The sequence below is a fragment of the Chiloscyllium punctatum genome, chromosome 52 (assembly GCF_047496795.1).
Source record: "Chiloscyllium punctatum isolate Juve2018m chromosome 52, sChiPun1.3, whole genome shotgun sequence".
NCBI lineage: Eukaryota > Metazoa > Chordata > Chondrichthyes > Orectolobiformes > Hemiscylliidae > Chiloscyllium > Chiloscyllium punctatum.
This window is the reverse complement of record NC_092790.1, coordinates 49,829,355-49,973,533: the sequence shown is the minus strand read 5'-3', so window position 1 is coordinate 49,973,533 and position 144,179 is coordinate 49,829,355. Positions and strand designations below refer to the sequence as shown.

The window sequence follows — 144,179 nt, the reverse complement described above, 5'->3', positions numbered from 1 at the left end:
ACACACTCTGAAATACATGTAACCTTTTCTGCCAGACTGTGACACACTGTGACACTCTATGAGACAGACTGTGACATGTTCTGACTCTCTCTGACTCTCTGAGACACACTGTGACACTCTCTGAGACACGCTGAGACTCTCTCTTAGACACACTGTAACTCTCTCTGACACTCTCTTAAACACACTGTGACACTGACTCTCTCTGTGGCACACTGTGACACTCTCAAAGACAGACTGTGACTCTCGCAGACTCTCTGAGACACACTAGTAGGGGGTGCCAGGAACAAATACAATCGCTAGGGAACTAGGACCCCTCCCAGAATGGGATAATGTGTGCCTTTGGGGTTCTACCTCCCCAGGGAGATAATGACAGGCCCCACACTGACACATCCACACCCGCTCACAGATGGGGTCTCCCACTGCCTGTCTCCCAGGTAACTGCACCTTTTGCCCCCAGCCCTGAGCCACAGCCGAACTCAGATTCCATGAATCATGTGGTTACCCAGTGTAAAGCAGCTTATGGTCTCACTCCGTACACAACAGCCATTCCAGGCACCCAGCTGGTGGGCAGCACCAAAAAGATCCCCTCTCTGTCACAGATACTGACTGACAGTCTGTCATACACAGAGTGGACGCTGAGGAGCAAACCAAATGAATCGCCATGTGCCTTAGTCCAGCAGGCCATTCAGCCCTCCCTGAGGGCCAACAGCTAGGGAGGGGCATCCATGATGAGATAAAGGCAGCGATCCTCACTGCTCGAGGGCAGGATAAGGCATATCCTGCAGAGGCGCTACATAACTGCAGAACAACAACCAGGGGAATGCCCCTCCCCTCCCACCGTCAGCTTCACCTGGAGACTCTGGGTCCAATTTGTCTGGATTTTTGGGGATATGACCTGCACCTCTCTTAGCGATGAGAAACTGGGCCCGACCCTTTGTCTCCCATCTCTCAGAAAGGAGGAGGGACACCTGGGATTCGACCCCTCAATCGCGCCCGTAATGAGGCTTGGGCTCTCAGCTAATTAATCACTGAATACGAAATAGACTTTAGGGATTTCCACATTGTGTTACAGGGGCTCAGGGATCAGAAGCGATTGGTAGGGTTTCCCGAGAATGGTAGTAGGATACCAAGCACCCTGCCTGGACTAGGGGTCATTTTCAGACAGTGATATCCCAGGAAGCCCACCAGGGAGAATTCCTCAGAAACAAAATTAAAAATGGGCTGTGACCAGGAGGGAAGGCTCCTCCCCCAGCTTGTCCCACACATACCAGGCTCTCACAATGGACTGGGCATTAAACTCACAGGGAATTCCTTGTTCATGAACATTTATCACAAACTGACACTAATCATAATGAATGTATCAGGGATACAGTAATCAGAGTGGTGTCCTTCCCCATTAAAATAATCATGTTCCCAACTGACCCACAGGATATTGGGACAATGGACAGGGAAATTTGAGGGAAAACACAAAACCCAGAAAAGTAATTAACAGACAAAAGAGAAGGGAACTCCTTAATGATTTAGCCCAGTATACGAGTCCACTCCCAGGGCAGGAGTGTTACTGGTCAGGACGCTGACTTGGCTAATTTGGAGAATAAACTCAGGATCCTGACCCAACAACTCTCTAATGAGCCTGAGAAAGACTGAACACAGAAAACCCAGAGCAGACCATGGGACAACTCGTGGAGAATCAGGCTAACAATCACTTAGTGACCAAACTGGAGGGTCACGCCAACACGATTAACCAGATCATCCAGGGCCCAATCAGAGATTATGGTGAGCAGTAAAACCACACCCTGTGCAGTAACGCGATGATGGAACAGCTGAGGGAGGAGCTCAGGCAGGCCAGACATTGGAAAGTCCCATCCCGGGTTAGTGACAAACAGTTTCAATATTTGTTCCAGGAGAACCCCCACACCAACATCTCTCACTGTCAGTGACAGCAGCTCACCAAGGGCTGGGTTAATAACAGCTGTAAGGACACTCTCGGTGGGACACCTGGGCTTGGTATGAGGGATTCCACTTAACCCAAGTGACCAAAGGTAGGATGAAGTCCAAATTATCAGAGTTGTATAAAAAAGGTATTTGGATGGGCTACCATGATTACCTCCCACTTACTGTGGAGATAGAGGGAACATTGACAGGGACCATACTTACCTAAATGGGAAGGACCAGGTCATACCATGACATTCCCATAGCCTGGTATCCAAGAATTCGGCTCCTCTCACCCCCTACTGGGGCCTGATGTGTGTTGTTCCGTGTTGTAGGTGTACAGGACCCATGCAGCTGCTTGGAGCTCATACACTGTCCTTCCAGATTGTCAATGTAACCTGAGGCTGCCTCCCCATCCCCAGAGACCCTCCTTTCACTGGATTGGGCTCTTCCCAATTGGAACTAACAGCAACAAACCATCCAAATGATTGGCAATGCTTCAAACTATTAACGGATTCTCCTAATTGGCCAAAACGATAGAAAGTTCCTGAAAACCATCCAGAAATGAACAAAAACAGAGTTTATCTGCAGACTGATTGCCTGAATCTCTGGAGGCCTTCTGAGGAGACCAGCATGGCAAGAGACAGAGACCATCTGACCATCCAGAGAGAGAGAGGGCGAGAGAAAACAGTTTTGCAGACCCAGAGGCAGAACCAGTGAGAGAGGGAGAGAGAGAGAGAGACAGGCTGAAGCAAAACCCAGGGGCATGGGAGAGAGGGAATGTAAAAATCCATTGAGAGAGAGAGTTGGAACCAACTGGAATAACGAGTGTCACCCCTTCAGTCTGTCCATGTTTAACTCCTCAGTCTTAGTCTGACTTCCCCTTCTCTCCCTCTCTCTGTCCCCTCTCTCTCTATCCTTCTGTCTGTCTCTCTCTCACATACACACTCTTTCTCTCACTCTCTCACTCTCCCTGTCTCTCTCTGCCCATCTTTCTCCCATCCCCCTTCCCCACCCCCACTCTCCATCTCTCTCTCTTTTTCTCACCCTCCCTTTGTTTTTCGCTATTTCAGACCTGAAAGATCTCACCCAATTTTGTACCCCCTCAAAAATACTATGCCCTTCATTTTCACTGTCCTCTTAAATTTATCCCCTTTCCCAAATATCTTCCCTCCCAAATACCTACCTTCCCAACTGTGCCCCCCTGAAATATTTTGCTGCCCCCCCCCCAACATTGCTGTGAGCCCCACTCCCTGGGGCAGAGGGAAATGAGTGGAATAGTGTGGAGCTGGAAAATCCCAGCAGGTCAGGCCTGAACCATCGACTCTCCTGGCTGACCTGCTGTGATTCCCCAGCTCCACACTTTGTAACTCTGACTTTCCAGCATCTGCAGTCCTCACTTTCTCACACAGGTAAATGAGTCTGGGTTGGCTGACTGGCCTGTGGCTGTTTTAATGCACAGCAAGATCCCAGTCCCAGAATTATAAAAGGTTTGTATCACGGATGGAGTCCTTTCTGCCCATTCCCCCCCTCCCCCATTAAATGATCCTCGTCCTGTTCAGGATCCTCAGGATTGTCCCCTGAATGGCCTCACTGACTATCCTTTTTGTGGAGACCCCTTCTCCGTGTTGTGGTTCTGTTCGCCGTGCTGGGAATTGTGTTACAGACGTTTCGTCCCTTGTCTCGGTGATATCCTCAGTGCTTGGGATCCTCCTGTGAAGCGCTTCTGTGATGTTTCCTCCGGCATTTATAGTGGCCTGTCTCTACCGCTTCCGGTTGTTAGTTCCAGCTGTCTGCTGCAGTGGCTGATATGTTGGGTCCAGGCCGATGTGTTTGTTAAACACATCTACCTGGACTCAATATACCAGCCATTGCAGCGGACAGCTGGAACTAACAACCGGAAGCGGTAGAGACAAACCACTACAAATGCCGGAGGAACCAACACAGAAGCGCTACACAGGAGGCTCCCAAGCAATGAGGATGTCACCGAGACAGGGGACGAAACGTCTGCAACACAAATTCCCAGCTCGGCGAACAGAACCACAACAATGAGCACCCGAGCTACAAATCTTCTCACAAACTTTGAACACCTCTTCTCCATCCTGTCTCAGACTTTGCGTCTCATGCTATCCCTCCCTCAATCTCTCTGTCTCTCACAGCAGCCCCTCCTTTCTCCACCAACCCCAAAACCCCATCAAACAGTCCACCATCTCTGGGTGTCCCACTCCCCCCTTGTCTCCCAATCTCCCCCTTCCCATGTAGACCCACAGCTCCTGGGCTGGAGGACATGATGCAGACCTTTTGACTGACTGCTGTCATGCACAGAAAGATCCCACTCTGCAACCATTCCCCAGACACACACACTGTCCTTCTCCCTCCATATGTTTCCTTCTTCCTCTCCCTGTTTCTCACTGCCCATCTCTCTCTCTTTCCCCACTTTCTCCATCCCCACTCTCTCCATGTCTCTCTTTCTCTTTTTGTCACCCTCCCCTTCTCTTTTTCTTCATTTCAGACTCAATGAGAAAAGTACTTTTATGTCCCTTACACTAACCCCCTCCCCACAGTCGGGGTAACATTCGGGAGAGACCAGGAAAAGTTTGGTCCCCCCACATTAACTATACAGCATCCAGCGCCACAGAGACCAACTCTTCCCAATGTCCCTTCCCCAGTCACTGGGACAGGGGTCTAGGGAGACAGAGGGAGAGAAACTACAAGAGAGAAAGAGAGCTGGGTAGACAGACAGTGAGAGGGAGGGAGAGAACAAGAGAAAGACGGGCAGGCAGAGGGAGGGACAGAAAGTGAGAGAGAAAGAGGAAAACGCCAGGAAGAGACATACAATGTCAGAAAGATACAAGGGGAAAAAGGGGAGGCAAAGACAGGGAGTGAAGGTCAGATAGACAGCAAGAGAGAAAACCCAGGGAGAGATATAGGACAGAGAGAGAGAAAGGAGTTGCAGCAGCAGAGAGATAGAGCTGAGAGAATGGAGTGGTGAGGGGGGCTGCTGCGATGCAACGAGAATGATTTACAGACAAGAATAGCAAGATCCCATAGAGCTGAGAGAAAGATGCAGAGAGAGATGAGCAAGGTGTTGGTTTTGTGGAAGATTGAATGATTAAGCATTCCTGAAAAACATGATGGGGTGTCAAAGGGGCAGAGTGTTGGAGGAAGGGAATCTGCAGGGAAATGTCAACAGGGCAGAGATATGAAGGATGTTGTGAGATAGGGATTGAAGGGAAAATGTGGGAGAGACAGCTGGGAACACAGAAATATACATAAGAGCTCTCATGGGAGTGGGAAGCAGTGAGATCGGTGGGATCAGACTGTGCAGCTGCCCCCTCTCTAGCATTTTGCGCCTTTGTCTTTCCTCAGTGTACAGCTCACACCTTGTGGTAAAATTCCCACAGACAGCCTGAATCCCACAATGTGTCTGTGTGTGTGTGTTCACTCTCTCTGGTTCCAGCTCCTGTCTGATGATTCCGTATAGCAGAATAATTTGATTCTCTGTCTCTGTACTCTCCGGGTTTCAGCTCCCAAATCAAATGCTAAATCATTCACGATCCACGATCCTATTGAATAGTAGAGCAGGCTCGAGGGTCTGAATGGTATCCTCCTGTTCCTATTTCAGATGGTCTTATGTCCTTAACACTACCTCCCAGCTCTTGGTCCCCACACTGGAGGTTATGACTCCACAAGGCCCTGATCTGTAGAGTGTTGCACCCTTCCGTGAGTCTCGGAGGGAACCGGCCTGATTTGGATTGGAGTTGCAGCCTCTCAGTGAGAAGTCAAATCTCCTTGAGATTCCCCTCAGTCTCTCACTGTAAGGTGGAGCAGGACAGTCCCGGGGAAGCAAACAGCAGGCCAGGTCTACCCTGTCCTCTTGCTCCATTTCAGAAGGCCACATGGGAGGGGCTTGTTTCCTTCATCAGCTTCCCGTGCTCTCCCTTCTGGGTAAGGGTGGGGGCCGAATGGCCTTGCTCCTGGCTCTAATTGAGGTGCAGGCTGGCAATGATTGGGTTATACAGGACATGCCCCTGGAGTGAAGTCAGTTAGCTCAGTTAGCTGGACAGTTGGTTTATAATGCAGAGTAAAACCAATAGCGTGTGTTCAATTCCCACACCAGCTGGGGTTACCCTGAAGGACTCTCCTTCCCAACCTCTCCCCTCAGTTGGGCCATGGTGACCCTCTGATTAAATCCCCACCAGACCCCGCTCTGTAATGAGGAGCTGTCCCATACTCTGGTAAGACTACGGTGACATTACATTGGTTTGTACCTGGAGCACTGTGTGCAGGACTAGTCACTGCATTACCAGAGGGATGTTAGTGTGTGGGGAAGGTTTACTGGATGAATCCCCACTGGAATGAACAGCACTCTCTTTCCCCCAGTTAATTCACTCTTGCAGCCTTTGTGTCTTTGGAGACAAAAGGACCATTTCACCTGAAACTGCAGCTGGATTTTATATTCATGAGCACCCAATAAGATTGGCTAGTTTACACACACACACACACAGACACACAGACACACTCCCTCAAACACACACAGACACACTGTCACACACACATACACAAAGGACCCCACCACACGCAGGCTCTCTCACACACACAGACACACGCTCCCTCAAACAGAAACACACACACACACCCACACACACTCCCTCAAACACACACAGACACACTGTCACACACACGTACACAAAGGACCCCACCACACGCAGGCTCTCTCACACACACAGACACACGCTCCCTCAAACAGAAACACTCACACACACACATACACACACACACAATCACACACTATATCTCTCACACACATACACGCACAGACATACGCTCCCTCAAATACACACACGGACACACACTCACACAGACACACTCTGTCTCACACACACATACACACACTCTCTCTCATTTACACACACACGCTCACACGCACACTCTCATTCTCTCACACACCCACTCACTCTCACGCACGCCGAAACTCTCTCTCACACACAGAGACATTCTCTCTCACACACATACACACAGACAGACACACAGACACACGATCCCTCAAACACACACAGACACACTCTCTCTCTCACACACATAAACACACAGTTACTCTCTCTCTCACACACATACACACGCAGACACATGCTCCCTCAAACACACACAGACACACTCTCACACACACACATAAACGCACAGTTACTCTCTCTCACACACACATACACACGCAGACACACGCTCCCTCAAATATGCATAGACACACACTCTCTCACACACACACACGGACACCCACACTCTCTCTCACACACACTAACACACACACTCTCTCTCACTTACAGACACACTCACTCTCACACACACATGCACACAGACACACACACTCTCACACACACACACACTATTTCTCACATAAGACACACTGTCATACACAGACAGACACACAGACACATACACACATAGACACACAAACACACACACACATAGACACACAGACACATTCTCTCACACACACAGACACACTCTCACACATACATACACACAGCCAAATTCTCTCACACATACAAACACACACAGTCACACACTCTCACATGAACATGCACTTTCTCTCTCACGCACACATATACAGACACACAGAGATACACATGCATCCACTCTTTCACACACACAAACACCGGCAGTCTCTCTCTCTCTCTATCTCTCTCTGTCTCTCTGTCTCTCTCTCTCACACACACATACACACACACGGCTGTAAAGGCATGGTTGAGTTATTGCTGGAGAAATGATTTCTCCGAGGACTGATCCCTGATCTCACATGATGACTGCTCCAGGGAGACAGACAGCAGCTACAGATGACTTGTTGGATCTTCCTGTGCACCACCTCTTGCATCAACAGCGTTAGTCTGTTTGGGTGCCTGCTTTTCTAAAGCGTATCCAAGCAACAAGTAACAATAGATTGAGGAACGTTTTCCTCCAAACCATGTTTCAGACACATGCTGCTGTTATTTTTCACTGATTGTTTAAAATGATCTGAATCTTCTGAAATGGGAAGTGGCTTCCATTTCAAATTACGACACCAGAGTGCCTCAGGGACCCTGAGGAAATGATCAGGAAATTGCATCTGTTCCTTTCTATCCTCTGCACTCTGTACCACCAGATAGTGCTCCCTCAGAACCTCAGATAGTGCTCCCTCAGTACCTCAGATAGTTTCTCCCTGACTACCCCAGATAGTTCTCCCTCAATACGTCAGACAATTCTCCCTCAGTACCTCAGATAGTTCTGCCACGGTACCTCAGAAAGTGCTCCCTCAGTACCACAGAAAATGCTCCCTCAATATATCAGATAGTGCTCCCTCAATACCTCAGAGAGTCCTCCCTCAATACTTCAGATAGTGCTCCCTCAATACTTCAGATATTGCTCCCTCAGTACCTCAGACAGTTCTCCCTCAGTACCTCGGATAGTTCTCCCACAGTACATCAGAAAGTGCTCCCTCAGTACGTCAGATAGTGCTCCCTCAATCCCACAGAAAGTGCTCCCTCAATATTTCATTTAGTTCTCCCTCAATAGCTCAGAAAGTGCCCCCTCAATACCTCAGAAAGTACTCCCTCAATACCTCAGAAAGTGCTATCTCAATACCTCAGAAAGTGCTACCTCAATACCTCAGATAGTTCTCCCTCAGTACCTCAGAAAGTGCTGCCTCAGTACCTCAGTACCTCAGACAGTGCTCCCTCAATAGCTCAGAACGTACTCTCTCAATGCCTCAGATAGTTCTCCCTCAATACCTCAGATAGTGCTTTCTCAGTACGTCAGAAAGTGCTCCCTCAGTACGTCAGAAAGTGCTCCCTCAGTACCTCAGAAAGTGCTCCCTCAGTCCCTCAGAAAGTGTTCCCTCAATACCTCAGAAAGTGCTCCCTCAGTACCTGAGAAAGTGATCCCTCAGTACCTCAGAAAGTGATCCCTCAATGCCTCAGATAGTTCTCCCTCAATACCTCAGAAAGTGCTCCCTCAGTAACTCAGAAAGTGCTCCCTTAATACCTCAGATATTTCACCCACAATACCTCAGATAATTCTCCCTCCATACCTCAGATAATTCTCCTTCAATACTTCAGATAGTGCTCCCTCAGTATCTCAGACAGTTCTCCCTCAGTACCTCGGATAGTTAGATTAGATTAGGTTACTTACAGTGTGGAAACAGGCCCTTCGGCCCAACAAGTCCACACCGCCCCGCCGAAGCGCAACCCACCCATACCCCTACATCTACACCTACCACTACAGGCAATTTAACATGACCAATTCACCTGACCTGCACATCTTTGGACTGTGGGAGGAAACCGGAGCACCCGGAGGAAACCCACGCAGACACGGGGAGAACGTGCAAACTCCACACAGTCAGTCGCCTGAGGCGGGAATTGAACCCGGGTCTCCGGCGCTGTGAGGCAGCAGTGCCACCGTGCCTCCCACAGTACCTCAGAAAGTGCTCCCTCAGTACGTCAGATAGTGCTCCCTCAATCCCTCAGAAAGTTCTCCCTCAATAGCTCAGATAGTGCTCCCTCAATACTTCAGATAGTGCTCCCTAAATACCTCAGATAGTTCTCCCTGAGTACCACATAAAGTGCTCCCTCAAAAACTCAGAAAGTGCCCCCTCAATAGCTCACATAGTTCTCCCTCAGTACCACAGATAATGCTCCCTCACTTCCTCAGATAGTGCTCCCTCAATACCTCAGAAGGTGCTCCCTCAGTACCACAGAAAGTACTCCTTCAGTACCTCAGAAAGTACTCCCTCAATACATCATAAAGTACTCCCTCAATACCTCAGAAAGTGCTCCCTCAGTGCCTCAGAAATTGTTCCCTCAATACCTCAGAATGTGGTCCCTCAATACGTCAGAATGTGCTCCCTCAATAGCTCAGATAGTTCCCCTTCAGTACCGCAGATAATGCTCCCTCAATGCCTCAGAAAGTGCTCCCTCCATACCTCAGAAAGTGCTCCCTTAATACCTCAGATATTTCACCCGCAATACCTCAGATAGTTCTCCCTCAATACCTCAGACAATTCTCCTTCAATACTCCAGATAGTTCTCCCTCAATACCTCAGAAAGTGCTCCCTCAGTTCCTCCGAAAGTGCTCCCTCAGTTCCTCAGAAAGTGCTCTCTCTGTACCTCAGAAAGTGCTACCTCAGAAAGTGCTCCCTCAATATCTCAGAAAGTGTCCCTCAATACCTCAGAAAGTGCTCCCTCATTACCTCAGAAAGACCGCCCTCAGTACCTCAGAAAGTCCTCCCTCTGTACCTCAAAGTGCTCCCTCAATACCTCAGATAGTTCTCCTTCAGTACCTCAGAAAGAGCTCCCTCAACATCTGAGAAGGTGCTCCCTCATTACCTCAGACAGTGCTCCCTCAGTACCTCAGAAAGAGCTCCCTCAATATCTCAGAAAGTGATCCCTCAATACCTCAGAAAGTGCTCCCTCAATACCTCAGAAGGTGTACCCTCAGTACCTCAGATAGTGCTCCCTCAGTATCTCAGAAAGTGCTCCCTCAATATCTAAGAAAATGCTCCCTCAATACGTCAGACAGTGCTCCCTCAATACGTCAGACAGTGCTCCCTCAATACTTCAGATAGTACTCCCTTAATACCTCAGAAAGTGCTCCCTCAATATCTCAGATAGTTCTCCCGCAGTACCTCAAATAATGCTCCCTCAATTCCTCAGATAGTTCTTCCTCAATACCGAAGAAAGTGCTCCCCTAAAGCCCCTTAGACAGTAGCTCCACAAAACATTCACATCCTCAACATTTCAGGGCGCAGCCCAGCTCCCCCCTCAGATTGCGTTCAAACCCCTTCAGACTGGAAGGACCCACATCCACCCCTGTCCAAGATTGGAGCCCAGGTCCCCAGAACATTACTTGTCTCTCTGGATTAATTTTAGAATTCCTACAGTGTAGAAGCAAGCCATTCGGTCCATTGGCTCCACACTGACTGTCTGAACAGCATCCCACCCAGACTCACATCCTCTACTCTATCCCTGTAATGCTGCATTTCCCATGGCAACTTTGGGCGGTGGGAGGAAACGGAATCACCTGGAGGGAACCCGCACAGATAAAGAGAGAATGTGTAAACTCCACACAGACAGTCACCGGGAGTTAGAATCAAACCACTGAGACACTGTGCTGTCCTCTCTCCTTGGATGGTATGTCATCTAACCTTTTACTAAGCAACCTCCCATGTGAAACCTTCTCATCTGTCTCCTTGGTCATCCTTTCAAAAGCTCTATCAACTTGGACACATCATTTCCAAACAAAGCCATGCTGACCATCCCTAATCAATTCTTGCTTTTCCAAATGCATGTAAATTGTCTCTCAGAATGCCCTCCAACAGCTTACCCCCCACTGCCATCAGGCTCCCAGCTCCATAGTTCAATGGCTGTTCCTTGCAGCCTTACTTCAATAATGGCCCATCATTAATCACCCTCCAGTCTTCAGGCACCTCACCCGTTGTCACTGATCGGTCCATCTGACAAGGCCATCTCCATCCTTCTGTAACCTAAGGCTATCATCCTCAGTATTTATCACCCAACCAATCTTCATATCATTCATGAACCCAATGATTAACCCTCCACCATTCAAATCTAAATCTTTTCTATCAACCACATCAGCAAGACCCCAACAGTGAGACATGAACAGACAGAGGTTTCTAATGGGGCCATCACTGTCTGCTTCCTGGCTCTCAGCATTCTGCGCCAAATTCCTTGGATCTTGAGTTTTTATGTTCATTATCAGTTTCCAGTATGGATCCTGATAAAAGCCTTACTGACCTCCAAGCAGGCGACAGGAAAGTATTGCCCTTATTTACACACCTGGTCACCTCCTTAAAAAGTGCAATCCCATTGGTCAGACCTGACCTCCCCTTAACACAACCATTCTGACTGTTCTTCGTGAACTCCAGTCTCTTTAAATGCTGATTAATTCTATCTCCCAAAATTGCTTCCAACAGACGCCCCACCCACGATATTAGCCTGACTGGCCTGTAGCTGCCAGATATATACCATGCTCCTTCTTGAATAACAGTACCACATGGTCAGTCCGACGACACCTCTCCTGTGGACAGAGGGGATTTGAAAATGTTTGCAAGTGTACCTGCTTCTTCCTCCATCATCTCATTCGGTAAACTGAGATACATTTCCACCGTCTTTGGAGATTTATTGGATTGTAAGAAGGCCTGACCACTCAGAACCATCTCTCTCTCTATATATGCTCATTCATTTAATTGTATCACAGAGCATCTTCACGATTTCATACCAACCCTGTCCCAACGAGCACTGACAAAATGCATTCATTCACTGTAGCCTCTGGGTCCATGCACAAATTTTCACTGTGTTTCTCGCATTATCAATTCACCCTTAATGTCACTGTAAGGTACATTCAGAATTCTATTTCCCCTCTTAGCACTCCTCTCTCCCAGGCAATTAGCCTGTGATATGATTTGGAGGAGTGTGGGATGTCATTCTGGATGTGAATTAGCATTGGGAAGCTCAGAAATAAGGAACACCCAACTGTGCTGAGTGTGGGGCAGTGGGATTCATTTGGGATGAGCACACGGAAGCTGAGGAATAAAACAAAAACTCGATCCCTGGGAAAAGAGGGTGGTACCTCTTCAGGTTCAATAACCAATTAAAGATGGTCTGTTTGAACACAGTCTCTGGAATCTGGACGTGGGAATCATTACTGAGCAGGGTATGTAGGAAGCAGATTCAGAAATGGACTGAACAATTTCAGATATTCCTCGTAGACCACAAGACATGGGAGCTGAAACTAAGTCTTTCAGCCCATCTGATAGTGTGGCACTCACTCAGTACTGACTCTCTTACAATGCAGGTATCCCACAGACTGATGCACTGACAGTGTAGCGCTCCCTCAGTAATGACCCTCTGACAGTGCAACACTGCACCCATATGGACCCTCTGACATTGCAGCACTCCTTCAGTACTGACCCTCTGACAGTGCAGCACTCCTTCAGTACTGACACTCTGACAGTGCAGCACTCCCTCAGTACTGACACTCTGACAGTGCAGCACTCCCTCAGTACTGACCCCCTGACAGCGCAGCCCTCCCTCAGTATTGACCCTCTGACAGTGCAGCACTCCCTCAATGTGACCCTCCGACAGTGCAGCACTCCCTCAGTGCTGACCCTCTCACAGTGTGACACTCCCCCAATGCTGATACTCTGACAGTGTGGCACTCGCTCAGTAATGACCCCTCTGACAGAGCAACACTATCTCAGTACTGACCCTCTGACAGTGTGGCACTCCCACAGTGCTAACCCTGTGACATTGCAGCACTCCCTCAGTACAGACTGTTTAGCAGTGCAGCATTCCTTCAGTACTTACCCTTTTATATTGCAGCACTCTCTCAGTACTGACCCTCTGACAGTGTAGCACTCCCACATTACTGAACCTCCAGCAGTGTAGCACTCCCTCAGTACTGACCCTCTGATATTGCAGCACTCCCTCAGTGCTGACCCTCTGACAGTGCAGCACTCGCTCAGTATTGACCCTCTGGCAGTGTGACAATCCCGCAGCACTGACCCTCTGACAGGGCAGCATTCCATCAGTACTGACACTCTCACAGTGCAGCACTCCCTCAGCACTGTCACTCTGAGAGTGTGGCACTCCCTCTGTACTGACCCTCTGACAGTGTTGCACTCCCTCTGTACTGACCCTTTGGCAGTGTAGAACTCCCTCAGCACTGACCCGCTGAGAGTGTGACACTCCCTCAGTGCTGACCCTCTGATAGTGTGACACTCCCTAAGTATTGACCCTCTGACATTGCAGCACTCCGTCTGTACTGACCATCTGACAGTGCAGCACTCCCTCAGTACTGACCCTCTGACAGTGCAGCACACCCTCAATACTGACCCTCTAACAGTGCAGCACTCCCTCAGTACCGTCACTCTGACACTGAGGCACCCCACAGTGCTGACACTCTGACAGTGCAGCACTTCCTCAGCACTGATCCTCTGACAGTGTTGCACTCCCTCTGTACTGACCCTTTGGCAGTGTAGCACTCCCTCAGCACTGACCCGCTGACAGTGTGACACTCTCTCAGTGCTGACCCTCTGATAGTGTGACACTCCCTCTGTACTGACCCTCTATCAGTGCAGCACTCCCTCTGTACTGACCCTCTATCAGTGCAGCACTCCCTCAGTACTGACCCTCTGACAGTGCAGCACTCTCTCAGTGCTGACCCTCTGACAGTGTGACACTCCCTCAGTACTGACCCTCTGGCAGTGCAGCACTCCCTCAGTACTGACCCTCTGACAGTGCAGCACTCCCTCTGTACTGACCATCTGACAGTGCAGCACTCTCTCACTACTGGCCCTCTGACAGTGCAGCACTCTCTCAGTGCTGACCCTCTGACAGTGTGACACTCCCTCAGTACTGACCCTCTGGCAGTGCAGCACTCCCTCAGCACTGAACCTCCGACAGTGTGGCACTCCCACAGTGTTGACCCCCTGACAGTGTGACACTCCCTGGGTACTGAACCGCTGACAGTGCAGCACCCTCTCTGTACTGACCCTTTTGCACTGTAGCACTCACTCAGCACTGACTGTTTGGAAGTGTAGCGCTCCCTCAGCACTGACCCTCTGACAGTGTGACAATCCCTTAGTACTGATGCTCTGACAGTGTGGCACTCGCTCAGTAATGACCCCTCTGACAGAGCAACACTATCTCAGTACTGACCCTCTGACAGTGTGGCACTCCCACAGTACTGACCCTGTGACATTGCAGCACTCCCTCAGTACAGACCGTTTAGCAGTACAGCATTCCTTCAGTACTTACCCTTTTATATTGCAACACTCTCTCAGTACTGACCCTCTGACAGTGCAGCACTCCCTCAGTGCTGACCCTCTCACAGTGTGATACTCCCCCAGTGCTGATACTCTGACAGTGTGGCTCTCGCTCAGTAATGACCCCTCTGACAGAGCAACACTATCTCAGTACTGACCCTCTGACAGTGTGGCACTCCCACAGTGCTGACCGTGTAACATTGCAGCACTCCCTCAGTACAGATTGTTTAGCAGTGCAGCATTCCTTCAGTACTTACCCTTTTATATTGCAGCACTCTCTCAGTACTGACATTCTGACAGTGCAGCATTCCCTCAGTACTGACTCTCTCACAGTGTAACACTCCCTCAATACTGTCACTCTGACAGTGTGGCACTCATTCAGTACTGACCCTCTGACATTGCAGCACTCCCTCAGTACTGACCCTCTGACAGTGCAGCACTCCCTCAATGTGACCCTCCGACAGTGCAGCACTCCCTCAATGTGACCCTCCGACAGTGCAGCGCTCCGTCAGTACTGACCCTCCGACAGTGCAGCACTCCCTCAATGTGACCCTCTGACATTGCAGCACTCCCTCAGTGCTGACCCTCTCACAATGTGACAATCCCTTAGTACTGATACTCTGACAGTGTGGCTCTCGCTCAGTAATGACCCCTCTGACAGAGCAACACTATCTCAGTACTGACCCTCTGACAGTGTGGCACTCCCACAGTGCTGACCCTGTGACAATGCAGCACTCCCTCAGTACAGACCGTTTAGCAGTGCAGCATTCCTTCAGTCATTACCCTTTTATATTGCAGCACTCTCTCTGTACTAACACTTGACAATGCCGCACTCCGTCAGTACTGACCCTCTGACAGTACAGCACTCTCTCAGCACTGACCCCTCTGACAGTGGAGCACCCCCTCAGTACTGACCCTCTGACATTGCAGCACTCCCTCAGTGCTGACCCTCTGACATTGCAGCACTCCCTCAGTCCTGACCCTCTGACAGTGCAGCACTCCCTCAGTATTAACCCTCTGGCAGTGTGACAATCCCGCAGCACTGACCCTCTGTCATTGCAGCACTTCCTCAAGAGCTGACCCTCTGACAGTGCAGCACTCCCTCAGTATTGACCCTCTGGCAGTGTGACAATCCCGCAGCACTGACCCTCTGACAGTTTGGCACTCCATCAGTACTGACACTCTCACAGCGCAGCAATCCCTCAGCTCTGTCACTCTGAGAGTGTGGCACTCCCTCAGTACTGACCCTCTGACAGTGTGGCACTCCCTCAGTATTGACCCTCTGACAGTGCGGCACTCCCTCAATCCTGTCACTCTGACACTGAGGCACTCCCACAGTGCTGACACTCTGACATTGCAGCACTCCCTCATTACTGACTCTCTGACAGTGCAGCACTCCCTCAATACTGACCCTCTGACAGTGCAGTACTCCCTCAGTACTGACAGTGCAGCACTCCCTCAATACTGTCACTCTGACAGTGTGGCACCCCCTCAGTATTGACCCTCTGACAGTCCAGCATTCCCTCAATACTGATCCTCAGCCAGTGCAGCATTCCTCAGTGCTGACCCTCTGACAGTGCACAATCTCTCAGTACTGACCCTCTCACAGTTCAGCTCTCTCTCACTAATTACCCTCTGAATTTCAGCGCTTCCTACATCCCGACCCTCTGACAATGCTGCACTCCCTCTATACTGACTCTCTGGCAATGCAGGAATCCCTCAGTACTGACCCTCTGACAGTGCAGCACTCCCTCAGTAATGACTCTCTGACAGTGTAACACTCCCTCAGAACTGATGCTCTGACAGTGCAGCACTCCCTCAGTACTGACTCTCTGACAGTGTAACACTCCCTCAGAACTGATGCTCTGACAGTGTATCACTCCCTCAGTACTGACTCTCTGACAGTGTAACACTCCCTCAGAACTGATGCTCTGACAGTGTGACACTCCCTCAGTACTGACCTTCTGACAGTGCAGCATTCCCTCAGTACTGACTCTCTCACAGTGCAACACTCCCTCAATACTGTCACTCTGATAGTGCAGAACTCCTTCAGTACTCACCTTCTGACAGTGCAGCACTCCCTCTGTACTGACCCTCTGACAGTGTGGCACTCCCAAAGTACTGACACTCTGACCGTACAGCACTCCCTCAGTATTGATCCTCTGACAGTGCAGCACTCCCTCAATACTGATCCTCTGACAGTGCAGCACTCCCTCAATACTGATCCTCTGACAGTGCAGCACTCCCTCAGTACTGTCACTCTGACACTGTGGCACTTCCACAGTGCTGACTCTCTGACAGTGCAGCACTCCCTCAGTACTGACTCTCTGACAGTGCAGCACTCCCTCAGTGCTGACCCTCTGACAATGCAGCACTCCCTCAGTACTGACTGTCCGACAGTGCAGCACTCCCTCAGTACTGACCCTCTGACAGTGCAGCACTCCCTCAGTACTGACTGTCCGACAGTGCAGCACTCCCTCAATACTGACCCTCTGACATTTCAGCGCTTCCTCCATCCCGACCCTCTGACAATGCTGCACTCCCTCAATACTGACTCTCTGGCAATGAAGCAGAACCTCAGTACTGACTGTCCAACAGTGCGGTGATCTCTCATGACCGATTCATGACAGTGTGAACCTGACTCCGTACTGACCCTCTGATAGTGCAGCAGTCCCTCAGTCCAGCTTTCCTGACAGTGCAGCATCCACTCAGTACTGACCCTCTGACAATGTGACACACCCGCAGTACTGACCATCTGACAGTGCAGTACTCCCTCAGTACTGACCCTCTGACAGTGCAGCACTCCCTCAGTACTGACCCTCTGACAGTGCAGTACTCCCTCAGGGCTGACCCTCTGACAGTGCAGCACTCCCTCAGTACTGACCCTCTGACAGTGCAGTACTCCCTCAGTACTGACCCTCTGACAGTGCAGTACTCCCTCAGTACTGACCCTCTGACAATGTGACACACCCGCAGTACTGACCATCTGACAGTGCAGTACTCCCTCAGTACTGACCCTCTGACAGTGCAGCACTCCCTCAGTACAGACCCTTTGGCAGTGCAGCACTCTCTCAGTGCTGACCCTCTGATAGTGTGACACTCCCTCAGAGCTGACCCTCTGACAGTGCAGCACTCCCTCAGTGCTGATCCTCTGACAGTGTGACGCTCCCGCAGTACTGACCATCTGACAGTGCAGTACTCCTTCAGTACTGACCCTCTGACAGTGTGACACTCTCTCAGTGCTGAACCTCTGACAGTGCAGCACTCCCTCTGTACGGACCCTCTGACAGTGCAGCACTCCCTCAGTACTGACCCTCTGACAGTGTGACACTCCCGCAGTACTGACCATCTGACAGTGCAGTACTCCTTCAGTACTGACCCTCTGACAGTGTGACACTCGCTCAGTACTAACCCTCTGACAGAGCAACACTATCTCAGTACTGACCCTCTGACAGTGAGGCACTCCCTCAGTACTGACCCTCTGACAGTGCACACTCTCTCAGGACTGACCCTCTCACAGTTCAATTCTCTCTCAGTAATAATCCTCTGACATTTCAGTGTTTCCTACGTCCCGACCCTCTGACAATGCTGCACTCCCTCTATACTGACTCTCTGGCTATGCAGGAATCCCTCAGTACTGACCCTCTGACAGTGCTGCGCTCACTCAGTAAGGACACTCTGACAGTGCAGCACTCCCTCAGTACAGACCGTCTGACAGTGCGGCACTCCCTCTATACTGACCGTCTGACATTGCAGCACTCCCTCAGTACTGACACTCTGACAGTGTGACACTCCCTCAGTACTGACCCTCTGACAGTGTGGCACTCTATCAGTACTTTCACTCTGACAGTACAGCACTCCCTCAGTACTGACCCTCTGACAGTCTGGCACTCCATCAATCCTTTCACTCTGACAGTGCAGCACTCCCTCAGTACTGACCCTCTGACTGTGCAGCACTCCCTCAGTACTGACCCTCTGACAGTGTGACATTCCCTCAGTACTGACCCTCTGACAGTGCAGCACTCCCTCAGTACTGACCCTCTGACAGTGCAGCACTCCCTCAGTACTGACCATCTGACAGTGTGGCACTCCCTCAGTACTGACCCACTGACAGTGCATCACTCCCTCAGTACTGACCCTTTGGGAGTGTAACACTCCCTCAGCATGGACTCTTTGGCAGGGTAGACCTCCCTCAGCTCTGAGATTCTGACAGTGTGGTACTACCTCAGTACTGACCCCTCTGACAGTGCCGCACACCCTCAGTACTGACCCCTCTGACAGTGCAGCGCTCACTCAGTAAGGACACTCTGACAGTGCAGCGCTCTCATCGTAAGGACTTTCTGAGAATGTGGCACTCCCTCAGTACTAACCTTCTAACTTTGCAGCACCCACTCAGTAATGACACTCTGACTGTGCAGCACTCCCTCAGTACTGCCACTCTTACAGTGCAGCACTCCCTCAATACTGACAGCTCTGACAGTGCAGCACTCCCTCAGTTCTGACCCTCTGACAGTGTGGCACTCCCTCAGTACTGACACTCTGACAGTGCAGCGCTCCCTTAGTAAGGAGCCTCTGACAGTGCAGCACTCCCTCAGTACTGACCCTCTGACATTGCAGCACTCCCTCAGTACTGACATTCTTACAGTGCAGCATTCCCTCAGCACTGACCCTCTGTCAGTGTGGCACTCACTAAGTACTGGCACTCTGACAGAGCAGCACTCCCTCAGCACTGACCATCTGACAGCGAATCACTCCCTCAGTACTGACCCTCTGACAGTGCAGTACTCCCTCAGTACTGACCCTCTGACAGTGCAGCACTCCCTCAGTAGTAACACTCTGACAGTGCAGCACTCCCTCAGTACTGACCATCTGACAGTGTGGCCCTCCCTCAGTACTGACGTTCTGACAGTGCAGCACTCCCTCACTACTGACCATCTGACAGTGTGGCACTCCCTCAGTACTGAAACTCTGACAGTGTGGCACTCCCTCAATTTGACCCTCTGACAGTGTGGCACTCCCTCAGTACTGACCCTCTGACAGTGTGGCACTCCCTCAGTACTGACCCTCTGACAGTGCGGCACTCCCTCAGTACTGACCCTCTGACAGTGTGGCACTCCCTCAGCACTGACACTCTGACAGTGCGGCACTCCCTTAGTACTGACACTCTGACAGTGCAGCACTCCCTCAGTACTGACCCTCTGACAGTGTGGCACTCCCTCAGCACTGACACTCTGACAGTGTGGCACTCCCTCACTACTGACCATCTGACAGTGTGGCACTCCCTCAGTACTGAAACTCTGACAGTGTGGCACTCCCTCAATTTGACCCTCTGACAGTGTGGCACTCCCTCAGTACTGACCCTCTGACAGTGTGGCACTCCCTCAGTACTGAAACTCTGACAGTGTGGCACTCCCTCAATTTGACCCTCTGACAGTGTGGCACTCCCTCAGTACTGAAACTCTGACTGTGTGGCACTTCCTCAGTACTGACCCTCTGACAGTGCGGCACTCCCTCAGTACTGACCCTCTGACAGTGTGGCACTCCCTCAGTACTGACCCTCTGACAGTGCGGCACTCCCTCAGTACTGACCCTCTGACAGTGTGGCACTCCCTCAGTACTGACCCTCTGACAGTGTGGCACTCCCTCAGTACTGACCCTCTGACAGTGCGGCACTCCCTCAGTACTGACCCTCTGACAGTGTGGCACTCCCTCAGTACTGACCCTCTGACAGTGTGGCACTCCCTCTGTAATGACCCTCTGACAGTGTGACACTCCCTCAGTACTGATTCTCTGACAGTGCAGCACTCCCTCAGTGCTGACCCACTGACAGTGCAGCACTCCCTCAGTGCTGACCCACTGACAGTGCAGCACTCCCTCAGTGCTGACCCACTGACAGTGCAGCACTCCCTCAGTGCTGACCCACTGACAGTGCAGCACTCCCTCAGTACTGACCCACTGACAGTGCAGCACTCCCTCAGTGCTGACCCACTGACAGTGCAGCACTCCCTCAGTACTGACGTTCTGACAGTGCAGCACTCCCTCACTACTGACCATCTGACAGTGTGGCACTCCCTCAGTACTGAAACTCTGACTGTGTGGCACTTCCTCAGTACTGACCCTCTGACAGTGCGGCACTCCCTCAGTACTGACCCTCTGACAGTGTGGCACTCCCTCAGCACTGACACTCTGACAGTGCGGCACTCCCTCAGTACTGACCCTCTGACAGTGTGGCACTCCCTCAGCACTGACACTCTGACAGTGCGGCACTCCCTCAGCACTGACCCTCTGACAGTGCGGCACTCCCTCAGTACTGACCCTCTGACAGTGTGGCACTCCCTCAGTACTGACACTCTGACAGTGCGGCACTCCCTCAGTACTGACACTCTGACGGTGCAGCACTCCCTCTGTAATGACCCTCTGACAGTGTGACACTCCCTCAGTACTGATTCTCTGACAGTGCAGCACTCCCTCAGTGCTGACCCACTGACAGTGCAGCACTCCCTCAGTGCTGACCCACTGACAGTGCAGCACTCCCTCACTACTGACCCTCTGACAGTGCAGCACTCCCTCAGTGCTGATCCTCTGACAGTGTGACGCTCCCGCAGTACTGACCATCTGACAGTGCAGTACTCCTTCAGTACTGACCCTCTGACAGTGTGACACTCTCTCAGTGCTGAACCTCTGACAGTGCAGCACTCCCTCTGTACGGACCCTCTGACAGTGCAGCACTCCCTCAGTACTGACCCTCTGACAGTGTGACACTCCCGCAGTACTGACCATCTGACAGTGCAGTACTCCTTCAGTACTGACCCTCTGACAGTGTGACACTCGCTCAGTACTAACCCTCTGACAGAGCAACACTATCTCAGTACTGACCCTCTGACAGTGAGGCACTCCCTCAGTACTGACCCTCTGACAGTGCACACTCTCTCAGGACTGACCCTCTCACAGTTCAATTCTCTCTCAGTAATAATCCTCTGACATTTCAGTGTTTCCTACGTCCCGACCCTCTGACAATGCTGCACTCCCTCTATACTGACTCTCTGGCTATGCAGGAATCCCTCAGTACTGACCCTCTGACAGTGCTGCGCTCACTCAGTAAGGACACTCTGACAGTGCAGCACTCCCTCAGTACAGACCGTCTGACAGTGCGGCACTCCCTCTATACTGACCGTCTGACATTGCAGCACTCCCTCAGTACTGACACTCTGACAGTGTGACACTCCCTCAGTACTGACCCTCTGACAGTGTGGCACTCTATCAGTACTTTCACTCTGACAGTACAGCACTCCCTCAGTACTGACCCTCTGACAGTCTGGCACTCCATCAATCCTTTCACTCTGACAGTGCAGCACTCCCTCAGTACTGACCCTCTGACTGTGCAGCACTCCCTCAGTACTGACCCTCTGACAGTGTGACATTCCCTCAGTACTGACCCTCTGACAGTGCAGCACTCCCTCAGTACTGACCCTCTGACAGTGCAGCACTCCCTCAGTACTGACCATCTGACAGTGTGGCACTCCCTCAGTACTGACCCACTGACAGTGCATCACTCCCTCAGTACTGACCCTTTGGGAGTGTAACACTCCCTCAGCATGGACTCTTTGGCAGGGTAGACCTCCCTCAGCTCTGAGATTCTGACAGTGTGGTACTACCTCAGTACTGACCCCTCTGACAGTGCCGCACACCCTCAGTACTGACCCCTCTGACAGTGCAGCGCTCACTCAGTAAGGACACTCTGACAGTGCAGCGCTCTCATCGTAAGGACTTTCTGAGAATGTGGCACTCCCTCAGTACTAACCTTCTAACTTTGCAGCACCCACTCAGTAATGACACTCTGACTGTGCAGCACTCCCTCAGTACTGCCACTCTTACAGTGCAGCACTCCCTCAATACTGACAGCTCTGACAGTGCAGCACTCCCTCAGTACTGACCCTCTGACAGTGTGGCACTCCCTCAGTACTGACACTCTGACAGTGCAGCGCTCCCTTAGTAAGGAGCCTCTGACAGTGCAGCACTCCCTCAGTACTGACCCTCTGACATTGCAGCACTCCCTCAGTACTGACATTCTTACAGTGCAGCATTCCCTCAGCACTGACCCTCTGTCAGTGTGGCACTCACTAAGTACTGGCACTCTGACAGAGCAGCACTCCCTCAGCACTGACCATCTGACAGCGAATCACTCCCTCAGTACTGACCCTCTGACAGTGCAGTACTCCCTCAGTACTGACCCTCTGACAGTGCAGCACTCCCTCAGTAGTAACACTCTGACAGTGCAGCACTCCCTCAGTACTGACCATCTGACAGTGTGGCCCTCCCTCAGTACTGACGTTCTGACAGTGCAGCACTCCCTCACTACTGACCATCTGACAGTGTGGCACTCCCTCAGTACTGAAACTCTGACAGTGTGGCACTCCCTCAATTTGACCCTCTGACAGTGTGGCACTCCCTCAGTACTGACCCTCTGACAGTGTGGCACTCCCTCAGTACTGACCCTCTGACAGTGCGGCACTCCCTCAGTACTGACCCTCTGACAGTGTGGCACTCCCTCAGCACTGACACTCTGACAGTGCGGCACTCCCTTAGTACTGACACTCTGACAGTGCAGCACTCCCTCAGTACTGACCCTCTGACAGTGTGGCACTCCCTCAGCACTGACACTCTGACAGTGTGGCACTCCCTCACTACTGACCATCTGACAGTGTGGCACTCCCTCAGTACTGAAACTCTGACAGTGTGGCACTCCCTCAATTTGACCCTCTGACAGTGTGGCACTCCCTCAGTACTGACCCTCTGACAGTGTGGCACTCCCTCAGTACTGAAACTCTGACAGTGTGGCACTCCCTCAATTTGACCCTCTGACAGTGCAGCACTCCCTCAGTACTGACCCTCTGACAGTGTGGCACTCCCTCAGTACTGACCCTCTGACAGTGCGGCACTCCCTCAGTACTGACCCTCTGACAGTGTGGCACTCCCTCAGTACTGACCCTCTGACAGTGTGGCACTCCCTCAGTACTGACCCTCTGACAGTGCGGCACTCCCTCAGTACTGACCCTCTGACAGTGTGGCACTCCCTCAGTACTGACCCTCTGACAGTGTGGCACTCCCTCAGTACTGACCCTCTGACAGTGCAGCACTCCCTCAGTACTGACCCTCTGACAGTGTGGCACTCCCTCTGTAATGACCCTCTGACAGTGTGACACTCCCTCAGTACTGATTCTCTGACAGTGCAGCACTCCCTCAGTGCTGACCCACTGACAGTGCAGCACTCCCTCAGTGCTGACCCACTGACAGTGCAGCACTCCCTCAGTGCTGACCCACTGACAGTGCAGCACTCCCTCAGTGCTGACCCACTGACAGTGCAGCACTCCCTCAGTACTGACCCACTGACAGTGCAGCACTCCCTCAGTGCTGACCCACTGACAGTGCAGCACTCCCTCAGTACTGACGTTCTGACAGTGCAGCACTCCCTCACTACTGACCATCTGACAGTGTGGCACTCCCTCAGTACTGAAACTCTGACTGTGTGGCACTTCCTCAGTACTGACCCTCTGACAGTGCGGCACTCCCTCAGTACTGACCCTCTGACAGTGTGGCACTCCCTCAGCACTGACACTCTGACAGTGCGGCACTCCCTCAGTACTGACCCTCTGACAGTGTGGCACTCCCTCAGCACTGACACTCTGACAGTGCGGCACTCCCTCAGCACTGACCCTCTGACAGTGCGGCACTCCCTCAGTACTGACCCTCTGACAGTGTGGCACTCCCTCAGCACTGACACTCTGACAGTGCGGCACTCCCTCAGTACTGACACTCTGACGGTGCAGCACTCCCTCTGTAATGACCCTCTGACAGTGTGACACTCCCTCAGTACTGATTCTCTGACAGTGCAGCACTCCCTCAGTGCTGACCCACTGACAGTGCAGCACTCCCTCAGTGCTGACCCACTGACAGTGCAGCACTCCCTCAGTACTGACCCACTGACAGTGCAGCACTCCCTCAGTGCTGACCCACTGACAGTGCAGCACTCCCTCAGTACTGACCCTCTGACAGTGTGACACTCCCTCAGTACTGATTCTCTGACAGTGCAGCACTCCCTCAGTGCTGACCCACTGACAGTGCAGAACTCCCTCAGTCCTGACCCTCTGACTGTGCAGCACTCCCTCGGTACTGACCCTCTTTATTTCTTGGGAAATATGGAGACATAGGGTTTGCAGATTCTGAGGAAGCATGAGAGAGACACACAAACCAAGGCCTGTCTGAAACTCTCTGCAGTAGATTATTCAGAGGCACAGAGTCAGAGAGATGCAGAGCATGGAACCAGACCCTCCTATCCAACTCGTCCATACCAACCAGATATTCTCATCTCATTTCATTCCTTTTGCTAGCACTTGGCTGATATCCCTCTAAACCCTTCCTATTCACCTACTCATCCTGATGCCTTTGAAATGTCGCAATTATACCAGCCCCCATCACTTCCTCTGGCAGCTACCTGCATGCCCTTGAATAAGTGCTCAAACATTCATACTGTCGATACAAACTCTAATAAACACCAACCTACGAAGGATATCATTGTCATTTTCAACTGACCCTTTGCTTCTTCATTACGCTGATTTGAACAGAGGTAAAGAAACAGAGTTAGTGAACATCCACCGTCACCCTGTTATAAAACTTATTTTCAAATGTGGCTTGTATGTGATTCCCACCCCCTCTAATAGTTGCCTGGAAGGTGGGGGTGGGGTGTCCTCTCCTGCTGCAGTCCTTGGATGTCCCACAGTGATGTTAGGGAGGGAGCTCCAGGAGTTTGACCTGCACCATGTAAAGAGCTCTCTTACTGGAGTGCCCTTTTTAAAGTTGGGAAGTTATTATAGACCAGGAGGACCTGAGAACTGCTGTCTTGTCAGAGAGAGAGGCCTGGTGGGTCACACCCCTCAGGTGAGGGGAGAGGTCATGATAGAGATTGAGCCAACAATGTTGGCATCATGAACCTGTTAGCTGAGGTAACTGACCCCCCTTTGTAGCCGAGGGATTCAATCCCTTGAACAGAGCAAGCTTGAGAATTCAACACTAAAATCAATCTGTACGGACACGCTAGAGACCTGAAACATCAATACAGAGATTGCTGAAGAAGCTAAGCTTGTCCGGCAGCATCTCTGAGGGGAGAGGGAGAAAGAGACAGAGAGAAAGTTTACCTTTTAATCCAGTGATTTCTGCAGGAAAGTTCCTTCAGAACAAACTGTTTTGAGGAAGAGTCACTTGATAAAGGCACTTCACAAAGATCCTGATCAATGTAACTTTGTGATGTTAGTTCAGAAGGAACAGCTCAGACCTAACATTTCGGTGTGCCTTTGTTCTGTATCTGTTCTCCCATGTACCCCGCCCTCCGAATACAATACCTTACACAGCCTTAAACCTGCACACCTGCTGTGCTCTTCCAGCACCACTAATCCAGAATCTGGTTTCCAGCATCTGCAGTCATTGATTTTACCACAGCCTTAAACCTGTTTGTCAACTTTCAACAGTAGCAGCCTCAGGGCATTGAACACAGACTGAATTACTCAGTGATGCATGAATGAGATCAAGTTCTCAAGTCAACAGATGGTGGGGAAATTCAGCACAATACAGCAGGTAGCAACAGTGAAGAGAGGAACAATTCGCATTCCAAGTGACTCTTCCTCAAAACGGTCTGTTCTGAAGGAACTTTCGCGCAGAAATCACTGGATTGAAAGGTGAACTTTCTCTCTGTCTCTTTCTCCCCCTCCCTTCACAAAAGCACTATCTGAGGTAATGAGGGGGCACATTCTGAGGTACCGAGGGAGCACTTTCTGAGATATTAAGGGTGCACTTTCTGAGGTATTGAGGAAGCACTATCTGAGGTATTGAGGGATCAATTTCTGAGGATTTGAGGAAGCACTATCTGAGGTATTCAGGGAGCACAATCTGAGGTATTGAGCAAGCACTATCTGATGTAATGAGGAAAAACTCTCTGAGGTACTGAGGGAGCACTTTCTGAGGTATTAAGGAAGCACTACCTGAGGTACTGAGGGAGCACTTTCTGAGGTTTGAGAGAGCACTTTCTGTGGTCCTGAGTGTGCACTATCTGAGGAATTGAGCGAGTACTTTCTGAGGTATTGAGGGAGCACTATTTGAGGTACTGAGGGGCGACTTTCTGAGGTACTGAGTGTGCACTATCTGAGGTATTGAGGGAGCACTGTCTGAGGTATTGACGGTACTCCTTCTGAGGTATTGCATGAGTGCTTTCTGAGGTATTGAGGGAGTACTATCTGAGGTAACGAGGAAGCACCATGTGAGTACTGAGGGAACACTATTTGAGGAACTGAGGGAGCGTGTTCTGAGGTACTGAGGGAGCACTATTTGAGGTGTTGAGGAAGCACTATCTGAGCTATTGAGGGAGCATTGTATGAGGTACTGAGGAAGCACTGTATGAGGTACTGAGTGTGCACTATCTGATGTATTGAGGGGGCACTTTCTGAGGTATTGAACGAGTAATTTCTGAGGTATTGAGGGAGCAGTATCAGATGTACTGAGGGAGCACTTTCTGACGTATTGAGGGAGGACTTTCTGAGGTATTGAGGAAGCACTATCTGAGGTGCTGAGTTAGCACTATCTGAGGTACTGAGGGAGAACGTTCTGACATATAGAGGGTGCACTTTCTGAGGTATTGAGTGAGCACTATCTGAGGTATTGAGGGAGCATTTTCTGAGGTATTGAGGGAGTACTATCTGAGGTATTGATGGAGCACTATCTAGGTACTGAGGAAGCAGTTTCTCAGGTATTGAGTGAGCACTTTCTGAGGCAATGAGGGAGCATTATCAGAGGTATTGAGGGAGCACTTTCTGCAGTACTGCTGGAGCACCTTCTGAGGTACTTAGGAAGCACTATCTGAGGTATTGACGGTGCACTATGTGAGGTATTGAGAGAGCCTTTTCTGAGGTATTGAGGGAGCATTTTCTGAGGTACTGAAGGTGCACTATCTGAGGTACTGAGGGAGCCCTTTCTGAGGTACTGAGGGAGTTCTTTCAGAGGTATTGAGGAAGCACTATCTGAGGGACTGAGGAAGCAGTCTCTGAGGTACTGAGGGAGCACCCACTGAGGTATTGAGGTAGATCTATCTGAGGTATTGAGGAACATTATCTGAGTTATTGAGGGAACACTTTCTGAGGTATTGAGGGAGCACTTTGTGAGGTATGGAAGGAGCTCTTTTTGAGGTATTCAGGGAGCAGTTTCTGAGGTATGGAGGGCGCACTTTCTGAGGTATTGGACAAGCACTTTTTGAGCTACTGAGGGAGCAATATCTCAGGTTTTGAGGGAGCACTTTCTGAGGTATTGAGGAAGCACTATCTGAGGGACTGAGGAAGCACTCTCTGAGGTACTGAGGGAGCACTTTCTGAGGCATTGAGGAAGCACTACCAGAGGTACTGAGGGAGCACTCTCTGAGGTATTGAGGGAGATCTATCTGAGGTACTGAGGGAGCACTATCTGAGGTATTGAGGGAGCACATTGATTTATTGAGGAAGCAATTTTCTGAGGTACTGAGGGAGCACTTTCTGAGGTATTGAGTGAACACTTTCTGAGATATTGAGGGAGCATTATATGAGGTATTGAGAGAGCACTTTCTGAGGTTTTGAGGGAGCACTATGTTAGGTATGGTGGAGCACTATCTGATGTATTGAGGGTGGACTTTCTGAGGTATTGAGGGAGGACTTTCTGAGGAATTGAGGAAGCACTATCAGAGGTATTGAGGGAGCATTATCTGAGGTATTGAGGGAGCATTATCTGAGGTACTGAGGGAGCACTATCTGAGGTACTGAGGGAGCACTATCTGACATACTGAGGGACCATTATCTGAGGAACTGAGGGAGCACTTTCTGTGGGACTGAGGAAGCACTTGTTGAGGTATTGCGGGTGCACTATCTGAGGTATTGAGGGAGCACTTTCTGAGGTAGTGAGGGAGCAATTACTGAGGTATTGAGGGAGTACTATCTGAGGTATTGGCGGAGCACCTTCTGAGGTATTGAGTGAGTATTTTCTGAGGTATTGAGGAAGCACTATCTGAGGTACTGAGGGAGCAATTTCTGAGGTACTGAGTATGCACTATCTGAGGTATTGAGGGAGCACTTTCTGACGTATTAAGGAAGCACTGTCTGAGGTACTGAGGGAGCAATTTCTGAGGTACTGAGTATGCACTATCTGAGGTATTGAGGGAGCACTGTCTGAGGTACTGAGTGTGCACTATCTGAGGTATTGAGGGAGACCTTTCTGAGGTATTGAGGGAGTACTTTCTGAGGTACTGAGGGAGTACTTTCCGAGGTATTGAGCAAGCACTATCTGAGGTACTGAGGAATAATATCTGAGGTATTGAGGGAGCACTTTCTTAGGTTTGAGGAAGCACTATTTCATTTACTGAGGAAGCACTGTCTGAGGTACTGAGGGAGCATTTTCTGAGGTATTGAGAAAGCGCTATGTGAGGTACTGAGGGAGCAATGTCTCAGGTATGAAGGGAGCACTTTCTGAGGTATTGAGGAAGCATTGTCTGATGTACTGAGGAAGCACTCTCTGAGGTACTGACGGAGCACATTCTAAGGTATTGAGGAGGCACGACCTGAGGTACTGAGGGAGCACCCTCTGAGGTATTGAGCGAGATCTATCTGAGGTATTGAGGAACACTATCTGAGGTATTGAGGGAACACTTTCTGAGGTATTGAGGGAGCACTTTCTGAGGTATGAAAGGAGCTCTTTTTGAGGTATTGAGGGAGCACTATTTGAGCTACTGAGGGAGCAATATCTCAGGTTTTGAGGGAGCACTTTCTGAGGTATTGAGGAGGCATTATCTGAGGTATGGAGGGAGCACTATCTGAGATATTGAGTGAACACTTTCTGAGATTTTAAGGAAGCAATATTCTGACGTACTGAAGGCGCACTTTCTGAGGTATTGAGTGAACACTTTCTGAGATATTGAGGGAGCATTATATGAGGTATTGAGGGAGCACTTTCTCAGGTATTGAGGGAGTGCTATCTAAGGTATAGGGAGCAAGGAGGTATTGAGGGAGCACATTCTGAGGTATTGAGGGAATACTTTCTGAGGTATTGAGGAAGCACTATCTGAGGTTTTGAGGGAGCACTTTCTGAGGTACTGAGGGAGCACTTTCTGAGGTATTGAGGGAGCACTTTCTGAGGTACTAATGGTGCACTTTCTGAGGTATTGAGGAAGCGCTATCTGAGGTATTGAGGAAGCACTTTTTGAGGATCTGAAGAAGCATGATCTGAGGTATTGAGGGAGTGCTATCTGAGGTATTGAGGAAGCACTTTCTGAGGTAGTGAGGAAGCACTATCTGAGGGACTGAGGGAACATTAACTGAGATACTGAGGGAGCATTATCTGAGGTACTGAGGAAGCACTATCTGAGGTACTGAGGAAGCGTTATCTGAGGTACTGAGGGAGCACTTTCTGAGGTATTGAGGAAGCACTATCTGAACTACTGAGAGAGCAATATCTCAGGTATTGAGGGAGTACTTTCTGAGGTAATGAGGAAGCACTGTCTGAGGTACTGAGGGAGCACCCTCTGAGGTGCTGAGTGTGCACTATCTGAGGTATTGAGGGAGCACATTCTGAGGTATGGAAGGAGCTCATTTTGAGGTATTGAGGGAGCACTATCTGAGGTATTGAACAAGCACTATTTGAGCTACTGAGGGAGCACTTTCTCAAATTTTGAGGGAGCATTTTCTGAGGTAATGAGGAGGCACTATCTGAGGTACTTTGGAAGCAGAGGTACTGAGGGAGCACTTTCTGAGGTATTGAGGAAGCACTACCTGAGGTATTGAGGGAGATCTATCTGAGATATTGAGGAACACGTTCTGAGGTATTGAGGGAGCACTTTCTGAGATATGGAAGGATCTCTTTTTGAAGTATTGAGGGAGCACTATCTGAGGTACTGAGGGAGCGCTATCTGAGGTATTGAGGGAGCACTTTCTGAGGTATTGAGTGAACACTTTTTGAGATATTGAGGGATCATTATATGAGGTACTGAGGGAGCACTATCTAAGGTATTGGGGAGCACTATCTGAGGTATTGACGGAGCACTATCTGAGGTATTGAGGGAGCATTGTCTGAGGTATTGAGGGAGCATTATCTGAGGTACTGAGGGAGCACTTTCTGAGGTATTGAGGGAGATTTCTGAGGTATTGAGGGAGCAATTACTGAGGTATTGGGGGAGCACTATCTGAGGTATTGGGGGAGCTCCTTCTGAGGTATTGAGCGAGTATTTTCTGAGGTGTTGAGGAAGAACGATCTGAGGTACGGAGGGAGCACTTTCTGACGTATTGAGGAACCACTGTCAGACGTATTAAGGAAGCAGTGTCTGAGGTACTGAGGGAGCAATTTCTGAGGTACTGAGTGTGCACTATCTGAGGTATTGAGGGAGCACTGTCTGAGTAGTGAGGAAGCACTGCCTGAAGTACAGAATGTGCACTATCTGAGGTATTGAGGGAGCACATTCTGAGGTATTGAGCGAGCACTATCTTAGGTATGGGGGGGCACTATCTGAGGTATTGAGGGAGCACATTCTGAGGTATTGAGGGAGCACTTTCTGAGGTATTGAGCAAGCTCCATCTGAGGTACTGATGGAGCACTTTCTAACATATAGAGCGTGCACTTTCTAAGGTATTGAGTGAGCACTATCTGAGGTATTGATGAAGCACTATCTAGGTACTGAGAAAGCAATTTCTGAGGTATTGAGTGGGCACTTTCTGAGGTAATGAGGGAGCATTATCAGAGGTATTGAGGGAGCATTATCTGAGGTATTGAGAGAGCACTCTCTGCAGTACTGCGGGAGCACCTTCTGAGGTACTTAGGAAGCACTATCTGAGATATTGACGGTGCACTATGTGAGGTATTGAGAGAGCCTTTTCTGAGATATTGAGGGAACATTTTCTGAGGTACTGAGGGTGCACTATTTGAGGTTTTGAAGGAGCATTTTCTGAGGTATTGAGGGAGCATTTTCTGAGATACTGATGGTGCACTATCCGAGGTATTGAGGGAGCAGGATCTGAGGTACTGATGTTGCACTTCCTGAGGTATTGAGGGAGTACTTTCTGAGGTACTGAGGTAGTACTTTCCGAGGTATTGAGCAAGCACTATCTGAGGTACTGAGGAATAATATCTGAGGTATTGAGGGAGCACTTTCTGAAGAATTGAGGGAGCACTATTTGATTTACTGAGGAAGCACTCTCTGAGTTACTGAGAGAGCACTTTCGGAGGTATTGAGAAAGCACTATCTGAGGTACTGAGGGAGCACTATCTGAGGTATGGAGGGAGCACTTTCTGAGTTATTGAGCAAACACATTCTGAGCTACTGTGGGAGCAATGTCTCAGGTATTGAGGGAGCACAATCTAATGTACTGAGGGAGCACTCTCTGAGGTATTGAGGGAGATCTATCTGAGGTATTGAGGAACACTCTCTGAGGTATAGAGGGAACACTTTCTGAGGTAGTGAGGGTGCACTTTCTGAGGTATGGAAGGAGCTGTTTTTGAGGTATTGAGGGAGCACTATCTGAGGTACTGAGAGAGCACAATCTGAGATATTGAGGGAGCACTTTCTGAGGTATTGAGGAAACAATTTTTCTGAAGTACTGAAGGTGAACTTTCTGAGGTATTGAGTGAACACTTTCTGCAAAATTGAGGGAGCATTATATGAGTTACTGAGGGAGCACTTTCTGAAGTATTGAGGGAGCACTATCTGAGCTATTGAGGGAGCATTATCTGTGATACTGAGGGAGCACTTTCTGAGGTACTGAGGGAGCACTTTCTGAGGCATTAATAGTGCACTTTTTGAGGTATTGAGGAAGCACTATCTGAGGTAGTGATGAAGCACTCTCTAAGGTACTGAGGGAGCATTATCTGAAGTACAGAGTGTGCACTATCTGACGTATTGAGGAAGCACTATCTGAGGTAGTGATGAAGCACTCTCTAAGGTACTGAGGGAGCATTATCTGAGGTACTGAGGGAGCACTTTCTGTGGTACTGAGGAAGCACTTTCTGAGGTATTGAGAGTGCACTATCTGAGGTATTGAGGGAGCACTTTCTGAGGTATTGAGGGAGCAATAACTGAGGTGTTGAGAGAGCACTATCTGAGGTATTGGGGGAGCTCCTTCTGAGGTATTGAGCGAGTATTTTCTGAGGTATTGAGGAAGCACGATCTGAGGTACTGAGGGAGCACTTTCTGACGTATTAAGGAAGCACTGTCCGACGCATTGAGGGAGCAATTTCTAAGTTGTGAGGAAGCACTGCCTGAAGTACAGAGTGTGCACTATCTGACGTATTGAGGGAGCACTTTCTAAGGTATTGAGTGAGGACTATCTGAGGTATTGAGGGAGCATTTTCTGAGGTATTGATGGAGTACTGTCTGAGGTATTGAGGGAGCACTTCCTGAGGTATTGAGGGAGTACTATCTGAGGTATTGATGGAGCACTATCTAGGTATTGAGGAAGCAGTTTCTCAGGTATTGAGTGAGCACTTTCTGAGGTAATTTGGGAGCATTATCAGAGGTATTGAGGGAGCACTTTCTGCAGTACTGCGGGAGCACCTTCTGAGGTACTTAGGAAGCACTATCTGAGGTACTGACGGTGCACTATGTGAGGTATTGAGAGAGCCATTTCTGAGGTATTGAGGGAGCATTTTCTGAGGTACTCAGGGTGCATGATCTGAGATACTGATGGTGCACTATCTGAGGTACTGAGGGAGCCCTTTCTGAGGTATTGAGGGAGCACTGTCTGAGGTATTGAGGAAACAATTTTCTGAAGTACTGAAGGTGCACTCTCTGAGGTATTGAGTGAACACTTTCTGAGATATTGAGGGAGCGTTATGAGGTACTGAGGGAGCACTTTCTGAGGTATTGAGGGAACATTATCTGTGGAACTGAGGGAGCACTATCTGAGGTTCTGAGGGAGACTATCTGAGGTATTAATTGTGCACTTTCTGAGGTATTGAGGAAGCGCGATCTGAGATATTGAGGGAGAACTATCTGAGGTTTGGAGGGAGCGCTTTCTGATGTAGTGAGGAAGCACTATCTGAGGTATTGAGGGAACATTATCTGACATACTGAGAGAGCATTATCTGAGGTACTGAGGGAGCACTTTCTGTGGTACTGAGGAAGCACTTTCTGAAGTATTGAGGGTGCACTATCTGAGGTATTGAGGGAGCACTGTCTGAGTACTGAGGAAGCGCTGCCTGAAGTACAGAGAGTGCACTATCTGAAGTATTGAGGGAGCACTTACTGAGGTATTGTGGGAGCATTTTCTAAAGTATTGAGGTAGCACTTTCTGAGGTATTGAGGGAGAACCTTCTGAGGGACTTAGGAAGCACTATCTGAGTTATTGAGGGTGCACTACCTGAGGTATTGAGGGTGCACTACCTGCGGTATTGAGGGAGCACTATCTGAGGTACTGAGGGTGTACTATCTGAGGTATTGATGGAGCATTTTCTGAGGTACTGAAGGTGCGCTGGCAAAGGTATTGAGGGAGCACTATCTGAGGTATTGAGGGAGCGCTATATGAGGAATTGAGGGAGCACTTTCTTAGGTAATGAGGGACGGACTATCTGAGGTACTGAGGTAGCCCTTTCTGAGGTATTGGGTGTGCAGTATCTGAGGTACTGAGGGAGCACTTTCTGAGGTATTGAGCAAGCACTTCCTGAGGTACTGAGGGAGCACTCTCTGAGGTATTAAGGGAGATATATCTGAGGTATTGAGGAACACTATCTGAAGTATTGAGGGAGCACTATCTGAGGAACTGAGGGAGCATTATCTGATGTACTGAGGTAGCACTTTCTGAGGTATTGAGTGAGCACTTTCTGAGCTATTGAGTGAGCATTATATGAAGTACTGAATTAGCACTTTCTGAGGTATTGAGGGAGCAAAATCTAAGGCATGGGGAGCACTATCTGAGATATTGAGGGAGCACTTCCTGAGGTATTGTGGGTGCTCCTTCTGAGGTACTGAGGGAGCACTTGCTGACGTACTGAGTGTGCACTATCTGTGGTACCGAGGAAGCACTTTCTGAGGTATTGAAGAAGTACAATGTGAGTGCTGAGGGAGCACTATCTGAGGTACTGAGGAAGCACTATCTGAGGTACTGAGGAAGCACTATCTGAGTTATTGAGGGTGCACTATCTGAGGTAGTGAGGGAGCATTTTCGGAGGTATTGAAGGACCATTTTCTGAGGTACTGGCAGTGCACTATCTGAGGTATTGAGGGAGCACTATCTGAGGTATTGAGGGAGTACTTTCTGAGGTACTGAGGGAGTACATTCTGTGGTAGTGAGCAAGCACTATCTGAGGTACTGAGGAAGTACTATCTGAGGTATTGAGGAAGCACTATTTGACTTACTGAGGAAGCATTCCCTGAGGTACTGAGGGAGTACATTCTGAGGTATTGCGGAAGCACTATGTGAGGTACTGAGGGAGCAATATCTCAAGTATCGAGGGAACACTTTCTGAGGTATTGCGGGAGATCCATCAAAGGTATTGAGGAACACTATCTGAGGTATTGAGGGAGCACTTTCTGAGGTATTGCGGAAGCACTCCGTGAGGTACTGAGTTTTCAATAACTCAAGTATTGAGGAACACTTTCTGAGGTACTCAGGAAGCACTGCCTAAGGTACTGAGTGAGCACTTTCTGAGGTATTGAGAAAGCACTGCCTGAGGTATTGAGGGAGCACTCTTTGAGGTTTTCAGGGAGATCTATGTGAGGTATTGAGGAACACTATCTGAGGTATTGAGGGAGCACTCTCTGAGGAAATGAGAGAGCACTATCTGAGGTATTGAGGTTGAACTTTCTGAGATATTGAGGGAGTACTATCTAAGGTATGGGGGAGCACTATCTGAGGTATTGAGGGATCACACTCTGAGGTATTGAGGGAGCATTATCTGTGGTACTGAAGAAGCACTTTCTGAGGTATTAAGGGTGCACTTTCTGAGGTATTGAGGAAGCACTATCTGAGGTATTGAGGCAGCACTTTATGAGGTTCTGATGAAGCACTCTCTGAGGTACTGAGGGAGCATTATCTGAGGTACAGAGGGAGCACTTTCTGACGTATTAAGGAAGCACTGTCTGACGTATTGAGAGAGCAATTTCTGAGTTGTGAGGAAGCACTGCCTGAAGTACAGAGTGTGCACTATATGACGTATTGAGGGAGCACTTTCTAAGGTATTGAGTGAGCACTATCTGAGGTATTGAGGGAACACTTTATGAGGTATTGAGGGAGCAATTACTGAGGTATTGAGGGAGCAATATCTGAGGTATTTGGGGAGCTCCTTCTGTGGTATTGAGCGAGTATTGTCTGCGGTATTGAGGAAGCATTATCTGAGGTACTGAGGGAGCACTTTCTGACGTATTTGGAAGCACTGTCCGACATATTGAGGGAGCAATTTCTGAGTTGTGAGGAAGCACTGCATGAAGTCCAGAGTGTGCACTATCTGAGGGAGCACTTTCTAAGGTATTGAGGGAGCACTTTCTAAGGTATTGTGTGAGGACTATCTGAGGTATTGAGGGAGCACTTTCTGAGATATTGAGGAAGCATTATCTGACATACTGAGGGAGCATTATCTGAGGTACTGAGGGAGCACTTTCTGTTATACTGAGGAAGCACTTTCTGAGGTTTTGAGGGAGTGCTTTCTGAGGTATTGAGGATGCACTATCGGAGGTATTGCGGGAACACTTTTTGTGGTATAAAGGGAGCACTACCTGAGGTATTGAGGGAGCACATTCTGAGGTATTGAGGGAGCACCTTCTGAGGTATTGAGGAAGCACTATCTGAGCAATTGAGGGAGCATTATCTGTGGTACTGTGGGAGCACACTTTCTGTGGTACTGAGGGAGGACATCTGAGGTATTAAGCGTGCACTTTTTGAGGTATTGAGGAAGCGCTAGCGGAGGAAGTGATGAAGCACTCTCTAAGGTACTGAGGGAGCATTATCTGAGGTACTGAGGGAGCACTTTCTGTGGTACTGAGGAAGCACTATCTGAGGTACTGAGGAAGCACTTTCTGAGGTATTGAGGGTGCACTTTCTGAGGTAGTGAGGGAGCAATAACTGAGGTATTGAGGGAGCACTATCAGACGTATTGGGGGAGCGCCTTCTGTGGTATTGAGCGAGTATTTTCTGAGTTATTGAGGGAGCACTATCTGAGGCACTGAGGGAGCACTTTCTGACGTATTAAGGAAGCACTGTCCGACATATTGAGGGAGTAATTTCTGAGTTGTGAGGAAGCACTGCCTTAAGTACAGAGTGTGCACTATCTGACGTATTGAGCGAGCACCTTGTAAGGTATTGAGTGAGAACTATCTGAGGTATTGAGGGAGCACTTTCTGAGGTATTGAGGAAGCACTATCTGAGGTACTGAGGGAGCATTATCCGACATACTGAGGGAGCATTATCTGAGGTACTGAGGGAGCACTTTCTTTGGTACTGAGGAAACACTTTCTGAGGTATTGAGGGTGCACTATCGGAGGTATTGCGGGAACACTTTCTGAGGTATTGCGTGAACACTTTTTGTGGTATAAAGGGAGCACTCCTTAGGTATTGAGGGAGCACTATCTTAGGTATGGGGGAGCACTATCTGAGGTATTGAGGGAGCACATTCTGAGGTATTGTGGGAACACCTTCTGAGGTATTGAGGAAGCACTATCTGAGCTATTGAGGGAGCATTATCTGTGGTACTGAGGGACCACTTTCTGAGGTACTGAGGGAGCACTTTCTGAGGTATTGAGGAAGTGCTCTCGGAGGAGGTGATGAAGCACTCTCTAAGGTACTGAGGGAGCATTATCTGAGGTACTGAGGGAGCACTTTCTGTGGTACTGCGGAATCACTTTCTGAGGTATTGCGGGTGCAGTATCTGAGGTATTGAGGGAGCACTTTCTGAGGTAGTGAGGGGGCAATTACTGAGGTATTGAGGGAACACTATCTGATGTATTGGGGTGCGCCTTCTGAGGTATTGAGCGAGTATTTTCTGAGTTATTGAGGAAGCACTATCTGAGGCACTGAGGGAGCACTTTCTGACGTAGTAAGGAAGCACTGTCCAACATATTGAGGAAGCAATTTCTGAGTTGTGAGGAAGCTCTGCCTGAAGTACAGAGTGTGCACTATCTGACGTATTGAGGGAGCACTTTGTAAGGTATTGAGTGAGCACTATCTGAGGTATTGAGGGAACACTTTATGAGGTATTGAGGGAGCAATTACTGAGGTATTGAGGGAGCAATATCTGAGGTATTAATGGTGCACTTTCTGAGGTATTGAGGAGGTGCTATCTGAGGTATTGGAGGAGCAATTTTTGAGGATCTGAAAAAGCGTGATCTGAGATATTGAGGGAGTGCTATCTGAGGTATTGAGGGAGCGCTTTCTGAGGTAGTGAGGAAGCACTATCTGAGGTGTTGAGGGAACATTATCTGACATACTGAGGGAACACTTTCTAATGTACTGAGGAAGCATTTTCTGAGGTATAGAGGGAGCACTTTCTGAGGTACTGAGGAAGCACTACCTGAGGTACTGAGGAAGAATTATCTGACATACTGAGGGAGCATTATCTGAGGTACTGAGGGAGCACTTTCTGTGGTTGAACTATCTGAGATACTGAGGAAGCACTGTCTGAGGTATTGAGGGTGCACTATCTGAGGTATTGTTGGAGCACATTCTGAGGTATTGAGGGAGCAATTACTGAGATATTGAGGGAGCACTATCTGAGGTATTGAGGGAGCTCCTTCTGAGGTATGGAGCAAGTATTTTCTGAGGTATTGAGGAAGTACTATCTGAGGTACTGAGGGAGCACTTTCTGACGTATTGAGGAAGCACTGTCCGACGTATTAAGGAAGCACTGTCTGAGGTACTGAGTGTGCACTATCTGAGCTATTGAGGGAGCACTGTCTGAGTACTGAGGAAGCACTGCCTGAAGTACAGAGAGTGCACTAGCTTAAGTATTGAGGGAGCACTTTCTGAGGTATTGAGTGAGCATTATCTAAAGTATTGAGTGAGCACTTTCTGAAGTATTGAGGGTGCACTACCTGAGGTGATGAGGGAGCAACTTTCTGTTGTAGTGATGGAGCACTTTCTGAGGTACTGAGGGTGTACTATCTGAGGAATTGTTGGAGCATTTTCTGAGGTACTGAAGGTGTGCTGGCTAAGGTATTCAGGGAGTACTATCTGAGGTATTGAGGGAGCACTTTCTGAGGTAATGGGTGTGCACTATCTGAGGAACTGAGGAAGCACGATCTGAGGTACTGAGGGAGTACTTTCTGTGGTATTGAGCGAGAACTATCTGAGATACTGAGGAAGCACTATCTGCGGTATTGAGGGAGCACTTTCTGAAGTATTGAGGAAGCTCTATCTGAGGTACTGAGGAAGCACTATCTGAGGTACTGAGGAAGCACGTTCTGAGGTATTGAGGGTGCACTATCTGAGGTATTGAGGGAGCACTGTCTGAGTACTCAGGAAGCACTGCCTGAAGTACAGAGAGTGCACTATCTGAAATACTGAGGGAGCACTTTCTGAAGTATTGAGGAAGCTCTATCTGAGGTACTGAGGAAGCACTATCTGAGGTACTGAGGAAGCACTTTCTGAGGTATTGAGTGAGCACTATCTGAGGTATTGAGGGAGCACTTACTGAGGTATTGTGGGAGCATTTTCTAAAGTATTGAGGGAGCACTTTCTGAGGTATTGAGGGAGAACCTTCTGAGGGACTTAGGAAGCACTATCTGAGTTATTGAGGGTGCACTATCTGAGGTATTGAGGGTGCACTATCTGAGGTATTGAGGGAGGCTTTTCTGAGGTATTGAGGGTGCACTACCTGAAGTAATGAGGGAACACTTTCTGAGGTAGTGAGGGAGCACTTTCTGAGGTACTGAGGGTGTACTATCTGAGGTATTGATGGAGCATTTTCTGAGATACTGAAGGTGCGCTGGCAAAGGTATTGAGGGAGCACTATCTGAGGTATTGAGGGAGCACTATCTGAGGAATTGAGGGAGCACTTTCTGAGGTAATGAGGGACGGATTATCTGAGGTATTGAGGTAGCCCTTTCTGAGGTATTGGGTGTGCAGTATCTGAGGTAATGAGGAAGCACTATCTGAGGTATTGAGGGAGCACTTTCTGAGGTATTGAGGAAGCCCTATTTGATTTGCTGAGAAAGCACTCTCTGAGGTACTGAGGGAGCACTTTCTGAGGTATTGAGGAAGCACTATCTGAGATACTGAGGGAGTACTGTCTGAGGTATTGAGCAAGCACTATCTGAGGTACTGAGGGTACAATATCTCAGGTATTGAGGGAGCACTTACTGAGGTATTGAGGAAGCACTATCTGAGGTACTGAGGGTGCAATATCTCAGGTATTGAGGGACCACTTTCTGAGGTATTGAGCAAGCATTTCCTGAGGTACTGAGGGAGCACTCTCTGAGGTATTGAGGGAGATCTATCTGAGGTATTGAGGAACACTATCTGAAGTATTGAGGGAGCACTCTCTGAGGTATTGAGGGTACTCCTGAGGTATGGAAGAAGCTCTTTCTGAGGTATTGAGGGAGCACTATTTGAGGAACTGAGGAAACACTATCTGAGGAACTGTGGGAACACTATCTGAGGTATTGAGGGAGCACTTTGTGAGGTAGTGAGGGAGCAATAACTGAGGTATTGAGGGAGCACTACCTGAGGTATTTGGAGGGCTCCGTCTGTGGTATTGAGCGAGTATTTTCTGAGGTATTAAGGAAGCATTATCTGAGGTAGTGAGGGAGCACTTTCTGACATATTAAGGAAGCACTGTCCGACATATTGAGGGAGCAATTTCTGAGTTGTGAGGAAGCACTGTCTGAAGTACAGAGTGTGCACTATCTGACGTATTGAGCAAGCACTTTGTAAGGTATTGAGTGAGAACTATCTGAGGTATTGAGGGAGCACTTTCTGAGGTATTGAGGAAGCACTATCTGAGGTACTGAGGGAGCATTATCTGACATACTGAGGGAGCATTATCTGAATACTGAGGGAGCACTTTCTTTGGTACTGAGGAAGCACTTTCTGAGGTATTGAGGGTGCACTATCGGAGGTATTGCGTGAACACTTTTTGTGGTATAAAGGGAGTACTAGCTGAGGTATTGAGGGAGCACTATCTTAGGTATGGGTGAGCACTATGTGAGGTATTGAGGGAGCACATTCTGAGGTATTGAGGGAGCACCTTCTGAGGTATTGAGGAAGCACTATCTGAGCTATTGAGGGAGCATTATCTGTGGTACTGAGGGAGCACTTTCTGAGGTATTAAGGGTGCACTTTTTGAGGTATTGAGGAAGCGCTATCTGAGGTAGTGATGAAGCACTCTCTAAGGTACTGAGGGAGCATTATCTGAGGTACTGAGGGAGCACGTTCTGTGGTACTGAGGAAGCACTTTCTGAGGTATTGCGGGTGCACTATCTGAGGTATTGAGGGCGCACTTTCTGAGGTAGTGAGGGAGCAATTACTGAGGTATTGAGGGAGCACTATCTGAGGTATTGGGGGAGCGCCTTCTGAGGTATTGAGCGAGTATTTTCTGAGTTATTGAGGAAGCACTATCTGAGGTACTGAGGGAGCACTTTCTGACGTATTAAGGAAGCACTGTCCAACATATTGAGGGAGTAATTTCTGAGTTGTGAGGAAGCACTGCCTGAAGTGTAGAGTGTGCACTATTTGACGTATTGAGCGAGCACTTTGTAAGGTATTGAGTGAGAAATATCTGAGGTATTGAGGGAGCATTTTCTGAGGTATTGAGGAAGCACGACCTGAGGTACTGAGGGAGCACTTTCTGAAGTATGAAAGGAGCTCTTTTTGAGGTATTGAGGGAGCACTATTTGAGGTATGGAGGGAGGACTTTCTGAGGTATTGAGCAAGCACTATTTGAGCTACTGAGGGAGCAATATCTCAGGTTTTGAGGGAGATCTATCTGAGGTATTGAGGAACACTATCTGAGGTATTGAGGAGGCAGTATCTGATGTACTGAGGAAGCACTCTCTGAGGTATTGAGGGAGATCTATCTGAGGTATTGAGGAAAACTTTCTGAGGTATTGAGGGAGCAATCTTCTGAAGTACTGAGGGAGCACTTTATGAGGTATTGAGTGAACATTTTCTGAGGTATTGAGGGAGCATTATATGAGGTATTGAGGGAGCGCTATCTTAGGTACTGAGGAAGCATTATCCGACATACTGAGGGAGCATTATCTGAGGTACTGTGAGAGCACTATCTGAGGTAGTGAAGGAGAACTTTCTGTGGTACTGAGGAAGCCCTTTCTGAGGTATTGCAGGTGTACTATCTGAGGTATTGAGAGAGTACTTTCTGTGGTATTGAAGGAGCAATTACTGAGGTATTGAGGGAGCATTATCTGAGATATTGAGGGAACTCCTTCTGAGGTATTGAGCGAGTATTTTCTGAGGCATTGAGGAAGCACTATCTGAGGTACTGAGGGAGCACTTTCTGACGTATTAAGGAAGCACTGTCTGAGGTACTGAGGGAGCAATTTCTGAGGTACAGAGTGTGCACTATCTGAGGTATTGAGTGAGCATTATCTAAAGTATTGAGTGAGCATTTTCTGAGGTACTTAGGAAGCATTATCCGAGGTATTGAGAGAACACTTTCTGTGGTAGTGAGGGAGGACCTTCTGAGGTACTGAGGGTGTACTATCTGAGGTATTGATGGAGCATTTTCTGTTGTATTGAAGGTTCGCTGGCTAAGGTACTCAGGGAGCACTATCTGAGGTATTGAGTGAGCACTATCTGAGGTAATGAGGGACGTTCTATCTGAGGTACTGAGGGAGCCCTTTCTGAGGTCTTGGGTGTGCACTATCTGAGGAACTGAGGAAGCACTATCTGAGGTATTGAGGGAGTACTTTCTGAGGTACTGAGGGAGTACTTTCTGAGGTATTGAGCGAGAACTATCTGAGGTACTGAGGAATCACTATCTGTGGTATTGAGGGAGCACTTTCTGAAGTATTGAGGAAGCACTATTTGATTTGCTGAGGAAGCACTATCTGAGGTACTGAGGGAGCACTTTCTGAGATATTGAGGAAGCACTATCTGAGGTACTGAGGGAGTACTTTCTGAGGTATTAAGCAAGCACTATGTGAGGAACTGTGGGAACACTATCTGAGGTGTTGAGGGAGCACTTTCTGAGGTATTGAAGAAGCAATTTTCTAGGTACTGAGGGAGCACATTCTGAGGTACTGAGGAAGCACTATCTGAGGTATTGAGGGAGCAGTATCTAAGGCATGGGGGAGCACTATCTGAGGTATTGGGGGAGAACATTCCGAGGTATTGAGGGTGCTCCTTCTGAGGTATTGAGCGAGGGCTTTCTGAGGTATTGAGGGAGCACAATCTGAGCTATTGAGAGTGCACGACCTGTGGTACTGAGGAAGCACTTTCTGATGTATTGAGGAAGCACAAAAAGAAAACTGAGGGAGCACTACCTGAGTTACTGAGGAAGCACTATCTGAGTTATTGAGCGTGCACTATCTGAGGTATTGAGGGAGCATTTTCTGATGTACTGATGGTGCACTATCTGAGGTACTGTGGGAGCCATTTCTGAGGTATTGTGTGTGCACTATCTGAGAAAGTGAGGAAGCTCGAAATGCGGTATTGAGGGAGTACTTTCTGAGGTACTGAGGGAGTACTTTCTGTGGTATTCAGCAAGCACTATCTGCGGTTCTGAGGAAGTACTATGTGAGGTATTGAGGGAGCTCTTTCTGAGGTATTGAGGAAGCAATTTGTGAGGTACTGAGGGAGCATTATCTGACATACTGATGGAGCAATATCTGATGTACTGAGGGAGCACATTCTGTGGTACTGAGGAAGCATTTTCTGAGGTATTGAGGGTGCACTATCGGAGGTATTGAGGGAACACATTCTGAGGTATTGCGTGAACACTTTTTGAGGTATAAAGGGAGCACTATCTGAGGTATTGAGGGAGCTCTTTCTGAGGTATTGAGGGTGCACTATCGGAGGTATTGAGGGAGCCCTTTCTGAGTTATTGAGGGCGCACTATCTTAGGTATGGGGGAGCACTAACTGAGGTATTGAGGGAGCACATTCTGAGGTATTAAGGGTGCACTTTTTGAGGTATTGAGGAAGCGCTATCTGAGGTAGTGATGAAGCACTCTCTAAGGTACTGAGGGACAATTATCAGAGGTACTGAGGAAGCACTTTCTGAGGTATTGAGGGAGCACTTTCTGAGGTACGGAGGAAGCACTATCTGAGGTACTGAGAAAGCATTATCTGACATACTGATGGAACATTATCTGAGGTATTGAGGCAGCACTTTCTGAGGTTCTGACGAAGCACTCTCTGAGGTACTGAGGGAGCATTATCTGAGGTACAGAGGGAGCACTTTCTGACGTATTACAGAAGCACTGTCCGACCTATTGAGGGAGCAATGTCTGAGTTGTGAGGAAGCACTGCCTGAAGTACAGAGTGTGCACTATCTGACGTATTGAGGGAGCACTTTCTAAGATATTGAGTGAGAACTCTCTGAGGTATGGAGGGAGCACTTTCTGAGGTACTGAGGAAGCAATATCTGAGGGACTAAGAGAGCATTATCTGACATACTGAGGGAGCATTATCTGATGTACTGAGGGAGCACTTTCTGTGATACTGAAGGAGCACTATCTGAGGTATTGAGTGTGCACTATCTTAGTTATTGAGCGAGCACTGTCTGAGTACTGAGGAAGCACTCCCTGAAGTACAGAGTGTGCACTATCTGAAGTACTGAGGAAGCACTTTCTGAGGTATTGAGGGTGCACTATCTGAGGTATTGAGGGAGCACTTTCTGAAGTATTGAGTGAGCACTATCTGAGGTATTGACGGAGTACTTACTGAGGTATTGTGGGAGCATTTTCTAATGTTTTGAGGGAGCACTTTCTGAGGTATTGAGGGTGCACCTTTTGAGATATTGAGGAAGCGCTATCTGAAGTAGTGATGAAGCACTTTCTAAGGTACAGAGGGAGCATTATCTGAGGTAGTGAGGAAGCACTATCTGAGGTACTGAGGGAGGATTATCTGACATACTGATGGAGTATTTTCTGAGGTACTGAGGGAACACTTTTTGTGGTACTGAGGAAGCACTTTCTGAGGTATTGAGAGTGCACAATCTGAAGTAGTGAGGGAGCACTTTCTGAGGTAGTGAGGGAGCAATAACTGAGGTATTGAGGGTGCACTATCTGAGGTATTGAGGGAGCACTTTCTGAGGTGGTGAGGGAGCAATTACTGAGGTATTGAGGGATCACTTTCTGTGGTAGTGAGGGAGCACTTTCTGAGGTAGTGAGGGTTCACTATCTGAGGTACTGATGGAGCACTTTCTGAGGTATTGAGGGAGCACTATCTGAGGTACTGAGGGAGTACTGTCTGAGGTATTGAGCAAGCACTATCTGAGGTACTGAGGGTGCAATATCTCGGGTATTGAGGGAGCACTTACTGAGGTATTGAGGAAGCACTATCTGAGGTACTGAGGGTGCATTTCCTGAGGTATTGAGCAAGCACTAAGTGAGGTACTGAGGGAGCAATATCTCAGGTAGTGAGGGAGCACTTTCTGAGGTATTGAGCAAGCATTGCCTGAGGTACTGAGGCAGCACTCTCTGAGGTATTGAGGGAGATCTATCTGAGGTATTGAGGAACACTATCTGAAGGTATTGAGGGATCACTATCTGAGGGATTAAGGGAGCACTTTCTGAGGTATTGAGAGTGTACTATCTGAGGTATTGATGGAGCACTTTCTGAGATACTGAAGGTGCGCTGTCTAAGGTATTCAGGGAGCACTATCTGAGGTATTGAGGGACTGACAATCTAAGGTACAGAGGGAGCCCTTTCTGACGTATTGGGTGTGCACTATCTGAGGAACTGAGGAAGCACTATCTGAGGTATTGAGGGAGTACGTTCTGAGGTACTGAGGGAGTAGTTTCTGAGGTATTGAGGAAGAACTTTCTGAGGTATTGAGGAAGCACTATCTGAGATACTGAGGGAGTACTGTCTGAGGTATTCAGCAAGCACTATCTGAGGCATTGAGGGTGCAATATCTCGGGTATTTAGGGAGCACCTACTGAGGTATTGAGGAAGCACTTTCTGATGTACTGATGAAGCACTCTCTGAGGTACTGAGGGAGCACTTTCTGAGGTATTGAGCAAGCATTGCCTGAGGCACTGAGCGAGCCCTCTCTGAGGTATTGAAGGAGATCTATCTGAGGTATTGAGGAACACTATCTGAAGTATTGAGGGAGCACTATCTGATGTACTGTGGGAGCACTTTCTGAGGTATTGAGTGAGCACTTTCTGAGCCATTGAGTGAGCATTATATGAGTACTGAGGTAGCACTTTCTGAGGTATTGAAGAAGCACTATCTGAGCTATTGAGGGAGCATTATCTGTGGTACTGAGGGAGCACTTTCTGAGGTATTGAGGGAGAACATTCTGAGATACAGAGGGAGTACTGTCTGAGGTATTCAGCAAGCACTATCTGAGGCATTGAGGGTGCAATATCTCAGGTATTTAGGGAGCACTTACTGAGGTATTGAGGAAGCACTTTCTGAGGTAGTGAGGGAGCAATAACTGAGGTATTGAGGGAGCACTACCTGAGGTATTTGGAGGGCTCCTTCTGTGGTATTGAGCGAGTATTTTCTGAGGTATTAAGGAAGCATTATCTGAGGTAGTGAGGGAGCACTTTCTGACATATTAAGGAAGCACTGTCCGACATATTGAGGCAGCAATTTCTGAGTTGTGAGGAAGCACTGCCTGAAGTACAGAGTGTGCACTATCTGACGTATTGAGCAACACTTTGTAAGGTATTGAGGTATTGAGGGAGCACTTTCTGAGGTATTGAGGACGCACTATCTGAGGTACTGAGGGAGCATTATCTGACATACTGAGGGAGCATTATCTGAATACTGAGGGAGCACTTTCTTTGGTACTGAGGAAGCACTTTCTGAGGTATTGAGGGTGCACTATCGGAGGTATTGCGTGAACACTTTTTGTGGTATAAAGGGAGTTCTAGCTGAGGTATTGAGGGAGCACTATCTTAGGTATGGGTGAGCACTATGTGAGGTATTGAGGGAGCACATTCTGAGGTATTGAGGGAGCACCTTCTGAGGTATTGAGGAAGCACTATCTGAGATTTTGAGGGAGCATTACCTGTGGTACTGAGGGAGCACTTTCTGAGGTATTAAGGGTGCACTTTTTGAGGTATTGAGGAAGCGCTATCTGAGGTAGTGATGAAGCAATCTCTAAGGTACTGAGGGAGCATTATCTGAGGTATTGAGGGAGCACGTTCTGTGGTACTGAGGAAGCACTTTCTGAGGTATTGCGGGTGCACTATCTGAGGTATTGAGGGCGCACTTTCTGAGGTAGTGAGGGAGCAATTACTGAGGTATTGAGGGAGCACTATCTGAGGTATTGGGGGAGCGCCTTCTGAGGTATTGAGCGAGTATTTTCTGAGTTATTGAGGAAGCACTATCTGAGGTACTGAGGGAGCACTTTCTGACGTATTAAGGAAGCACTGTCCGACATATTGAGGGAGTAATTTCTGAGTTGTGAGGAAGCACTGCCTGAAGTGCAGAGTGTGCACTATTTGACGTATTGAGCGAGCACTTTGTAAGGTATTGAGTGAGAACTATCTGAGGTATTGAGGGAGCACTTTCTGAGGTATTGAGAAAGCACTATCTGAGGTACTGAGGAAGCATTATCTTACATACTGAGGGAGCATTATCTGAGGTACTGAGGGAGCACTTTCTTTGGTACTGAGGGAGCACTTTCTGAGGTACTGAGGGAACACCTTCTGAGGTATTAATGGTGCACTTTCTGAGGTATTGAGGAAGCGCTATCTGAGGTATTGGAGGAGCAGTTTTTGAGGATCTGAAGAAGGACGATCTGAGATATTGAGGGAGCGCTATCTGAGGTATTGAGGAAGCGCTTTTTGAGATAGTGAGGAAGCACTATCTGAGGTGTTGAGGGAACATTATCTGACATACTGAGGGAGCGCTTTCTAAGGTACTGAGGAAGCACTTTCTGAGGTACTGAGGAAGCACTACCTGAGGTACTGAGGAAGAATTATCTGACATACTGTGGGAGCATTATCTGAGGTACTGAGGGAGCACTTTCTGTGGTTGAACTATCTGAGATACTGAGGAAGCACTGTCTGAGGTATTGAGGGTGCACTATCTGAGGAACTGAGGAAACACCATCTGAGGAACTGTGGGAACACTATCTGAGGTATTCAGGGATCGCTTTCTGAGGTAGTGAGGGAAAATTATCTGAGATACTGAGGGAAGGCTTTCTAAGGTACTGGGGAAGCACTATCTGAGGTACTGAGGACAGACTATCTGAGGTATTGAGGGAGCACTTTCTGAGGTATTGAGGAAGCACGACCTGAGGTACTGAGGGAGCACTTTCTGAAGGATGAAAGGAGCTCTTTTTGAGGTATTGAGGGAGCACTATTTGAGGTATGGAGGGAGGACTTTCTGAGGTATTGAGCAAGCACTATTTGAGCTACTGAGGGAGCAATATCTCAGGTTTTGAGGGAGATCTATCTGAGGTATTGAGGAACACTATCTGAGGTATTGAGGAGGCAGTATCTGATGTACTGAGGAAGCACTCTCTGAGGTATTGAGGGAGATCTATCTGAGGTATTGAGGAAAACTTTCTGAGGTATTGAGGGAGCAATCTTCTGAAGTACTGAGGGAGCACTTTATGAGGTATTGAGTGAACATTTTCTGAGGTATTGAGGGAGCATTATATGAGGTATTGAGGGAGCGCTATCTTAGGTACTGAGGAAGCATTATCCGACATACTGAGGGAGCATTATCTGAGGTACTGTGAGAGCACTATCTGAGGTAGTGAAGGAGAACTTTCTGTGGTACTGAGGAAGCCCTTTCTGAGGTATTGCAGGTGTACTATCTGAGGTATTGAGAGAGTACTTTCTGTGGTATTGAAGGAGCAATTACTGAGGTATTGAGGGAGCATTATCTGAGATATTGAGGGAACTCCTTCTGAGGTATTGAGCGAGTATTTTCTGAGGCATTGAGGAAGCACTATCTGAGGTACTGAGGGAGCACTTTCTGACGTATTAAGGAAGCACTGTCTGAGGTACTGAGGGAGCAATTTCTGTGGTACAGAGTGTGCACTATCTGAGGTATTGAGTGAGCATTATCTAAAGTATTGAGTGAGCATTTTCTGAGGTACTTAGGAAGCATTATCCGAGGTATTGAGAGAACACTTTCTGTGGTAGTGAGGGAGGACCTTCTGAGGTACTGAGGGTGTACTATCTGAGGTATTGATGGAGCATTTTCTGTTGTATTGAAGGTTCGCTGGCTAAGGTACTCAGGGAGCACTATCTGAGGTATTGAGTGAGCACTATCTGAGGTAATGAGGGACGTTCTATCTGAGGTACTGAGGGAGCCCTTTCTGAGGTCTTGGATGTGCACTATCTGAGGAACTGAGGAAGCACTATCTGAGGTATTGAGGGAGTACTTTCTGAGGTACTGAGGGAGTACTTTCTGAGGTATTGAGCGAGAACTATCTGAGGTACTGAGGAAGCACTATCTGTGGTATTGAGGGAGCACTTTCTGAAGTATTGAGGAAGCACCATTTCATTTGCTGGGGAAGCACTATCTGAGGTACTGAGGGAGCACTTTCTGAGATACTGAGGAAGCACTATCTGAGGTACTGAGGGAGTACTTTCTGAGGTATTAAGCAAGCACTATGTGAGGAACTGTGGGAACACTATCTGAGGTGTTGAGGGAGCACTTTCTGAGGTATTGAAGAAGCAATTTTCTAGGTACTGAGGGAGCACATTCTGAGGTACTGAGGAAGCACTATCTGAGGTATTGAGGGAGCAGTATCTAAGGCATGGGGGAGCACTATCTGAGGTATTGGGGGAGAACATTCCGAGGTATTGAGGGTGCTCCTTCTGAGGTATTGAGCGAGGGCTTTCTGAGGTATTGAGGGAGCACAATCTGAGCTATTGAGAGTGCACGACCTGTGGTACTGAGGAAGCACTTTCTGATGTATTGAGGAAGCACAAAAAGAAAACTGAGGGAGCACTACCTGAGTTACTGAGGAAGCACTATCTGAGTTATTGAGCGTGCACTGTCTGAGGTATTGAGGGAGCATTTTTTGATGTACTGATGGTGCACTATCTGAGGTACTGTGGGAGCCATTTCTGAGGTATTGAGTGTGCACTATCTGAGAAAGTGAGGAAGCTCGAAATGCGGTATTGAGGGAGTACTTTCTGAGGTACTGAGGGAGTACTTTCTGTGGTATTCAGCAAGCACTATCTGCGGTTCTGAGGAAGTACTATGTGAGGTATTGAGGGAGCTCTTTCTGAGGTATTGAGGAAGCAATTTGTGAGGTACTGAGGGAGCATTATCTGACATACTGAGGGAGCATTATCTGATGTACTGAGGGAGCACATTCTGTGGTACTGAGGAAGCATTTTCTGAGGTATTGAGGGTGCACTATCGGAGGTATTGAGGGAACACATTCTGAGGTATTGCGTGAACACTTTTTGAGGTATAAAGGGAGCACTATCTGAGGTATTGAGGGAGCTCTTTCTGAGGTATTGAGGAAGCACTATGTGAGGTATTGAGGGAGCATTATCTGACATACTGAGGGAGCACATTCTGTGGTACTGAGGAAGCACTTTCTGAGGTATTGAGGGTGCACTATCGGAGGTATTGAGGGAGCCCTTTCTGAGTTATTGAGGGCGCACTATCTTAGGTATTGAGGGAGCACATTCTGAGGTACTGAGGGAGCACTTTTTGAGGTATTGAGGAAGCGCTATCTGAGGTAGTGATGAAGCACTCTCTAAGGTACTGAGGGACAATTATCAGAGGTACTGAGGAAGCACTTTCTGAGGTATTGAGGGAGCACTTTCTGAGGTACGGAGGAAGCACTATCTGAGGTACTGAGAAAACATTATCTGACATACTGATGGAACATTATCTGAGGTATTGAGGCAGCACTTTCTGAGGTTCTGACGAAGCACTCGCTGAGGTACTGAGGGAGCATTATCTGAGGTACAGAGGGAGCACTTTCTGACGTATTACGGAAGCATTGTCCGACGTATTGAGGGAGCAATGTCTGAGTTGTGAGGAAGCACTGCCTGAAGTAGAGAGTGTGCATTATCTGACGTATTGAGGGAGCACTTTCTAAGGTATTGAGTGAGAACTATTGAGGTATTGAGGGAGCACCTTCTGAGGTATTGAGGAAGCACTATCTGAGCTATTGAGGGAGCATTATCTGTGGTACTGAGGGAGCACTTTCTGAGGTATTAAGGGTGCACTTTTTGAGGTATTGAGGAAGCGCTATCTGAGGTAGTGATGAAGCACTCTCTAAGGTACTGAGGGAGCATTATCTGAGGTACTGAGGGAGCACGTTCTGTGGTACTGAGGAAGCACTTTCTGAGGTATTGCGGGTGCACTATCTGAGGTATTGAGGGCGCACTTTCTGAGGTGGTGAGGGAGCAATTACTGAGGTATTGAGGGATCACTTTCTGTGGTAGTGAGGCAGCACTTTCTGAGGTATTGAGGGTTCACTATCTGAGGTACTGATGGAGCACTTTCTGAGTTATTGAGGGAGCACTATCTGAGGTACTGAGGGAGTACTGTCTGAGGTATTGAGCAAGCACTATCTGAGGTACTGAGGGTGCAATATCTCGGGTATTGAGGGAGCACTTACTGAGGTATTGAGGAAGCACTATCTGAGGTACTGAGGGTGCATTTCCTGAGGTATTGAGCAAGCACTAAGTGAGGTACTGAGGTAGCAATATCTCAGGTACTGAGGGAGCACTTTCTGAGGTATTGAGCAAGCATTGCCTGAGGTACTGAGGGAGCACTCTCTAAGGTATTGAGGGAGATCTATCTGAGGTATTGAGGAACACTATCTGAAGGTATTGAGAGAGTACTATCTGAGGTATTGATGGAGCACTTTCTGAGATACTGAAGGTGCGCTGTCTAAGGTATTCAGGGAGCACTATCTGAGGTATTGAGGGACTGACAATCTAAGGTACAGAGGGAGCACTTTCTGACGTATTGGGTGTGCACTATCTGAGGAACTGAGGAAGCACTATCTGAGGTATTGAGGGAGTACGTTCTGAGGCAGTGAGGGAGTAGTTTCTGTGGTATTGAGGAAGAACTTTCTGAGGTATTGAGGAAGCACTATCTGAGATACAGAGGGAGTACTGTCTGAGGTATTCAGTAAGCACTATCTGAGGCATTGAGGGTGCAATATCTCGGGTATTGAGGGAGCACTTACTGAGGTATTGAGGAAGCACTTTCTGATGTACTGATGAAACACTTTCTGAGGTACTGAGGGAGCACTTTCTGAGGTATTGAGCAAGCATTGCCTGAGGCACTGAACGAGCCCTCTCTGAGGTATTGAGGGAGATCTATCTGAGGTATTGAGGAGCACTATCTGAAGTATTGAGGGAGCACTATCTGATGTACTGTGGGAGCACTTTCTGAGGTATTGAGTGAGCACTTTCTGAGCCATTGAGTGAGCATTATATGAGTACTGAGGTAGCACTTTCTGAGGTATTGAAGAAGCACTATCTGAGCTATTGAGGGAGCATTATCTGTGGTACTGAGGGAGCACTTTCTGAGGTATTGAGGGAGTACTTTCTGAGGTATTGAGGGAAAATTATCTGAGGTATTGAGGGAGCACTTTCTGAGGTATTGAGGGAGCAATTACTGAGGTATTGAGGGAGCACTTTCTGAGGTATTGAGGAAGCATTATCTGAGGTACTGAGGGAGCATTATCTGGCATACTGAGGGAGCATTATCTGATGTACTGAGGGAGCACTTTCTGTGGTACTGAGGAAGCATTTTCTGAGGTTTTGAGGGAGTGCTTTCTGAGGTATTGAGGGTGTTCCTTCTGAGATATTGAGGGTGCTCCTTCTGAGGTATTGAGCGAGGGCTTTCTGAGGTATTGAGGGAGCACAATCTGAGCTATTGAGAGTGCACGTCCTGTGGTACTGAGGAAGGACTTTCTGATGTATTGAGGAAGCACAAAAAGAAAACTGAGGGAGCACTACCTGAGTTACTGAGGAAGCACTATCTGAGTTATTGAGCGTGCACTGTCGGAGGTATTGAGGGAGCATTTTCTGATGTCCTGATGGTGCACTATCTGAGGTACTGTGGGAGCCATTTCTGAGGTATTGTGTGTGCACTATCTGAGAAACTGAAGAAGCTCGAAATGCGGTATGAAGGAGTACTTTCTGAGTCACTGAGGGAGTACTTTCTGTGGTATTGAGCAAGAACTATCTGAGGGACTGAGGAAGTACTATCTGAGGTATTGAGGGAGCACTTTCTGAGGTATTGAGGAAGCAATATCTGAGGGACTGAGAGAGCATTATCTGACATACTGAGGGAGCATTATCTGATGTACTGAGGGAGCACTTTCTGTGATACTGCAGGAGCACTATCTGAGGTATTGAGGTTGCACTATCTTAGGTATTGAGGGAGCACTGTCTGAGTACTGAGGAAGCACTGCCTGAAGTACAGAGTGTGCACTATCCGAAGTACTGAGGAAGCACTTTCTGAGGTATTGAGGATGCACTATCGGTGGTATTGAGGGAGCACTTTCTGAAGTATTGAGTGAGCACTATCTGAGGTATTGACGGAGTACTTACTGAGGCATTGTGGGAGCTTTTTCTAATGTATTGAGGGAGCACTTTCTGAGGTATTGAGGGTGCACCTTTTGAGATATTGAGGAAGCGCTATCTGAGGTAGTGATGAAGCACTTTCTAAGGTACTGAGGGAGCATTATCTGAGGTACTGAGGAAGCACTATCTGAGGTACTGAGGGAGGATTATCTGACATACTGATGGAGCATTTTCTGAGGTACTGAGGGAGCATGTTCTGAGGTAGTGAGGGAGCAATAACTGAGGTATTGAGGGTGCACAATCTGAGGTATTGAGGGAGCACTTTCTGAGGTAGCAGGGGAGCATTAACTGAGGTATTGAGGGTGCACTATCTGAGGTATTGAGGGAGCACTTTCTGAGGTGGTGAGGGAGCAATTACTGAGGTATTGCGGGAGCACTATCTGAGGTACTGAGGGAGCACTTTCTGAAATAGTGAGGGAGCACTTTCTGAGGTATTGAGGGTGCACTATCTGAGGTACTGATGGAGCACTTTCTGAGGTATTGAGGATGCACTATATGAGGTACTGAGGGAGCAATATCTGAGGTATTGAGGAAGCACTATTTGATTTGTTGAAGAAGCACTCTCTGAGGTACTGAGGGAGCACTTTCTGAGGTTTTGAGGAAGGACTATCTGAGATACTGAGGGAGTACTGTCTGAGGTATTGAGCAAGCATTATGTGAGGTACTGAGGGCGCAATTTCTCGGGTATTGAGGGAGCACTTACAGAGGTATTGAGGAAGCACTATCTGAGGTACTGAGGGTGTCCTTTCTGAGGTAATGAGCAAGCACTAAGTGAGGTACTGAGGGAGCAATATCTCAGGTACTGAGGGAGCACTTTCTGAGGTATTGAGCAAGCATTGCCTGAGGTACTGAGGGAGCACTCTCTGAGGTATTGAGGGAGATCTCTCTGAGGTATTGAGGAACACTATCTGAGGGTATTGAGGGAGCACTATCTGAGGTATTGAGGGAGCACTATCTGAGGTATTGGGGGAGCTCCTTCTGAGGTATTGAGTGAGTATTTTCTGAGCTATTGAGAAAGCACGATCTGAGGTACTGAGGGAGCACTTTCTGACATATTAAGGAACCACTGTCCGACGTATTGAGGGAGCAATTTCTGAGTTGTGAGGAAGCACTGCCTGAAGTACAGAGTGTGCGCTATCTGACGTATTGAGGGAGCACTTTCTAAGGTATTGAGTGAGGACTATCTGAAGTATTGAGGGAGGACTTTCTGAGGTATTGAGGGAGCAATTACTGAGGTATTGAGGGAGCACTTTCTGAGGTATTGAGGAAGCATTATCTGAGGTACTGAGGGAGCATTATCTGGCATACTGAGGGAGCATAATCTGATGTACTGAGGGAGCACTTTCTGTGGTACTGAGGAAGCACTTTCTGAGGTTTTGAGGGAGTGCTATCTGAGGTATTGAGGGTGTTCCTTCTGAGATATTGAGGGTGCTCCTTCTGAGGTATTGAGCGAGGGCTTTCTGAGGTATTGAGGGAGCACAATCTGAGCTATTGAGAGTGCACGACCTGTGGTACCGAGGAAGCACTTTCTGATGTATTGAGGAAGCACAAAAAGAAAACTGAGGGAGCACTATCTGAGTTACTGAGGAAGCACTATCTGAGTTATTGAGCGTGCACTGTCTGAGGTATTGAGCGAGCATTTTCTGAGGTACTGATGGTGCACTATCTGAGGTACTGTGGGAGCCATTTCTGAGGTATTGTGTGAGCACTATCTGAGAAACTGAGGAGGCTCGAAATGAGGTATTGAGGGAGTACTTTCTGTGGTATTGAGGAAGCAATATCTGAGGGACTGAGAGAGTATTATCTGACATACTGAGGGAGCATTATCTGATGTATTGAGGGAGCACTTTCTGTGATACTGAGGGAGCACTATCTGAGGTATTGAGGGTGCACTATCTTAGTTATTGAGAAAGCACTGTCTGAGTACTGAGGAAGCACTGCCTGAAGTACAGAGTGTGCACTATCTGAAGTACTGAGGAAGCACTTTCTGAGGTATTGAGGGAGCACTATCTGAGGTATTGACGGAGTACTTACTGAGGTATTGTGGGAGCATTTTCTAATGTATTGAGGGAGCACTTTCTGAGGTATTGAGGGAGAACCTTCTGAGGGACTTAGGAAGCACTATCTGAGTTATTGAGGGTTCACTACCTGAGGTATTGAGGGAGCCTTTTCTGAGGTATTGAGGGTGCACTACCTGATGTATTGAGGGAGCACTTTCTGAGGTACTGAGGGTGTACTATCTGAGGTATTGATGGAGCATTTTCTGAGTTACTGAAGGTGCGCTGTCTAAGGTATTCAGGGAGCACTATTTGAGGTATTGAGGGAGCACTATCTGAGGAATTGAGGAAGCACTATATGAGGTACTGAGGGAGCAATATCTGAGGTATTGAGGGAGCCATTTCCGAGGTATTGCGGAAGCACTATTTGTTTTGCTGAACAAGCACTCCCTGAGGTACTGAGGGAGCACTTTCTGTGGTATTGAGGAAGCAGTATCTGAGATACTGAGGGTCTACTTTCTGAGGTATTGAGCAAGCCCTAAGTGAGGTACTGAGGGAGCAATATCTCAGGTACTGAGGGAGCACTCTCTGAGGTATTGAGGGAGATCTCTCTGAGGTATTGAGGAACACTATCTGAAGGTATTGAGGGAGCACTATCTGAGGGATTGTGGCAGCACTTTCTGAGGTATTGAGAGTGTACTATCTCAGGTATTGATGGAGCATTTTCTGAGATACTGAAGGTGCGCTGTCTAAGGTATTCAGGGAGCACTATCTGAGGTATTGAGGGAGCACTTACTGAGGTAATGAGGGACTGACAATCTGAGGTACAGAGGGAGCCCTTTCTGAGGTATTGGGTGTGCAATATTTGAGGAACTGAGGAAGCACTATCTGAGGTATTGAGGGAGTACATTCTGAGGTACTGAGGGAGTACTTTCTGAGGTATTGAGGGAGCACTTTCTGAGGTATTGAGGAAGCACTATTTGATTTGCTGAAGAAGCAGTCTCTGAGGTACTGAGGGAGCACTTTCTGAGGTATTAAGGAAGCACTATCTGAGATTCTGAGGGAGTACTGTCTGAGGTATTGAGCAAGCACTATCTGAGGCATTGAGGGTGCAATATCTCGGGTATTGAGGGAGCACTTACTGAGGTATTGAGGAAGCACTTTCTGATGTACTGATGAAGCACTCTCTGAGGTACTGAGGGAGCACTTTCTGAGGTATTGAGCAAGCATTGCCTGAGGCACTGAGGGAGCACTTTCTGAGGTATTGAGGGAGATCTATCTGAGGTATTGAGGAACACTATCTGAAGTATTGAGGGAGCACTATTTGAGGTACTGAGGGAGCACTTTCTGATTTATTGAGGAAGCAATTTTCTGATGTACAGAGGGAGCACTTTCTGAGGTATTGAGTGAGCACTTTCTAAGCTATTGAGTGAGCATTATATGAGTACTGAGGTAGCACATTCTAAGGTATTGAGGGAGCACTATATGAGGTATTGGGGGAGCACTATCTGAGGTATTGAGGGAGCACTATTTGAGGTATTGGGTGTTCTATCTGCAGTATTGAGGGAGCACTTTCTGAGGTATTGAGGGAGCAAAATCTAAGGCATGGGGAGCACTATCTGAGGTATTGAGTAAGTACCATCTGCGATACTGAGGGAGTACTTTCAGAGGTATTGAGCAAGCACTATGTGAGTTACTGAGGGAGCAATGTCTCAGGTACTGAGGGAGCACTTTCTAAGGTATTGAGCAAGCATTGCCTGAGGTACTGAGGGAGCACTCTCTGAGGTATTGAGGGAGATCTCTCTGAGGTATTGAGGAACACTATCTGAAGGTATTGAGGAACACTATCTGAGGTGTTGAGGGAGCACTTTCTGAGGTACTGAGGGTATACTATTGGAGGTATTGATCGAGCATTTTCTGATATACTGAAGGTGCGCTGTCTAAGGTATTCAGCGAGCACTATCTGAGATATTGAAGGATCACGAACTGAGGTAATGAGGGACGGACAATCTGAGGTACAGAGGGAGCCCTTTCTGAGGTATTGGGTGTGCACTATCTGAGGAACTGACGAAGCACTATCTGAGGTATTGAGGGGGTACTTTCTGAGGTACTGAGGGAGTACTTTCTGAGGTACTGAGCGAGCACTATCTGAGGTACTGAGGAAGCACTCTCTGAGATACTGAGGGAGCACTTTCTGAGGTATTGAGGAAGCACAATCTGAGATACTGAGGGAGTACTGTCTGAGGTATTGAGCAAGCACTATCTGAGGTACTGAGGGTGCAATATCTCGGGTATTGAGTGAGCACTTATGAGGTATTGAGGAAGCACTATCTGAGGTACTGAGGGTGTCCTTTCTGAGGTAATGAGCAAGCACTAAGTGAGGTACTGAGGGAGCAATATCTCAGGTAGTGAGGGAGCACTTTCTGAGGTATTGAGCAAGCATTGCCTGAGGTACTGAGGGAGCACTCTCTGAGGTATTGAGGGAGATCTATCTGAGGTATTGAGGGAGCAGTTTCTGAAGAACTGAGGGAGCACTATCTGATGTACTGAGGTACCACTTTCTGAGGTATTGAGTGAGCACTTTCTGAGCTATTGAGTGAGCATTATATGAGGTACTAAGGTAGCACTTTCTGAGGTATTGAGGGAGCACTATTTGAGGTATTGGGGGAGTACTATCTGAGGTATTGAGGGAGCACTTTCTGAGGTATTGAGGGAGCAAAATCCAAGGCATGGGGAGCACTATCTGAGATATTGAGGGAGCACTTTCTGAGGTATTGTGGGTACTCCTTCTGAGGTCAAGAGGGAGCACTTGCTGACGTACTGAGTGTGCACTATCTGTGGTACCGAGGGAGCACTTTCTGAGGTATTGAGGAAGTACAATGTGAGTGCTGAGGGAGCACTCTCTGAGGTAATGAGATAGCACTATCTGAGGTACTGAGGGAGCACTGTCTGAGGTATTGAGGGAGTACTTTCTGAGGTACTGAGGGAGTACTCTCTGTGGTGGTGAGCAAGCACTATCTGAGGTACTGAGGAAGTACTATCTGAGGTATTGAGGAAGCACTATTTGATTTACTGAGGAAGCATTCCCTGAGGTATTGAGGGAGCACTTTCTGAAGTATTGAGGAGGCACTATCTGATGTACTGAGGAAGCACTCTCTGAGGTACTGAGCGGACATTTTCTGAGGTATTGAGGGAGATCCATCTGAGGCATTAAGGAACACTATCTGAGGTATTGAGGGAGCACTTTCTCAGGTAATGCGGAAGCACTATGTGAGGTACTGAGTGTGCAATAACTCAAGTATTGAGGGAGCGCTTTCTGAGGTATTGAGCAAGCACTGCCTGAGGTACTGAGGGAGCACTCTCTGAGGTATTGAGGGAGATCTATGTGAGGTATTGAGGAACACTATCTGAGGTATTGAGGGAGCACCATCTAAGGTATGGGGGAGCACTATCTGAGGTATTGAGCGATCACACTCTGAGGTATTGAGGGAGCATTATCTGTGGTGCTGAAGAAGTACTTTCTGAGGTATTAAGGAAGCACAATCTGTGGTATTCAGGGAGCAATTTTTGAGGATCTGAGGAATCACTATCTGAGGTATTGAGGTAGCACTATCTGAGGAATTGAGGCAGCACTTTCTGAGGTTCTGACGAAGCACTATCTGAGGTATTGAGGACGCACTTTCTGCGGTACTGAGGAAGCACTTTCTGAGGTATTGAGGGTGCACTATCTGAGGTATTGAGGGAGCAATTACTGAGGCACTAAGGGTGTACTATCTGAGGTATTGAGGGAGCACTATCTGAGGTATTAAGGGAACTCCTGAGGTATTGAGTGAGTATTTTCTGAGGTATTGTGGAAGCACTATCTGAGGTACTGAGGGACCAGTTTCTGCCGTATTGAGGGTGCCCTGTCTGAGGTTCTGCGTGTGCACTATCTGAGGTATTGAGAGAGCACTGTCTGAGCACTGAGGAAGCACTGTCTGAAGTACAGAGTGTGCACTATCTGAGGTATTGAGGGAGCACTTTCTGAGGTATTGTGAGACCATTATCTAAAGCATGGAGGGAGCACTTTCTAAGGTATTGAGGGAGCACCTTCTGAGGTACGTAGGAAGCACTATCTGAGATACTGAGGGAGCACTTTCTTAGATATTGTGGAAGCCTTTTCTGAGGTATTGAGGGAGCACTTTCTGAGGTAGTGAGGGAACAATTTCTGATATACTGAGGGTGTACTATCTGAGGTATTGATGGAGCATTTTCTGAAGTACTGAAGGTGCGCGAGCTAAGGTGCTCAGGGAGCACTATATGCGGAACTGAGGGAGCACTTTTTGAGGTAATGAGGGACGGACTATCTGAGGTATTGAGGGAGTACTTTCTGAGGTATCTGAAGTACTGAGGAAGCACTATCTGAAGTATTGAGGGAATACTTTCTGAGGTATTGAGCAAGCACTTTCTGAGGTATTGAGGAAGCAATTTTCTGAGGTACTGCGGGAGCACTTTCTGAGGTATTGAGTAAGCACTTTCTGAGCTACTGAGGGAGCACTGTCTGAGTACTGAGGAAGCACTGTCTGAAGTACAGAGTGTACACTATCTGAGGTATTGAGGGAACACTTTCTGAGTTATTGAGGGTGCTCCCTCTGAGGTATTGAGCGAGAACTTTCTGAGATATTGAGGAAGCACTATCTGAGGTACTGAGGGAGCACTTTCTGACGTATTGAGGGTGCACTATCTGTGGTACAGAGTAAGCACTTTCTGAGGTATTGAGGGTGCTCCCTCTGAGGTATTGAGCGAGAACTTTCTGAGATATTGAGGAAGCACCATGTGAGTACTGAGGGTGCACTATCTGAGGCACTGAGGAAGCACTACTGAGATATTGAGAGAGCACTGTCTGAGATATCAGAGGTACTGAGGGAGCACTACCTGAGGTATTGAGGGAGTAGTTTTGGAGGTATTGAGGGACGGATATCTGAGGTACTGGGGGAGCATTTTCTGAGGTACTGAGGGAACACTTTCTGAGTTATTGTGGTTGCACTATCTGAGGTATTGAGGGAGCACTTTCTGGCGTATTGAGGGTGAACTATTTGAGGTATTGAGGGAGAAATTTCTGAGGTATTGAGGGAGCACTTTCTGAGGTACTGAGTGTGCACTATCTGTGATATTGAGGGAACACTTGCTGAGGTATTGAGGGAGCTCCTTCTGAGGTATTGAGGGAGCACTATCTGAGGTAATGAGGGAGCACAATCAGAGGTATTGAGGAAGATCTATCTGAGGTGTTGAGGAAGCACTATATGACATATTGAGGGAGCACTTTCTGAGGTACTGAGGCAGCACTAATTTGAGGTATTGAGGGAGCACCTTCTGAGGTATTGAGGGAGCACTATCAGATGTATTGAGGGAGCACTATATGAGGTATTGTGGAAACACATTCTGAGGTAATGAGAGTGCTCTATCTGAGGTATTGGGGGAGCACATTCTGAGGTATTGAGGGAGCACTATCTGTGGTACTGAGTGTGAACAATCTGAGATATTGAGGGAACACCTTCTGAGCTACTTAGGAAGCACTATCTGAGGCATTGAGGGAGCCTTTTCTGAGGTATTGAGGGAGCATTTTCTGAGGTACTAAAGGTGCACTATCTGAGGTATTGAGGGAGCACTTTCTGAGGTATTGGGGAGCACTTTCCGATGTACTGTAGGAGCACCTTCTGAGGTATTGAGGGAGCACTGTCTGAGGTATTGAGGAACCACTATCTGATGTACTGAGGAAGCACTATCTGAGGTACAGAGGGAACACTTTCTGAGGTATTTAGCAAGCACTATCTGAGGTACTGAGGGAGCACAATCAGAGGTATTGAGGAAGATCTATCTGAGGTATTGAAGCACTATCTGAGGTACTGAGGAAGCACTTTATGACGTATTGAGGGAGCACAATCTGAGGAACTGAGGCAGCACAAGTTTGAGGTATTGAGGGAGTACTTTCTGAGGTATTAAGGGTGCACTTTCTGAGGTATTGAGGTAGCACTTTCTGAGGTATTGGGTGTGCACTATCTGAGGTACTGAAGGTGCACTACCTGTGGTATTGAGGAAGCACTTTTGGAGGTATTGTGGGAGCAACAGTCCGAAGATGTGCCAGTCAGGTGAATTGGCCATGCTAAATTGCCCGTAGTGTTAGGTAAGGGGTAGATGTAGGGGTATGGGTGGGTTGCGCTTCGGCGGGGCGGTGTGGACTTGTTGGGCCGAAGGGCCTGTTTCCACACTGTAAGTAATCTAATCTAATCTAATCTAATTCAATTTCCAAGGTATTGCGGGACGGAGATCTGAGGTACTGAGGGAGCACTATCTGACATATAGAGGGTGCACTTTCTAAGGTATTCAGTGAGCACTCTCTGAGGAATTGAGGGAGCACTTTCTGAGGTATTGTGGGAGCACCTTCTGAGGTACTTAGGAAGCACTATCTGAGGTATTGAGGGAGGACTTTCTGAGGTAGTGAGGGAGCACTTTCTGAGGCATTGAGGAAGCAATTTCTGAGGCATTGAGGAAGCACTTTCTGAGGCATTGAGGGAGCACTTTCTGAGGTATGGATGAAGCTCTTTCTGAGGTGTTGAGGGAGCACTATCTGAGGAACTGAGGGAGCACTATCTGAGGTACTGCGGGAGCACTTTCTGAGGTATTGAGGGAGCACTATCTGATGTATTGGGGAGCACTATCTAAGGTATTGGGGAGCACTATCTGAGGTATTGAGGGAGCACATTCTGAGGTATTGAGGGAGCAATTTCTGAGGATCTGAGGAAGCACTATCTGAGGTACTGAGGGAGCATCATCTGTGGTACTGAGGGAGTACTTTCCAAGGTACTGAGGGAGCACTTTCTGAGGTATTAAGGGTGCACTTTCTGAGGTATTGAGGGAGCACTATCTGAGATATTGAGGGAACACTATCTGAGGTACTGAGGGAGCACTTTCTGACATATAGAGGGTGCACTTTCTAAGGTATTGAGTGAGCACTCCCTGAGGTATTGAGGGAGCACCTTCTGAGGTATTGTGGGAGCATTATCTAAAGTTTTGGGGGGGACCTTTCTGAGGCATTGAGGTACCACCTTCTGAGGAATTTAGGAAGCACTATCCGAGTTATTGAGATTGCATTGTCTGAGGTATTGAGGGAGGACTTCCTGAGGTTTGAGAGAGCACTTTCTGAGGTATTGAGGGAGCTCCTTCTCAGGTATTGAGCGACTACTTTCTGATGTATTGAGGGAGCACTATCTGTGGTACTGAGGGAGCACTATCTGAGGTACTGAGGGTGTACTATCTGTGGTACTGAGGGAGCACTATCTGAGGTACTGAGGAAGCACTTTCTGACGTATTGAGGGTGCACTATCTGTGGTACTGAGGAAGCACTATCTGACGTACTGAGGAAGCACTATCTGAGCTATTGAGGGATCACGTTCTGAGGTATTGAGAAAGCACTCTGAGGTATTGAGGAAGCACTTTCAGAGGTATTGATCAAGCAGTATCTGAGGTATTGAGGAGAACTATCTGAGGTACTGAGGGGGCACTTTCTGACGTATTGAGGGTGTAATATCTGAGGTACTGTGGAAGTACTATCTGAGGTATTCAGGGCGCACTTTCTGAGGTATTGAGGAAACACTTTCTGATGTACTGACGAAGCACTATCGAAGGTACTGAGGGTGTACTATCTGAGGTATTGAGGGAGCATTTTCTGAGGTACTGAGGGAGCACTTTCTGAGGTCCTGAGGAAGCACTATCTATGGTATTGAGGGTGCACTTTCTGAGTTATTGAGGGTGCACTATCTGAGGTAATGACGGCGCACTTTCTGTGGTACTGAGGAAGAACTACCTGCGGTACTGAGGGAGCATTAACTGAGGTACTGAGGGAGCACTTTCTGAGGTACTGAGGAAACAGTTTCTGTGGTATTGAGGGTGCACTTTCTGAGGTACTGAGGGAACACTTTCTGAGGTACTGAGGAAACAGTTTCTGTGGTATTGAAAATGCACATTCTGAGGTATTAAGGAAGCATTTTCTGAGGTATTGAGGGAGCAATTTCTGAGTTATGAGGGTGCACTATCTGAGGTATTGAGGGAGCACTTCCCGAGGTATTGAAGGAGCTCCTTCTGAGGTATTGAGCAAGTAGTTTCTGAGGTATTGAGGGAGCACTATCTGTGGTACTGAGGGAGCACGTTCTGAGGTATTGAGGGGGCACTTTATGAAGTATTGAGGGAGCACTATCTGTGGTACTGAGGAAGCACATTCTGAGGTACTGAGAGAGCACTTTCTGAGGTATTGAGGAAGCACTTTCTGAGGTATTGAGGAAGCACTTTCTGAGGTACTGAGGGAGCACTATCTGAGGCATTGAGGAAGCACTTTCTGAGGTATTGAGGAAGCACCTTCTGAGGTATTGAGGAAGCACTTTGAGGTACTAAGGGAGCACTTTCTGAGGTATTGAGGAAGCACTATCTATAGTATTGAGAGTGCACTTTCTGAGTTAGTGAGCGTGCACTATCTGAGGTATTGCGGGAACACTTTCTGAGGTATTGAGGGAGCACCATCTGTGTACTGAGAGAGCTCTATCTGAGGTATTTAGGCGGCACTATCTGAGCTATTGACGGCACACTTTCTGCGGTACTGAGGAAGCACTGTCTGAGGTACAGAGGGAGCATTATCTGAGGTACTGATGGAGCACTTTCTCAGGTACTGAGGAAACAGTTTCTGAGGTATTGAGGGTGCACATTCTGAGGTATTAAGGGAGCACTTTCTGAGGTATTGAGGGAGCAATTTCTGAGTTATGAGGGTGCACTATCTGAGATATTGAGGTAGCACTTCCCGAGATATTGAAGGAGCTCCTTCTGAGGTATTGAGCAAGTAGTTTCTGAAGTATTGAGGGAGCACTTCCTTAGGTATTGAGGGAGCACTACCTGAGGTACTGAGAGAGCACTTTCTGAAGTATTGAGGGAGCAGTTTCTGAGGGACTGAGAGAGCACATTGTGAGTTGATGAGGGAGTGCTTTCTGAGGTATTGAGGGTTCACTATCTGAGGTATTGAGTGTTCACTATCTGAGGTATTGCGGGATCACGTTCTGAGGCATTGAGGAAGCATTCTCTGAGGTGTTGAGGAAGCACTATGTGAGGTATTGATGATGCACTATCTGAGGTACTGAAGAAGCACTATCTGAGTTATTGTGGGAACAATTTCTAAGGTACGGAGAGAGCACTATCTGAGGTATTAAGGGAGCACTTTCTGATGTATTGAGGGAGCAGTTTCTGAGGTATTGAGGGAGCTCCTTCTGAGGTATTGAGCAAGTAGTTTCTGAGGTATTGAGGAAGCACTTTCTCAGGTATTGTGGAAGCACTATCTGATGTACTGAGGAAGCATTATCTGAGGTAGAGAGGGAGTACTTTCTGAGGTATTGAGGAAGCACCATCTGGGTACTGAGGGAGCACTATCTGAGGTATTGATGGAGCACATGGTCGGTACTGAGGAAGCACTACCTGCGGTACTGAGGGAGCATTAGCAATGGTACTGAGAGAGTATTTTCTGAGGTACTGAGGGAGCACTTTCTCAGGTACTGAGGAAGCACTTTCCGTGGTGTTGAGGGTGCACTTTCTGAGGTACAGAGAGAGCACTTTCTGAGGTATTGACGTAGCACATCCAAGGTATTGAGGAAGCACAATTTCAGTTTTTGTGGGAGCACTTTCTGAGGTACTGAGAGAGCACTTTCTGAGGTATTGAGAAAGCACTTTCTGAGGTACAGAGGATTCACCATCTGAGGTATTGCGGGATTACGTTCTGAGATATTGAGGAAGCACTCTCTGAGGTAGAGAGCAAGCACCATCTGAGGTACTGAGGGAGCAATTTCTGACACGTAGAGAGTGAACTTTCTAAGGTATTGAGTGAGCAATATCTGAGATATTGAGAGAGCACTTTCTGAGATATTGTGGGAGCATTAACTAAAGTATTGAGGGAGAACTTTCTGAGGTATTGAGGGACCACCTTCTGAGGTACTTAGGAAGCACTATCTGAGTTATTGAGATTGCACTATCTGAGGTATTGAGGGAGCTGTTTCAGAGGTATTGAGGGAGTACTATCTGATGTATTGATGAAGTACTATCTGAGGTACTGAGGAAGCAGTTTCTGAGGTACTGAGGGAGCACTTTCTGAGGTATTGAGGGAGTATTATCTGAGGTATTGAGGGAGCACTTTCTGCGGTACTGTGGGAGCACCTTCTGAGGTACTTAGCAAGCACTATATGAGGTATTAAGGGTGTACTATCTGAGATAGTAAGGGTGCACTATCTGAGGTACTGAGGGAGCACTTTCTGAGGTACTGAGGGAGCACTATCTGAGGTATTGAGGGTGCACTATCTGAGACATTGAGGGTGCACTATCTGAGGTATTGAGGGAGCACTTTCTGAGATACTGAAGGGGAACTATCTGAGGTATTGAGGGAGCACTTTCTGAGATGCTGAGGTTGCCCTAACTGAGGTACTGAAGCAGCACTATCTGAGGTATTGTTGGAGCACTTTCTGCGGAACTGAGGAAGTACTACCTGCAGTACTGAGTGAGCATTATCTGAGGTACTGAGGAAGCACTTTCTGTGGCATTGAGGGTGCACGTTCTGAGGTATTGAGGGAGCACTATCTGAGGCCCTGAGAGAGCACTTCCTGGTATTGAGATTGTAATATCTGACATACTGTGGAAGCACTATCTGAGGTATTCAGGGCACACTTTCTGAGGTATTGAGGAAAAACTGACGAAGCACTACCTGAGGTTCTGAGGGAGCAGTATCTGTGGTATTGATTGAGCAATTTCTGAGGTACTGAGGGTGCACTATCTTGAGGTACTGAGGGAGCAGTTTCTGATGTATTGAGGGAGCACTATCTGTGGTTCTGAGGATGCGCTTTCTGAGCTATTGAGGAAGCACCTTCAGAGTACTGAGGGAGCATTATCTGAGGTACTGATGGAGGACTTTCTGAGATACTGAGGGAGCACTTTCTGAGGCACTGAGGAAGCACTTTCTGCAGTATTGAGGGTGCACTATCTGAGGTATTGAGGGAACACTTTCTGAGGTATTGAGGGTGCACTATCTGAGGTATTGAGGGAGCACTTTCTGAGGTACTGAGGGTACACTATCTGAGATATTGAGGGAGCACTTTCTGAGGTATTGGGGAGCACTATCTGAGGTATTGAGGAAACATCATCTGAGTACTGAGGGAGTATTATCTGACATACTGAGGGAGCATTATCTGATGTACTGAGGGAGCACTTTCTGAGCTACTTAGGAAACACTATTTGAGTTATTGAGGGTGCACTATATGAGGTATTGAGGGAGCAATTTCTGAGGTATTGAGCAAGCACCATCTGAGGTACTGAGGGAGCAATTTCTGACATATAGAGTGTGCATTTTCTAAGCTATTGAGTGAGCACTCTCTGAGGTATTGAGGGAGCACTTTCTGAGGTATTGAGGGATCACGTTCTGAGGTATTGAGGAAGCACAATCTGAGTTATTGAGGGTGCACAATCTGAGGTATTGAGGGAGCACTTTCTGAGGTATTCAGGGAGTACTATCTGGGGTATTGATGGAGAACTATCTGAGGTACTGAGGAAGCAGTTTCTGAGGTAACGAGGGAGCACTTTCTGAGGCATTGAGGGAGCATTATCTGAGGTATTGAGGGAGCATTTTCTGAGGTCCTGTGAAATCACTATGTGGTATTGAGGGTGCACTTTCTGAGTTATTGAGTGTGTACTATCTGACGTATTGAGGGAGCACTTTCTGAGGTTTTGAGGGAGCAATATCTGAGGGAATGGGGGTGCACTATCTGAGGTATTGAGGGAGCTCCTTCTGAGTTATTGAGCAAGTAGTTTCAGAGGTATTGAGGGTGCACTATCTGAGGTATTGAGGGAGCACTTTCTGAGGTATTGAGGGAGCACTTTCTGAGGTATTGAGAGAGCACTGTCTGAGGTAGTGAGGCGGCATTATCTGAGGTATTGACGGCGCACTTTCTGCGGTACTGAGGAAGCTCTGTCTGAGGTACTGAGGGAGCACTTTCTGAGGTATTGACGGCGCACTTTCTGCGGTACTGAGACAGCACTATCTGAGGGACTGAAGCAGCATTATCTGAGGTATTGACGGCGCACTTTCTGCGGTACTGAGAGAGCACTATCTGAGGGACTGAAGCAGCATTATCTGAGGTATTGACGGCGCACTTTCTGCGGTACTGAGTATGCACTACCTGCGGTACTGAGGGAGCATTATCTGAGGTACTGAGGTATTGAGGAAGCACTTTCTGAGGTACTGAGGGAGCACTTTCTCAGGTACTGAGGGAGCACTTTCTGACGTATTGAGGTTGCACTATCTGTGGTACTGAGGAAGCACTCTCTGAGGTACTGAGGGAGCACTTTCTGAGGTATAGAGGGAGCACTTCCTTAGGTTTGAGGGAGCACTTCCTGAGGTTTGAGAGACCCCATTCTGAGGTATTGAAGGATCTCCATCTGAGGTATTGAGCAAGTAGTTTTTGAGGTATTGAGGACGCACTATCTGAGGTACTGAGTGATTACTTTCTGAGGTATGGAGGGAGCACTGTCTGAGGTACTGAGGAAGCATTATCTGAGGTATTGAGGGATCATGGCTGAGGTATTGAGGAAGCACTGTCTGAGGTACTGAGGGAGCACTTTCTGAGGTATTGAGGAAGCACTATCTGAGGTACTGAGTAAGCACTATCTGAGGTACTGTGGAAGCACTATCTGAGGTACTGAGGAAACACCACCTGAAGTACTGAAATACTGAAGTATTGTGGGAGCACGTTCTGAGGTACTGAGGGAGCAATTTCTGAGGTATTGTGGGAACACTTTCTGAGGTATTGAGGGAGCACTTTCTGAGGCATTGATGGAGCACATTCTGCGGTATTGAGGGAGCACTTCCTTAGGTTTGAGGGAGCACTTCCTGAGGTTTGAGAGAGCACTTTCTGAGGTATTGAGGGAGCACAATCTCTGCTACTGAGGAAGCACTATCTGAGGTATTCAGGGAGAACTTTCTGAGGAATTGAGGAAACACTGATGTACTGACGAAGCACTACCTTAAGTACTGAGTGAGCACTATCTGAGGCATTGAGGGTGCAATATCTGAGGTATTGAGTGTGCAATTTCTGAAGTACAGAGAGAGCACTTTCTGAGTTACTGAGTGAGCACTTTCTGAGGTATTGACATAGCATATCCGAGGTATTGAGAAAGGACAATCTGAGTTATTGTGGGAGCACGTTCTGAGGTACTGAAAGAGCACTTTCTGAGGTATTGAAGGAGCACATTCTGATGTATTGAGGGAGCAGTTTCTGAGGGACTGAGCGAGCACATTGTGAGTTGATGAGGGAGCACTTTCTGAGGTATTGAGGGAGCACTATCTGAGTTATTGAGGGTTCACTATCTGAGGTATTGCGGGATCACGTTCTGAGGCAATGAGGAAGCATTCTCTGAGGTATTGTGGAAGCACTATCTGAGGTATTGAGGGAGCACTTTCTGAGGTATTGAGGAAGCACCATCTGGGTACTGAGGGAGCACTATCTGAGGTATTGATGGAGCACATGGTCGGTACTGAGGAAGCACTACCTGTGGTACTGAGGGAGCATTATCAATGGTACTGAGTGAGCATTTTCTGAGGTACTGAGGGAGCACTTTCTCAGGTACTGAGGAAGCACTTTCCGTGGTGTTGAGGTTGCACTTTTGGAGGTACAGAGAGAGCACTTTCTGAGGTATTGAGGGAGCACTATCTGAGGTACTGTGGGTTCACTATCTGAGGTATTGCGGGATCACGTTCTGACGAATTGAGGAAGCACTCTCTGAGGTACTGAGGAAGGACTGTCTGAGGTACAGAGGAAGCACTATCTGAGGTATTGAGGAAGCACTCTCTGAGGTACTGAGGAAGCACTGTCTGAGGTACAGAGGAAGTACTATCTGAGGTATTGAGGGATCACATTCTGAGGTATTGAGGAAGCACTATCTGAGGTACAGAGGAAGTACTATCTGAGGTATTGAATGATCACGTTCTGAGGTATTGAGGAAGCACTTTCTGAGGTAGAGAGCAAGCACCATCTGAGGTACTGAGGGAGCAATTTCTGACACGTAGAGAGTGAACTTTCTAAGGTATTGAGTGAGCAATATCTGAGGTATTGAGTGAGCACTTTCTGAGATATTGTGGAGCATTATCTAAAGTACTGAGGGGGAACTTTCTGAGGTATTGAGGGACGACCTTCTGAGGTACTTAGGAAGCACTATCTGAGTTATTGAGATTTCACTATATGAGGTATTGAGGGAGCTGTTTCAGAGGTATTGAGGGAGTGCTATCTGATGTATTGATGAAGTACTATCTGAGGTACTGAGGAAGCAGTTTCTGAGTTACTGAGGGAGCACTTTCTGAGGTATTGAGGGAGTATTATCTGAGGTATTGAGGGAGCACTTTCTGCGGTACAGTGGGAGCACCTTCTGAGGTATAGAGGGAGCACTATCTGAGGTATTGATGGAGCACTGTCTGCGGTCGTGAGGAAGTACTACCTGCGGTACTGAGTGAGCATTTTCTGAGGTACTGAGGGAGCACTTTCTGAGCTACTGAGGTAGCGATTTCTGAGGTACTGTGGGTGCACTTTCTGTGGTACTGAGGGTGCACTATCTGTGGCATTGAGGGAGCACATTCTGAGGTATTGAGGGTGCACTATCTGTGATACTGAGGAAGCACGAGCTCAGTTTTTAAGGAGCACTTCCTCAGGTTTGAGACAACATTTTCTGTTGTACTGAGAGTGCACTTTCTGTGGTATTGAGGGAGTTCTTTCTCAGTTAATGAGCGACTATTTTCTGATGTATTGAGGGAGCACTATCTGACGTTTTGAGGGTGCATTATCTGTGGTACCGAGGAAGCACTATCTGAGCTATGGAGGGTTCACGTTTTGAGGTATTGAGGGAGCACTATCTGAGGTATTGAGGGAGTACTATCTGACGTATTGAGGGTATAATATCTGACGTACTGTGGAAGCACTATCTGAGGTATTCAGGGCACACTTTCTGAGGTATTGAGGAAACACTGACGAAGCACTACCTGAGGTTCTGCAGTGACCAGTGGGGTACCGCAGGGATCCGTGCTGGGACCGCAGCTTTTTACAATATATGTAAATGATATAGAAGATGGTATCAGCAATAACATTAGCAAATTTGCTGATGAAACAAAGCTAGGTGGTAGGGTGAAATGTGATGAGGATGTTAGGAGATAACAGGGTGACCTGGACAAGTTAGGTGAGTGGGCAGATGCATGGCAGATGCAGTTTAATGTGGATAAATGTCTGGTTATCCACTTTGGTGGCAAGAACAGGAAGGCAGATTACTACCTCAATGGTATCAAATTAGGTAAAGGGGCTGTTCAGAGAGATCTGGGTGTTCTTGTCCACCAGTCAATGAAGGCAAGCATGCAGGTACAGCAGGTCGTGAAGAAGGCTAATAGCATGCTGACCTTCATAACAAGAGGGATTGAGTATAGAAGCAAAGAGGTGCTTCTGCAGCTGTACAGGGCCCTGGTGAGACCACACCTGGAGTACTGTGTACAGTTCTGGTCTCCAAATTTGAGGAAAGACATTCTGGCTATTGAGGGAGTGCAGCGTAGGTTCACGAGGTCAATTCCTGGAATGGCAGGATTGCCTTACACGGAAAGACTGAAGCGACTGGGCTTGTATACCCTTGAGTTTAGAAGACTGAGAGGGGATCTGATTGAAACGTATAGGATTATGAAAGGATTGGACACTCTGGCAGGAGGAAACATATTTCCGTTGATGGGGGAGTGCCGAACCAGAGGACACAACTTAAAAATACGGGGTAGACAATTTAGGACAGAGATGAGGAGAAACTACTTCACCCAGAGAGTGGTGGCTGTGTGGAATGCTCTGCCCCAGAGGGCAGTGGAGGCCCAGTCTCTGGATTCATTTAAGAAAGAATTGGATAGAGCTCTTAAAGATAGTGGAGTCAAGGGGTATGGAGATAAGGCAGGAACAGGATACTGATTAGGAATGATCAGCCATGATCATATTGAATGGCGGTGCAGGCTCGAAGGGCAGAATGGCCTACTCCTGCATCTATTGTCTATTGTCTATTGTCTACTGAGGGAGCAGTATCTGTGGTATTGATTGAGCAATTTCTGAGGTACTGTGGGTGCACTATCTGAGGTACTGAGGGTGCACTATCTGAGGTACTGAGGCAGCAGTTTCTGATGTATTGATGGAGCACTATCTGTGGTTCTGAGGATGCACTTTCTGAGCTATTGAGGAAGCACCTTCAGAGTGCTGAGGGAGCATTATCTGAGGTACTGAGGCAGCACAATCTGAGCTGTTGACGGAGCACTTTCTGAGGTCCTGAAGAAGGACTACCTTCGGTACTGCGGGAGCATTATCTGAGGTACTGATGGAGGACTTTCTCAGGTACTGAGGAAGCACTTTCTGCAGTATTGAGGGTGCACTATCTGAGGAATTGAGGGTGCACTTTCTGAGGTATTGAGGGTGGACTATCTGAGGTATTGAGGGAGCACTTTCTGAGGTATAGAGGGAGCCATTTCTGAAGTATTGAGGGTGGACTATCTGAGGTATTGAGGGAGCACTTTCTGAGGTATTGAGGGAGCACTTTCTCAGGTATTGTGGAAGTATTATCTGATGTACTGAGGAAGCTCTATCTGAGGTAGAGAGGGAGCACTTTCTCAGGTAATGAGGAAGCACCATCTGTGTACTGAGAGAGCACTATATGAGGTAGTGAGGCGGCATTATCTGAGGTATTGACGGCGCACTTTCTGCGGTACTGAGAGAGCACTATCTGAGGTAGTGAGGCGGCATTATCTGAGGTATTGACGGCACACTTTCTGTGGTACTGAGGATGCACTACCTGCGGTACTGAGGGAGCATTATCTGAGGTACAGAGGTATTGAGGTTGCACTATCTGTGGTACTGAGGAAGCACTCTCTGAGGAACTGAGGGGGCACTTTCTGAGGTATAGAGGAAGCACATCCTTAGGTTTGAGGGAGCACTTCCTGAGGTTTGAGAGAGCACTTCCTGAGGTTTGAGAGACCCCATTCTGAGGTATTGAAGGATCTCCATCTGAGGTATTGAGCAAGTAGTTTTTGAGGTATTGAGGGAGCACTATCTGAGGTATTGAGGAAACACCACCTGAAGTACTGAAATACTGAAGTATTGTGGCAACACTTTCTGAGGTACTGACAGAGCACTTTTTGAGGTATTGAGGGATCACTTTCTGATGTATTGAGAGAGCAGTTCCTGAGGTACTGAGGGAGCAATTTCTGAGGTATTGTGGGAACACTTTCTGAGGTATTGAGGGAGCACTATCGGAGGTATTGAGAGAGCCCATTCTGAGGTATTGAAGGATCTCTGTCTGAGGTACTGAGCAAGTAGTTTTTGATGTAGTGAGGGAGTACTATCTGAGGTACTGAGGGAGCACGTTCTGAGGTATGGAGGGAGCACTATCTGAGGTACTGAGGGAGCACGTTCTGAGGTATGGAGGGAGCACTATCTGTGGCACTGAGGAAGTACTATCTGAGGTACTGAGGGAGCACTTTCTGAGGTTTTGAGGAAGCACTGTCTGAGTTACTGAGGAAGCACTATCTGAGGTTTTGAGGGATTACGGCTGAGGTATTGAGGGAGCACTATCTGAAGTATTGAGGAAACACTATCTGAAGCACTGAGAGTAAACTTTCTGAGGTATTGTGGGAACACTTTCTGAGGTACTGACAGAGCACTTTGTGAGGTATTGAGGGATCACTTTCTAATGTATTGAGGGAGCAGTTCCTCAGGTACTGAGGGAGCAATTTCTGAGGTATTGTGATAACACTTTCTGAGGTATTGAGGGAGCGCTATCTGAGGTCTTGAGGCAGCACTTTCTGAGGCATTGAGGGAGCACGTTCTGAGGCATTGAGGGAGCACTTCCTGAGGTATTGAGGATGCACTATCTGAGGTATTGAGGGAGCACTAACTGAGGTATTGAAGGATCACTTTCTAAGGTATTGAGGGAACACTATCTAAGGCATTGAGTGAGCACTTTCTGAGGTATGTGGGAGCACGATCTGAGGAATTGAGGGAACACTTAGTGTGGTATTGAGTGACAACTTTGCCTGGCATTGAGGTAGCACTTTCTGTAGTATTGAGGGAGAATTATCGGAGGTATTCAGGGAGCACTGTCTGAGGTAGTGGGGCAGCGCTTCCTGAGGTATTGGAGAAACAATATGTGAGGTATTGAGGGAGCAGTTTCTGAGGTACTGAGGGAGCACTTTCTGAGAAATTGTGTTTGCACATCTGAGGTATTGTGGAAGCACTATCTAAGTTATTGTGGCAGCACTTTCTGAGATAGTGACAGAGCACTTTTTGAGGTATTGAGGGATCATTTCTGATGTATTGAGAGAGCAGTTTCTGAGGTACTGAGGGTGAACTTTCTGAGGTATTGAGGAAGCACTATCTCAGGTATTGAGAGAGCAAGTCTGAGGTATTGAGGAAGCACTATCTCAGGTATCGAGAGAGCAAGTCTGAGGTATTGAGGAAGCACTATCTGATGTACTGAGGAAACACTATCTGAGGTAGTGAGAGAAAACGTTCTGAGATATTGAGGGAACACTTTCTGAGATACTGACAGAGCAATTTCTGAGGTATTGAGGGATCACTTTCTGATGGATTGAGGGAGCAGTTTCTGAGGTTCTGAGGGAGCACTTTCTGAGGTATTGAGGGAGCACTATCTGAGGTATTGAGGGAGCACTAACTGAAGTATTGAGGGAAAAAATTCTAAGGTATTGAGGGAACACTATCTGAGGAATTGAGGGAACACTTAGTGTGGTATTGAGGGACAACTTTGTGTGGCATTGATTAGCACTTTCTGAGGTATTGAGGAAGCACCAGCTAGGCTACTAAGGAAGCACTATCTGAGGTATTGAGGGAGTACTTTCTGAGGTATTGTGGGAGCAATATCTAAAGTATTGAGGGAGCACTTTCTGAGGTATTGAGGGATCACGTTCTGAGGTATTGAGGGATCACGTTCTGAGGTATTGAGGAAGCACAATCTGAGTTATTGAGGGTGCACAATCTGAGGTATTGGGGGAGCACTTTCTGAGGTGTTCAGGGAATACTACCTGGGGTATTGATGGAGCACTATCTGAGGTACTGAGGAAGCAGTTTCTGAGGTAACGAGGGAGCACTTTCTGAGGCATTGAGGGAGCATTATCTGAGGTATTGAGGGAGCACTTTCTGAGGTGTTCAGGGAATACTACCTGGGGTATTGATGGAGAACTATCTGAGGTACTGAGGAAGCAGTTTCTGAGGTAACGAGGGAGCACTTTCTGAGGCATTGAGGGAGCATTATCTGAGGTATTGAGGGAGCACTTTCTGAGGTCCTGAGGAATCACTATGTGGTATTGAGGGTGCACTTTCTGAGTTATTGAGGGTGTACTATTTGACGTATTGAGGGAGCACTTTCTGAGGTATTGAGGGATCAATATCTGAGGGAATGTGGGTGCACTATCTGAGGTATTGAGGGAGCTCCTTCTGAGGTATTGAGCAAGTAGTTTCTGAGGTATTGAGGGAGCACTTTCTCAGGTATTGTGGAAGCATTATCTGATGTACTGAGGAAGGTCTATCTGAGGTAGAGAGGGAGCACTTTCTGAGGTATTGAGGAAGCACCATCTGTGTACTGAGAGAGCATTATCTGAGGTAGTGAGGCGGCATTATCTGAGGTATTGACGGCGCACTTTCTGCGGTACTGAGGAAGCACTGTCTGAGGTACTGAGGGAGCACTTTCTGAGGTATTGATGGTGCACTTTGTGCAGTACTGAGAGAGCGCTATCTGAGGTTCTGAAGCAGCACTATCTGAGGTATTGACAGCGCACTTTCTGCGGTACTGAGGGAGCATTATCTGAGGTACTGAGGTATTGAGGAAGCACTTTCTGAGGTACTGAGGGAGCACGTTCTGACGTATAAAGGTTGCACTATCTGTGGTACTGAGGAAGCACTTTCTGAGGTATAGAGGGAGCATTTCCTTAGGTTTGAGGGAGCACTTCCTGAGGTTTGAGAGACCCCATTCTGAGGTATTGAAGGATCTCCATCTGAGATATTGAGCAAGTAGTTTTTGAGGTATTGAGGGCGCACTATCTGATGTACTGAGGGATTACTTTCTGAGGTATGGAGGGAGCACTGTCTGAGGTACTGAGGAAGCATTATCTCAGGTATTGAGGGATCATGGCTGAGGTATTGAGGAAGCACTATCTGAAGTACTGAGGGAGCACTTTCTGAAGTACTGAGGAAGCACTATCTGAGGTACTGTGGAAGCACTATCTGAGGTATTGAGGAAACACCACCTGAAGTACTGAAATATAGAAGTATTGTGGCAACACTTTCTGAGGTACTGACAGAGCACTTTTTGAGGTATTGAGGGATCACTTTCTGATGTATTGAGGGAGCAGTTCCTGAGGTACTGAGGGAGCAATTTCTGAGGTATTGTGGGAACACTTTCTGAGGTATTGAGGGAGCACATTCTGCGGTATTGTGGGAGCACTTCCTTAGGTTTGAGGGAGCACTTCCTGAGGCTTGAGAGAGCACTTTCTGAGGTATTGAGGGAGCACAATCTCTGGTACTGTGGAAGCACTATTTGAGGTACTGAGGAAGCACTATCTGAGGTATTCAGGGAGCACTTTCTGAGGAATTGAGGAAACACTGATGTACTGACGAAGCACTACCTTAAGTACTGAGGGAGCACTATCTGAGGTATTGAGGGTGCAATATCTGAGGTATTGAGGGTGCAATTTCTGAAGTACAGAGAGAGCACTTTCTGAGTTACTGAGTGAGCACTTTCTGAGGTATTGACATAGCATATCCGAGGTATTGAGAAAGGACAATCTGAGTTATTGTGGAAGCACGTTCTGAGGTACTGAAAGAGCACTTTCTGAGGTATTGAAGGAGCACATTCTGATATATTGAGGGAGCAGTTTCTGAGGGACTGAGCGAGCACATTGTGAGTTGATGAGGGAGCACTTTCTGAGGTATTGAGGGAGCACTATCTGAGTTATTGAGGGTTCACTATCTGAGGTATTGCGGGATCACGTTTTGAGGCAATGAGGAAGCATTCTCTGAGGTATTGTGGAAGCACTATCTGAGGTATTGAGGGAGCACTTTCTGAGGTATTGAGGAAGCACCATCTGGGTACTGAGGGAGCACTATCTGAGGTATTGATGGAGCACATGGTCGGTACTGAGGAAGCACTACCTGTGGTACTGAGGGAGCATTATCAATGGTACTGAGTGAGCATTTTCTGAGGTACTGAGGGAGCACTTTCTCAGGTACTGAGGAAGCACTTTCCGTGGTGTTGAGGTTGCACTTTTGGAGGTACAGAGAGAGCACTTTCTGAGGTATTGAGGGAGCACTATCTGAGGTACTGTGGGTTCACTATCTGAGGTATTGCGGGATCACGTTCTGACGAATTGAGGAAGCACTCTCTGAGGTACTGAGGAAGGACTGTCTGAGGTACAGAGGAAGCACTATCTGAGGTATTGAGGGATCACATTCTGAGGTATTGAGGAAGCACTATCTGAGGTTCAGAGGAAGTACTATCTGAGGTATTGAATAATCACGTTCTGAGGTATTGAGGAAGCACTTTCTGAGGTACTGAGGGAGCAATTTCTGACAGGTAGAGAGTGAACCTTCTAAGGTATTGAGTGAGCAATATCTGAGGTATTGAGTGAGCACTTTCTGAGATATTGTGGAGCATTTTCTAAAGTATTGAGGGGGAACTTTCTGAGGTATTGAGGGACGACCTTCTGAGGTACTTAGGAAGCACTATCTGAGTTATTGAAATTTCACTATCTGAGGTATTGAGGGAGCTGTTTCGGAGGTATTGAGGGAGTGCTATCTGATGTATTGATGAAGTACTATCTGAGGTACTGAGGAAGCAGTTTCTGAGTTACTGAGGGAGCACTTTCTGAGGTATTGAGGGTGTACTATCTGAGATATTGAGTTTGCACTATCTGAGGTAGTTTGGGAGCACTTTCTGAGATACTCAAGGTGCACTATCTGAGGTATAGAGGGAACACTCTCTGAGGTACTGAGGTTGCCCTATCTGAGGTACTGAAGCAGCACTATCTGAGGTATTGATGGAGCACTTTCTGCGGTCGTGAGGAAGTACTACCTGTGGTACTGAGTGAGCATTATCTGAGGTACTGAGGGAGCACTTTCTGAGGTACTGAGGGAGCGATTCTGAGGTACTGAGGAAGCACTTTCTGTGGTATTGAGGGAGCACATTCTGAGGTATTGAGGGTGCACTATCTGTGATACTGAGGAAGCACTAGCTCAGTTTTTAAGGAGCACTTCCTCAGGTTTGAGACAGCATTTTCTGTTGTACTGAGAGTGCACTTTCTGTGGTATTGAGGGAGTTCTTTCTCAGTTAATGAGCGACTATTTTCTGATGTATTGAGGGAGCACTATCTGACATTTTGAGGGTGTATTATCTGTGGTACCGAGGAAGCACTATCTGAGCTATGGAGGGTTCACGTTTTGAGGTATTGAGGGAGCACTATCTGAGGTATTGAGGGAGCACTATCTGACATATTGAGGGTATAATATCTGACGTACTGTGGAAGCACTATCTGAGTTATTCAGGGCACACTTTCTGAGGTATTGAGGAAACACTGACGAAGCACTACCTGAGGTTCTGAGGGAGCAGTATCTGTGGTATTGATTGAGCAATTTCTGAGGTACTGAGGGTGCACTATCTGAGGTACTGAGGGAGCAGTTTCTGATGTATTAAGAGAGCACTATCTGTGGTTCTGAGGATGCACTTTCTGAACTATTGAGGAAGCAACTTCAGAGTGCTGAGGGAGCATTATCTGAGGTACCGAGGCAGCACGATCTGAGCTGTTGACGGAGCACTTTCTGAGGTCCTGAGGAAGCACTACCTTCGGTCCTGCGGGAGCATTATCTGAGGTACTGATGGAGGACTTTCTGAGGTACTGAGGAAGCACTTTCTGCAGTATTAAGGGTGCACTATCTGAGGAATTGAGGGTGCACTATCTGAGATATTGAGGGAGCACTTTCTGAGGTCTTGAGGGAGCCATTTCTGAGGTACTGAGGGTGCTCTATCTGAGTTATTGAGGGAGCACTTTCTGAGGTATTGAGAGAGCAATTTCTGCGATATTGAGGGAGCACTTTCTGAGGTATAGAGGGAGCAATTTCTGAGGCATTAAGGGAGCAATTTCTGAGGTATTGAGGGAGCACTATCTGAGTTATTGTGCAGCCATTTCTGAGACTTTGAGGGAGCTCCTTCTGAGGTATTGAAGAAGTAGTTTCTGAGGTATTGAGGGAGCACTATCTGCGGTATTGAGGGTACACTATCTGAGTTACTGCGGGAGCACTTCCTGAGGTATTTAGGAAGCACTGTCTGAGTTACTAATGAAGCACTATCTGAGGTATTGAGGCATCATGTTCTGAGGTACTGAGGAAGCACTATCTGAGGTCCTGAGGGAGTACTTTCTGAGGTATTGAGGGATCATGTTCTGAGGTACTGAGGAAGCACTATCTGAGGTACTGAGGAAGCACTATATGAAGTATTGAGGAAGCACTTTCTGAGGTATTGAAGGCGCATGTTCTGAGCTGCTTAGGAAGCACTATCCTAGTTAATGAGGGTGCACTATATGAAGTATTGAGGGAGCACTTTCTGAGGTATTCAGGGAGTACTATCTGGGGTATTGATGGATCATTTTCTGAGGTACTGAGGAAGCAGTTTCTGAGGTATTGAGGGAGCACTTTCTGACGTATTGATGATGCATTAACCTGAGATACTGTGGAAGCACCATCTGACATATTCAGGGAGCACTTTCTGAGGTATTGTGGAATCACTATCTGATGTACTGACAAAGCACTATCTGATGAACTGAGGGACCACTATCTGATGTACTGACAAAGCACTATCTGAGGTACTGAGGGACCACTATCTGAGGTATTGAGGGAGCACTTTCTGAGGAACTGAGGATGCACTACCTGAGGTATGCAGGGAGATCTATCTGCGGTATTGAGGAAGCACTATCTGAGTTATTGTGGGAACAATTTCTGGGCACTGACTGTGCACTTTCTGAGATATTAAGGGATCACTTTCTCATGTATTGAGAGAGCAGTTTCTGAGGTATAGAGGGAGTACTTTCTGAGGTATTGAGGAAGCACTATCTGAGTTATTAGGGAGCACTTTCTGAGGTATAGAGGGAGCACAGTCTAAGGTATTGAGGGAGCATTATCTGAGGTATTGAGGGAGCACTTTCTGAGGTATTAAGGAAGCATTATCTGATGTCCTGAGGAAGCACTATTTGAGGTACAGAGGGAGCACTTTCTGAGGTATTGAGGAAGCACGATTTGAGGTACTGAGGAAGCACTCTCTGAGGTATGGAGGCAGATCTGTCTGAGTTATAGAGGGTGCACTATCTGACGTACTGAGGAAACACTATCTGTGGTATTGAGGGAGCAATGTCTGACATATAAAGTGTGCATTTTCTAAGGTATTGAGTGAGCACTATTTGAGGTATTGAGGGAGCATTTTCTGTGGTATTGTGGGAGCATTATCGAAAGTATTGAGGGAGCACTTTCTGAGCTATTGAGGGAGCACCTTCTGAGGTATTGGGTGTGCACTATCTGAGGGACAGAGGAGGCATTTTCTGAGTTATCGAGGGAGCAATTTCTGATGTACTGAGGGTGCACTATCTGAGGTATTGAGGGAGCCCATTCTGAGGTATTGAAGGATCTCCGTCTGAGGTATTGAGCAAGTAGTTTTTGAGGTATTGAGGGAGCACTATCTGAGGTACTGAGGGAGCACTTTCTGAGGTATGGAGGGAGCACTATCTGTGGTACTGAGGAAGTACTATCTGAGGTACTGAGGAAACACCACCTGAAGTACTGAAATACAGAAGTATTGTGCGAACACTTTCTGAGGTACTGTCAGAGCACTTTGTGAGGTATTGAGGGATCACTTTCTAATGTATTCAGGGAGCAGTTCCAGAGGTACTGAGGGAGCAATCTCTGAGGTATTGTGGGAACACTTTCTGAGGTATTGAGGGAGCACTATCTGAGGTGTTGAGGGAGCACTTTCTGAGGCATTGATGGAGCACATTCTGAGGTATTGAGGGAGCACTTCCTGAGGTATTGAGGATGCACTATCTGAGGTATTGAGGGAGCACTTTCTAAGGTATTGAGGGAACACTATCTGAGGCACTAAGTGAGCACTTTCTGAGGGATTGATGGAGCACGATCTGAGGAATTGAGGGAACACAGTGTGGTATTGAGGTAGCACATTTTGAGGTATTGCGGGAGCACTTTCTGTAGTATTGAGGCAGAATTATCTGAGGTATTGAGGGAGCACTGTCTGAGGTAGTGGGGCAGAGCTTCCTAAGGTATTGGAGAAACACTATGTGAGGTATTGACGGAGCAGTTTCTGAAGTACAGAGAGAACACTTTCTGATTTCTGAGGGAGCACTTTCTGAGAAATTGTGTTTGCACATCTGAGGTATTGAGGAAGCACTATCTGAGTTATTATGGCAGCACTTTCTGAGATACTGACAGATCACTTTTTGAGGTATTGAGGGATCATTTCTGATGTATTGAGGGAGCACTTTCTGAGGTATTGAGGGAGCGCCTTCTGAGGTATTGGGTGTGCACCATCTGAGGGACAGAGGAGGCATTATCTGAGGTATCGAGGGAGCACTTTCTGAGGTATTGAGGGAGCACTTTCTGAGGTACTGAGGGAGCACTTTCTGAGGCACTGAGGAAGCACTATCGGAGGTACTGAGTAAGCACTATTTGAGGAATTTGGGGAGTACTTTCTGAGGGAATGAGGGAGCACTTTCTGAAGTACTGAGGCAGCACATTCTGAGGTATTGAGGGAGCGCTTTCTGAGGTATTGAGGTAGTACTATCTGAGGTATTGATGGAGCACTACCTGAGGTACTGAGGAAGCACTTTCTGTGGTATTGAGGGAGCATTATCTGAGGTATTGAGGGAGCATTATCTGAGGTATTGCGGGAGCCCTTTCTGAGGTAATGAGGGTGCACTATCTGAGCTATTGAGGAAGCACTATCTGAGGTACTGAGGCAGCACTATCTGAAGTATTGAGGGAGCACTTTCTTACGTATTGAGGGAGCATTTTATGAGGTATTAAGGGATGGACTAACTCAGGATTAAGGGAGCACTTTCTGAGGTATTGAGGGAGCATTTTCCTAGGTATTGAGCAAGCACCATCTGAGGTACTGAGGGAGCAATTTCTGACTTATAGAGTGTGCATTTTCTGAGGTATTAAATCAGCACTATCTGAGGTATTGAGGGAGCACTTTATGTGTTATTGTGCGAGCATTATCTAAAGTATTGAGGGAGTACTTTCTGAGGTATTGAGGGAGCACCTTCTGAGGTATTGGGTGTGCACTATCTGAGGGACAGAGGAGGCATTATCTGAGGTATTGAAGGAGCACTTTCTGAGGTATTGGGTGTGCACTATCTGACAGATGGAGGAAGCACAATCTGAGGTACTGAGGGAGTACTTTCTGAGGTATAGAGGGAGCTACTTATCAGGTATTGAGAGAGTACTTTCTGAGGTATTGAGGGTGCACTATCTGTAGTGCTGAGGAAGCACTAACTGAGGTATTGAGGAAGCACTAACTGAGGTATTGAGGGAGCATTTCTAAGGTAGTGAGGGACCGCTATCTGTGGCATTGAGTGACCACTTTCTGAGGTATTGAGGGAGCACGTTCTGACATATTGAGGGTGCACTATCTGAGGTATTCAGGGCGCACTTTCTGAGGTATTGAGGATACACTATCTAATATACTGACGAAGTACTATCTGAGGTATTGAGGGAGCACTTTCTGAGGTATTGAGAGTGCACTATCTGAGGTATTGAGGGAGTACTATTTGAGGTACTGAGGGAGCAGTTTCTGAGGGACTGAGAGAGCACTTTCTGAGATACTGAGGGAGCACTTTCTGAGGCATTGAGGTAGCAAATCTGAGGTACTGTGGAAGCACTATCTGAGGTATTAAAGAAACACTATCTGATGTACTGATGAAGTACTATCTGAGGTACTGAGGGAGCACTATCTGAGGTATTGAGGAAGCAATTTCTGAGTGTTGAGGAAGCACTATCTGAGGTATTGAGCGAGCACTTTCTGAGGAATTGAGGGTGCACTATCTGAGGTATTGAGGGAGCACTTTCTGAGGTCTTGAGGGAGCCATTTCTGAGGTACTGAGGGTGCTCTATCTGAGTTATTGAGGGAGCACTTTCTGAGGTATTGAGAGAGCAATTTCTGAGATATTGAGGGAGCACTTTCTGAGGTATAGAGGGAGCAATTTCTGAGGCATTAAGGGAGCAATTTCTGAGGTATTGAGGGAGCACTATCTGAGTTATTGTGCAGCCATTTCTGAGACTTTGAGGGAGCTCCTTCTGAGGTATTGAAGAAGTAGTTTCTGAGGTATTGAGGGAGCACTATCTGCGGTATTGAGGGTACACTATCTGAGTTACTGCGGGAGCACTTCCTGAGGTATTTAGGAAGCACTGTCTGAGTTACTAATGAAGCACTATCTGAGGTATTGAGGCATAATGTTCTGAGGTACTGAGGAAGCACTATCTGAGGTACTGAGGAAGCACTATATGAGGTATTGTGGAAGCACTTTCTGAGGTATTGAGGGCGCATGTTCTGAGCTGCTTAGGAAGCACTATCCTAGTTAATGAGGGTGCACTATATGAAGTATTGAGGGAGCACTTTCTGAGGTATTCAGGGAGTACTATCTGGGGTATTGATGGATCACTTTCTGAGGTACTGAGGAAGCAGTTTCTGAGGTATTGAGGGAGCACTTTCTGACGTATTGATGATGCATTAACCTGAGATACTGTGGAAGCACCATCTGACATATTCAGGGAGCACTTTCTGAATTATTGTGGAATCACTATCTGATGTACTGACAAAGCACTATCTGATGTACTGAGGGACCACTATCTGATGTACTGACAAAGCACTATCTGAGGTACTGAGGGACCACTATCTGAGGTATTGAGGGAGCACTTTTTGAGGTACTGAGGGAGCACTTTCTGAGGAACTGAGGATGCACTATCTGAGGTATGGAGGGAGATCTATCTGCGGTATTGAGGAAGCACTATCTGAGTTATTGTGGGAACAATTTCTGGGCACTGACAGTGCACTTTCTGAGATATTAAGGGATCACTTTCTCATGTATTGAGAGAGCAGTTTCTGAGGTATAGAGGGAGCACTTTCTGAGGTACTGAGGAAGCACTATCTGATGTACTGAGGGAGGACTTTCTGAGGTATTGAGGGAGCACTTTCTGAGGTATTGAGGAAGCACTATCTGAGTTATTAGGGAGCACTTTCTGAGGTATAGAGGGAGCACAGTCTAAGGTATTGAGGGAGCATTATCTGAGGTATTGAGGGAGCACTTTCTGAGGTATTAAGGAAGCATTATCTGATGTCCTGAGGAAGCACTATTTGAGGTACAGAGGGAGCACTTTCTGAGGTATTGAGGAAGCACAATTTGAGGTACTGAGGAAGCACTCTCTGAGGTATGGAGGCAGATCTGTCTGAGTTATAGAGGGTGCCCTATCTGACGTACTGAGGAAACACTATCTGTGGTATTGAGGGAACAATGTCTGACATATAAAGTGTGCATTTTCTAAGGTATTGAGTGAGCACTATTTGAGGTATTGAGGGAGCACTTTCTGTGGTATTGTGGGAGCAGTATCGAAAGTATTGAGGGAGCACTTTCTGAGCTATTGAGGGAGCACCTACTGAGGTATTGGGTGTGCACTATCTGAGGGACAGAGGAGGCATTTTCTGAGTTATCGAGGGAGCAATTTCTGATGTACTGAGGGTGCACTATCTGAGGTATTGAGGGAGCCCATTCTGAGGTATTGAAGGATCTCCGTCTGAGGTATTGAGCAAGTAGTTTTTGAGGTATTGAGGGAGCACTATCTGAGGTACTGAGGGAGCACTTTCTGAGGTATGGAGGGAGCACTATCTGTGGTACTGAGGAAGTACTATCTGAGGTACTGAGGGAGCACTTTCTGAGGTATTGAGGAAGCACTATCTGATGTACTGAGGGAGGACTTTCTGAGGTATTGAGGGAGCACTTTCTGAGGTATTGAGGAAGCACTATCTGAGTTATTAGGGAGCACTTTCTGAGGTATAGAGGGAGCACAGTCTAAGGTATTGAGGGAGCATTATCTGAGGTATTGAGGGAGCACTTTCTGAGGTATTAAGGAAGCATTATCTGATGTCCTGAGGAAGCACTATTTGAGGTACAGAGGGAGCACTTTCTGAGGTTTTGAGGAAGCACGATTTGAGGTACTGAGGAAGCACTCTCTGAGGTATGGAGGCAGATCTGTCTGAGTTATAGAGGGTGCCCTATCTGACGTACTGAGGAAACACTATCTGTGGTATTGAGGGAACAATGTCTGACATATAAAGTGTGCATTTTCTAAGGTATTGAGTGAGCACTATTTGAGGTATTGAGGGAGCACTTTCTGTGGTATTGTGGGAGCAGTATCGAAAGTATTGAGGGAGCACTTTCTGAGCTATTGAGGGAGCACCTTCTGAGGTATTGGGTGTGCACTATCTGAGGGACAGAGGAGGCATTTTCTGAGTTATCGAGGGAGCAATTTCTGATGTACTGAGGGTGCACTATCTGAGGTATTGAGGGAGCCCATTCTGAGGTATTATGGCAGCACTTTCTGAGATACTGACAGATCACTTTTTGAGGTATTGAGGGATCATTTCTGATGTATTGAGGGAGCACTTTCTGAGGTATTGAGGGAGCGCCTTCTGAGGTATTGGGTGTGCACCATCTGAGGGACAGAGGAGGCATTATCTGAGGTATCGAGGGAGCACTTTCTGAGGTATTGAGGGAGCACTTTCTGAGGTACTGAGGGAGCACTTTCTGAGGCACTGAGGAAGCACTATCGTAGGTACTGAATAAGCACGATTTGAGGAATTTGGGGAGTACTTTCTGAGGTAATGAGGGAGCACTTTCTGAAGTACTGAGGCAGCACATTCTGAGGTATTGAGGGAGCGCTTTCTGAGGTATTGAGGTAGTACTATCTGAGGTATTGATGGAGCACTACCTGAGGTACTGAGGAAGCACTTTCTGTGGTATTGAGGGAGCATTATCTGAGGTATTGAGGGAGCATTATCTGAGGAATTTGAGGAGCACTTTCTGAGGTAATGAGGGAGCACTTTCTGAGGTATTGAGGCAGCACATTCTGAGGTATTGAGTGAGCACTTCTTGAGATATTGAGGTAGTACTTTCTGAGGCACTGAGGCAGCACATTCTGAGGTATTGAGGAAGCACTTTCTGAGGTATTGAGGTAGTACTATGTGAGGTATTGATGGAGCACTATCTGAGGTACTGAGGAAGCACTTTCTGTGGTATTGGGGGAGCATTATCAGAGGTATTGCGGGAGCACTTTCATCAGTACTGTGGGAGCACCTTCTGAGGTATTTAGGATGCCCTTTCTGATGTGTTGAGGAAGCACTATCTGAGAAATTTGGAGAGCACTTTCTGAGGTAATGAGGGAGCACTATCTGAGGTACTGCGGGACCAGTTTCTGTGGTACTGAGGCAGCGCATTCTGAAGTATTTAGGGAGCACTTTCTGAGGAACTGAGGAAGCACTATCTGAGGTATTGAGGGGGCGCTTTCAGAGGAATTGAGGAAGGACTATCTGAGTACTGAGGGAGCACTATCTAAGGTATTGAGGAAGCACTATCTGAGTACTGAGGGAGCACTATCTGAGGTATTGCGGGAGCCCTTTCTGAGGTACTGAGGGTGCACTATCTGAGCTATTGAGGAAGCACTATCTGAGGTACTGAGGCAGCACTATCTGAAGTATTGAGGGAGCACTTTCTGACGTATTGAGGGAGCATTTTATGAGGTATTAAGGGATGGACTAACTCAGGATTGAGGGAGCACTTTCTGAGGTATTGAGGGAGCATTTTCCTAGGTATTGAGCAAGCACCATCTGAGGTACTGAGGGAGCAATTTCTGACTTATAGAGTGTGCATTTTCTAAGGTATTAAATCAGCACTATCTGAGGTATTGAGGGAGCACTTTATGTGTTATTGTGCGAGCATTATCTAAAGTATTGAGGGAGTACTTTCTGAGGTATTGAGGGAGCACCTTCTGAGGTATTGGGTGTGCACTATCTGAGGGACAGAGGAGGCATTATCTGAGGTATTGAAGGAGCACTTTCTGAGGTATTGGGTGTGCACTATCTGACAGATGGAGGAAGCACAATCTGAGGTACTGAGGGAGTACTTTCTGAGGTATAGAGGGAGCTACTTATCAGGTATTGAGAGAGTACTTTCTGAGGTATTGAGGGTGCACTATCTGTAGTGCTGAGGAAGCACTATCTGAGGTATTGAGGAAGCACTAACTGAGGTATTGAGGGAGGATTTTCTAAGGTAGTGAGGGACCGCTATCTGTGGCATTGAGTGACCACTTTCTGAGGTATTGAGGGAGCACGTTCTGACATATTGAGGGTGCACTATCTGAGGTATTCAGGGCGCACTTTCTGAGGTATTGAGGATACACTATCTAATATACTGACGAAGTACAATCTGAGGTATTGAGGGAGCACTTTCTGAGGTATTGAGAGTGCACTATCTGAGGTATTGAGGGAGTACTATCTGAGGTATTGAGGGAGCAGTTTCTGAGGGACTGAGAGAGCACTTTCTGAGATACTGAGGGAGCACTTTCTGAGGCATTGAGGTAGCAAATCTGAGGTACTGTGGAAGCACTATCTGAGGTATTAAAGAAACACTATCTGATGTACTGATGAAGTACTATCTGAGGTACTGAGGGAGCACTATCTGAGGTATTGAGGAAGCAATTTCTGAGTGTTGAGGAAGCACTATCTGAGGTATTGAGCGAGCACTTTCTGAGGAATTGAGGGTGCACTATCTGAGGTATTGAGAGAGCACTTTCTGAGGTATTGAGGGAGCTCCTTCTGAGGTATTGGGCAAGTAGTTTCTGAGGTACTGAGGGAGCACTTTCTGAGGCATTGAAGGAGCACTTCCTGAGGTATTGAGGAAGCGCTATCTGGGGTATTGAAGGATTACGTCTGAGGTTTTGAGGAAGCACTAATTGAGGTACCGAGGAAACACTATCTGATGTACTTAGGGAGCACTATGTGATGTATGGGGGGACATCTATCTGCGGTATGGAAGAAGCACTATCTGAGGTCCTGAGGAAGCACTATCTGGTGTACTGAGGGACACTTTCTGAGGTATTGTGGTGGCATATCTGAGGTATTTGAGGAAGCACTATTTGTGTTATTGTGGGAGCACTTTATGAGGTACTGAGAGCAATTTCTGAGGAATTGAGGGAGCACTTTCTGAGGTATTGAGGAAGCACTATCTGATGTACTGAGGAAGCACTTTCTGAGGTATTGAGGGAGCACTTTCTGAGGTATTGAGGAAGCACTATCTGATGTACTGAGGAAGCACTTTCTGAGTTACTGAGGCAGCACATTCTGAAGTATTGAGGGAACACTTTTTGAGGTATTGAGGGAAGGACTATCTGAGGTATTGAGGGAGCACTTTATGAGGTATAGAGGGTGCACTATCTGACGTACTGAGGAAGCACTACCTGAGGTACTGAGGGAGTAATTTCTGACATATAGAGTGTGCACTTTCTAAGATATTGAGGGAGCACTTTCTGAGGTATTGAGGGAGCACGTTTTGAGGTATTGAGGGAAGGACTATCTGAGGTATTGAGGGAGCACTTTCTGAGGTCTCTCTTGTCATCCCCGGTGTCTCTCGCCCCTGGTCTCTCCTCAAACCCGGTCTCTCTCTCTCGCCCCCGTGCTCTCTAGTCCCGGTCTCTCACCCCCGCTCTCTCGCCCCCCTCCGGTCTCTCTCACCCCCGCTCTCTCTCTCTCCCCCGGTCTCTCTTGCCCCTGTTCTCTCATTGCCCCCGGTCTCTCTCTCGCTCCCGGTATCACTTGCCCCCGGCTTCTCCCGTTGCCCCTGGTCTCTCTCCTAGCTCCCGGTCTCTCTCTCTTGCCCCCGGTCTCTCTTTTCTCTCCCGGTCTCTCTTTCCCCCAGTCTCTCTTGCCCCTGGCCTCTCTCACCCCCCAGTCTCTCTCGTCGCCGTCACTCTCCACCCCGGTCTCTCTCTCCCCCGGTCTCTCTTGTTGCCCCGGTCTCTCTCGTCAACCCCCTCTCTCTCATCAGGCCCAGTCTCTCGTTGCCCCCGATCTCTTGCCCCCGGTCTCTCTTGTACCCGATTTCTCGCAACCTCCCTGGTCTCGCCCCCGGTCTCTCTCCCCCACCCCCGTCTCTCTCGCCCCGCTCTCTCTCTTCGCCCCTGGTCTCTCTTGCCCCTGTTTTCTCTTCGCCCCCGGTCTCTCTTGCCCCTGTTTTCTCTCCCCCCCGGTCTCTCACCCCCCTGGTCTCTTTTGCCCCCAGTCTCTCGTGCACCCAGTCTCTCTCGTCAAGCCCTCTCTCTCATCCCCAGTCTCTCTCGCTCCCGGTCTCTCTCTCTCTCCCCCGTTCTCTCTCACCCCCGGTCTCTCTCTCTCTCCCCCGGTCTTTCTCACCCCCCCCTCTCTCTCACCCCCGGTCTCTCTCTCTCACCCCCGGTCTCTCTCACCCCCGGTCTCTCTCTCTCACCCCCGGTCTCTCTCACCCCCGGTCTCTCTCTCTCATCCCCGGTCTCTCTCTCTCTCCCCCGGTCTCTCTCACGCCCCCGGTCTCTCTCACCCCCGGTCTCTCACACCCCCGGTCTCTCTCTCTCTCTCCCCCGGTCTGTCTCTCCCCTGGTCTCTCTCACCCCCGGTCTCTCTCTCACCCCCGGTCTCTCTCTCTCTCCCCTGGTCTCTCTCACCCCCGGTCTCTCTCTCTCACCCCCGGTCTCTCTCTCTCACCCCCGGTCTCTCTCTCTCTCCCCCGGTCTCTCACACCCCCGGTCTCTCTCTCTCTCTCCCCCGGTCTGTCTCTCCCCCGGTCTCTCTCTCACCCCCGGTCTCTCTCTCACCCCCGGTCTCTCTCTCTCTCCCCTGGTCTCTCTCACCCCCGGTCTCTCTCTCTCACCCCCGGTCTCTCTCTCTCACCCCCGGTCTCTCTCTCTCTCCCCCGGTCTCTCTCACCCCCGGTCTCTCTCTCTCTCTCCCCCGGTCTCTCTCACCCCCGGTCACTCTCTCTCTCCCCTGGTCTCTCTCACCCCCCCCTCTCTCTCACCCCCGGTCTCTCTCTCTCATCCCCCCTCTCTCTCACCCCCCGGTCTCTCTCTCTCACCTCCGGTCTCTCTCGCTCCCAGTCTCTCTCACCCCCGGTCTCTCTCTCACCCCCGGTCTCTCTCTCTCACCCCCGGTCTCTCTCACCCCCTGTCTCTCTCGCACCCCCCCCCCCCGGGCTCTCTCGCCCCTGGTCTCTCTCATCATCCCCTCCCTCTTGACCCCAGTCTCTCTCTCACCCCCTTTCCCTCTCGCCCACCCCCGGTCTCTCTTGTCGCCCCCAGTGTCTCTCGCCCCTGGTCTCTCTCGCCCCACCAGGTCTTTCTCGACCCCAGACTCTCTTGTCCCGGTCTCTCTCGTTGCCCCTGGTCTCGTGTCCCCCCGGTCTCTCTCGCCCACCCCGTCTCTCTCTTGCTCCTGGTCTCTCTATCGCCCCCGGTCTGTCTCATCACCCCCAGTCGCTCTTGCCCGTAGTCTCTCTTGTCACCCCTGGCCTCTCGTCGTCCCCGGTCTCTCTCTCGACCCTGGTCTCTCTCTCGCCCCGGTCGCTCTTGCCCGCAGTCTCTCTTGTCACCCCTGGTCTCTCATCGCCCCCGGGCTCTCTCGCCCCTCCCTCTCTCTCATCGTCCCCGGTCTCTCATTGCCCCTGGCCTCTCGTCGTCCCCGGTCTCTCTCTCGTCCCCGGTCTCTCTCATTGCCCCTGGCCTCTCGTCGTCCCCGGTCTCTCTTTCGTCCCCGGTCTCTCTCTCGCCCCCGGTCTCTCTCATCGCCCCTGGTCTCTCTCTCGCCCCCGGTCTCTCTCATCGCCCCTGGTCTCTCTCTCACCCCCGGTTACGCTCACCCCCGGTCTCTCTCATCGCCCCTGGTCTCTCTCTCACCCCCGGTCTCTCTCATCGCCCCTGGTCTCTCTCTCACCCCCGGTCTCTCTCATCGCCCCTGGTCTCTATCTCGCCCCCGGTCTCTCTCATCACCCCCGGTCTCTCTCTCGCCCCCGGTTATGCTCACCCCCGGTCTCTCTCTCCTAGCTCCCAGTCTCTCGTGCCCTCTATCTCTCTCGCCCCTCGCTCTCTCTGGTCCTCCGGTCTCCCTCTCACCTGGTCTCTCTCGCCTCCCCCGGTTGCTGGTCACCCACTCTCTCTCTCGCCCCTGGTTTCTCTTGCCCCAGTATCTCTTTTCACCCCAGTCTCTCTCTCACACCCGGACTCTCTCCCACCCCCGGCCTCTGATGTCGCCCCCGATCTCTCTTATCTCTCCCAGTCTCTCTTGCCCCCGGTCACTCTCGTCGCCGGTCACTCTTGCCTCCCCAGCCCCCCCACCCCCACCCCCCCCCCCCCCCCCCCCGGGTCTCCCTCGTCTCCCCCGGTCACTCTCGCCCCCGGTCTCCCTCGTCACCCCGGTCTCCCTTGTTGCCCCGACTCTCTCATCCCCAGTCTCTCTCGTTGCCCCCGGTCTGTCTCATCCCTGGTCTGTCTCTCCCCCGGTCACCCTCGTCACCCCTTCTCTCTTGCCCCCGGTCTCTCTCACCTCCGGTCTCTCTCGCCCCTGGTTTCTCTCGTCGTCCCCAGTCTGTCTCACCCCCGGTCTCCCTCATCACCCCCGGTCTCTCTCACCTCCGGTCTCTCTCAACCCCCTGTCTCTCTCGCCCCCCCCCGGTCTCTCTCTCTCGTCCCCCCCACCCTGGTCTGTCTCACCCCCATTCTCTCTCGCTGCCCCTGGTGTCTCTCGCTGCCGGTCTTTTGTCGCCCCCGGTCTCTCTCTCGCCCCCAGACTCTCTCGTCGATCCTGGTCTCTCTCGACCACCCTGTCTCTTGTCACCCCCAGTCTCTCTCACCCTCGGTCTCTCATCACCCCAGTCTCTCTCACCCGCGGTCTCTCTTGCCCCCCGATCTCTCATTTGCGCCCAGTCTCTCTCACCCTCCGGTCTCTCTCGCCCCCGGACTCTGTCATCGCCCCCAGCCTCTCTCGCCCCCGATCTCTCTCGCCCCCTCCCTGGTCTCTCTCACTCCCAATCTCTCTTGCCTCCGGTGTCTTTCAGCCCTCCCCGGTCTCTTTTGCTCTCCCCCCCCCCCACCCACGATCTCTCTCGCCCCCGGTCTCTCTCAGCCCCTGGTCTCTCTCACCCACAGTCTCTCTTGCCCCCGGTCTGTCTCGTCGCTTCCTGTCTCTCTCGCACCCGACTTCTCTCGCTTATCGGCCTCTCTCGTCCCCGGTCACTCTCACCCCCGGTCACTCTCACCCCCGGTCTCTCTCGCCCACAGTCTCTCTCGTCCCCGGTCTCTCTCACCCCCTGGTCTCTCTCTAGTCCCTGGTCTCTTTCGCTGCCCCCGGTCTCTCTCGCCCCCTGTCTCTCTTTGCCCCCGGTCTCTCTCACCCCCCCGGTCTTTCTTGTCACCCCCTCTCTCTCGCCCCAGGACTGTCTCTCGCCCCCAGTCTCTCTCGCCTCCTGTCTCTCTCTCTCTCTCTTGCCCACGGTCTCTCTGACCCCTGGTCTCTCTTGCCCCCGGTCTGTCTCATCGCTCACTGTCTCTCTCGCATCCGGCCTCTCTCGCCCCCTGTCTCTCTTTGTCCCCTCTCTCTCTCTCTCTTGCCCCCATTCTCTCTAGCCCCACAGTCTCTCTCTAAACCCGTCTCTTGCTCCCCAGTTTCTCTCTCACCCCCTGGTTACTCTCACCCCCCGCTCTTTCTCACTCCCGGTCTCTCATCACCCCCGGAGTCTCGCCCCTGGTCTCTCTCACCCCCAGTCTCTCTCGCCCCCCAGTCAGTCTCTAGCTCCCGGTCTCTCTCGCCCTCGTCTCTCTTTGCCCCCAGTCTCTCTCTCTTGTCCACGGTTTCTCTCACCCCGAGTCTCTCTCACCCCCCGGTCTCTCTCGTTACCCGCTCTCTCATCCCCGGTCTCTCTCGTTACCCCCTCTCTCACCCCCGGTCTCTCTCGTTACCCCCTCTCTCACCCCAGGACTCTCTCTCACCCCTGGTCCCTCTCACACTCGGTCTCTCTCGCCCACAGTCCCTCTCGCACTCGGTCTCTCTCGCCCACAGTCTCTCTCGCCCCCGGCCTCTCTCGCCCCCGGCCTCTCTCGATCCCCGGCCTCTCTCGCCCCCGGCCTCTCTCGCCCCCGGTCTCTCTTGGCCCCGGACTCTCTCTCGCCCCTGGTGTCTCTCACTCCCGGTCTCTCTCTCGCCCCCGGTCTCTCTCAAGCCCGGTCTCTCTCGTTACCCCCTCTCTCATCCCCGGTCTCTCTCGTTACCCCCCTCTCTCACCCCAGGACTCTCTCTCACCCCTGGTCCCTCTCACACTCGGTCTCTCTCGCCCACAGTCTCTCTCGCCCCTGGCCTCTCTCGCCCCCGGCCTCTCTCGCACCCGGCCTCTCTCGCCCCCGGCCTCTCTCGCACCCGGCCTCTCTCGCCCCCGGCCTCTCTCGATCCCCGGCCTCTCTCGCCCCCGGCCTCTCTCGCCCCCGGTCTCTCTTGGCCCCGGACTCTCTCTCGCCCCTGGTGTCTCTCACTCCCGGTCTCTCTCTCGCCCCCGGTCTCTCTCAAGCCCGGTCTCTCTCGTTACCCCCTCTCTCATCCCCGGTCTCTCTCGTTACCCCCTCTCTCACCCCAGGACTCTCTCTCACCCCTGGTCCCTCTCACACTCGGTCTCTCTCGCCCACAGTCTCTCTCGCCCCCGGCCTCTCTCGCCCCCGGCCTCTCTCGCACCCGGCCTCTCTCGCACCCGGCCTCTCTCGCCCCCGGCCTCTCTCGATCCCCGGCCTCTCTCGCACCCGGCCTCTCTCGCCCCCGGCCTCTCTCGCACCCGGCCTCTCTCGATCCCCGGCCTCTCTCGATCCCCGGCCTCTCTCGCACCCGGCCTCTCTCGATCCCGGGCCTCTCTCGCACCCGGCCTCTCTCGATCCCGGGCCTCTCTCGCACCCGGCCTCTCTCGCCCCCGGCCTCTCTCGATCCCTGGCCTCTCTCGATCCCGGGCCTCTCTCACACCCGGCCTCTCTCGCACCCGGCCTCTCTCGATCCCCGGCCTCTCTCGCCCCCGGTCTCTCTCGCCCCCGGCCTCTCTCGCCCCCGGCCTCTCTCGCCCCCGGCCTCTCTCGCACCCGGCCTCTCTCGATCCCCGGCCTCTCTCGATCCCCGGCCTCTCTCGCACCCGGCCTCTCTCGATCCCGGGCCTCTCTCGCACCCGGCCTCTCTCGATCCCCGGCCTCTCTCGATCCCCGGCCTCTCTCGCACCCGGCCTCTCTCGCACCCGGCCTCTCTCGATCCCGGGCCTCTCTCGCACCCGGCCTCTCTCGATCCCCGGCCTCTCTCGATCCCCGGCCTCTCTCGATCCCCGGCCTCTCTCGCACCCGGCCTCTCTCGCACCCGGCCTCTCTCGATCCCGGGCCTCTCTCGCACCCGGCCTCTCTCGATCCCCGGCCTCTCTCGATCCCCGGCCTCTCTCGCCCCCGGCCTCTCTCGATCCCTGGCCTCTCTCGATCCCGGGCCTCTCTCGCACCCGGCCTCTCTCGCACCCGGCCTCTCTCGATCCCCGGCCTCTCTCGCCCCCGGTCTCTCTCGCCCCCGGCCTCTCTCGCCCCCGGCCTCTCTCGCCCCCGGCCTCTCTCGCCCCCGGTCTCTCTTGGCCCCGGACTCTCTCTCGCCCCTGGTGTCTCTCACTCCCGGCCTCTCTCGCCCCCGGCCTCTCTCGCCCCCGGCCTCTCTTGGCCCCGGACTCTCTCTCGCCCCTGGTGTCTCTCACTCCCGGTCTCTCTCTCGCCCCCGGTCTCTCTCAAGCCCGGTCTCTCTCGTTACCCCCTCTCTCACCCCAGGACTCTCTCTCACCCCTGGTCCCTCTCACACTCGGTCTCTCTCGCCCACAGTCCCTCTCACACTCGGTCTCTCTCGCCCACAGTCCCTCTCGCACTCGGTCTCTCTCGCCCACAGTCTCTCTCGCCCCCGGCCTCTCTCGCCCCCGGTCTCTCTCGCCCCCGGCCTCTCTCGCCCCCGGTCTCTCTCGCCCACAGTCCCTCTCGCACTCGGTCTCTCTCGCCCACAGTCTCTCTCGCCCCCGGCCTCTCTCGCCCCCGGTCTCTCTCGCCCACAGTCTCTCTCGCCCCCGGCCTCTCTCGCCCACAGTCTCTCTCGCCCCCGGCCTCTCTCGCCCCCGGTCTCTCTCGCCCCCGGCCTCTCTCGCCCCCGGCCTCTCTCGCACCCGGCCTCTCTCGCACCCGGCCTCTCTCGCACCCGGCCTCTCTCGATCCCGGGCCTCTCTCGCACCCGGCCTCTCTCGATCCCCGGCCTCTCTCGCCCCCGGTCTCTCTCTCTCTCGCTCCTGGTCTCTCTCTCACCCCCGTTCTCTCTCACTCCTGGTCTCTATCTCGCCCCTGTTACCTCTCACCCCCGGTCTCTGTCGCTCCCGGTCTCTGTCGTCACCCCGTCTCTCTTGGCCCCGGACTCTCTCTCACCCCCGGTCTCTCTCGCCCCTGTTCTCACTCACCCCCGGTGTCTCTCGCTCCCGGTCTCTCTCTCGCCCCTGTTACCTCTCACCCCCGCTGTCTCTCGCCCACGGTCTCTCTCGTCACCCCGTCTCTCTTGGCCCCGGACTCTCTCTCACCCCCGGTCTCTCTCGCCCCTGTTCTCTCTCACCCCCGGTGTCTCTCGCTCCCGGTCTCTCTCACCCACGGTCTCTCTCGCCCCCGGTCTCTCTTGGCCCCGGACTCTCTCTCGCCCCCGGTCTCTCTCGCCCCTGTTCTCTCTCTCCCCCGGTGTCTCTCACTCCCGGTCTCTCTCACCCCCGGTCTCTCTCGCCCCTGGTCTCTCTTGGCCCCGGACTCTCTCTCGCCCCCGGTCTCACTTCACCCCTGATCTCTCTTTCTCGCCCCCGGTCTCACTCTCGTCCCCTGTCTCTCTCGCCCCCGGTCTCTCTCGTTGTCCTTGGTCTCTCGTCACCCCCGGGTCTCTCTCCACCCCAATCTCTCTTGCCCCCAGTATCTTTTACCCCCCCCCACCCCCGGTCTCTCTCGCCTCCCCTGGTCTCTCTTGCCTGCCCCAGTCTCTCGCCCCTGGTCTCTCTCTCCCGCCCCCGGTTTCTCTCTCTCGCCCCCGGTCTCTCTCACCCCCGGTCTCTTGTCACCCCCGGGTCTCTCTCACCCCCCAGTCTCTCTCGCCCCCGGTCTCTCTCGCTTCCCCGGTCTCGCTCGGCCCCCCCCAGTCTCTCTCACCCCCCCGGTCTCTCTTGTCGCCCCCCGGTCTCTCGTCACCCACAGTGTCTTGCCCCCGGTCTCTCTCGCCCACAGTCTCTCTCGCCCCCGGTCTGTCTTGTCTCTCACTGTCTCTCTCACACCTGGCCTCTCTCTCTCCCCGGCCTCTCTCGCTCCCGGTCTCTCTCTCGCCCTTGGTCTCTCTTGACCCCACTTTCTCTCGCCCCCGGTCTCTACTGTCGCCCCCAGTCTCTCGTTGCCCCCGATCGCTCGTCATCCCCGGTCTCTCACCCCGGTCACCATCTCGCCACGGTCTCACTCACGCTCCCAGTCTGTCTCGTCGCCCCAGTCTCTCTTGTCAACCCCTCTCTTTCGCCCCCTCGGTTTCTCGTCATTGCCGGTCTCACGCCCGCGGTCTCTCTCGCCCCCGGTCTCTCATCACCCCCGTTCTCTTGCGCCCCGGTTGCTCTCAGCACCCCCTTGTCTCTCGTCACTCCTGGTCTATCTCGCCTCCGGTCTCTCACACCCCCGCTCTCTCAGGCACCCCCCTGTCTCTCTCGTCCCCAGTTTCTCTCACACCCCCGGTCTCCGTTATCACTCCCAGCCTCTCTCATCGCCCTCGGACTCTCTCGCCCCCATTCTCTCACACCCTCCGGTCTCTCACACCCCCGCTCTCTCAGGCACCCCCCTGTCTCTCTCGTCCCCAGTTTCTCTCACACCCCCGGTCTCCGTTATCACTCCCAGCCTCTCTCATCGCCCTCGGACTCTCTCGCCCCCATTCTCTCACACCCTCCGGTCTCTCACACCCCCGCTCTCTCAGGCACCCCCCTGTCTCTCTCGTCCCCAGTTTCTCTCACACCCCCGGTCTCCGTTATCACTCCCAGCCTCTCTCATCGCCCTCGGACTCTCTCGCCCCCATTCTCTCACACCCTCCGGTCTCTCACACCCCCGCTCTCTCAGGCACCCCCCTGTCTCTCTCGTCCCCAGTTTCTCTCACACCCCCGGTCTCCGTTATCACTCCCAGCCTCTCTCATCGCCCTCGGACTCTCTCGCCCCCATTCTCTCACACCCTCCGGTCTCTCACACCCCCGCTCTCTCAGGCACCCCCCTGTCTCTCTCGTCCCCAGTTTCTCTCACACCCCCGGTCTCCGTTATCACTCCCAGCCTCTCTCATCGCCCTCGGACTCTCTCGCCCCCATTCTCTCACACCCTCCGGTCTCTCACACCCCCGCTCTCTCAGGCACCCCCCTGTCTCTCTCGTCCCCAGTTTCTCTCACACCCCCGGTCTCCCTTATCACTCCCAGCCTCTCTCATCGCCCTCGGACTCTCTCGCCCCCATTCTCTCTACCCCCCGGACTCTCATCGCCCCTGATCTCTCGTCAACCCCGGTCTCTCACTCCTGATCTTTCTCGCGCCCGTTCTCTCTCACCGCCCCCGGTGTCTCTCTCGCCCCCGTCTCTCTTTCGCCACGGTCTCTCTCGTCGCCCCCGGTCTCTCTCGTCGCCCCCGATCTGTCTCGTCGCCCCCCGTCTCTCTCTTCACCCCCTGTCTCTCTCTTCACCCCATGTCTCTCTCGCTCCCAGTCTCTCTCTCTCTCGCCCCCGGTCGCTCTCATTGCTCCCGGTCTCTCTCGTCCCTGATTTCTCTCGCTCCCCGGACTCTCACATCACCCCTGGTCTCTGTCTCTCTCTCTCTCGCACCCCCGGTCTCTCTCGCCCCAAGTCTCTCTCGTCACCCCCGGGTCTTTCATCACCTCCAGTCTCTCGTCAGCCCCGGTCTCTCTTGGCACCCCCGGGTCTCTTGTCACCCCTGGGCTCTCTCGCCTCTGGTCTCACTCACTCCTGGTCTCTCAGGCGGCCCCCGTCTCCCTCGTCCCCCGGTCTCTCTTGCCCCCGTCTCTTGTCAACCCCCCCCGGTCTCTCTCACCCCCGGTCTCTCTCACCCCCGGTCTCTCTCACCCCCGGTCTCTCTCACCCCCGGTCTCTCTCGCCCCCCGTCTCCCTCGTCCCCCGGTGTCATTTACCACCACCACCCCCCCCCCCACCACCTGGTCTCTAAACGGCCCCGGTCTCTCTCGCCCCCGGTCTCTCTCGCCCCCGGTGTCATTTACCCCCACCACCTGGTCTCTAAACGGCCCCGGTCTCTCATCATCCCCGGTCTCTTGCTCTGGGTCTCTCTCGACCCCGTTCTCTCTCGTTGCCCCCGATCTCTTGTCACCCCCTGTTTCTCTCCTCACTGGTCTCCCTCGTCGCCCCCGGTCTCTCTCGCCCCAGTTCTCTCTCTTTGCCTATGGTCTCTTGTCGCTCCGGTCTGTCTCACACCCCCATCCCCCTACCCCGGTCCCTCTCGCCCCCGGTCCCTCTCGCCCCCGGTCTCTCTCACTCCTGGTCTCTCTTGCCCCAAGTCTCTCTTTTTGCCCCCGGTCTCTTGTCACCCCCGATGTCTTGCCTCCTGTCTCCCTTCTCCCTTGATCTCTCTCGTCCCCCGCTCTCTGTCACCCTCTCTCTCGCCCCCGCTCTCTGTCACCCTCAGTCTCTCTCACCGCCGGTCTCTCTCATCCTTGGTCTCTGTCACCTCTCACCCCCTGGTGTCTCATCGCCCTCAGTCTCTCATCGACCCGCTCTCTCGTCACACACAGTCTCTCAGCCCGGTCTTTCTTGCCCCCGGTCTCTCTCGCCGCTCCTGGTCTTTCTCTTACCCCCGGTCTCTCTCTTGCCCCTCTGTCTCTCTCTCGCATCTCTCCCCGTCTCTCTCTCTCGCCGCCACCCCCGTCTCTCTCTCTCGCCCCCCGTCTCTCTCGTCAAGCCCTCTCTCTCACCCCCAGTCTCTCTCTCGCCCCCTCGTCTCTCTCGCCCCCGGTCTCTTTAGTCCTGGTCTCTCTCGCCCCCGGTCTCTCTCGCCCCCGGTCTCTCTCGCCCCCCTGTCTCTCTCGTCCCCAGTCTCTCTCACCCCCGGTCTCTCTCACCCCCGGTCTCTCTCGCCCCCCTGTCTCTCTCTCACCCCCGGTCTCTCACACCACCGGTCTCTCTCGCCCCCAATGTCTCTCACCCCCAGTCTCTCGCCCCACGGCCTCTCGCCCCTCTGGTCTCTCTCCCCCCGGTCTCTCTCTCTCGCCCCCAATGTCTCTCACCCCCAGTCTCTCGCCCCACGGCCTCTCGCCCCTCAGGTCCCTCTCCCCCCTGGTCTCTCTCGTCGCCCCAGGTTCTCTCGTCGCCGGTCTCTCTGCCCCACTGGTCTCTCGTTGGCCCCGGTCTCTCTCTGCCCCACTGGTCTCTCTCGCCCCCGGTCTCTCTCGCCCCCGGTCTCTCTCGCCCCCGGTCTCTCATCAGTCCTGGTCTCTCGCGCCCCAGTCTCTCTTGGCACCTCCGGGTCTTTCATCACCCCTGGGCTCTCTCGCCTCTGATCTCTCTCGTCCCTCGGTCTCTCTCGCCCCCTGGTCTCTCTCGCTCCAGTCTCTCTCTCAGGCGCCCCTGGTGTCTCTCGCCCCCGGTCTCTTGTCAACCCCCCCCCCACCCCGGTCTCTCTCACCCTAGCCTCTCTCCCCCCCCTACCCCGGTCTCTAATCGGCCCCGGTTTCTCATCATCCCCAGTCCCTTGCTCCGGGTCTCTCGCCCACGGTATCTCCCGTCACCCCCGTCTCTCGTCACCCCCGGTCTCTCTCGACCCCGTTCTCTCTCGTTGCCCCCGATCTCTTGTCACCCCCTGTTTCTCTCCTCACTGGTCTCCCTCGTCGCCCCCGGTCTCTCTCGCCCCAGTTCTCTCTCTTTGCCTATGGTCTCTTGTCGCTCCGGTCTGTCTCACACCCCCATCCCCCTACCCCGGTCCCTCTCGCCCCCGGTCCCTCTCGCCCCCGGTCTCTCTCACTCCTGGTCTCTCTTGCCCCAAGTCTCTCTTTTTGCCCCCGGTCTCTTGTCACCCCCGATGTCTTGCCTCCTGTCTCCCTTCTCCCTTGATCTCTCTCGTCCCCCGCTCTCTGTCACCCTCTCTCTCGCCCCCGCTCTCTGTCACCCTCAGTCTCTCTCACCGCCGGTCTCTCTCATCCTTGGTCTCTGTCACCTCTCACCCCCTGGTGTCTCATCGCCCTCAGTCTCTCATCGACCCGCTCTCTCGTCACACACAGTCTCTCAGCCCGGTCTTTCTTGCCCCCGGTCTCTCTCGCCGCTCCTGGTCTTTCTCTTACCCCCGGTCTCTCTCTTGCCCCTCTGTCTCTCTCTCGCATCTCTCCCCGTCTCTCTCTCTCGCCGCCACCCCCGTCTCTCTCTCTCGCCCCCCGTCTCTCTCGTCAAGCCCTCTCTCTCACCCCCAGTCTCTCTCTCGCCCCCTCGTCTCTCTCGCCCCCGGTCTCTTTAGTCCTGGTCTCTCTCGCCCCCGGTCTCTCTCGCCCCCGGTCTCTCTCGCCCCCCTGTCTCTCTCGTCCCCAGTCTCTCTCACCCCCGGTCTCTCTCACCCCCGGTCTCTCTCGCCCCCCTGTCTCTCTCTCACCCCCGGTCTCTCACACCACCGGTCTCTCTCGCCCCCAATGTCTCTCACCCCCAGTCTCTCGCCCCACGGCCTCTCGCCCCTCTGGTCTCTCTCCCCCCGGTCTCTCTCTCTCGCCCCCAATGTCTCTCACCCCCAGTCTCTCGCCCCACGGCCTCTCGCCCCTCAGGTCCCTCTCCCCCCTGGTCTCTCTCGTCGCCCCAGGTTCTCTCGTCGCCGGTCTCTCTGCCCCACTGGTCTCTCGTTGGCCCCGGTCTCTCTCTGCCCCACTGGTCTCTCTCGCCCCCGGTCTCTCTCGCCCCCGGTCTCTCTCGCCCCCGGTCTCTCATCAGTCCTGGTCTCTCGCGCCCCAGTCTCTCTTGGCACCTCCGGGTCTTTCATCACCCCTGGGCTCTCTCGCCTCTGATCTCTCTCGTCCCTCGGTCTCTCTCGCCCCCTGGTCTCTCTCGCTCCAGTCTCTCTCTCAGGCGCCCCTGGTGTCTCTCGCCCCCGGTCTCTTGTCAACCCCCCCCCCACCCCGGTCTCTCTCACCCTAGCCTCTCTCCCCCCCCTACCCCGGTCTCTAATCGGCCCCGGTTTCTCATCATCCCCAGTCCCTTGCTCCGGGTCTCTCGCCCACGGTATCTCCCGTCACCCCCGTCTCTCGTCACCCCCGGTCTCTCTCGACCCCGTTCTCTCTCGTTGCCCCCGATCTCTTGTCACCCCCTGTTTCTCTCCTCACTGGTCTCCCTCGTCGCCCCCGGTCTCTCTCGCCCCAGTTCTCTCTCTTTGCCTATGGTCTCTTGTCGCTCCGGTCTGTCTCACACCCCCATCCCCCTACCCCGGTCCCTCTCGCCCCCGGTCCCTCTCGCCCCCGGTCTCTCTCACTCCCGGTCTCTCTTGCCCCAAGTCTCTCTTTTTGCCCCCGGTCTCTTGTCACCCCCGATGTCTTGCCTCCTGTCTCCCTTCTCCCTTGATCTCTCTCGTCCCCCGCTCTCTGTCACCCTCTCTCTCGCCCCCGCTCTCTGTCCCCCTCAGTCTCTCTCACCGCCGGTCTCTCTCATCCTTGGTCTCTGTCACCTCTCACCCCCTGGTGTCTCATCGCCCTCAGTCTCTCATCGACCCGCTCTCTCGTCACACACAGTCTCTCAACCCGGTCTTTCTTGCCCCCGGTCTCTCTCGCCGCCCCTGGTCTTTCTCTTACCCCCGGTCTCTCTCTTGCCCCTCTGTCTCTCTCTCGCACCTCTCCCCATCTCTCTCTCTCTCGCCGCCACCCCCGTCTCTCTCTCTCACCCCCAGTCTGTCTTGTCGTCCCGGTCTCTCTTGACAACCCCTCTCTCTCGCCCCCGGTCTCACTTCACCCCCGATCTCTCTTTCTCGCCCCCGGTGTCTTTCTCGCCCCCGGTCTCACTCTCGTCCCCTGTCTCTCTCGCCCCCGGTCTCTCTCGTTGTCCCTGGTCTCTCGTCACCCCCGGGTCTCTCTCCACCCCAATCTCTCTTGCCCCCAGTATCTTTTGCCCCCCCCCACCCCCGGTCTCTCTCGCCTCCCCTGGTCTCTCTTGCCTGCCCCAGTCTCTCGCCCCTGGTCTCTCTCTCTCGCCCCCGGTTTCTCTCTCTCGCCCCCAGTCTCTCTCACCCCCGGTCTCTTGTCACCCCCGGGTCTCTCTCACCCCCCCAGTCTCTCTCGCCCCCGGTCTCTCTCGCTTCCCCGGTCTCGCTCGGCCCCCCCCAGTCTCTCTCACCCCCCCAGTCTCTCTTGTCGCCCCCTGGTCTCTCGTCACCCCCGGTCTCTCTAATCTCCCCCGGTCCCTCTCTTGCTTCCCCTCCCCTTCTCTCTCTCTCTCTCTCTCGCCCCCCTGTCTCTCTCTCTCTCACCCCCCCCCTCTGTCTCTCTCTCTCTCGCCCCCGGTCTCTCGCATCACCCCCGTCTCTCTTATCTGCCCCAGTCTCTCTCTCGCACCCCACCCCCCCCCACCGCCGGTCTCTCTCTTGCCACTGGTCTCTATCGCCCCCCGGTCTCTCTCTCTCTCGCCACGGTCTCTCCCTTGTCCCCTGTCTGTCTTGTTGCCCCAGTCTCTCTTGTGGACCCCTCTCTCTCGCCCCCGCTCTCTCTCACCCGCGGTCTCTCTCTCGCCCCCCGGTCTGTCTCATCTCCGGTCTGTCTTGCCCCCGGTCTCTCTCGCTGCCCCCGGTCTTTCTTTGCCCTGTCTCTGTCTCTCGCCCCTGGTCTCTCTCGTCAACCCCCCTCTCTCTCGCCCCCAGTCTCTCTCATCATCCCCGGTTTCTCTTATCTCCCCGGGTCTCTCTCGTCCCTGATCTTGATCGTCCCTGGTCTCTCTCTTGCCTCCCCAGTCTCTCACTCCCGCACCCGGTCTGACTTGTCACCGCGGTCTCTCTTGTGAACCCCTCTCTCTCACCCGCGGTCCCCTTTGCCCCCGGTTTCTCTCTCACCCTCAGTCTCTTTCTCGCCCCCGGTCTCTATCGCCCCCAGTCTACCTCGCACTCCCTGTTCTCTCTCTCACGCCCTTGGTCTCTCTCTCACCCTCCTGGTCTCTCTCTCGCCCCCGGTTTCTCTCTGGCCCCCGGTCTCTCTTCGCCCCCAGTCTCTCTCATTAACCCCTCTCTCTCGACCCAGTCTCTCTCTTCATCCCTGGTCTCTCTTATCTCCCCCGGTCTCTGTCTCACCCCTGGTCTCTCTCACTCCCTGTCTCTCATTGCCACTGGTCTCTCAACCCCGTCTCTCATCGCTCTCGGTCTGTCATTGCACCCGGGCTCTGGTCACACCTGATCTCTCTCGCCCCGGTTCCTCTTGCCCCCGGTCTCTCTCTTGCCACGGGTCTCTATCGCCCCGAGTCTCTCTCTCTCTCTCGCTACAGTCTCTCTCTTGCCCCCGTTCTGTCTTGTTGCCCCAGTCTCTCTCGTGAACCCCTCTCTCTCGCCATTGGTCTCTTCCCCCACCCCACCCCCCCCCCCCCCGGTCGCTCTCTCACCCCCGGTCTCTATCATTCCTGGTCTTTATCGCCCCGGTCTCTCTCTCTCTTGCCACAGTCTCTCTCTCGCACCCGGTTTATCTCATCGCCCCGGTCTCTCTTGTGAACCCCTCTCTCGCCCCAGTCACTCTCACCCCTTGACTCTCTCTCTCTCGTGCCCCCGGTCCCTCTCTCTCATCACACCCCACCGGTCTCACTCTTGCCCCTGGTCTCTCTCGCACCCGGTCTCTCTTGCTGCCCTGGGACTCTCTCTTTCTCGCCCCTGGTCTCTCTCTCGTCCCCCAGTCTCTCTCTCGCTCCCTGTCTCTCATTGCCCCCGCTCTCTCATTTCCCCCGGTCTCTCTTGCCCCCCGGTCTTTTTTGTTGCCCCCGGTCTCTCATCGCCCCAGTCTCTCTTGCCCCTGATCTCTCTCGTTGCCCCCGGTCTCTCGTTGCCCCCAGTCTCTCTTCAACCCCAGTCTCTCTTGTACCCGGTCTGTCTTGTCACCCCCTCTCTCTCGCCCCCAGTCTCCTTCTCACCACGGTCTCACTCTCACTCTCGCTCCCGGTCTATCTTGTCACCAACAGTCTCTCTTGTCAACCCTTCTCTCATCACCCCTGGTCTCTCTCTTGTCCCCGGTCTCTCAGGCACCCAGATCTCGTCAACCCCGGTCTCTCTCCCCCGGTATCTCTCGACCCGGTCTTTCTCTCCACCCCCAGCCTCTCTCATCACCCCCAGTCTGTCTTGTCACCCCCAGTCTCTCCCACCCCCACTCTCTCTCATCCCCACCACCCCGGTCTCTCTCGCCCCCGGTCTCTCACACCAACGGTCTCTCACACCCCCGGTCTCTCTCTCGCCCCCGGTCTCTCACACCCCCGGTCTCTCTCTCGCCCCCGGTCTCTCACACCCCCGGTCTCTCACACCCCCTGTCTCTCACACCCCCGGTCTCTCACACCCCCGGTCTCTCACACCCCCGGTCTCTCCCACCCCCACTCTCTCTCACACACCCGGTCTCTCAAACCCCCGGTCTCTCTCTCGCCCCCGGTCTCTCACACCAACGGTCTCTCACGCCCCCGGTCTCTCTCACACCCCCGGTCTCTCTCGCCCCCAGTCTCTCACACCCCCGGTCTCTCACGCCCCCGGTCTCTCACGCCCCCTGTCTCTCACGCCCCCGGTCTCTCTCACACCCCCGGTCTCTCACACCCTAGGTCTCTCACACCCCCGGTCTCTCTCTCACTCCCGGTCTCTCACACCCCCCGGTCTCTCACACCCCCTGTCTCTCACACCCCCGGTCTCTCACGCCCCCGGTCTCTCACACCCCCTGTCTCTCACACCCCCGGTCTCTCACGCCCCCGGTCTCTCACACCCCCTGTCTCTAACTCTCCCCGGTCTCTCTCACCCCCCGGTCTCTGACTCTCCCCGGTCTCTCTCAGCCCCTGGTCTCTAACTCTCCCCGGTCTCTCTCACCCCCCGGTCTCTGACTCTCCCCGGTCTCTCTCACCCCCTGGTCTCTAACTCTCCCCGGTCTCTCTCACCCCCCGGTCTCTGACTCTCCCCGGTCTCTCTCACCCCCTGGTCTCTAACTCTCCCCGGTCTCTCTCACCCCCCGGTCTCTAACTCTCCGCAGTCTCTCTCACCACCTGGTCTCTGACTCTCCCCAGTCTCTCTCACCCCCTGGTCTCTAACTCTCCGCAGTCTCTCTCACCCCCTGGTCTCTAACTCTCCCCGGTCTCTCTCGCCCTCAGTCTCTGACTCTCCCCAGTCTCTCTCACCCCTTGGTCTCTAACTCTCCCCAATCTCTCTCACCCCTCGGTCTCTACCTCTTCCCGGTCTCTCTCACCCCCTGGTCTCTAAATCTCCCTGGTCTCTCTCGCCCCCCGTCTCTAACTCTCCCGGCCTCTCTCGCCCCCCGTCTCTAACTCTCCCCGGTCTCTCTCGCCCTCAGTCTCTAACTCTCCCCGGTCTCTCTCACCCCCTGGTCTCTAACTCTCCCCGGTCTCTCTCACCCCTTGGTCTCTAACTCTCCCCAATCTCTCTCACCCCTCGGTCTCTACCTCTTCCCGGTCTCTCTCACCCCCTGGTCTCTAACTCTCCCCGGTCTCTCTCACCCCCCGGTCTCTGACTCTCCCCGGTCTCTCTCACCCCCTGGTCTCTAACTCTCCCCGGTCTCTCTCACCCCCCGGTCTCTGACTCTCCCCGGTCTCTCTCACCCCCTGGTCTCTAACTCTCCCTGGTCTCTCTCACCCCCCGGTCTCTAACTCTCCCCGGTCTCTCTCGCCCCCCGTCTCTAACTCTCCCGGTCTCTCTCGCCCCCCGTCTCTAACTCTCCCCGGTCTCTCTCGCCCTCAGTCTCTAACTCTCCCCGGTCTCTCTCACCCCCTGGTCTCTAACTCTCCCCGGTCTCTCTCACCCCTTGGTCTCTAACTCTCCCCAATCTCTCTCACCCCTCGGTCTCTACCTCTTCCCGGTCTCTCTCACCCCCTGGTCTCTAACTCTCCCCAATCTCTCTCACCCCCCGGTCTCTAACTCTCCCCAATCTCTCTCACTCCCCGGTCTCTAACTCTCCCCAATCTCTCTCACCCCCCGGTCTCTAACTCTCCCCGGTCTCTCTCACCCCCTGGTCTCTAACTCTTCCCGGTCTCTCTCACCCCCCGGTCTCTAACTCTCCCCGGTCTCTCTCGCCCTCAGTCTCTAACTCTCCCCGGTCTCTCTCGCCCCCGGTCTCTAACTCTCCCCAATCTCTCTCACCCCCCTGTCTCTAACTCTCCCCAGTCTCTCTCACCCCCGGTCTCTAACTCTCCCCAATCTCTCTCACCCCCCGGTCTCTAACTCTCCCCAATCTCTCTCACCCCTCGGTCTCTACCTCTCCCCAGTCTCTCTCACCCCCTGGTCTCTAACTCTCCCCGGTCTCTCTCACCCCCCGGTCTCTAACTCTCCCCGGTCTCTCTCACCCCCCGGTCTCTAAAGCTCCCCAGTCTCTCTCACCCCCTGGTCTCTAACTCTCCCCGGTCTCTCTTGCCCCCGGTCTCTAACTCTCCCCAATCTCTCTCACCCCCTGGTCTCTTACTCTCCCCGGTCTTTCTCACTCCCCGGTCTCTAACTCTCCCCGGTCTCTCTCACCCCCTGGTCACTAACTCTCCCCAATCTCTCTCGCCCCCAGTCTCCTTCTCACCACGGTCTCACTCTCACTCTCGCTCCCGGTCTATCTTGTCACCAACAGTCTCTCTTGTCAACCCTTCTCTCATCACCCCTGGTCTCTCTCTTGTCCCCGGTCTCTCAGGCACCCAGATCTAGTCAACCCCGGTCTCTCTCCCCCGGTATCTCTCGACCCGGTCTTTCTCTCCACCCCCAGCCTCTCTCATCACCCCCAGTCTGTTTTGTCACCCCCAGTCTCTCCCACCCCCACTCTCTCTCATCCCCACCACCCCGGTCTCTCACACCCCCGGTCTCTCACACCCCCGGTCTCTCACACCCCCGGTCTCTCTCGCCCCCGGTCTCTCACACCCCCGGTCTCTCACACCCCCGGTCTCTCTTGCCCCCGGTCTCACTCGCCCCCGGTCTCTCACACCCCCGGTCTCTCACACCCCCGGTCTCTCTCACACCCCCGGTCTCTCACACCCCCGGTCTCTCACACCACCGGTCTCTCACGCCCCCGGTCTCTCTCACACCCCCGGTCTCTCACACCCCCGGTCTCTCACGCCCCCGGTCTCTCACGCCCCCTGTCTCTCACACCCCCGGTCTCTCACACCCTAGGTCTCTCACACCCCCTGTCTCTCACACCCCCGGTCTCTCACACCCTAGGTCTCTCACACCCCCGGTCTCTCTCTCACTCCCGGTCTCTCACACCCCCCGGTCTCTCACACCCCCTGTCTCTCACACCCCCGGTCTCTCACGCCCCCGGTCTCTCACACCCCCTGTCTCTAACTCTCCCCGGTCTCTCTCACCCCCCGGTCTCTGACTCTCCCCGGTCTCTCTCACCCCCTGGTCTCTAACTCTCCCCGGTCTCTCTCACCCCCCTGTCTCTGACTCTCCCCGGTCTCTCTCACCCCCGGTCTCTGACTCTCCCCAGTCTCTCTCACCACCCCGTCTCTAACTCTCCCCGGTCTCTCTCGCCCCCAGTCTCTAACTCTCCGCAGTCTCTCTCAACCCTCGGTCTCTAACTCTCCGCAGTCTCTCTCACCCCCTGGTCTCTAACTCTCCCCGGTCTCTCTCGCCCTCAGTCTCTGACTCTCCCCAGTCTCTCTCACCCCTTTGTCTCTAACTCTCCCCAATCTCTCTCACCCCTCGGTCTCTACCTCTTCCCGGTCTCTCTCACCCCCCGGTCTCTAACTCTCCCCGGTCTCTCTCACCCTCAGTCTCTAACTCTCCCCGGTCTCTCTCGCCCTCAGTCTCTAACTCTCCCCGGTCTCTCTCACCCCCCGGTCTCTAACTCTCCCCAGTCTCTCTCACCCCTCGGTCTCTAACTCTCCCCAGTCTCTCTCACCCCCTGGTCTCTAACTCTCCCCGGTCTCTCTCACCCCCCGGTCTCTAACTCTCCCTGGTCTCTCTCACCCCCCGGTCTCTAACTCTCCCCAGTCTCTCTCACCCCCTGGTCTCTAACTCTTCCCGGTCTCTCTCACCCCCCGGTCTCTAACTCTCCCCGGTCTCTCTCACCCCCTGTCTCTAACTCTCCCCGGTCTCTCTCACCCCCTGGTCTCTAACTCTTCCCGGTCTCTCTCACCCCCCGGTCTCTAACTCTCCCCGGTCTCTCTCACCCCCTGGTCTCTAACTCTCCCCAGTCTCTCTCACCCCCTGGTCTCTAACTCTTCCCGGTCTCTCTCACCCCCCGGTCTCTAACTCTCCCCGGTCTCTCTCACTCCCCGGTCTCTAACTCTCCCCGGTCTCTCTCACCCCCTGGTCTCTAACTCTCCCCGGTCTCTCTCACCCCCGGTCTCTAACTCTCCCCGGTCTCTCTCGCCCCCCGTCTCTAACTCTCCCCAATCTCTCTCACCCCCTGGTCTCTAACTCTCCCCAATCTCTCTCACCCCCCTGTCTCTAATTCTCCCCGGTCTCTCTCGCCCTAAGTCTCTAACTCTCCCCGGTCTCTCTCGCCCCCGGTCTCTAACTCTCCCCAATCTCTCTCACCCCCCTGTCTCTAACTCTCCCCAGTCTCTCTCACCCCCGGTCTCTAACTCTCCCCAGTCTCTCTCGCCCCCGGTCTCTAACTCTCCCCAATCTCTCTCACCCCCCGGTCTCTACCTCTCCCCAGTCTCTCTCACCCCCTGGTCTCTAACTCTCCCCGGTCTCTCTCACCCCCCGGTCTCTAACTCTCCCCGGTCTCTCTCACCCCCCGGTCTCTAACTCTCCCCAGTCTCTCTCACCCCCTGGTCTCTAACTCTCCCCGGTCTCTCTTGCCCCCGGTCTCTAACTCTCCCCAATCTCTCTCACCCCCTGGTCTCTAACTCTCCCCGGTCTCTCACACCCCCTGTCTCTAACTCTCCCCGGTCTTTCTCACTCCCCGGTCTCTAACTCTCCCCGGTCTCTCTCACCCCCTGGTCACTAACTCTCCCCAATCTCTCTCGCCCCCAGTCTCCTTCTCACCACGGTCTCACTCTCACTCTCGCTCCCGGTCTATCTTGTCACCAACAGTCTCTCTTGTCAACCCTTCTCTCATCACCCCTGGTCTCTCTCTTGTCCCCGGTCTCTCAGGCACCCAGATCTCGTCAACCCCGGTCTCTCTCCCCCGGTATCTCTCGACCCGGTCTTTCTCTCCACCCCCAGCCTCTCTCATCACCCCCAGTCTGTCTTGTCACCCCCAGTCTCTCCCACCCCCACTCTCTCTCATCCCCACCACACCGGTCTCTCACACCCCCGGTCTCTCACACCCCCGGTCTCTCACACCCCCGGTCTCTCTCGCCCCCGGTCTCTCACACCCCCGGTCTCTCACACCCCCGGTCTCTCTTGCCCCCGGTCTCTCTCGCCCCCGGTCTCTCACACCCCCGGTCTCTCACACCCCCGGTCTCTCACACCCCGGTCTCTCTCACCCCCGGTCTCTCTCACCCCCGGTCTCTCACACCCCCGGTCTCTCTCGCCCCCGGTCTCTCACACCCCCGGTCTCTCTCACCCACGGTCTCTCTCACCCCCGGTCTCTCACACCCCCTGTCTCTCACACCCCCTGTCTCTCACACCCCCGGTCTCTCACACCCCCTGTCTCTCACACCCCCGGTCTCTCTCGCCCCCGGTCTCTCACACCCCCTGTCTCTCTCACCCCCGGTCTCTCTCACCCCCTGTCTCTCACACCCCCAGTCTCTCACACCCCCGGTCTCTCACACCCCCGGTCTCTCACACCCCCGGTCTCTCACGCCCCCGGTCTCTCACACCCCCTGTCTCTCACACACCCGGTCTCTCACACCCCCTGTCTCTCTCACCCCCGGTCTCTCTCACCCCCGGTATCTCTCACCCCCTGTCTCTCACACCCCCGGTCTCTCACACCCCCGGTCTCTCTCGCCCCCGGTCTCTCACGCCCCCGGTCTCTCACACCACCGGTCTCTCTCGCCCCCTGTCTCTCACGCTCTTGGTCTCTCTCGCCCCCGGTCTCTCTCACCCCCGATCTCTCACACCCCCGGTCTCTCTCACACCCCCGGTCTCTCACACCCCCGGTCTCTCACGCCCCCGGTCTCTCACGCCCCCGGTCGCTCTCGCCCCCGGTCTCTCTCACCCCCGGTCTCTCACACCCCCGGTATCTCTCACCCCCTTCTCTCACACCCCCGGTCTCTCACACCCCCGGTCTCTCTCGCCCCCGGTCTCTCTCGCCCCCGGTCTCTCTCGCCCCCGGTCTCTCACACCCCCGGTCTCTCACACCCCCGGTCTCTCACGCCCTTGGTCTCTCACGTCCCCGGTCTCTCACGCCCCCGGTCTCTCACGCCCCCGGTCTCTCACACCCCCGGTCTCTCACACCACCGGTCTCTCTCTCGCCCCGGTCTCTCACACCCCCGGTCTCTCTCACCCCCGGTCTCTCACGCCCCCGGTCTCTCTCTCGCCCCCGGTCTCTCACACCCCCGGTCTCTCACACCACCGGTCTCTCTCTCGCCCCCGGTCTCTCACACCCCCGGTCTCTCTCACACCCCCGGTCTCTCACACCCCCGGTCTCTCTCACCCCCCCTCTCTCACACCCCCGGTCTCTCACACCCCCGGTCTCTCACACCACCGGTCTCTCTCTCGCCCCCGGTCTCTCACACCCCCGGTCTCTCACACCACCGGTCTCTCTCTCGCCCCCGGTCTCTCACACCCCCGGTCTCTCACACCCCCGGTCTCTCACACCACCGGTCTCTCACACACCCGGTCTCTCACACCCCCGGTCTCTCACACCCCCGGTCTCTCTCTCGCCCCCAGTCTCTCACACCCCCGGTCTCTCACACCAACGGTCTCTCACACCCCCGGTCTCTCTCTCGCCCCCGGTCTCTCACACACCCGGTCTCTCACACCCCCGGTCTCTCACACCCCCGGTCTCTCTCTCGCCCCCGGTCTCTCACACCAACGGTCTCTCACGCCCCCGGTCTCTCTCACACCCCCGGTCTCTCTCGCCCCCAGTCTCTCACACCCCCGGTCTCTCTCACGCCCCCGGTCTCTCACACCCCCTGTCTCTCACACACCCAGTCTCTCACACCCCCTGTCTCTCTCACCCCCGGTCTCTCTCGCCCCCGGTCTCTCACACCCCCGGTCTCTCACGCCCCCGGTCTCTCTCACACCCCCGGTCTCTCACACCCCCGGTCTCTCACGCCCCCGGTCTCTCACGCCCCCTGTCTCTCACACCCCCGGTCTCTCACACCCTAGGTCTCTCACACCCCCTGTCTCTCACACCCCCGGTCTCTCACACCCTAGGTCTCTCACACCCCCTGTCTCTCACACCCCCGGTCTCTCACACCCTAGGTCTCTCACACCCCCTGTCTCTCACACCCCCGGTCTCTCACACCCCCGGTCTCTCTCACACCCCCGGTCTCTCACACCCCCGGTCTCTCACGCCCCCGGTCTCTCACGCCCCCTGTCTCTCACACCCCCGGTCTCTCACACCCCCCGGTCTCTCACACCCCCGGTCTCTCACACCCCCTGTCTCTCACACCCCCGGTCTCTCACACCCTAGGTCTCTCACACCCCCGGTCTCTCTCTCACTCCCGGTCTCTCACACCCCCCGGTCTCTCACACCCCCTGTCTCTCACACCCCCGGTCTCTCACACCCCCGGTCTCTCACACCCCCTGTCTCTACACTCTCCCCGGTCTCTCTCAACCCCCGGTCTCTGACTCTCCCCGGTCTCTCTCACCCCCTGGTCTCTAACTCTCCCCGGTCTCTCTCTCCCCTCCGGTCTCTAACTCTCCCCAGTCTCTCACACCACCCCGTCTCTAACTCTCCGCAGTCTCTCTCACCCCCCGGTCTCTAACTCTCCCCAATCTCTCTCACCCCTCGGTCTCTAACTCTCCGCAGTCTCTCTCACCCCCTGGTCTCTAACTCTCCCCAGTCTCTCTCACCCCCTGGTCTCTAACTCTCCCCGGTCTCTCTCTCACCCTCCGGTCTCTAACTCTCCCCGGTCTCTCTCACCCCCTGGTCTCTAACTCTCCCCGGTCTCTCTCTCACCCTCCGGTCTCTAACTCTCCCCGGTCTCTCTCGCCCTCAGTCTCTAACTCTCCCCGGTCTCTCTCACCCCCCGGTCTCTAACTCTCCCCGGTCTCTCTCTCCCCTGGTCTCTAACTCTCCCCGGTCTCTCTCACCCCCCGGTCTCTAACTCTCCCTGGTCTCTCTCACCCCCCGGTCTCTAACTCTCCCCAGTCTCTCTCACCCCCCGGTCTCTAACTCTCCCCAGTCTCTCTCACCCCCCGGTCTCTAACTCTCCCCAGTCTCTCTCACCCCCCGGTCTCTAACTCTCCCCAGTCTCTCTCACCCCCCGGTCTCTAACTCTCCCCGGTCTCTCTCACCCCCCGGTCTCTAACTCTCCCTGGTCTCTCTCACCCCCCGGTCTCTAACTCTCCCCAGTCTCTCTCACCCCCCGGTCTCTAACTCTTCCCGGTCTCTCTCACCCCCCGGTCTCTAACTCTCCCCGGTCTCTCTCACCCCCCGGTCTCTAACTCTCCCCAGTCTCTCTCACCCCCTGGTCTCGAACTCTCCCCAGTCTCTCTCACCCCCCGGTCTCTAACTCTTCCCGGTCTCTCTCACCCCCCGGTCTCTAACTCTCCCCGGTCTCTCTCACCCCCCGGTCTCTGACTCTCCCCGGTCTCTCTCACCCCCTGGTCTCTAACTCTCCCCGGTCTCTCTCTCACCCTCCGGTCTCTAACTCTCCCCGGTCTCTCTCGCCCTCAGTCTCTAACTCTCCCCGGTCTCTCTCACTCCCCGGTCTCTAACTCTCCCCGGTCTCTCTCTCCCCTGGTCTCTAACTCTCCCCGGTCTCTCTCGCCCCCCGGTCTCTAACTCTCCCTGGTCTCTCTCACCCCCCGGTCTCTAACTCTCCCCAGTCTCTCTCACCCCCTGGTCTCTAACTCTTCCCGGTCTCTCTCACCCCCCGGTCTCTAACTCTCCCCGGTCTCTCTCGCCCCCCGTCTCTAACTCTCCCCGGTCTCTCTCGCCCTCAGTCTCTAACTCTCCCCGGTCTCTCTCGCCCTCAGTCTCTAACTCTCCCCAATCTCTCTCACCCCCCGGTCTCTAACTCTCCCCAATCTCTCTCACCCCCCGGTCTCTAACTCTCCCCAGTCTCTCTCACCCCCTGGTCTCTAACTCTCCCCGGTCTCTCTTGCCCCCGGTCTCTAACTCTCCCCAATCTCTCTCACCCCCTGGTCTCTAACTCTCCCCGGTCTCTCACACCCCCTGTCTCTAACTCTCCCCGGTCTTTCTCACTCCCCGGTCTCTAACTCTCCCCGGTCTCTCTCACCCCCTGGTCACTAACTCTCCCCAATCTCTCTCGCCCCCAGTCTCCTTCTCACCACGGTCTCACTCTCACTCTCGCTCCCGGTCTATCTTGTCACCAACAGTCTCTCTTGTCAACCCTTCTCTCATCACCCCTGGTCTCTCTCTTGTCCCCGGTCTCTCAGGCACCCAGATCTCGTCAACCCCGGTCTCTCTCCCCCGGTATCTCTCGACCCGGTCTTTCTCTCCACCCCCAGCCTCTCTCATCACCCCCAGTCTGTCTTGTCACCCCCAGTCTCTCCCACCCCCACTCTCTCTCATCCCCACCACCCCGGTCTCTCACACCCCCGGTCTCTCACACCCCCGGTCTCTCTTGCCCCCGGTCTCTCTCGCCCCCGGTCTCTCACACCCCCGGTCTCTCACACCCCCGGTCTCTCACACCCCGGTCTCTCTCACCCCCGGTCTCTCTCACCCCCGGTCTCTCACACCCCCGGTCTCTCTCGCCCCCGGTCTCTCACACCCCCGGTCTCTCACACCCCCGGTCTCTCACACCCCCGGTCTCTCACACCCCGGTCTCTCTCACCCCCGGTCTCTCTCACCCCCGGTCTCTCACACCCCCGGTCTCTCTCGCCCCCGGTCTCTCACACCCCCGGTCTCTCTCGCCCCCGGTCTCTCACACCCCCGGTCTCTCACACCCCCGGTCTCTCACACCCCGGTCTCTCTCACCCCCGGTCTCTCTCACCCCCGGTCTCTCACACCCCCGGTCTCTCTCGCCCCCGGTCTCTCACACCCCCGGTCTCTCTCACCCCCGGTCTCTCTCACCCCCGGTCTCTCACACCCTCTGTCTCTCACACCCCCTGTCTCTCACACCCCCGGTCTCTCACACCCCCTGTCTCTCACACCCCCGGTCTCTCTCGCCCCCGGTCTCTCACACCCCCTGTCTCTCTCACCCCCGGTCTCTCTCACCCCCTGTCTCTCACACCCCCAGTCTCTCACACCCCCGGTCTCTCACACCCCCGGTCTCTCACACCCCCGGTCTCTCACGCCCCCGGTCTCTCACACCCCCTGTCTCTCACACACCCGGTCTCTCACACCCCCTGTCTCTCTCACCCCCGGTCTCTCTCACCCCCGGTATCTCTCACCCCCTGTCTCTCACACCCCCGGTCTCTCACACCCCCGGTCTCTCACGCCACCGGTCTCTCTCGCCCCCTGTCTCTCACGCCCTTGGTCTCTCTCGCCCCCGGTCTCTCTCACCCCCGGTCTCTCACACCCCCGGTCTCTCACGCCCCCGGTCTCTCACACCCCCTGTCTCTCACACACCCGGTCTCTCACACCCCCTGTCTCTCTCACCCCCGGTCTCTCTCACCCCCTGTCTCTCACACCCCCAGTCTCTCACGCCCCCGGTCTCTCACACCCCCTGTCTCTCTCACCCCCGGTATCTCTCACCCCCTGTCTCTCACACCCCCAGTCTCTCACACCCCCGGTCTCTCACACCCCCGGTCTCTCACACCCCCGGTCTCTCACACCCCCGGTCTCTCTCGCCCCCGGTCTCTCACGCCCCCGGTCTTTCACGCCCCCGGTCTCTCACACCCCCGGTCTCTCACACCACCGGTCTCTCTCGCCCCCTGTCTCTCACGCCCTTGGTCTCTCTCGCCCCCGGTCTCTCTCACCCCCGATCTCTCACACCCCCGGTCTCTCTCACACCCCCGGTCTCTCACACCCCCGGTCTCTCACGCCCCCGGTCTCTCACGCCCCCGGTCGCTCTCGCCCCCGGTCTCTCACACCCCCGGTCTCTCACACCCCCGGTCTCTCTCTCACTCCCGGTCTCTCACACCCCCCGGTCTCTCTCACCCCCGGTCTCTCACACCCCCGGTCTCTCACGCCCCCGGTCTCTCACGCCCCCGGTCGCTCTCGCCCCCGGTCTCTCTCACCCCCGGTCTCTCTCGCCCCCGGTCTCTCACGTCCCCGGTCTCTCACGCCCCCGGTCTCTCACGCCCCCGGTCTCTCACACCCCCGGTCTCTCACACCACCGGTCTCTCTCTCGCCCCCGGTCTCTCACACCCCCGGTCTCTCTCACCCCCCCTCTCTCACACCCCCGGTCTCTCACACCCCCGGTCTCTCACACCACCGGTCTCTCACACACCCGGTCTCTCACACCCCCGGTCTCTCACACCCCCGGTCTCTCACACACCCGGTCTCTCACACCCCCGGTCTCTCACACCCCCGGTCTCTCTCTCGCCCCCAGTCTCTCACACCCCCGGTGTCTCACACCAACGGTCTCTCACACCCCCGGTCTCTCTCTCGCCCCCGGTCTCTCACACACCCGGTCTCTCACACCCCCGGTCTCTCACACCCCCGGTCTCTCCCACCCCCACTCTCTCTCACACCCCCGGTCTCTCACACCCCCGGTCTCTCTCTCGCCCCCGGTCTCTCACACCAACGGTCTCTCACGCCCCCGGTCTCTCTCACACCCCCGGTCTCTCACGCCCCCGGTCTCTCTCACACCCCCGGTCTCTCACACCCCCGGTCTCTCACGCCCCCGGTCTCTCACGCCCCCTGTCTCTCACACCCCCGGTCTCTCACACCCTAGGTCTCTCACACCCCCTGTCTCTCACACCCCCGGTCTCTCACACCCTAGGTCTCTCACACCCCCGGTCTCTCTCTCACTCCCGGTCTCTCACACCCCCCGGTCTCTCACACCCCCTGTCTCTCACACCCCCGGTCTCTCACGCCCCCGGTCTCTCACACCCCCTGTCTCTAACTCTCCCCGGTCTCTCTCACCCCCCGGTCTCTGACTCTCCCCGGTCTCTCTCACCCCCTGGTCTCTAACTCTCCCCGGTCTCTCTCACCCCCAGTCTCTGACTCTCCCCGGTCTCTCTCACCCCCGGTCTCTGACTCTCCCCAGTCTCTCTCACCACCCCGTCTCTAACTCTCCCCGGTCTCTCTCGCCCCCAGTCTCTAACTCTCCGCAGTCTCTCTCACCCCCTGGTCTCTGACTCTCCCCAGTCTCTCTCACCCCCGGTCTCTGACTCTCCCCGGTCTCTCTCACCCCCCGGTCTCTAACTCTCCCCAGTCTCTCTCACCCCCCGGTCTCTAACTCTCCCCGGTCTCTCTCACCCCCCGGTCTCTAACTCTCCCCAGTCTCTCTCACCCCCTGGTCTCTAACTCTCCGCAGTCTCTCTCACCCCCTGGTCTCTAACTCTCCCCGGTCTCTCTCGCCCTCAGTCTCTGACTCTCCCCAGTCTCTCTCACCCCTTGGTCTCTAACTCTCCGCAGTCTCTCTCGCCCTCAGTCTCTGACTCTCCCCAGTCTCTCTCACCCCCTGGTCTCTAACTCTCCGCAGTCTCTCTCGCCCTCAGTCTCTAACTCTCCCCGGTCTCTCTCTCCCCTCCGGTCTCTTACTCTCCCCAGTCTCTCACACCACCCCGTCTCTAACTCTCCGCAGTCTCTCTCACCCCCCGGTCTCTAACTCTCCCCAATCTCTCTCACCCCTCGGTCTCTAACTCTCCGCAGTCTCTCTCACCCCCTGGTCTCTAACTCTCCCCGGTCTCTCTCACCCCCTGGTCTCTAACTCTCCCCGGTCTCTCTCTCACCCTCCGGTCTCTAACTCTCCCCGGTCTCTCTCACCCCCTGGTCTCTAACTCTCCCCGGTCTCTCTCTCACCCTCCGGTCTCTAACTCTCCCCGGTCTCTCTCGCCCTCAGTCTCTAACTCTCCCCGGTCTCTCTCACCCCCCGGTCTCTAACTCTCCCCGGTCTCTCTCTCCCCTGGTCTCTAACTCTCCCCGGTCTCTCTCGCCCCCCGGTCTCTAACTCTCCCTGGTCTCTCTCACCCCCCTGTCTCTAACTCTCCCCGGTCTCTCTCACCCCCCGGTCTCTAACTCTCCCCAGTCTCTCTCGCCCCCTGTCTCTAACTCTCCCCAGTCTCTCTCTCCCCCGGTCTCTAACTCTCCCCGGTCTCTCTCGCCCCCTGTCTCTAACTCTCCCCAGTCTCTCTCGCCCCCTGTCTCTAATTCTCCCCGGTCTCTCTCGCCCCCGGTCTCTAACTCTCCCCAATCTCTCTCACCCCCCGGTCTCTAACTCTCCCCAGTCTCTCTCGCCCCCGGTCTCTAACTCTCCCCAATCTCTCTCACCCCCCGGTCTCTAACTCTCCCCAATCTCTCTCACCCCCCGGTCTCTAACTCTCCCCAATCTCTCTCACCCCTCGGTCTCTACCTCTCCCCAGTCTCTCTCACCCCCTGTCTCTAACTCTCCCCGGTCTCTCACGCCCCCGGTCTCTCTCACCCCCCGGTCTCTAACTCTCCCCGGTCTCTCTCACCCCCAGTCTCTAACTCTCCCCAGTCTCTCTCACCCCCTGGTCTCTAACTCTCCCCGGTCTCTCTTGCCCCCGGTCTCTAACTCTCCCCAATCTCTCTCACCCCCTGGTCTCTAACTCTCCCCGGTCTCTCACACCCCCTGTCTCTAACTCTCCCCGGTCTTTCTCACTCCCCGGTCTCTAACTCTCCCCGGTCTCTCTCACCCCCTGGTCACTAACTCTCCCCAATCTCTCTCACCCCCTGGTCTCTAACTCTCCCCGGTCTCTGTCGCCCCCGGTCTCTAACTCTCCCCAATCTCTCTCACCCCCTGGTCTCTAACTCTCCCCAGTCTCTCTCACCCCCCGGTCTCTAACTCTCCCCAGTCTCTCTCACCCCCCGGTCTCTAACTCTCCCCAATCTCTCTCACCCCCTGGTCTCTAACTCTCCCCGGTCTCTCTCACCCCCCGGTCTCTAACTCTCCCCAGTCTCTCTCACCCCCCGGTCTCTAACTCTCCCCAATCTCTCTCACCCCCTCGTCTCTAACTCTCCCCGGTCTCTCTCACCCCCTGGTCTCTAACTCTCCCCGGTCTCTCTCACCCCCCGGTCTCTAACTCTCCCCAGTCTCTCTCGCCCCTCGTCTCTAACTCTCCCCAGTCTCTCTCACCCCCCCGGTCTCTAACTCTCCCCAGTCTCTCTCTCGCCCCCGGTCTCTAACTCTCCCCAGTCTCTCTCGCCCCTCGTCTCTAACTCTCCCCAGTCTCTCTCACCCCTCGGTCTCTAACTCTCCCCGGTCTCTCTCACCCCCCGGTCTCTAACTCTCCCCGGTCTCTCTCGCCCCTCGTCTCTAACTCTCCCCAGTCTCTCTCTCACCCCCTGGTCTCTAACTCTCCCCAGTCTCTCTCACCCCCTGGTCTCTAACTCTCCCCGATCTCTCATCGCCCCGGTCTCTCTCACATCTGGTTTCTCATCTCTCCGGATCTCTCTCTCCCCTCGATCTCTCTCACCCCCTGGGTCTCTCTTGTCCCTGTTCTCTCTCGACCCTGGTCTCTCTTGACCCCGGACTCTCTCACCCTCCCCCCTACCGTCTCTATCACCCCCCTCCACCCCGGTCTCTCTCGCCCCTGTTCTCTCTCGCCCCCGGACTCTCTCACCCTCCCCCCACCACCATCTCTCTCACCGCACCCCCCCCCCCTCCCCCAGTCTCTCTTGCCTCTGTTCTCTCTTGCACCCGGTCTCTCTCTCACCCTTCGGTTCCTCTCGCCCCAGTCTCTCTCATTGCCCCGTGGTCTCTCTCGCCCCCCTGCGTCACTCACCCCGATCTCTCTCACCCTCCCTGGCCTCTCGTTGCACCCCCCCCCCATCTCTCTCTTGCCTCTGTTCTCGCTCGCCTCCCCCCGGTCTCTCTCGACGCCCGGTCTCTCTCGCCCTCGGTCACTCATCCCCCCTCGTCTCTCTCTCTCCTCGGTCTATCGCCCCGGTCTCTCTCACCCCCCGGTCTCTCTCGCCCCCCTCAGTCTCTCTCACCCCCCGATCTCTCTCGTCAACCCCGGTATCCCTCATCACCCCCGGTCTCTCTCTCCACCAGTCTCTCGTCATTCCTGGTCTCATTCACGCCCAGTCTCACTTGCCTCCAGTCTCTCTTGCCCCCGGTCTCTCACGTCAACCCCTCTCTCTCGCCCTCCCCCGGTCTCTCTCTCACCCCCGGTCTCTCTCTCGCCCCCGGTCTCTCTCTCGCCCCCGGTCTCTCTCTCGCCCCTGGTCTCTCTTGCCCCCTGGTCTCTCTTGCCCCCTGGTCTCTCTTGCCCCCTGGTCTCTCTTGTTTCCCCCGGTCTCTCTCTCTCTGCCCCGTTCTCTCTCGTCGCGCCCAGTTTCTCGTTGCCCCAGGTTTCTCTCGTCCCCGATCTCTCTCACCCCGGTCTGTCTTGCCCCTGGTCTGTCTCGTCGGCTCCTGTCTCACTTGCCCCCGGTCTCTATCACACCCTGTCTCTCTCTCGCCCCCGGTCTCTCTCTCGCCCCCGTCTCTCTCACCTCCCCCCCCCCGCGTCTGTCTCACCCCACCCCCCTCGCGCTCTCGCCCCCCCCCCCCCCACTGCGTCTCTCGCCAGCCCCGGTCTCTCTCACCCCCTTCTCTCTCTCATCACCCCTGGTCTCTCTCGTCACCTCCAGTCTCTCATCACCCCCTCCGTCTCACCCCTGGTTGCTCTCACCCCCCTAGTCTCTCATGTTCCTGGTTTCTCTCGTCCCCCCCGGTCTGTCTCGCCCCCGGTCTCACATGTCCCCGGTTTCTCTCGTCGCCCCCAATCTCTCTCTCGTCCCCCTCTGTCTCGCCCCCCCTCACTCAGTCGGCCCCCTCTCTCTCTCGCACCCCCTCCCTCTCTTGCCCCCCCTCTCGCGGCCCCTTTTCTTTCGCACCCCCCCTTGCACCCCTCTCTCTCTCACCGCCTCTCTCTCTCTCACTGCCTCTCTCTCTCGTCACCCCCTCTCTCTCACCCTCGGTCTCTCTCGCCCCCACCCCCACCCCCGGTCTCTCACGGCCCTGGTTTCTCTTGTCGCCCCGGTCTCTCTCTTGTCCCCAGTCTCTTTCATCACCTCCAGTCTCTCATCGCCCCCCTCTCTCTCTCACCCCTCTGTCTCTCTCGCCCCCCTCTCTCTCGCCCCCTCTCTCTCGCCCCCCCTCCTCGAACCCCTGTCTCTCTTGCCTCCTCTCTCTCACCCCCCCCTCTCTCGGCCTCCCCTCTATCGGCTCTCCTCTCTCTCGCACCCCCCGTTTCTCCCACCCCTTTAGTCCGTCCCCCTCTCTCTCTCGCCCACCTCCTCTCTCTCTCTTGCCCCTCTCTCTCACCCCCCTGTCTCTCGTCCCCCCCACCCTGTGTCTCCCTGCTCTTTCACATTCTCTCGAATCACTGTCGCCTCATCTCCCTTTCTCTCCTCCCTCTCTCTCTCATTCTCGCCTCTGTCTCTCTCTCTTTCTCTTGCTGCCATCTCCCTCCCTGTCTTGCCCCCTCTGTTTGCCCCTCTCTCGTTCCCTCTCTTAACTCCATCCCTATCTCCTCTCTCTCTCTCTCTCTCTCTCAGGGAGGGAGAGAGGGAAGAGGGGAGGCAGGTGGAGAAACCGGGGTTGGGGGTGTGGTGTGATAGAGACGGGGGAATGAGTGAGAGTGAAAAGGAGAGGTGATGAGAAGGAAAGAGTATGCAGAGATAGAGAGGGAGAGCAATGAGGAGAAAGGGTAGGGGAGAGGAAATGGGGAGTCCAGGTTGGAGGGGGGGTACAGAGGGAGTTAAACCCAGCGCCTGAGCTCAGGGCGCGGTGCCCTCCCCTTCCCTGAGGCCCAGGACTTGGGGCTGAGTCTGTCTCTCTCCAGCTCAGCTTCTCCAACACAAAGACACACAACAACATCGGTCATTCTGCTGCTCGGCACGCTTTAATCAACATTTTTATTGGTTACAAATGGAAGTGATGGATACAGTCAGTGGGACGGTGCCTTTTCTCACTGGCCCCTGAGTTGTGAGAAACATTGAAATGTTTCCCTGTAACCCCCCTGTGGGATAAGGATGGACAAACCAGCCCTACCCTCAGTCTGTTACCATAGCGACAGGCTGCACCATCGCTGAAACCCTGAACTGAAATGAGAAAATCCCGGATGGATTGATTAATGAGGGAATTTGATGGATGGATGGATTTGGGTGAAGGGATATTTCAGCACATTCTTCAGCTGCTGCCTGAACTTAGTCTGGGTCACGGCATAAATCGCGGTGTTTGTGCAGCAACTGAGGAGCTGCAGCATGAAGCCCAATTCCTGCACAAAGGGATGGAGATACACAGACCGATACCCAATAAACCACATCCGGTTCCATATAGAATACAGCATTAACATTGACCATAACAGGATGAAATTGGCCGAGATCACAAACAGTAAAATGATGGATTTTTTTCGGTTTCTCATTTCAGTGTCAGACTGAGCGTCCCCATTGGTGTGAGCGCGGAGTCTCCTGCGGGCTCTGCTGGTCACTAAAATGTGTCTGACGGTGAGAACATTGAGCAGCAGAATCAGGAGAAATGGGACACACGGGGTTAGAATGTGGTGGAGGAACTCGATTGTGACCCAGACACTGGAGACTCGAACAGCGCCTGTTACATCACAAAACCAGGGGAGGTTCCTCAGCGAATACCGAGCCGTGAGCATAAAATACCAGGAAATGTTCTTTAAACAGCTCAGCACAGTCACTGCTCCCAGAACCACAGCCGCCGTTTTCTCACTGCAATATTTACTTTTCAGCTTCTGGCAACAAATGGCCACAAACCGATCAAAGGTGAAAGTGACGGTGAACCAGACAGAGCAGTCAGTGGCTGCATAAAGCAGGACGGCGTGGATATTACACACGGGGACGGAGTACATCAGGAAATAAAACTGTTCCCGATAAACAATGGGAATGTGTCTCAGGATCAGGTCGAGGATAATGACCAGGAGATCCGCCGCTGCCATGGCCCCCAGGTAACGTCTGACACATGGAGACAATCCACAATCTTTATAAAGCAGGACGTAGATGGTCACTACGTTAACTGTGAGGAAGGAAAACAAACCCATTATCCATCAGCCTGGAGGCAAAGGGACCCGTTTGATCAGGGACTCAGTGAGATTTTCAAATGTGTCCCTGTATTCAGGAATTTATTAAAATAATTGGAGCTGGAATAACAAATGGGAAGGTCGGAATTACTGACAAAAATGTGACATAAACCACAAGAAACCCTCCCTCCCCAAACACACAGAGACACATCCATAAAGACAGATGGTTTCTAGAACATTCCCACACACTCGATCACTCGAGAGCAGACACAGGTCACTCCTTCCCAGTTCCTAATACGGAGGATGGGAACGTTGCTGTCCTGAAGGATTCTCTCCCAGTTTCCTGAAGACAAACGGAGTTTGGGAATTTCTGTATTTTGATCTAAATTGTGGTCGATCCTGTGTCGTGGAGAAATGTAAACTCAGGGAAAACGTATTCACCCCTTTAACTGCCCTAGGGGCCTTCGGAACAGTGTCTCCTTCTCCCTGGAACGGGATCTCTTCCCTCGGGATCTTATCGTTTGTTCAATTCACTGACGTCCAGCCGTTCACAAACAATGTCAGGGACAGAACGTTCCGGGGAATGACAGTTATAGAATGTCGGGGACAGAACGTTCCGGGGAATGACAGTTATAGAATGTCGGGGACAGAACGTTCCAGGGAATGTCAGTTATAGAATGTCAGGGAGAGAAAATTCTGGGAATGTCAGTTATAGAATGTTGGGGACAGACCATTCCGGGTAACCCCTTGACCTGTCCATGACCTTTCCCCCCTACCCACCCCACCAACATGATGTACTGTGCCTGGACACACTGTAACATTAATGGGGTGAGAGACGGAGGGTCCAATCACAGGAATGGGAACTAAAGGCATCGCCAGATCAGCTGAGATATTTCGATATACCACATTCTCAATCCACCTCCCAGAACCAGCCCGGACACCATCAACCCCGGGGAGATATCTGTTCACCGGGGAACACTGTACAGACCAGGCCAGTTTACTGCTCAGTACAACCCAACAATCTGTCCAGATTCATCCATTACACTGGTCAATACAATCCAGCAATCTGGCCAGGGTGAAGCAATGTGCAGATTCAGCCATTACACTGGGACAATACAATCCAGCAATCTGTCCAGTGTGGGACACTGCACAGACCACAGTAGTGCATTGATCTATAAACCCAGACCATATATCTGTTCCGCACTGGGAGCTGTGCAGACCACAGCAATGCATTGATCTATAACCCCGGACTAGATATCTGTGCAGCACAGGGAGCTGTGCAGACCACAGCAGTGCATTGATCTATAAACCCGGATAGATATCTGTGCAGCACAGGGAGCTGTGCAGACCACAGCAGTGCATTGATCTATAAACCCGGACTAGATATCTGTGCAGCACAGGGAGCTGTGCAGACCACAGCAGGGCACTAATGTGTGAACCTGAAACAAATATCCATCCAGCAGAAGGAGCTACCGAATCCATATAATTGCATTATCTATAAACCTCAACTAGATAGCGATCTGTGCAGTGATCACCCGGGAATTAATCTGTCACCCAGGAGCAGTTACCCTCCCAGCATGGAGGGCTGTGTAGCCCACCCCAGTGCATTGATCTGTAATTCAGGAGCAGTTACCCACCCAGCATGTCGGACTGTGTACACCACCCCAGTGCATCGATCTGTAACCCAGGAGCAGTTACCCTCCCAGCATATAGGACTGTGTACCCCAACCCAGTGCATTGATCTGTAAACCAGGAGCAGTTACCCTCCCAGCATGTAGGACTGTGTACCCCACCCCAGTACATTCATCTGTAAACCAGAAGCAGTTACCCTCCCAGTATGTAGGACTGTGTAAACCACCCCAGTGCATCGATTTGTAACCCAGGAGCAGTTATCCTCCCAGCATATAGGACTGTGTACCCCACCCCAGTGCATTGATCTGTCAACCAGGAGCATTTACCCTCCCAGCATGTAGGACTGGGTACCCCACCCCAGTACATTGATCTGTAACCCAGGAGCAGTTACCCTCCCAGCATGTAGGACTGTGTACACCACCCCAGTGCATTGATCTGTAACCCAGGAGCATTTACCCTCCCAGCACGTAGCGCTGTGTACCCCACCCCAGTGCATTGATCTGTAACCCAGGAGCAGTTACCCTCCCAGCACGTAGCGCTGTGTACCCCACCCCAGTGCATTGATCTGTAACCCAGGAGCAGTTACCCTCCCAGCATGTAGGACTGTGTACACCACCCCAGTGCATTGATCTGTAACCCAGGAGCAGTTACCCTCCCAGCATGTAGGACTGTGTACCCCACCCCAATACATTGATCTGTAACCCAGGAGCAGTTACCCTCCCAGTATGTAGGACTGTGTAAACCACCCCTGTGCGTTGCTCAGTAACACTGTGTTAGATCCCTGCCCAGTGTGGGGAAACTTGCAGCCCGGGATGGAAGTGACAGGATGTGCAGCTCCCACCCATTTACAGCTCCATAATCTCCTTTGTGCCGTGATAAGGGGGTGCTGTGGGTGTGAACATCACTGACAGAGAGAGATGGCGGGGGAATCAGTTTAAATATCATCACATGGGAGGGGTTTGGGGTATAGACAGGGAGGGGGAGACTGAGAGACAGTGTCATGGAAGGATGTGTTCCCAGGTTGCAGAATGCTGAAATGTAGACACTTCGATAACATCCTGTAACATGAGCCTGTCTTCCCAGGAAAGATGGGAAAAAGGGATATTGGTGTGAGGTGAAATGATGGAGAGTTTTGGATGAGCATTTGTTCTCCAGCTTTGTAAATGGGACTGGTTTCAACAGAGTCCAATATTCATTGGACAGATTCTGACAATAATTTCTCTCAGTGCCATTTTAATTGACTGGGACAGAGGGATCAACCGCAACAGACTGAGCTAGTTTTCTTATGCTATCTTATCATACTCACCTCATTAATTACCCACACCACCCCATAGTGTCCCTCTCATTCAATACCAACCAGATGATCTCACCCATCATGACTGGAGGTGCACACCATCGTCCGGATGCCCCTGGATATTCCATGATCTCTGGCACTAGTGCCATGTTTAAAAGCCCAATGGGCACACAGTTGAGCTTTCTCAGTTTGGAGCTGCCCTATACAGTTTACCCCGAGTATGGCAGATAAGTGATTTACACTAGGGTTTGTTGACAGGGGCACGGAGGGCCTGGTGGATGGGCTAGTACAGACGGGAATCATTTTCTTCCCAGAGGGGGACACACCACCAGACCCACCGAGCATGGTCTGAGCTCCCCACCCAGCTCAGTGCAGTATCTGGGGTCTGAAGAAATGTCCAGCAATACAAGACAAGCATCAATAACCTTCCCCACTCTGTCAGGATAAGGGTCACTGTATTCTCTCTGCTCCCTCACACTCACTGTATATCTGTTATAGCACCTTCCCCACTGCCGCACGCTTTCTCTCTCTCCCTCTCTCCTGCTGTCTGTCTGTCTGTCTGTCTCTCTCTCTCTCTCTCTCCCTCTCTCCTGCTCTCTCTCTCTCTCTCCCTCTCCTTCTCCCTCTTCGTCTCTCTCACTTCCTCCCTCCACTTTACCCCTCACGTTAATAACACTGCATGGGAACAACACTGTGGTCTGATTCTATCATACCCCTCCCCATGTCCCCCCACCTATACCAGCACTAACAGCAGGGTCACATACTCCCACCCTCCCTCCCTTTCTCCCATTGCAGGAGAAACAGCCTGGAATAGGACAGAAAGGGCCAAGCCGGGTGGTGGAGTGTCCGATATCCGTTCCCTCCCCCCCTCCTCACCCTGCCACATGGGGAGGACCCTGGTAGGAGCCGGAGAGGATGGGGACGCCTCGTGCAGAGATTCTGAAACATCCACGTCCCACCGACCGAGTAAGGAGCAATGTTCAGTGAAGGGCAATTCTCACTTTAAACCCACTGGCAGCTCCGATTCCCCTCGGCACAACTTAGAAGCCGTGGCCCTGATGCCATCTCCCTTTTGTCTCGAGCTGGTACAAATGGAATCCCCTTGGTCTCGGTGGGCAGGAGGGTGGGCTCACAACACATCGTCACCACCTCCCAGGAAGGGAGCACGGAGACTACCTCCTACACCTCCCCCTGGAAACAGCTCAGATACTGAAACTAATCTGTGATCGTTACTGCTCTCCCCACTTGTCCTGATATCTTCAACAATCTGTGCTCATATACACCCAGCGCCCTCTGCTCCTGCACCCCCTTTATAACTGTACGGCCTGTTTTAAACTGTCTTTCATTGTCATTCCTACCAAAGTGAATCACCTCAAACTGCTCTGCATTGATCCCCACCTGCCTTACACTTGAACACTACTCCAACGTGTCACTGTCGTGTTAGAGTTCCACAATGACCTCCATAGACTTCAGAGTTCTTCCAAGTTCGGTGCCACCTACAAACATTGAGATTGTTATAGTGTCACAGTCCCCATGAAACAACTGAAATCCTGCCCCACATACACGAGTGTGAGCAAGTGAAATACTGATATACTCCCACGGACAGTGTCTAATAATGACATACTGTCAATGGAACAACAACAGTCCTGACACACGCCAGACGGAGCGAATGAAATATTGACAAACCACAGAGCAAGAGAAATCCGGATAGGTCCCACTTATCGATATTCATCAGGGTATAATGTGGTGAAGTTGAAAGGGTGTACTATAACTGTAAGAGAGAGGGAATGCTGTTCTGAACTGAGAGCTTACAAGCTCCTGTGATATGAGAGGATGGCAGACCCAGAAACAGTATATTGCTGTAGAGCTGGAGTCGGGTAATAAGCAGTTAAGAGAAAGAGAGTCCCAGAATTGTGAATAGTTGATGTAAAATGTTCACTTTCAGAGTGAAAAAATAAATTGATGATTTTATTTAAACAGTGGAATTTGGGAGTTCTCTGTCACTCATATTTTAACAGTTTACGAGGCGAATTGAGCATTTCTTTATGTTTCATTTAAGTTACCAGATGAGCTTCACGCCGTGCCCTAACCATCCCCGTGTGTGTATCTGTGTGTATCTGTGTGGGGCAGGTCTGGCAGTCTCTGTGGTGCTTAAAGTGATGCAATGCCACCCTCTGCTGGCCTCCACACGCCACTGCACAGGCATTGGCAGAGGGTGAAAACCAACAGGGATTCACTCGGGGGGGGGGGCGGGGAGACGGCAGCTGCTCACAGCACCATCCAAACTGATGTCTTATCCATGGACTGATCTAAATGTCCTTTAAACGTTGTAACTGTCCCTACTTTCACCACTTCCTCTGGAAGTTCATTCCACACACAAGCCAGAGTCTGTCTAACATAATTACCTCTCATGACTTTCGTAAATCTTTTTTCCTCACACCTTAAAAATCCCTCAGTTTTGAATCCCCAACTCTAGGGAAAAGACATCAGTCCTTCAGCTTCTCTGTAACCCTCATTATTTTATAAACCTCTTGTAAAGTTACTGCTTAATCTCATATTCTTCAGTGAAAAAAGTCCCAGCCGATCCAGCCTCTCCTTATAGCTCACACCCTCCTTTCCCAGCAACATCCAGGTTAATCTCTTCTCAATCCTCTCCAGCTTAATAATATCAAGGTCAGTAATATCAAAGTGAATAGTCAAGGTATTTTCTAAGGGTACGGGGAGTCCAAAACTAGAGGACATAGGCTAAAGGTGAGACGGGAAACATTTATTAGTGACATAAGGGGCAGCTGTTTCACCCAGAGGGTGGTGTGCCTATGGAATGAGCGGGCAGGGTGACCAGACTGGACACAGTATTCCAGAAGAGGTCTCACCAATGTCCTGTACAATCACAACATGACATCCCCACTCTGATACTCAAAGGTCTGTCCTATGAAGACAAGTGTGTTAAACACCTTCTTAACCACACTATCTATATAAGATGCAAATTTTAAAGAATTAAACCTGACAGCCTAGGTTTCTGTACTACAGCACTGCCAAAGGCTCTTCTTTTAATTGTATAGGTCCTGCTGTTGTTTGATTTACCAAATCCAGTACCTCGCATTAATCCAAATTAAACTCCATCAGCCACCCCCCAGCCCAGTGTGTGATATTACTGTCACCTCCCCCTCCCCCTTCAATTTTAAAATGCCCATCTCCCTCTCCAGGAGGCCTGCACACTCCGGCCTTGATTGTCACAAAGACCCTGAGCTTGGTTTGCCTTGTGTGGTTAGGGGGAGGAGGGACAGATTGCAGACACAGTCAGTGGGGAGGAGAGGCTGGACAGTAATCAGCAGCCTGGTGTCATTTCATGGTTTTAGGAAAAGGGGAGTCACACGTGAGAGTTGGGAAGAGTGATCGGTGTTTTGGGGCCAGAAATTAAGCTCTCCCTTCGTCTCTGGTGATCAGTAATAAATATCTATTTGAGACCCTTCATTGGGCAGAGTGTGTCTGCAGGATTTCTTTCCTTAATATTGCAGACTACAGATAATAGTGATTAAAGATGCTCATAGTTAATTTCGATAGCGCAGCACGTACACTCAATATCCTACAGTTGAGACAAATATCTTGCATTTGTTTAACAATACAAAGTGTTTTGTGTAGTTCAGTAATGGCAACCTGATTATAATAAATCCACACTGAGCTAAAAGTGGGCACTAAAATATGACCCAAAATCTGGGTATGATAGTGTGGTGGGTAGTGTCCCTGTCTCTGAGCCAGAGCTCTGGATTTGATTCCAATTCCTGAACTTGTGTGGTAGTGTTCCTAGCTCTGGGCTAGAAGGCCTGGACTCAAGTCCTGCCTGTTGCAGAGGTATGTCCCAGCATGTCAGGACAGTCTGATGAACAAACACACAGGAGAATACTGTTACAGCTTTATGGGTATTGTTGAGTGATGCTCGTGTCCCTGCCTCCGGGCACAAAGGTCTCGGTGTAAATCCCACAGAAGTTACTCATGATACATCTGAACAAACTGATTAAAATGGATTTAGAATTGTGACTTGATGGAGAAGGAAGAGGTGTCAGGATTGCATTTCAGAATTTAGGCCCAGGATGACTGAAAGTTCAGCCATTCGTGTTGATTGGAGTCACATTTTGCAGCAAAGGTTTATAAAATCAAAATGGCCATGGATAGGGTGAGTCGTTAGGGGTTTTCCAGCAGGTTAGGGACATCCAAAACTAGAGGGCTTTGGTGGAAAGTGAGAGGGGAAAGGTTTTGAGGAGGCCTAAAGGGCACCATTTCACAAATATTGGTGGTTTGCGGATGGAATGAGCTGCCAGAGGAAGTGGTGGTGGCTGGTACAACTACAGCATCTGGGTACTGACAGACCTGGTGAGCTTTTCCAGCAATTTCTGTATTTCTTTTAAAATTGCATTCAGTTTAACGCAGGTATACTGAATAAATTTAACTTTTTATTTTTTAATGATGTAGGGACATGTAAACATATATCAAATTGACCGAGACCATTTTCTGCTCAGGGTATGGCTCTGTGTATGACAGCAGCAAAGATGCACCTACATGGAACAGGGAATGTGATGGAGACATAGTTTGGACAATGTACAAGGAGACCTCACATGATCCAGTTTGGGAGAGGATGACATTACTGTGTGATTCAACTCAGACAGGGAGAAAATGTAACCTGCCTAAGAAGGAGTGGCTTATTGCACTCTCTCTCCTTCATTGTTCCTCATCACAGCAATGTGTTCGAGCTAAAAAAAAACTCTACAGTCATCGTTGCCGTTCTTATTTTTATGGAATCCCTACAGTGTTGAAACAGGCCCTTCGACCCAACAAGTCCATACCAACCTTCCCAACCCATTTCCATATATTTACCCCTGACTATTGCACATAACCTAGAAATCCCTGAACACTACGGACAATTTAGCATGACCAATCCACCGAACCTACACAGTTTGTGGTAGGAAACTGGATCACCCATTAGAAGCTCACATCGATAAGGGGAGAATGTGCAAACTCCACACAGACAGTCACCCAAGGCTGGAATCGACCCCAAGTCCCTGGTGTTGTAAGGCAGCAGTGCTAACCACCGTGCTACCCTTTGGATGATCCCGAACCAGAATTCACTGGAATCTACTCACTGCATAAAGCAAAGGGAATTCAGTCAAATCCAAACTCTCCCAGGATGAAATCCCATTGCTAGCAGCTTGTGTGAGTACAATATCTTCAGAAGCAGAATAATGTTTTGGACAATCTCACAATTTTTCCTTTGTCATGAGTTCCAATAATATTTGGACAAAGTTCTTTCAAGTTAAAATTGCAGAGATTGTGTGTGTGTGTGTGTGTGTGTGTGTGTGTGTCTGTGTGTGTATATGTGTGTGTGTGTGTCGGTGCGTGTGTGTGTCAGTGTGTGTGTGTGTCTGTGTGTGTGTGTCTGTGTGTGTGTATATGTGTGTGTGTGTCAGTGTGTGTGTGTGTCAGTGTGTGTGTGTCAGTGTGTCAGTGTGTGTGTGTGTCTGTGTGTGTGTCTGTGTGTGTGTCTGTGTGTGTGTGTGTGTGTGTGTTTTTAGAAAGGGAAATATTGATTATATTATTTCAATACCCAAACAGTTTGCCATTCATCTTTCCATCATAGTTTGAGTAACATTGCTCTGGATCATAAACGTGTTGTTTTAGCAGATTAAAGAAACTAGCCTAACTTGTTCCTAAAACTAACCCTGACTCAGTCTGAGACCGATATCATCGGCCATATCACCAACCTGGTCACATTTAACATTTGTTGTGAGCAGTGGAGGAGTGGGACTAGAAAAGGAAACAGTGACCCCAAAAAGCCGGGGATCGATAGACCAGTGAGCCTGATGTCAGTGGTGGGTAAGTTGTTGGAGGGATTCTGAGGAATACCATTTACATACATTTGGGAAGCCAAGGGCTGATCGGGGTAGACAACGTAGTTTTCTGCATGGGAAATCATGTCTCATTAATTTGGTTGAGTTTTTTGAAGAGATGACAAAGAAGATTGATGAAGGCAATTTGGTAGACATTGTCTAAATGGACTTCAGCAAGGTGTTCTTTTAAAGAACAAAGACCAAAGAAAATTTACAGCCCAGGAACAGGCCCTTCACCCTCCAAGCCTGAGCCGATCCAAATGTACTGTCTAAATCAGTCGCCCAATTCCTAACCATCTGTATCCCTCTGCTCCCCACCTACTCATGCATCTGTCCAGATGCATCTTAAATGAATCGACCGTGCCTGCCTCGACCACCTCTGCTCGCAATGTGTTCCAAATGCCCACCACCCTCTGTGTGAAGTACTTACCGCGTGTATCCCCCTTAAACTTTCCACCTCTCACTTTGAAAGCACGACCTCTCGTTATTGAATCCTTCAACCTGGGAAAAAGGCTGTCTCTATTCACCCTGGCTATACCCTTCATGATTTTGCAAATCTTAATCAGGTCCCCCTTCAATCTCCTTTTATCTAGTGAAAATAAACCTAACCTACTCAGCCTGTCTTCATAGCTAGTATTTCATTCTGATTGGTAGACAGATTAGTAAATTTCAGTCACATAAGATACAGAAGGATCTAGTCACAAATGGCTTGAAGGAAGAGGGAAATTTTTCAGACTGGCGGCTTGTGACCAGCAGTGTGCTGTAAGAATCAGGACTGAGTTCACTGTATTTTATCATTTATGTAAAGGATTTAGATGTGAATATAGGGACAATAGTTAGTAAGTATACAGATGACATCAGAATGGTGATGTAGTAGATTATCTCAGAGTACAACAAGACCGCAATTAGATGGGACAAAGATGCAAGTAGTAACAGATGAAGTTTTATTTAGAGAAAAGTGAAGCTTTGCATTTTGGGAAGGCAAATCAGGGCAGACATTATATTCTTCATGGTAAGGTCCTGGGGAGTGTTGTGAAACAAAGGGGCGTAGGGCTGCAGGTGCATTGTTCCTTGAAAGTGGAAACGCGGTAGAGAGTGTGGTGCAGAACACATTTGGCACATTTGCCTTAATCAATCAGAGTATTGAGTATCGGAGTTGTGGTGGTATGTTGTATCTGTACAGGACGTTGGTGAGGCCACTTTAAGAATACTGCGTACAACTTGGTTTTCTGCAGAAATGACTTACACGGATGTCCCAGGACTGGAGGTTTGAGCTTTAGGGAGAGGTTGATTAGGTTGAGGTGTTTCCCCCTGGAGTGTCAGAGGCTGAAGGGTGACATTATAGAGGTTTATAAAACCATCAGGGGCATGGATATTCTGAACAGTCACGTTCTGCTCTCCAGGGTAGGGGAGTCCAGAACAAGAGGGCATAGTTTGAAGGCGAGGGGGATTGATTTAGAAGGGATCTATAGGTAAATGATTCACACAGAGAGTGGTGTGTGTACAGAAAGTGCTGTCAGAGGAAGTGCTGAAGGCGGTTACAATCGCACATTTAAAAAAGTAGGGATATTTACCAAATGCTGGCAAATGGGACTGATATCTGATCGGAGTGAACAGATTGGACTAAAGGGTCTGCTTTCATTCTGCATGACTCTCTGATCCTATAAGAGGGATGATGAAACATTCTGTAAGGTCCTTTCAAGTCGTACTTCTCTTCTCTGGAAGTATATCATGCCTCTGTGTCACATTGATTGAAAGCTGTGTTATTTAAATATTTGACAGAGAAGTGAGTCACGGATAATGGGATATAGACAGGAAAGTGGAGCTGAGACCACAACCTGATCAGCCACAATCTTACTGCCTGTTGGAGAAGGCTCAAAGTATCTAATGACCCACTCCTGCTCCTCAGTCCCATGTTCCTGTGTGCCATTCAGCCCCTCAAACCTGCTAGACAGGAACAGTTGGAGGCCACTTACTCCTATAACCTGGTGCACAGAAACAGAGGAGACCATTCAGTCCCTCAAGATAATACCAGAAATGCAACCCCAAGAACTTGAAACATACTCATGGGAGGACAAGGCAGCCATGAGTGATAAGGCATCAAACCAAAAGAGAAAACATACAATGTGGTGAAGATGATTGCGAATCCAGAGAATTCATTGGCTCTGAAACTACATAAGGCTGGTATCACTGACACTACAGAGGTCTTAATCATGGTCAGGGAGAGAAACAGAGGAAAAACATTCAATTTAAACACAGAAGATGGTATTTCTCAAGGAAAAAGATTTAGGTGAATTAAACATTTGAATTAAGAACAGTTAAATGCTTTTGCGGAATCTGTCAGATTGGAAGCAAGACCCGGGAAGACAGATCCTCAGCAGGATGAGAGTTTGAAAATGGAAGTATTTCCACATCAGAAACCAGGTTCGGTCACTGAGTGCAGGGCTCATGGGTGAATGGGTCTTAGTGAGAATTGGGGAACAGACAGCAAAAGTGCATTGCAGATATTGCAGCTCGAAACTGCGTATTCACGTAGTGCTGTAGACCACAGAAGCAGGAGAAGCAGATCTGCATTCAACCACAACCTGTAACTTTTTGCCAGGGTAACACCTCAGTCTGTCATTGGCATCAACACCATCTATGGCTCAGTGACGAGTGTGGGCGAAGATGTCAGGGTCAGAATCACGTGAACTTTACCTCATGCTAACTCATTAAAGCTACCAGACTTGACCAACAGATCTGTTCGAAGCAAACTACTTCGAGGTCTGAAAGGATGAAACCGGACAGAACACCCGGCCTCAGCATCAATGTCAGAAAAGGGAATGGGAACACAGTCCTGTCGACCCTGCAGAAACCTCCTTCCTAACACCTGAGAGCTTGTGACAGCATTTACAGAGCTTTCCCACAGACTTCACAGAAACATCGGGAATGGAAAACACATTTAGCCTCCTCATTCTAGTTCATGGAAAAACTCTCCTCAATGCACTTACCCCACACGATATACATATCCATTAATGTGAGTAACCTTGGGAAGCTATAAAATAGGCGGTGCAGTATTACGTTTGGTCCATCGAGTTTGCTAACCAATTCAATCTCATGATGGTTGGCCCTTCATTTCCCCACCGTACTCCTGCTCTCCCACCATCCCTTTACTGTCTCTAAATCCTTATTTATAATCAGTGTCTCGGTTTCCAGGTGCGAGAGAATTCCCCAGGTTCCCGAGTCAGTGAGAGCAGACATTTATTATCATCTCAATGCAGAGTGACTGCCTGTATCTAATACTGAGGTCCCTTGTTTTAGAAGTCCCAGCCAGGGGAATTATCATCCCTGCTTCCAATCTGACTAACCCTGTCAGAGTTTTGTATAGTTCACTGAGATCTCCACTCATTTTCCTAAACCCCATGGAATACTGGCCCAGTCACCACAATGTTTAAAGGGCATTGTGGACAGCTGGGCCCCAAGCACTGATTCCTGCGACACCTCAACAACAGCCCTCTGTTAATTTCTATTCATTTATTTCATGAATCTGGGTGTCACTGGCTGGGCCAGCATTTATTGCTTGACCCTAATTGCCCTTGCGAAGGTGGTGGTGAGCTGCCTTGTTGTACGCTGCAGTCCACCTGCTGTGGTTGACCTCCAATGCCATTAGGGAGGGAATCCCAGGATTCTGATCCAGTGACTGTGAAGGAGCGGTGATATATTTCCAAGTCAGGATGGTGAATGGCTTGGAGAGAACCTGACGATGATGGTATTCCCATACATCTGCAGCCTTTGTCCTTCTAGATAGATGTGGTCGTGAGTTGGGAAGATGGTCTCTGAGGATCTTTGGTGAACCGTTTCATTGCAGCATGTAGATAGTAAAACACTGCTGCTGCTGCTGCTGAGCGTTGATGGTGGAGCATTGTGGGTGAAGGGACAGTCAAACTGGCTGCTTTGTCCTGGATGGTATCAAGCTTCTTGAGTGTTGTTGGGGCTGCACTCTTCCAGGCAAATTGGGAGTCTCCTATTACACTTCTGATTTATGCATTGTAGATGATGGACAGACGTTTGGACGTCAGGATGTGAGTTACTCGCCGCAGTATTCTTAGCTTCTAATCTGCTGTTATAGTTCCTGTGTTCATGTGGCGAGACCAGTGAGTTTCTGAGCAATGATTACCCACCAGGAATTTGACACTGGGGGATTCAGTGATAGTAACACCATTGAATGTCAAGGTGCAGGTTAGATTGTACTTTACTGGTGATGGTCACGGTCTGGCATTCGTGTGGCCTGAATATTACTTGACACTTGTCAGCCTGGATACTCTCCAGATCTTGTCGCGTTTGAACATGGACTGCTTCAGTATCTGAGGAGCCACAAATGTTGTAGAACATTGTACAATCATTGGCGAACATCCCCACTGCTGACCTTAAAATGGAGGGAAGGTCATTGATGAAGCAGCCCTGAAGAAGTTTTCGGTCACTGCCCGAGGGATTCCTACAGATTTGGAGCTGAGTTGACAGACCTTCATCAACCATGACCACCTTCCTACGTGTCAGGTATGATTCTAACCAGCAGGGATTTGGCCTCTGATACCCATTGGTTCCAGTGTTGCTAAAGCCCCTTGATACCACACAGGGTCGAATGAAGCCTTGACTTAAAGGGCTGTAACTCTCACCCCACCTCTGGAATTCAGCTCTTTTTTCCATGTTTGAACCACGGTAATGAGGTCAGGAGCTGAGGGGCCCTGGTGGAGCCCAAACTGGGCATCAGTGACCAGGGTATTGCTGAGCAGATGCTGCTTAAAAACACTGAGACCTTCCACCACTTTACTGATGATCGAGAGGAGACTGATGGGGTGGTATTTGGCCGGATTGGATTTGTTCTGCTTTTTACATACAGGAGCAATGATTACTTGGGGTAATTTTCCACGTAATCAGGAAAAGCCATTGTTGTAACTGTATTGAAATAGTTTGGCTAGGGGAGTGGCAAGTTATGGAGCACAAGTTGTCAGTAGTATTGACATAATGGTGTCAGATTATGCACCTTTTGGAGTATCCAGTATCTGCACTCGTTTCTGGATATCGAGTGGACTCAATCGAATTGGCTGATGACTGGTAACTGAATTGCTGAGGACCACTGGAGGGGGCTGAAATGGATCATCCACTCCGCATTTCTGACTGAAGGTTGTTGCGAATGCATCAGCCTTATCTTATACACTGAAGGGCTGGGCTCTTCCATCATGGAGGAAGGGGTTATTTGTGGAATCTCTTCCTCCAGTGAATTGTTTCATTGTCCCCAACGTTTCTCGGCTAGATGTGGAACAACTGCAGAGCTTAGATCTGTTCCTTTGCTTGTGGGATCACTTATTTGTGTCTATTACTTACTGCTTATGCTGTTTAGCGCACAAGTAGTCCTGATTGGTGGCTTCACCAGGCTGACACCCCATTATCAGGTATGCCTGGTGCTGCTCCTGCCATCCTGCAAACTCCACTGAACCAATGTTGATCCTCTAGATTGATGGCAATTGTTGTGAGGGGGATATGCGGGAGGCCATGAGGTTATGCGGGAGTACAACTTGGCTGCTATTGATGACTCATGACACCTTATGGACATGCAGATTTGAGCTGCTAGATCTGTTCAAAGTCTGCCCTGTTTAGCAACGTGATAGTACCACCCAAAATGGTGGAGGTTATTCTCAATGTGCAGGTGTGATTTTGTCTCCACAATGACTATGTGGTGGTCTCTCTTACTGATAATGTCATGGACAGATACTTCTGTAACTGGCAGATTAGTAAGGCTGTGTTCAAGTATGTATTTTCCTCTTGTTGGTCCCTTTCCCACCTGCTGCAGAACCAGTCGAGCAGTTCTATCCTTTGGTGCCTGGCCAGCTCGATCAGTAATGTTGTCGCTGAGATACTCTTGGTGGCGAACATTGAAATCCCCCACCCAGAGTAGATCTTGCGTCCGTGCTACCCTCAGTGCTTCCTCCAAGTGTTGGTCAGCATGGAGGAGTACTGATTCATCAGTTCAGAGAGGCTGGTACATGGTAATCAGCAGGAGGTTTCCTTTCCCATGTGCAAACTAATGCCATGAGACTTCATGGGATACGGAGTCACTGTTGAGGACTCCAAGAGCAATTCCCTTCCAACTGTATCCCACTGTGCCACCACTTCTGCTGTGTCCGTCCTGATGAGACAGGAGATATCTGGGGAAGGTAATGGGGTGTCTGCGATATAGTCATACTCACAGAATCATTCTTACAGACAATGTCAGGCTGTTGCTTGAAGAGTCTGTTTATTTCTATTCACCGTTTCCTGCCAGCTGTCCCATTCTGGAAACATAGCCATATATTAGCCCCCAATCCACTCAGATTTGATTTCGCAAATTGGGCTTGGAGCTTTACCAAAAATCCACATGTTTTACATCCATTGCTTCTCTTTCATTTGTCTCCCAGTCTGTTTCTCCAACATCATTCCCATTTCATAAATCTATGTTAGTGTTGCCTATGACCAATACTTTCAGCCCCAATAATTTCCCCTAAACCATTTCCTTACTATGTTCTATGTTCAATGTACTCTATCATTTTCCCACACCCGACTCGGTTTTCCTTGTATTGTTTGAAAGTTCTGTGAAGACAGAACTGAAGTAGTGGCTTCATAGTTCTGCCATTTCCCTGTTTCCCAATCTCTATTCTCTGGTTTCAAACTGTCGGGAAACTGTACTTGTTTTCTCATATTTCTCACATTGACATAATTTAACCAGCTATTACTGTTCACTCTTTTAACCCTTGTGAATATACTCTTCAGAAAGCCATCAATTCCTGCCTTAGACTGCTCAATAATTGACCTTACACACCATCCACTCACAGGAGCACAGACTCTGTGCCAACAGAAATACAGCACAATCTATATTAGTCCCACTTTCCTACACCAGGCCCATAGCCTGGAATGTTATGACACTTCCACGTGCTCGTCCAAATACTTTTTAATGATTGTGAGGTTACCCGTGATAATCCCCCTTCTCAGGAAGTAATCCCAGAACCCCACATCCTCAAGGTGAAAAAAATATTTAAATCCTCTCTGAACCTCAAACTTTTCACTTTAAATGTGTGCTCATTTGTTCTTGACCCTCTGACTAAAAGGAACAGCTGCTGTCTTTCCACCCTGTCCATGCCCCTCATAATCTTATCCTTCTGAATCCCTGACCCCTCAGCTTTCTCTGCTCCAAAGAAAACAACCTGAGCTTATCCAGCCTATCTCCATAGCTGATATGCTCCATCCCAGGGAACATCCTGGTGAATCAGCTCTGCACCCTCTCCAGTACAATCACATCTTTCCTGGAACGTGGCTCCCAGAGCTACATACAGTACTCCAAAGCCCTGTATTGCTCTTATAATCTACTCCTGATTAGGAAATGCTACACCCAAGGTCCAATTCTTACCTAGTCCATTAACCTGTCCAGTCACATTCAGGGATGTGTGGAGAAGCACACCCTGAAGTTCCCAGTGTGCTGCCATTCATTGAGTCCTCCCCTGTCTGGTTCCTTCTCCCAATGTGCATCAGCTCATATTTATCAGGGTTACATACCATCTGCCATTGATTTGCCCATCTGACCAATCATCTGCATCTTCCTGTAACTTAAGGCCTTCCTCCTCACTGCGAACCATCCGGTCAATCTTAATGTCAAACATACAGTTACTTATCACACCTCCCCCACTCTCCACCTAGCCCCCTCCACATTCACATCTTTTTTTATGAATAACACAAACAATAAGGGACACAGCACTGATCCCTGTGGTACACCGGGGACACTGGTCTCCAGTCACACAAACAGCCTTCTCCCACCACCCTCTGCCTGCTGCCATTAAGACATTTCTCCTTGTAACCTGTCAAGGTATCCTTCATATTGTGAGATTTTACATTATTTCTCAGTATCCCGGCTGGAAATTTGTCAGAGACCTTCCTACAAAACTAAACAATCGACCTCCTCAAACTAATTCAATCAAATCCATTAGATGCGACTTCCTTCTGATAAAGTCACGATGATTATCTCTGATCAAACCTTGTGACTCTGATTGGAGTTCGATTTTCTCCTTCCCTATTTTATCCTGTAGTTTCCTTAACAGTGATCTAATACTCACTCGTCTATAGTTCCCTGGTCTATCTCTCCCACCCTTACTGTGAAGTGTAATCGTATTCGCAGTCCTCCAGTTCTCTGGCACCTCCCCTATGATCAGATTCTAATTAAAATATTCAGTCAGTGTCATTCCTCCCTTGACCCCAACAGCCGCCTGTGATACAACTCTTTCAGACATGGATATTGGTCCAAATTTGTACAGAACAAAGCCTCAAATCCCTACTCGTATTTTACATCAATCTGTTCAAGAGTTGTCCAGTCCATCTTCTTGAATTCTGTACCTGCATCCTCCTTCTCCCAAGTAAAATAGATGTGAAGGTCTCCTGTTACAATCCATCATTGTTCTGCAGCTTGACACGCAGATTGCCCCTTTGGTTTCTAATGTACACTGACTGTTTGCTGATTATTCTGTTCTACTTGTCCGTGTAGAATATCATGGGATTCCCCCAGATCTCACCTACTTCTGCTTCCTCAGATCCCTCTGTTATTCAGTCCTTTCGATGTTTCTAATATTCACGACAATCACCTCTCATGTTTCGAAACTTGAGATTACAGGCTGAGTTACCCCATCAGACAACCTTGCCAACGTAGGGGTTAATGTGGAGAATAGCTTTTTTAAGTTCCTCTGTAGTCAGTATATTCTTTCTTAGATTGGGAATCCGAGCGATACACAATAGTCTAAGTTTAGTCTCATTAACACTCGATGCAACTGGTGCACGACATCCTCTACCTTCCAATTACATTCACATGAATGTAAACCTAATTTTTCTTTCCCATTTGCATATGTTCTTCCTAATACCTCTCGGTTTAACTTTTCTTATGAGCTCAGTGTGTGAGTTCTTTTAAAAAGCTCATGAATATCCAACTATACATTATCCATTTGTTGTTCATTGCCTATGTCCACAAGAATCATCTTCAAACCATTCCAAAACAATGTTTGCCACTGCTGGTTTTCCATTCATCGGTACATTCTCACACTCCCCAGTTATGTTTTTACCTTCTAAATATCTCGTAGCATGTTCTTTGTAATCGAGTCCAGGAGATACCTGACTGCGGATGACAGGTTATCTGGTCTGTAGTTTACCATTCTCCAAATTCATCTCTCCTTAAATTGTTGGATAATATTTATAACCTTTACCTTATCCAGATTGGATAAATGCCTTTCGGGAATGTGTCGGAAAATAAAGGGAAAATCCGCGATGCAATCAACATGTCTATTGCTGCTTCCTCTGAAATTCTTGTATGAAGTACATCTAGTCTGTCAGATTTATAAATACTCAATCCAGCTTTCTTTTCAAAGATGACCCCAACACTGATAACAATGATCTTAGACTTTACTTACACAAGTCCCATGGTCACTTGGTATTTCTGGGAGAATTTCTGGACATTCTTCCATGGAGATAGACACAAAGGAACTGTTTCTTTTCCCTGCGATTTCTCTGTAATCTGAAATAAATTATCCTGTGTGCACACCAACTGTTCCACATTTGACCTTGTTTTTATTTTTTTCATACATTGATAGACGCTTTTTAGCAGTCTTTATGTTTTTCTTCCGTTTGCATGCTTTTTCTCTTTCTGATTTTGGTCATCCTTTGCTGGGTCCTACATTTCTCTGAATCCACTGGCTTACTGCAACACTTGGCATTTTCCTAAGCTGCATCGAATATGTCGATGAAGGTGGGGTTGAAAGTGATAGTCCGAGAGGAGGGTGCACCAGATTGATAGGAAGGAAGGTGGACACATAGGAACATTCAAAAGCGCGGTGCTGACTTGGAAGGTTGGAGTAGGATAAGGTGGGATTAGGGGAAATGGGGAAATCAACTATGATCCCCTGTGGTTGGAGGGTCCCAAGGCAGAAGAGGAGGCTTTCTTACTCCAGGCTTCTGGTGGCTCCGGTTAGGCGATGGAGCAGGCCCAGGACTCTCATGTCCTTGGCAGAGTGGGAAGGGGAGTTAAAGTGCTCAGCCACTAGGCGATGGAGTTGTTCAATGTGGTTGTCCTAGAGATGTTCCCTGAAATGATCTACAAGTTGACCTCCTGCCTCGCCAATGAAGAGAAGACCACATTGTCTTTAATGGATGCAGTAGATGAGGCATTCTGTCTCCCTTCATTACCTTTCACTTTCAACCCCACCTTCATCTACCTATCGTAATCCCAGCTACCTCCCTCCTGCCGCACCCTCTTGTCATTTATCTCTCAGCCCCCTAGGCCAATAAGCTTCATTCCTGATGAAAGGCTTATGCCTGAAACATCGATTTATCTGCTCTTAGTATGCTGCCTGACTGTGCTTTTCCAGCACCACACCCTTCGGCTCTGATCTTCAGCATCTGTAGTCCCCACTTTCTCCTCACACCTTCATGGTCTGCATGATTCAGATTTCAAATGGTTACTTCAAATGCAACAAAAACTATCGTGTACTCAAACAGCATAAAAGAAAACCAATACATTGTGGTCACTGTTCCCAAAATGTCCTTTCCAGCAAAATTTTCAATTAGCTCTTCTGATCACTCAACACCAATTCCTAAATAACCTGATCTCGAGCTCAGTGCTCAACATAATGTTCATGTAAACCATCTCACACGTGGTCATGAAATCCATTTTCCCAGCATTAGCATTCAGTTGGGTTAACACAGTTTAGATATAATGTAAGCAGTATATTATTACTGCAGTGCCCACAAATGTGTATATCTCATTTCCTGTTTTATCATATGTCCAGCATTTGTATTGCAGCTTTCACTTTGATATATAACTCCCATCAATGTTTGCTCCATCTTACTAGATTCTGTGGAATCTGAGCGATGTGGGCTCTGGAGAGATTAATAGTAGAGATCATCTCGCCACATCATTTATGATCTTCTCTAACTTTAATTTCTCCAGATCTCCCGTGATGCTGATGGAGTAGAGAAGGACAATGATCTTTCAACAATGCTCTGTCTTCCCCCAGACAGCTGGGACTGCTCTAACCTGGGTCGGAACTTTACAACAGGCTGGTAAAATGTTGCTGCTGCTGTACAGGGTCTTAGTGAGATCACATCTGGAGTAGTGTGAACAGATTTAATCTCTTCAATGAAGAAATGATGTTGTTACATTGGAAGCAGCTCAGAGATGGTTCCCTCAACTGATTCCTGCAATGAAGGTGCTAGCTTATAACGAAAGGATGATCAGGTTGATCCTTTAGCCATTGGAGTTTACAAAAAATAAGGATGACCTTATTTCAACATAGGTGACAGATGTAGTCAACGAGTGAAGCGAATTACACAGATAGTGGAGGAACCATTCCGTTCTCCAGTGTGTTATGCAGGAACAACAGAAGGATATTCAAGCCTTCGACCCTGTTATACCAAAACAGGATGAGGCTATTCAGCCCCTGGAGCCTGATATACATTTACAGAAGGAGACCAATCAGCCATTCAACCCTGTAACAGTAGGCCATGCTGCACCAGTATCCTGTTAAACAGCAACAGGATCAGTCCATTCAGCCTCCTCAAGTCTGTAACATAGGAACTGGAAGAGGTCACACAATGACTGGAGATTGTTACACTGGGATAACAGGAGGCCATTCAGACCCACCGAGCCTATTGCAAGGGAATTAGATAAGGATAAAAACAATCTGAGACTTCTTTAATGAGAAAGGAAGAAGTAATTTCAACACGTGTCTGTTGTATGGGAACAAGAGAAGACCAATCAACCCCTCGGAACCATCTCCCGGATACATGAGGAGACCGTTCAATATTTCGATGGAGAAGTATGAGAAGACCCATCAGCCCATCAAAATGTTAGAGAGCAACAGTAAGATTCCAGAATCTCCCAATCCTCTAAAGGATCAACAGGAGGAGGTCATTCTGGCCTTGGAGACGACAACATGGGAACACCAGAAAGACGTCAGCCCATCGAGTTTGTACACCAGCAGGATGGTGAGTCCATTCAGCCACACATGGCCCTTACACAGCAATTGGAGCAGATCTCTTAAAGCCTTGTGCCCATTAAATAGGAATTCAAAGAAAACGTGTAGGTTTTTGAAAGGGATGAACTTATAATAATGGTATACATTAGGGACTAAAGTGTAACAATAAACCATTGTAATTTAAGGCTAATTGTTAGAGTCCATTGTTCAGGACATTTGCAAAATTAAACCACAATCCGTCAGAGTCAACATGGTTTTACAAAGGACAATCAAGTTTGAATTGTTTGCTTGAGTTATTTGAAGATGTCACAAAAAAGGTGGATCGTGGGAGATGGAACATCTCTGGTCTTCCTGAAGGCATTGGATGTGTCGCTTCTCCAAAGACTAAGTGGTAAGATCAGACAACATGGGTTTAGGAGTAATTTATTCGCTTGGATGGAAGATTGGTTAACCAACAAAATGCAGTCAGATGGAATAAATGTGTCATTTTATTTTGGCAAATGCAATTTGTGGGGTACCATTGATTTCAGTACTCATGCCTCAACCATTTGCGATCGATGGTATTACTGTACTCGGTTGATGGGATAGAAAATACAATGCCACATTTTCAGATGACTCTCACATTGGTGGGAAATTACTTTGGAATGACGATGCAAGAGATTTTAAAACTATATGGATAGGTTGCGTGAATGGGCCAAAATTTAGCAAGGAAAATTAATGGGAATAAATATGGGGCTATTCATGTTTGCCAGGATAATAGAAAGACAAATTATTATCGAAATGGAGAGAAAGTTCAAAGTGCTTAAGTGCAGAGGGATCTGGGTGTCTGCTTACATATCACAGAAAACCTGCCTGCAGTTACTGCAAGTAATGAGAAATGCAAGCATAATTTCAGTGTTTATTTATAAAAGGATAGAGTAGAAAGGTAGGGAGTGTTGGTGTAGCTACGCAAGGCATTAGTGAGGCTGCAACTGAAGTATAGTTTGGGGGTCCGGCAGAATGAGGTGTTTCCATTGGAGGCAATTCAGAAGAGCTTCATTAGATTGATTCCATATTCGAAGTGTTTGTCTTATGAAGAGTAATTGAGCAGTTTAAGCATATACTCTCGAGTTTATAAGAATGAAAGGAGATCTCATTGAGGTCTGTAACATTCTATAAGTAATTGAATGTGTAGATATGGAGTGGATTTTTTTTTTCATGTGGCGCAATCTACAATAAGAGACTAGAGTTTTAGGATGGAGAGATGGCAGGAAAGTAGAACAGAGGCCGTGTTGACATCAGTGTCATTGAGGGGTTGGATTCCTCA

General features: G+C 51.0%; 1 long non-coding RNA gene across 1 annotated transcript; it reads left to right on the top strand.

Annotated features, from left to right (window-relative positions):
• The first annotated feature begins 26,318 nt into the window (after positions 1-26,318).
• LOC140470561 (uncharacterized) lies at positions 26,319-142,578 on the top strand. Its single transcript, XR_011956520.1, has 3 exons — positions 26,319-26,478; positions 121,758-121,973; positions 141,847-142,578. It is a non-coding gene; the product is annotated as an uncharacterized lncRNA (long non-coding RNA).
• The last annotated feature ends 1,601 nt before the right edge of the window (positions 142,579-144,179 follow it).